The sequence below is a fragment of the Tachypleus tridentatus genome, chromosome 10, assembly GCF_004210375.1.
Source record: "Tachypleus tridentatus isolate NWPU-2018 chromosome 10, ASM421037v1, whole genome shotgun sequence".
Classification (NCBI taxonomy): domain Eukaryota; kingdom Metazoa; phylum Arthropoda; class Merostomata; order Xiphosura; family Limulidae; genus Tachypleus; species Tachypleus tridentatus.
In genome coordinates, this window is record NC_134834.1 from 147,244,261 (window position 1) to 147,388,439 (window position 144,179).

Below are 144,179 nucleotides of genomic sequence, written 5' to 3' on the forward strand. Positions count from 1 at the left end.
ACGACATGTCTGTAGACTCAGATAGCTAGAAACCGTGTTTCGATACCCGTGGCGGGCAGAGCACATATAGCCTAGTGTGTAGCTTTGTGCTGAATTCCAAAGAATCAATCAACCTTAATATTTGCAATTTATATTTTATTCACTGTTTTCGAAAATATACGCATGGGCTCCCGTAAGATACAACATATTCCGGTTTTATTTGATGCTAGAAGCTTTTTCACAGCTCATAAAATTTTATTAATGTTTTGGTTTCGTTTGAATTTCGCGCAAAGCTACACGAGGGCTATCTGTGCAAGCCGTCCCTAATTTAATGGTGTATAACTCTCTAGTCTTAGAGGGCAGCTCTTCATCAACACCGCCAACTCTTGGGCTACTCTTTTACCAACGAATACTGGAATTGGCCGTAACATAATAACGTCCCCATGGTTTAAAGGGTGAGCATGTTTGGTGTGACTGGAATATGAACTCAAGACCTTCAGAGTAATTTATGTTCCCACATACCGCTATAAACAATAAAATACAACCAGAATTTTATCCAAGAACTGCAATGTACATTTCAACTTTCATTCTCAAATTCAGTATGGAAGAACGGATATTTTTGTACTTTAATATATCTGTATATGCTACATTATACATATATATGGTACATTAGCTATAAGAATACTTGAAAATAATTTATTCTCCTTTATTGAAAGTTAAAGAAGCAATATAAAGCAATTTATCGTATATTCAAGCAATTGCGGAATTTCTTCTTTTATATAGAAGTAACAAAAATCGATACAGTTTCCTTCCACTATATGACGATTGCAAGCATGCCGTCATTTATTCGCTCGGGTCTGTAAACAAGCGCGTGATACAGTTCAACGTTCTCTGAATATTTTCGTTTTTATATACATTATCTGACATTCTCTGTTTTAAATTCAAGTTCTCAAAGATGCTGTTAAGTTGAGTATTGGGCGAAGTTTTGTGAAATACGCTTCTGTTTGTTTCTAAGTTAATAGTCTGCATAACTAGACGAAACTGCAAAAGAAACTAACGAATTGAGAAAAACTGTGCAAAGTTTGAAGAATCGACGAAGTTAAGTTGCTTCAATGACATAACGATTAAATATGTAAGAAAGGATTAAGACTGGGTATGAAATAAGAGATTGAAGTAATATTCAAAACGAACTTTAGCAATATGGCGATTTGATTTCATTCAACTTCAGATATATCTACAAAAGTATGAAAAATTTTTTCCTGGTTAGCTTAAAAAAACAAATCAGAAACTGCCTTTATCGGAAATATAAATTGCTCTTAGCATTTGGTTTGTTCCTGATTTCATAAAGTTTTGATTTAGAAGTTACACAGTGAATTATCAGTGACGTGTCCTCCGCGATTATCAAGCGTCTGTTTCTAGCGTAATTAGATTGAGTATCGAAGTGTTTGTTCTTTGAAATTCTAGTAAAGGTATTCGAGGTCTGTCTCCGCTAGCCATCCCTTATTAAGCAATGATTACACCAGAGGGAAGACAGCTAGTCCATACCACTCACCTCCAACTTTTAGACTACTTTTTTGCCAACGGACAGTGAGATTGACCGTCACATAACGCGCGCACGCCTGAAAGAACGAGCAAGTGTTGGTGTGACGGGGATTCGAACCCGCGCCCCTCGGAATTTGAGTCGAGTGCCTTAACCACCTGGCCATACCGAGTCTCTCGTGTGAGGATTACAACTCGCTAATGTGTTAATATGGAAATTGATTCCGTCTATAATGCTAAAATTCAGTCGCTGGAATTTTAGTGTAAATACACTGCAACACTTTTTCTCTCTAACTGAACTACGTAGTACTGCAAAATGCACGAGCATACAAGTAGCTCACCGAGTGGTTATTTATTGAAATAAAGAAACAACAAATTAATTGCGCGAACTAATTATTAATTTACAGTTGATTTAATAAGTTTTACCGGGAACAAAACGGAAAAGGGTTCGTCATGTTCACAGGGAATTAGTTATTTCTAATCTGTGGGTGATGTCATTACTCCACGAGCCATATGATGTGTCTGATGTTACTGTTTTGTTTAGTTTCTTGTTCAGAGTTTATTCTTATAGAATTCTCCTGTAGTCATAGTTGACGGAAACGGGAAGAGGACGTCTCCCTTCATCTTTTGACCCTGTAATGAAATGCCCCCATGAATTGGGGAATAGAGACATGTGCATGATTATCAAGGAAAGTCACAATTTCATCACAGCACCTCAAATAAGGTGAGCTTTCTCATATTCAAATTTGTTTTATCGTCTCTGTGGGCAATTTAGCTGGAACTGGAATTCTGAAATATGAGTGGCACTTTATTGACACGTGGAGCTACGTCAGAGACTCTTTAGGTTCAGTTTTCGAGTTATTCAAGTTTCAGATAATAAACCTAAGGAAGGCATACAACGATCCACAATTGTTCTGTGTTGATGCCATGGTTAATTTTAATTTAGTATATTTATTGTAATAGTACGTCTTTAAATACAGGATATCTTGAATAATAAAATAGAGTTCTTATTGTAGACACTGAAATCTATAAGTCTACTTGTCTTAGGCCTAGCATTAATTAAGTCTTTATTAAGTACGGTCTTAAAACATAGAAGTAAATTAACATTGTAACCAGTGCATGTTTTCTTAAGTTTAGTTGAGACTAAACTTTATTGTATTTAATACAACCAATAAATAAACTAATAAAGTTATTATATGATGTCAGACTTTTCTAAAGACTTGGTGAGTTTTTTATATGCTTTGTACAAAATGCCTGCTTCAATACATTTGCATAAACCTTTTGTGTTGGATATCGAGGTGCGCGTACATTTTCAGGATAGACAAAAACTGAAAATAATTACAGTCGATTTTATTGTTTTGCGAATCTTATAACTTGTTGAAACAGATAGACTCATTAGGCCCAATAAATATTATAATAAACACTGGTTTGGTTTGAATTTCTCGCAAAGATACACCACAGCTTTCCGCGCTACTCACCCCTAATTTAGCAGCGAAAGACTAGAAGGAAGGCAGCTAGTTATCATCACCCACCGCCAACTCTTGGGTTACTCTTTTATCAACGAATAATTGGATTGGCAGTCGCATAATAACGCCCTCACGGCTGAAAGGACGCGCATGTTTCATGGGAAGGGGTTTCGAGCCCGCGACCTTCAAACGGCTGGTCAAGCGCCCAAACAACCTGACTATGTGGGGCATTGGTTTGGCCTAAAATGCAATATTTTAACCCTGTTAAATAATAGCATAATTCTGTATTTTGAAAAATGAAGTCGAAGAAGAATACAAAATGTTAAAATGCTGAATATAGAAAAATGTCATTAATTAGTTCATCCTCTCAAAAATGGACCAGTTTCACATATAGAGAGATTCATATTAGCATTAGAAAACAACAAGAACTTAAACCTTTTCTGAAAATGGGTTTTGCTGAATCAGAATGGTTATTTTTTTCTAATGCCATATTTCTTGTGTTGATTCTGTCTGTTTTTGATGTCATGATCTATCACTTCTTGACGGGTCAGTTATAAAAATAAATAGTTTCTCAACTTTCTGCTATATCTGTGGCCCGGCATGGCCAATTAATTAAGGCACTAGACTTGTAAACTTAGAGTTGCAAGTTAGAATCCTCGTAGCACCAAACATGCTCGCTCTTCCAACCGTGGGGGCGTTATAATGTGATGACCAAGAGAGAAGCCCAAGAGCTGGCAGTAAGTGGTGATGACTAGTTGCCTTCCATCTAGTCTCACACTGCAAAATTAGGGACGGCTAGCGCAGATAGCTCTCGTGTAGCTTTGCGAGAAATTCAAAACAAAACAAACCAATCTTATGGCAGTTGGCGTGGTGAACACTGATATTGGGCGAAACACCTCGTTGGTCTTGAACATGGCAGATATAGTGTGGCTTATACACTATTACGTATTTTTATTCGCTTTCACTCATGAAGTCGTATAATTCATTTTCAGAAGTTTATGTCACAGTTTTTGGTCATACTAAATTACATATTTCTGGATTTTTAGCCGAATCCTCCTGGAGGTAAACACAATGTACAGAAGAAATATTCAAGGTAAGGTACCGTAGTAGAGAAAAATTACCCATCAACCTTTCATTCATGTAATGATCAACTACTCTCAATAGTAGTGCTTAATTATAATGAATACACATATGTACCTCTTGATTGTACTGTTAATTACCATTAAGTTAGTTTTTACACCACGAAAACGTGATCCACCACGCGCATGATTAATTAAGCCTACAACACTTCTAATGATACAACATCGAACGACAGATTAAACCCTGAATGATTCTGTTTGTCTGGTGTTAAGCACAAAGCTACACAATGGTTTATCTATGCTCTGCCAACTGCATGTTGTAACAGTCTTACTGTTATAAATTTATTTTTATACTTGTGCTTGTTCAGTGTAGTTTTCATGTGACGTGTGTTCTTGACTGTTTATTGCGCAAGTCCTGCTTGTTCTTTAAATTTATAGAAGATTCTTGAGAGTAAGGAGTAACAATATTTATTTTATGATAACGCGCTAGGACATTACTGAAACTTGTATTCTAAAGAGTGCTGGTATGGGTAATAAAACTTCAATTAATACAAAGTACAGGACAACGTTTCGACCTTCTTAGGCCATCTTTAGGTTAACAAAGAGAGTTTGTAACTGAACGTTTCTGGGTGCATGACTTATGGATGAGAGTGTAAACGGGTATGAGAGGGCGATGCAATTAGATGTTAGGTAATTAATAACTTTTTACTTTAAGTGGGTTTCTCCTCATGGCGAATTGTTGAAGCTTTTAGAGACTCGCGTGATTCGTATATAAAAACCGAAGCACCAAGACTCAATATAATTATTTGTCAGTGTTCTATAAGCCTCGGGAGCTTTCTTTGTTTGTGTTTGAATTTCGCGCAAAGCTACATGAGGGATATCTGCACTAGTCGTCCCTAATATAGCAGTGTAAGATTAGAAGGAAGACAGGTAGTCATCACCGTCCACCGCCAACTCTTGAGTTACTCTTTTACCAACAAATAGTGGGATTGATAGAAACATTATAACGCCTCCACGGCTAAAAAGGCGAGAGTGTTTGGTGCGACGGGGATCCTTACCTGCAACCCGTGGGGCGTTATAAGCGACGGTGAATCCTACTATTCGTTGGTAAAAGAGTAGCCCGAGAGTTGGAAGTGGGTGGTGATTACTAGCTGCCTTCCCTCTAGTCTTACACTGCTAAATTAGGGACGGCTAGCACAGATAGCCCTCGTGTAGCTTTGCGCAAAATTTAAAACAAACCAAACAAACTAGATCGTTGATTAAATATTCAGGTCTAGACCGAAAATAAGACTTAGTATTGTCTATAAGTTTGTAAATCACTGTTTGTGATTTGTAATAGCCGTTTTTATTGTTTATATACTAAAATATATTTGTGTTAAAAAAATAAAATTGTGTGTATTATTTCTGTTAGTAAATATCATAGATATAATACATATTAACATATAATTAACTTTTAGATTGTTGTTATTGTTTTGAATTAAGTACAAAGTTACACAATGGGCTATCTGTGCTCTGCCCACCACGGGTATCAAAACCCAGATTTTAGCGTTGTAAGTCCGCAGACATACCGCTGAGCCACGGGGGGGGGTGTAACTTCTAGATTCAAATTCAAACTTTCGGTTATATGAACTAGTAATACGTTAACATACGTGCCATAATAAATCGGAGACTCGTCAAACAAATGATGAAACGTAACAAGGTATATAAACTTGATTCTTAATGTTATAATAATGCAAGTCTTACGTTGGCCAGCGAGAACACACAAATCGAAAATAAAATATGACCGGTTTTGGATTTTTTTCTATGTAAAGATAAAAATGATATAATGTTATTTTATATTATAATACACTATGTGGCGCTGTGATCGCTTCCTTAAAAACATTGCAACAATAAGATTGAAGGTTTGTTTGAACGATCTGTTTCCAACAGTATTTACCAATCGCATTTAATCTCTTAATTATTTTAGGAAGTTACAGCATATCTGGATGATGAAAAGGGTGTTGAATTGATGTACTGGATTTTCAAATGGAGTTTGATCTCGTTGCACATGGAAGGTCAAACTTTAACGTGGGTGAAGATTGTGGAAAGGCTGATTGACTGAATGAAATAAAGAAAATAGGTTATTAATATAGTCCACTCAAAATTTGTTACTAGCGGTATACCACTGCTAGGGTTTTTGTTTTATCTTTTTTATATTAATAACATCGATGGGGGCATAATTAGTAACTTAATAAAGCTCATTGTTAAACAAACAACAACATAAATATGGAAAAAAATACAACAAAAATACATAAATTAACGTTCGTTGTTTAACATAGCTAGAAATTCCCAAGGCTTTAATTTAGTCGACAAACTTAATGTTTACACTAATGAAGTAAATACAGACAAAATATTATTAGTGTATTCGAGAAACAACGGCTCTTTTTATTCAGTATAGTAAAAACTGAGTAAGAACGCGAATAATAAAGGGATTTGGAAGCATGACACGAGACAAGCACGTGACACACGTATCTCATTGGTAGGCTGCCTATAGGAAATGTTTCGACAGAAAAACCTGCACATATACATATATATATTTGAAACTGAGCAAATAACTTGTAACTGTTAGTTATTTCGGTTGTTTCTCATTAAACTTAATTAAAGACTCGAGAAGTGGTAAAGTCCACAATCTCGATTGAGTTTTAACTTTGTAAGTTTGATGTTCGAGACTCAAGAAAATGTAGGATGTTTTGTTTATGGTCATCACTAGCGCTTTTAAATCCTTTCAAATGTATAACACGTTTCATATGATCAGAGACTCTTCCCGAATTGTTAATGTAAACATATTAATTTCTTTTTTTTCTTAGTTAAAATCTGGCAATCTGCAGGTTGCGGGTTCGAATACGTGTCATCTAACATGCAAGCCCTTTCAACCAAGGGGTTGTTATAATGTACGGTCAATCCCATAATTGTTAGTAAAATAGTAGTTGACGTGTTGGCAGTGTGTGGTGTTGACTAGCCATCTAATCTATCACTACTGAATTAGCCGTCCCTAATTTAGCAGTGTAAGACTAGAGGGAAGGCAGTTAGTCATCACCACCCACAGCCAACTCTTGGGCTACTCTTTTATCAACGAATAGTGGGATTGACCGTAACATTATAACGACTCCACGGCTGAAAGAGCGAGCATGGTTGGTGTGACGGGGATTCGAACCCGCAACCTTCAGATTACGAGTCGAATGCCTTAACCACCTGGCTATGCCGGGCCTCTGAATTAGGGACAGCAGTGTTTTTGTTTCTTTGTTTGATAGTTAGGCCAGTATAAACGGCCGTACGAGCTATGCAATGAATCTCATAAGTAATAATAAAAAACACGTGGGTTTGTGCAAAAATATCAATGAGATTTTGGGAGACGCTTAACATTTGTTTTAAAACTTTGAATGGTGTAAATACATGTCTAACATCAACATTTTGAAAATCCTCCTGATATTTTCTGAGATTCAGTTGATATTTGGAATGACACAGTTTCCATCTTTTACTTTCGGATTTCTACACACGTATTTTAATTTCCGTTCATTGAAAGATAACTTTGGATGCTTTTTTGTATGAAAATTAAACTTACTCTATGTAATAAGGTATGAGCCACAGTCTCTCCAATGATCAAATAAGTGACTTATAAAAAACCAAGATCTAAAAATTTGCCTAACAATATAAAATTATATCTGCAGTTTATCATTTAGGCCTACGAAACACCTAAGAACAATGTACCATTGCCTATGAAACACATAAGAAGAGTTTGCCATATAGGCTTACGAAACACCTAAAATCAGTATATCATTTTTAAGCTTATGAAACACATAAGAACGGTATAACATTTAGGTTTTCTATTAATTTAAGTACATACGAAATCTCGCGTTACATGAATGTTTTTCGAGTCATTAAAGATAGACTTAAGGTGTAACTTAAGTTTATTTTAGAGAACTAATTTAAATATTGTGAGCACTTGTGAGTTGTGAGTTGTGTTTAGAATCAATTTATTTTAAGTATAATTATCAGTGTTATATTTACGACTCAGCTATAGGTTCTCCAGTCTCATCAGTGGGGCAACCGCAATCATGAAAACACTAGACAGTGAAGAAATCAACCACTTGTTTGTTTTGAATTTCACGCAAAGGTACACGAGGGTTATCTGCGCTAGTCGTCTATAATTTAGTCGTTTAAGACTAGAGTGAATGCATTCAGTCATCACTACCTATCGTGAACTGTTCGACTACTTTTTACCAAAGAATAGTGGGATTTACCGTCACTTATAACGCCTCCACGGTTGAAAGGGCGAGCATGTTAGATGTAACGGGGATTCGAACCTGGACTCTCAGATTACGAGTCAATGCCAGGCCATCAACTACTTTCATGGTTTATTTATTCTTTAAACTGGGATGTTGTTCTTCTCGGTGAACTCTGGGCTTTTGTTCTTTAAGTTAATTCTGGGCTTTAGTATTACTGGGTGAACTCTGGGCATTTCTTTTGTAGGTTAAACCTAGGCTTTTGTACAACTAGGTGGAGCCTGGGCTTTTGTTCTGTATGGTGAACTCTGGACTCTTATTATATAGGGTGAATTCTGGTCTTTTGTACTACTGGGTGAATTCTGCCAACTCTTGGGCTACTCTTTTATCAACGACTAGTGGGATTGAATGTAACATTATAATGACCCCACGGCTGAAAGGGCGAGCATGTTTGGTGTGACGAGGATTCGAATCTGCGACTCTCAGATTGTGAGTCTAATGCCTTAGCCACCAAGCCATGCCGAGCACGTCCTGAAAAAGGTCTCGATCCTATAACTTCTTGACGGAAGTCTGATGCATTATTCATTCAACCGTGGATTCATTAAACGTAGACGGTGGGTGGTGATGACTAGCTGTCTTCCCTCTAGTTTTAAACTGCTAAATTAGGAACGGCTAGCACAGATAGCCGTCGTGTAGCTTTGCGCAAAATTCAGAAACAAACAAACAAATCATTAAACGTTGAATTAATTCATTATTTTGTCGTTTTCGAGAGAAGTATCTAGGTTTTACTGACTCTTATGGAAGAGTGACTGAGTATGTTATTTATTAGGTTGATGTAGGCGACTTCTTTGTTCTATATTCATCTGATTAATAGATTATTTATGAGTCTAATATTATTATAGTCTTATGACAAATAAAATTGATTATAATTACATTTTACCAGCTTAAAACAACAAACATACGTATCAAAACAATTGTAATTCTGACAAATGGCTTGTAAAAATAACATTTCTACTACTATATGTGGTCTAATCGTCCTGATGTTGTGCTCAAGCATTAGACAAGACGTAATGTCAGAAATTGATATGGCAGAAATGGTGTGATGGTAATAGTTAATATACAATCTTTTAGCTCATAAATCTACCTCTTGACCGATTTGAAATCTTACACAGTCGTAGGTATTGAGGATTTCCCCTTATTTGAACTTGAATAAAGTTTTAAAAATGAAAAACACAAAACAAAAACAACAGGGGAACGAATAAAGAGTGTGGTATTAAATATAAAATAAACCTAATACTGTCATTTTAAAATTTCTTAAGATTTGCAACATAAAAATTACAAACTTAAAACTGACTCGAGATAGGGTACCTTACTAAATAAATTTGGTATTTCGAAAACTGTTTAATATCGAAGTTTAAGTTCAAGAAAAGTCCAGTTCAACCTATACTTCGATCAACGTGTGTTATTGGGTTACACTAGTTTCGAATAATTCCACTCCACAAAAAGTAACTCTGAACACAAGTCAACCTATATCACCTTTTATAACAATATCAATGTAATGACTAAGTCACAAGTTCTGATAATGTCTACAAATATTATAGTAAAATGTTTGAATTTCTGGTTCTTCTTTCTTCTGTTTTTTTATAGCCGGGTTTCGATACCCATAGCCCAGATTGCCCATTGTTTAGCTTTGTGCTTAATTCAAAACAACAACAACAACTGTTTCTTTATTGTTATGTAATAATTAAAAAAAACAATGGTGTCAACCAATTTAACTGAAGTGGCATAGTTTCAAATGTAGTATCCACTTTTACAAATATAATTAAAATCTAGTAGTAATTTAAAAAGAAGCATAATTCTAGTGTAAATGATGTTGTCATCACCCCTTAAAGGTAGCTTTCTTACAGAAAACGCGTGTTATTTTAAAAAGCTATAAGTACAGGGTGAAACAAGAATTACCAGTTAATAATATATAAACAATAAATATTACATTTCGAAGCTCATTGTAGTTATAACCAACTTATAAATACAACATTCCCATGCCTATTGACACATTGTATTAAAACAATAACGAAACACGTAACGAAAAAACTTTTCCAAAAAAGGGAAATAAATGAAGGGATGACTCATATTAATTTCTACTATCTTGTTTATATTGTTTTTGTAGAATTTATATTAGTCATCCATCCAGTTACATTTTCTTGGAAAAGTTTTTTCTTTACTTATACAGTCTGTGGGCTATAACACAACAAGACTTATAAAAGTTGAAAAACAAGAAATACAAATATTTGTTACTCATAATTTTGGGTTTATCTACTACTAAAAAAGAACACTTTTTGGAACCATGCACAAGTATGTCTCGATAGCTATTCCCATTTAATCCTCTTTTATATGGTTTAAAGGAAAGAACATTGAATTATTAATTTAGTGAATAACCCGATAAGTACTGCGCCCTCTCATAGGCCTTTGTACTCAAAATTACATCTTTCCGGAAAACATGGATTTCTGTCGTGTGATCAAAATCGCGCTCCAGAAATAAATACATCTTTTGAAACAACAAAAAATAAAGAAAACCTAGCTAAACATTATGGAGAAGTGTAGTTGAAGATTGTAAGTTTACGGCAGAAAACCTTAGCAATAAAATGGCACGTCAAAATAACTGACAGTAGGCCTAGCGGTAAAGACAGCTGTGCTACGACTAACCATCGTAAACTGTACAGTGTTATAGAACTCTAAGATGCCAATTATTTCAAATGACTGAACGCAATGATTGTAGACAGAGCCCTTTATCATTTGCGGCTACTAGACCTGACCAATGTCTCTAAGCTGTTTAGTATTATATTATTATTATAACTATTATTATTTATTACTGCTATAGATTGCTCATTTATGACTGTGTTTTGTGAATTTAATAAACATATTTAAGAAAAATTATTTTGAAATTATGTCTTTTATTTAGTTCAGAGTAACAAACATACTGGTAAAACAACATTGAACATACACAAACAGTAAGCAGAAAAAAGTCCTTTGTGTAAGGACTATTTTATATCATGTTTATGACACTTATTGTAATAGTTTTGCAGCTGTTGCAGCCTTTGCTTTCATGAGAATGTCTCTGGATGGTTGAGAGTTATAACAACATTGTCCATTTGACTGTATACACATCTTGTGTGTTATAATACTGTTCAAACCTGAGGTGCCCAAGTTTGGTCTGAACTTGCTTTTGTTTTTAGTCACTAAACTAAATATCCTTTCACTGTCAGCATTAGGATAGAATATTGTAAGAATTCCAAGAATGTCATACTTCTGGTTGCCATTTCCATCCTTAACTATAGACGACTGAACCCAAAACTTGTCAACATTCAACTGAAGGACAGTTTCTGAAAAAGTATCAATTTGATAGTTCCAATATTGCCCTTCCAACTTATCAGTAATGTCGTACTCATGTGTATTGACAAAGACAGAATACCTGTCTGTGAAGAAGCGTAGAGAAGAGAAATCTTTGCTGACTTTCAGTTTTGGATCAACAACCTCTGCGTGAATCAGAAGTTCATCATTTAGAGCAGTGGTTCCCAACCAGGGGTGTTTGCACTCTTTGGGAGTGCCAGATAACATTTGTTTTGGCCACCTTCACCTTTATTCTTAAATAAATATTTACTGTGAGGGGTGCGACAACATATTAAATTTTTTTAGGGGTGCGGGGCATAAAAAAGGTTTGGAACTACTGATTTAGAGGGAAATATTTTATGTAATTTGTAGCTGCAATATAGCATTTCTTGACACTGGTGTAGAAGCTGATCAGGTCCAGGTCCTTTTCATATTTAACAATGTATTCCTTGGCAGCATTTTCAATAGAAACTGCCTCATCAGATTTGTGTAAGGATTCATTGTTGTAGTCAAGTTCAGTGATGTTGCCTTCAAGATATTCTGGTTTGATGTATCTGACAAGTATATTTGTAACTTGTGTAATCAGAGTTCTATGCATAATGTGTATGCAAGGTTCTTCTCTTTGCAATATCAAATTGGCTTGCTCAAATAGAGGAATTGCAGACTGAAGAAAAAGACAAAATAACAAGTTCATTTTGTTGTCCAAGAAAACTGTTAACTTATCTAACTTGCTCTGCACATAACTTTTCTTGGTTACTTCCTTGCTAGCTTTCGTTTTCTTCTCTTTTTTACATTGATTGTCTCTTATTTAGTTCAAGGTTAGGCTGCCTAAACACATTATCAACTTTTGGAGACTGTTGTCTTGTGTCCCTATGTGGCTGAGAGGATATCCTGACTGTTAAAGTCTTGCTGCCTGACTGAGCTGCACGTTTAGCTTCTTTTGAATCTAGGTTTTCCTTTTCACAGTGAAAATACTTCTTCAATGGCTTCCACATGTCCAATATTATGTTGAGGCACACTCCAAGTGACAGCCATCTTGGGTAAACAAGTTGTAGAAATTTTCTTGTTTCATTGAAACTCTTTGAAATGTTGTTTTCTGCTACCACTTTTGTCCAGAAAATAGTAGATATCTATCAATATATCAGAAACTGGGCAGGGCAGTTCCCTGGAAGCTTTCTGGGCAGCAATATTTATGAGGTGACAGGCACAGCCCATGAAGTAAATGTTAGGCTGTCGTCTTGAGATGTGTCCCATCACATTTTTACCTATACCAGACATAACTGAGGCATTGTCTGAAGAAAAACTAGACAGTTTTCCCATGGAATTTTCCTTTGTCAGTTCGTGGTCCAAAAGCTTGAAAATATTCTCTCTCGTTGAAGCTTCTTTCCATTCCACCATTGTCAAAAGAGAACAAACAATTTTCCAAGCAAAGGGTCAAGATATCGTACAACCACTGGATACAGGTTTGAGTCATCCATGTCTGTGGACCCATCTGTGGCTAAACTGTAAACACTGTTAGTAAGTATGCTTGAAATCATTTTTTCATCTTCACAAACCAACATTTGTACAATGATTGTAGTTTTGGTTCTAGCACAGCCATATTTTTTCGCTATATCTGAATCTAGGAACATTTTTCTGAATAGACGTCCTACATGATCGGCTACAGCTAGGGGTAAATTATGACCAATGACGCATTGCGTGAACATCACTTCTGCATTATGGTTTCATATTCTGAATTCTTACTCATAAATGTCTTTATCTGCATCATTTTTGTCTTTGCCTGAACGTTTTGTTGGTGAAATGCCAATTTTGTATATCTGGAACAATCGTTTATCCCGCCATGCGCTACAGAAAAATTGATGTGACCAACTATACAAAACGCATGGCTGTCACTGACTTTTGATGCAATGACTAGATATTTTGCACTATACTCTTTCCTACATTTGTGATTCACAGTTTTAGTCCTTTTAGATTTGCCAAAAACAAGACAATTAGGTGAACGAAGTCTCTTTTTTCCATCTTGTGAACGATCGCATTGGTGTTTCTATGCCGCGTAGAAAACAAGAAATACCTATCTACGCGAGCGGTGATTGGCTGACAAGCACTGATGACGTAAGTATGGATTCTACCACGTACCCAGTATGGAGAAGCACCACACTGAAAATATTGGTAGACGTCGGAGATACAAATATTTTTTATTATTTCAAGCACAAACATAATTATCGCAAGTAGTCATTTGGAATATGTCTTTTATTTATTATCAAAATTTATTTGTATCTCACTATAAATTTTCTTTTCACCCTTTCAAGCCCTGGGGAAACAATTTATTACTTTATTGTATAGGCCTATATTATATATAATAATTTGGGAGTTGCAACAAGTCGTAATATTTGTCTGTATGAGCGTATAGTCGTAATGTATATAAAATAATGATTACGCTGAAATCGTAATGGTTGACATCCCTGAGAACTACACGAGTATTCAAACCAGACTTCTGTAAAATGGTTATGCATGTTGAAGGACTCGAGATTTGCTTTCTGTAAGTTTTGTTCTTGGAAAACTAAATGAAAAGTAATACTACTAAACAACATTTACAGTCTCAAGCCTAAACAATAACTTACAACCGTATCTGGTAGCTCGATGGTTAGTTATGAGTGTTGTATGCAATCTTTATAAGGTAAAAACTTATTATTGGCACAAACCTCTAATTTTATATGCATTTCATAAGTATCTTACAATTTGCAGTTCAAATTTTAGGCATATTAGTCTAGTGCTTCCGTTAAGGCCCGGCATGGCCTAGCGCGTAAGGCGTGCGACTCGTAATCCGAGGGTCGCGGGTTCGCGCCCGCGTCGCGCTAAACATGCTCGCCCTCCCAGCTGTGGGGGTGTATAATGTGACGGTCAATCCCACTATTCGTTGGTAAAGAGTAGCCCAAGAGTTGGCGGTGGGTGGTGATGACTAGCTGCCTTCCCTCTAGTCTTACACTGCTAAATTAGGGACGGCTAGCACAGATAGCCCTCGAGTAGCTTTGTGCGAAATTTCCAAACAAACAAACAAAAAAGCTTCCGTTAAAAATTATAAATAAAATCAATAATTTAAATTTGAGTTTTTAGTAATACTAGAATTTTACTAACCTAAATTTAAAAAATGAAAAGTTAAAGCATATTTTAGCTGATATTTAATAGAGAATATAGATTATCTTTGCATAACAGTGAAGGGTTACGAAAGTATTCCTAACTAATATTTTTTATTTTCAACATATTGTACATATTGTTATTAAGATATCAAAACATTCTTTAAAATGATATAAATCTTTGTGCTAGTTATATTATATTGTTAAAAATCTGTCCAGTGCAGATACTAATATTAAAAATAAAAAAAAAACGGCATTATGTATATTTTTTGGCACAAAGTTTTATTAGTTCATTAGACTGACGAGTTTCGATAACACAGTTGTCGTCATTAGGACTAGTCGAATGAAACTAATAATAAAAATTTTACTTTTCATAATGCCAAAAAGAGCCTTATTGTGTTTTTATTTTTAATATACAGTAACACAATATACCTGAAAAGAAATAATAGACACTAAATGCGTTTATGTAACAGAATAAAGTATAGAACGCGTTATAATGTGCTATTTCCATTAATTACAACAACGTCCAAGTCAAAATAACTTCGACAGTAGGCCTAACAGTAGAGGTACAGCGCAGGCCTGCAGAACTTCTGCGAACTTGTCGGTTGCGTTAATGTTTCTCTACCAATATTTAAAATAAAAAAAAAAGCAAAAATTGTTAATTTGAGAAAAAGAGACACAATAGGAATCATAAAAAATACAGAAAGAAAGAAGTTTAATCAAAATACTAACATTATATTTTCAAGCCTACAACTAAAGGCCCTTAAAAAGTAAACAAACCAGACTGTAAATAGCGTCTACATTACTTTCTCAATGTACACATCCCTATTTTCACTCCAGTAAATTTGATTAGTACTTTTGATATGTAAACACATAACGTTTGTATTTTGATTCATTTAAACTTGTTTCTGTACTTTTTTGACGATCCTTATTACCCATTTTTTAAATTAAAAACGGTTTTTACGAATCTTCTTTGTTAAGCTTTTATGTCTATTTATATAGAATAAAGTTTAAGCTACGTACGTGCTTATGCATTCAATTAAATTTTGCATAGTTTTCATCAGTTTATTTCTGCATTTTTCTCACCCAACCTCTGCACTGAAATTATTCCAAATAAACGACAAATGTACAACAAATAATAAATACATGCACTGGTATGGAACTACAACAAACAAAATGTAAAGTTCTTGTCAAATTTTGATTTTATCTAATATTAGTGAAATTACTTAGTTTACTCATAAACAATGTTTAGGACGGCTTGGCATGGCCAGGTGGGTTAAGGCGTTCGACTCGTAGTCTGAGAGTCTCGGGTTCGAATTCCTTTCGCACCAAACATGCTTGCTCTTTCAGCCGTGTTTGTGTTATAATGTGACGGTCAATCCAACTGTTTGTTGGTAAAAGAGTAGCCCAAGAGTTGGCGGTGGGTGGTGAAGACTAGCTGCCTTCCCTCTAGTCTTACACTGCTAAGTTAGAGATGGCTAGCGCAGATAGCCCTCGTGTAGTTTTGCGCAAAATTCAAAAACAAACTGTTAAATAATAACTCCACAGCGTCGCCATCAAGTTTTAACAGATTCGGGAGTGTTATTGTGTTTGTTTAGTTTTTTTATAGCAAAGCCACATGGGGCTATTTGCTGTGTCCACCGAGGGAAATCGAACCCCTGATTGTAACATTGTAAATCCGAAGACTTATCACTGTCCCAGCGGTGGTGGACGTGTTGTTAAACGCTTTTTATATTATGCATAACACTTCATACACGTGAAATCAGTGCTTTGATTAACTATCTCGAAAGTACGTTGTTGTTTTTCTCTTAAGAAACTAGGTGATATCCTTTGGAAGGTAAGTCTTAAACTCGGAATCAGAACATTTAAAATAAGTCTGCAGCTTTAGTTATTTTCACCAGAAAATTTGTTGGCGATTTTCGTGTCGTGGATACAGCTTAAAATTACACCGGCAAGTAATTAATTGCCCAAAGATATATCAGTATAACATTCAGGAACGAATGCACTCATCGTCAGTTACTCTTCCAACCTCACTTTTGAAAAAAAAGAAATCCAGAGAGGGAAACACAATTTCACCTCGTCTTCTTCAAAACAGATGAAGTAAAAAAAATATTGTCAAATATCAATAAACTCTTAAGCGCGACTGTTCTACTAAATATTCATGAATCACGAAAGTGGTTCATAATAGAGATCGTATGGAAATATATTCAAGACTCTAAGAGAACATTGGAGAAAAAAACCCTAAAAATGCAGATTTGCATTTGAAGCAACTCTCAAAACCTTCCGCATAAATAGTTAAGACCCCTTAAACATTGTTTGTTTGTTTTTGAATTTCGCGTAAAGCTACATGAGGGCTATCTGCGCTAGTCGTCCCTAATTTAGCAGTGTAAGACTAGAGGGAGGGCAGGTAGTCACCACCTACCGCAAACTCTTGGGCTACTCTTTTACCAACGAATAGTGGGATTGACCGTCACATTATAACGCTCCCACTGCTGAAAGAGCGAGCATGTTTAGTGTGACGGGGATTCGAACCCGCGACTTTCGGAATACGAGTCGAGCGCCTTAACAAACTGGCCGGGTTTATTTTAACAGTTTAAGAAGTGAGGTTTCTGTGCACGGTTTGTATGTGAAGAACAATGGTGTAAGAAGGAGTTGTAAAGTGGGGGAGGCATGACTAGACGTGGTAATTTTACAATGAAGGACTGAAAGAATAAGGAGCTGTTAAAAGCAGCTCTCGTGTTGCCAAAAGCAGCTCAGTCTACGGTCTCTGGGGATATGTCTCCCATAAGATTGGTTGCTATATAAGTCAAACAAGTGGGTTCGGATGCCTCAGAAGGATAAGATAGAATGTATTATTACATTTGATAAAAATTCTAGTCTCATTATCGAAGTAAAGGTGGCCTGGTGGTTAGGATGTTCGAATCGCAACATAGGGGATGCGACATTCTCACCCTTTCAGCAGTAAGGGCGTTATAATGTTACAGTCAATCCCACTATTCGTTGGTAAAAGAGTAGCCCAAGAGTTGGTGATAGGTGGTGATGACTAGCTGCCTTCCCTCTAGACGTACACTGCTAAATTAGGGACGGCTGGCGCAGATATCTCTCGTGAAGCTTTGCGTGAAATTCAAAACAAACCAAACCTTCTGTTCCACAGTTAAAATTAGGGACGACAGTGACCAAACTGTTGGGGTTGCTGACGTCACAGTTTAGCTCATTGTGTGCATGAGGTGTGGTTCAAGAGAAAGAAGCAAGCAAAAAAAACAATCACTCCCTCCCCTGCAAGCAAAAAAAACAGTCACTCCCTCCCTGCAAGCAAAAAAACAGCCACTCCCTCCCCTTCATCTTTCAGCCATCCCCATAAAAGCCCCCCGTTAGTAGAGCGGTATGCTTCCGGATTTACAACGCTAAAATCAGAGGTTCGATTCCCCTCGGTTGGCTCAGCAGATAGCCCCATGTGGCTTTGCTGTCAGAAAACACACACACACTACCCCTAAAAGCAGCCATTATTACTGTTTTTTAGTCGTAGCATTTCAAGACAAAGTTTTCTAAGCGCAATTATATTGAAACACAATATCGTGAATTCCTTTTATGTTACCGTAACGTTATGCAAATATCTCTTGGACGTCACGTTTCGCTGCCGTTATTAAATAAAGTATCAGTAACTCCCAACAGAAGTTTTGATAAGAAACGTAAATCTGGTGAGGTAGCGCCAAGTGAAAGTCATAAACCGTTTAGAAATGCGTAATGCGCATGCTTCGAACAAAAGCTTCTTGTTTCCAGATGTTATTCATTACTGTTATTCATTCTTCCATTTTTTTAAATATTACTTTTACAATATAGTTAAAACCTAGATTATCAAAAGTTAATGCATTTTTTTATACACATGTCTGCATAAATGTGTAAGATTATTTAAACACGTTTGAGTTTATGAATTATACCTTCAAAACAAGCCAATTTATTTTACCATGTCAAAAATTCAGCGGCCCGACAATAACAAAACATCGTACACATGGACGGAAACGTGATCATTCTGAAAACATATAACTCATTTAGTTAATGGATTTCTTTAATACAACAACCAAGACCCGAGACGTAATTATGTACAGTTTTGTCACATTTGATATTTTTCATATCTTTTAAATTAGACCGAAAACAAAATCGAAGAACAAATACAATACTTGTGAAGTTTTCGACAATTTTGCTACAGAATGGAAAGAAAATAAATCGATTATAAACGTTAGAGTGAAGTAATAAGTGTAGTCAGCAACTTCTTCCTACGCATTAATACCTCTGTGAAATGAGCAAAAGTGTTAGTATTATCGTGATATAGCTATACCAACTATTATTCTGTTTTTTATTATATGTATAATTATTTTCACGACGGCCTGGTATGGCCAGGTGATTAGGGTACTAGACTCGTGATCTGAGGATTGCAGGTTCGAATCTCCCAACACACCAAACATACTCGCCCTTTCAGCCGTAGGGGCGTTATAATGTAACGGTAAGTCCCCCTATTCGTTGGTAAAAGAGTAGCCCAAGAGTTGGTGGTGGGTGATGATTACTAGTTGCCTTTCCTCTAATCTTACACTGCTAAATTAGTGAGAGTTATCGCAAACAGCTTATTGTAGCTTTGCACGAAAATTCTAAATAAATAAACAAAATTTTCACAACATTTCTACCAGTGAATTTTTAGACCGTCAACAAGTGTTGTATCAGACTTTTTTGTGTGAAATTACTAGGTTTCGAAACCCTGAACTCGAATACAGGCTCTCTAACCACTTGGCTATCACATAGAAAAGAGGATCACAATAGTCACTCGTGAAATCCTTGAAAGTTATTGTTTTATAATATATTTTTACACATTTACATGGATAATGAAAGTTAACTATGTCAAACGATGTCATATTTTAGTCTGATAGAATGCTTTGTTGTTGAAACTGAGCAAACACCCAAACAACTTGGCATAGTTTCATGACATATGTCTCTAAAAACCTAGAAATTGTGTAACTGTAGTACTTTACTTTCCACATCGTTCCTCATGTTTTAGTGTTTTACGTTCCGCATCGTCCTTCATGTTTTAATGTAAGACTACTCACATCGTTCCTCATATTTTAGTGTTAGACTACTCACATCATCCTTCATATTTTTAGTGCTTTACTTTTAGCATCGTTCCTCATTATTTTACTTTCCATATACATTATTATCTTCCAGTATTTTTTTTCAACGACATATCTTGAGTCCTCTCCCCAGTGGTCTGGTTCAAAGTGTGAAAACTTATGAAAAATCCGGGTTTTGATAACCGTGGGGAGCACAGGTATCGATGATCCTTTGTGTAACTTGTTGCTTACAATTAAGCCAAGTTTATCTTTGTTCGTGTGAGAGAATTCTTTTGAGTCTTTACCATAGATTGGTTGGGTTTATTTTGAGTGGGTAAGTGGGTGGGTTTGGCATTTTATGGCGCAAAGCAACTAGGTTATCTGCGCCGATTTGTTTTGAATTTCGCGCAAAGCTAGACGAGGGCTATCTGCGCTCTTTATCATAGAACTAAACTACTTTTTTACAATGGTAACCTTATAGTTAGATGTTTATGGGCCCGGCATGGCCAAGTGGTTAAGGCCCTCGACTCGTAATCTGAGGGTCGCGGGTTAGAATTCCCGTCACACCAAAGGATGCTTGCCCTTTCAGCCTTTCAGCTTATTCGTTAATAAAAGAGTAGCCCAAGAGTTGGCGATGAGTGGTGATGGTTAGCTGCTTTCCCTCTAGTCTTACATTGCTGAATTAGGGACGGCTAGCGCAGATAGCCCTCGTGTAGCTTTGCGCAAAATTAAAAACAACAACAACAAACAAGATGTTTATAAGGGGTTATACACACTGGATAAGCTTTAACAATACGGAATTCAGTATATAAATTCATCACCTTTCTTATATTCATTTACAATTCTCATTATTTCTGGTGATTTCTCATAAGCAAAGTGTCAGTATTTGTTTGTTACTTGACTTTAAACCCTGACTTTATATACGCAGATCTTTATTACCGTATCACAATTTACTGGATCGAATTAAATATACAGATGATGTTTCCGTAATGATCACAATTAGTGAACCTTAAAAACCTTGCAAGGTAAAAAAAAAACGAGATGATAGCAAGTAACTAAAAAAACAACGTCAACAGAAAATATCCAAGACTAATTTATGTTCATTCAAAAAATTTCCTTAAGCTAAAGAGAGCTTATAAAACGTTGACTAATCTCAATAGATTCGAAAACCCACGTCTACAGACACGTCCTTGTTTTCTGTTTCGAGACTTTGAGTTGCGAGTTGTCCAGAAAACAAATCATATTATATAATGAGTAACGTCACCTATGGAGACACGACTAGAGAACTGTTAGATGGAATTGTAGATTTGGACGAAATCGCGTAAAGTCAACTTCGAATTAATGAAAGATTAAAACCGAAACATATTTATGATACAGATGCGAGAATGAGATGAAGTGTTGATCCTGCATGTGATTTTCCGTTGAATTGTTAACGAAGGCTTAGTAAACAAAAGGTTGAGTCTTTTTGTATTGTCCGGGGAGCTTCTAAGAGAGGTTTAGCAACCAAAACGTTGAGTTTGAAGCCCTAACAGCTTAAACGTTGAGTTTCTTTATCTTTATCCGTAGAGTTTCTGAGGAAGACTTAGCAGTCAACATACTGAGGTTTCTTTATTCATAGAGCTTCTGAGGAAGGCTTAGCAGTCAACATACTGAGTTTTCTTTATTCATAGAGCTTCTGAGGAAGGCTTAGCAGTCAACATACTGAGTTTTCTTTATTCATAGAGCTTCTGAGGAAGGCTTAGCAGTCAACATACTGAGTTTTCTTTATTCATAGAGCTTCTGAGGAAGGCTTAACAATCGAAATATCGCGTTCGTTTACCACTAGGTGTGTATCTTTTAATTATAGCACAAAGCGGATATAACAAGACCACAAAAAAGAAAATTAAATGGAGTTATATTTATACTGGAAAACAGATGTTCACAACGAAGTAGCTATGTTATTTTGTTCTCTCTTTCACAAGAACTTGTGAAACTTTGAAGCTCATAAACAGATATTGAAGAACATAAAAACCATCACGTAAATATTCTCAACGTAGTGGAGACCAAGAAATGTATTTACGTTTACAGTTACTATTTCTTATTATCTAATACTGATTAAAAAACAAAACAAAATAGTCATGTAGTCAGAGCTACTTGTTCAGAACCTTGTGAAACCGAACAAGCGTAGCAGAGTTTGTAGGGAGTGCGTTAAACGTGCATCGTCCGGTTTCAGTTCACTTATTTCTTTACGTATGACTGTCCTGTGATGTCTAATAAACCTTGGTAAATCATTGGGTCTGGTAATATAGCAATATAAGATATCCTCACCAGCTGTCGTACCTCAGAAGCGTTATTGATCTGTCTTATATAGTGGGATGTTCTAGAAACTACTTGTTTCTAGAACACTCTGGTGTATAACATGCTAACCTAACTGAACTGTATTTGAGAAAAGCGACTTTGTCTCGTATGATAACAATCAGAAATAAGTTTAAGATATGTGACGTAACAACGATTGAAAATCTTGCTGTTTAATTTGCATGCAAGCTCAACGAAGCTCCGGTAAAAAGCATTTTATCGAGACTCAATTAAGAGTTCACATTTTTGGGTTTCTTAATTTTAGCAATATATTTATAAGGTATAAAAGTCATCTGAATGCATTGTATTAACCGTATGGCGTGTAAGATCAAATAAGATGAAATTTGTTAATATAGTGGTTAAAATTCAGGAAGGATCCAGAAACTTTGTTCAACAAAACGAAAGTATAGAACAAGTTTGCGAAAGAAACATTTGCTCAGAGACAGGTGCAAACCGTTTTTTTTTAAAAACTTCTTTGTTGCCCCAAGTGGTACAACGGTATATATACGGTCTTACAAAACTAGAAACTGGGTTACTGGGCAGAGGACAAATAACTCACTGTATAGTTCTGTGCTTAATTTCAAACATATCTTAAGTAACGACTAGAAAAATGATGTAATTTGTCTTTTCTAATTCGAAATTAACAGGATAAACAGTAGAATATTAAATTATCAGTATACCGGAGTGTGTAATTATATTAGGGTTAGGATGTTGAGATAAAAGCGTATGCTATTAAAAAACGCAAAAACAATGGAAATCAACTATATTAGTTCAATGGTTTTCTCACATAGATAAACCAACTTTTTTATTTATAAATATTAGTACTGAATAAAATACTGCATTTAAGGCCTTATAAGAAGCACTTTTTTCTTTAAAAATGCCTTGAAAATCCCCATGCGTCTCCCAAGACAAAAGTGATGGATTAAGGCAAGAGGTTAACTTAGGGTCTACTAAAAATGGCCTATCATAGAGATCGTAATCTCATTACTTACCAATTACAGGTATTTTCAATAACATAAATCATTTAATTTAACTAATATTGTTGATATACTGTGAATATTATGATATATTTAACTGTAATTACTCAGTAGGTTGATAAAAAGTCAAGGCTGCATCAAGGTGTTGGTTGTCGAGTCAAAATATTTTTTATTAGAATTGTTTCTCCGTAATTAGGGTGTGTATTCTACGATGTAGCGTTTTAGAAGGCGTAAAATACGGTAGTTATTAAAGTTGGTAGAAAGTGAATGAACACTTTGAAGTAGATTCTAGTAAAGAGAGAGATATCCAATTTATAGGCATCATGAAAAAAAAAAGCTATCAAGTATAATATTGAAGCCTATATCAAAAGAACGGTTAAAACAGGTATCGATATTTTATTTATAATACGAAACAACGTCTCGACTTTCACCAAGTTAGGAATCTTAAGGTATATTAGTTTATATAGGTAAATAAAATTAAAGCTTTTTATAAAGAAGTAATATTATGTAAATGATAAAAACACTAATATAATTGACAATATACAACCTGTTTCGAGAAAAAGAGCTCAAACCAAGTGTAAATCATAAGTGAGGTACTCACGAGAGAAAAGGATATAAGTTATATATATATATCTTATATGTATAATGAAAGTATGTAGAAACTGACAAAGAGTGTCAATAACGTAACTCATTGACATGTTTATGAGAAACTAAAACGTTCATACATACTATTAGATTTATGTTTCAAGTCCAGCTGCCGTAAAAACGCGCTCCTTACTTTGGAGCTTCAAAGTAATCTATCAGAACGGCTTTAAAGTCCCATTACTATGTTCGATAACAGCCCGACTATCTGTCGACTCTCTGCCTTTATTCAGATCTAGGTTTGGCTGTATAAAATTAGCCCTACGTGTAGTTTTTGTCCGAAATTCCGAAACAGAATCTTAGTGTTAGGATTTAAAAAATCCTTTTTCCAATTTTTTTCTTCTTGGCTGTGTTTTTAGTTGCAAGTCTCAGAGCTACAATATTACAATGTTGGTGTTATGATCAGTTCTGATGAAGTGGTGAGCTACAGTTTAGTCGTCACTACTTTACAACGTTCATGTTATAATCAGTTCTGATGAAGTGATGAACGACAGTTTAGTCGTTACTACTTTACAACGTTCATGTTATGATCAGTTCTGATGAAGTGATGAACGACAGTTTAGTCGTTACTACTTTACAACGTTCATGTTATAATCAGTTCTGATGAAGTGATGAACGACAGTTTAGTCGTTACTACTTTACAACGTTCATGTTATAATCAGTTCTGATGAAGTGATGAACGACAGTTTAGTCGTTACTACTTTACAACGTTCATGTTATAATCAGTTCTGATGAATTGGTGAGCTACAGTTCAGTGTTACTACTTTACAATGTTCATGTTATGATCAGTTCTGATGAAGTGATGAGTTACAGTTTAGTCGTAACCCATGGTTGCAATGTGTCGTAAATATTCAAGTTTGTAAAACCAATAAGAAAACTTGAAATGTTGGTGAAATGTGTTTCATGACTATAAATGTTGAAACAACAAATTGTTGAGCGATATTAAGTTATCAATATTCTAGGATGTGTAATTATATAAACAAGGGTTATGATATGTTGATTAAATGTGTTTCGCGATGATAAATGTTCACACTTTACCAATATTTCGCAGAAAATTTTAGAAAGGCCTAACTGGACATAGTTATGACATTACTATGTGACATTACGAATGAATATAAATTGTTGCATTAGTTAGTTCAACTCATTCAGTTCATCAGTTTTACAAATTTCAGAAACTCATAAAACACTCGAATTTATTTGTCTTTTTCAGTTTATATATTTTCAAATAATTTTTTCGTAAAACTAATTGTACTTATAATATTTTATTCTTAGTTAATTTTGCATTATTGTATTTCTACGGCTGAAAGAGCAAGCATGTTCGTTGACGGGACTGGGGGGGGGAGGCATGAACATTTTAACGTGCTGCAATCAAATAGAGTATTTAACTCTCACGTTTATATATACACATACATATTTTGCGACAGTAGGAACTAACAGTCTATCATGATACAACCGAGTCACGCCCGTTTCATTGTTTAAGTGGTTATCAGTTTTACCGATATGATTACTAATATAATGGATTAAAGATAATGTTACAAAATAGCTCTATTTAATATTTTAAAGGTAACAATTTAATGATAACCCGATTCATCCAGATTTACGTGTATCATGACGTCAATATGTCTTTTTGAATTTGTTTCATATTCTCCGCAAAGTTTTTTTAAGTTAATGTTCGAAGGACGTAGAAAGCTTGTTTCTATGGTTCTAGAATAACTCAGTGCGCAGTTTTATGCTTAACTTCAAGAAAACTGTTTGTACGCGTGTAGAAAACTCATATAGAAAAACGCAGATAATGGGTTTACACTTTATTCACGTTAACAAATTGAAATTTAGCCTACTCTTTGCTCCAGACATAATGTTGGAGGTCTAGTTAGTGAATCAGTCTCCGGATCTCAGGGTTTGAGACATAACAGTATTTATTAGAGTCCGCACATTCAGGAGTGGGCACGTTATAGAATACCGTTATTTCATTCAGAGACCCAGACAAATCTCTTGTTACAGCAGCGTCATTTGATGGCTGTCCTTTTACTGGTCAGTAGACTGGTCTCTTGAGTTCTTCTGACTTTGTCGCTCAGACCACGTTTACATTGAAAAATCTAATTTAGCTTAAAGTAGGAGCGGCAATCACATGAGTTTTTTTTTTTTTTTTACATTTCAGACCTTTTTCTAGTATCTTTTATGATCCACTTATATATTTCGCTCGTGTCTCAATTATAATTCCTTCGAATGTAATTTTCTTCAACTGTAAGCTACATAAAATATTAACAACGAATACAGGATTTCCTTCAACAGAATTCATTATTTTTTTCAATTTATTTTAAGTTCTAGTCGAGTTGCTTAGTTGCTCGCGCTCAGGAGTTATTCATAATTTATCAGTGTAGTGAATAAAAATTTAATAAACAACTCGCTATAACTTAATACTGAATACAGATCATTCGTTCTGTGGTTCAAAAATATGATTAAATACAAAACTTACAAAATCTGCCTGTATTTAATATTCAAATGCTTTTAAACTTTTAGACTTGTTTTCAATATAATTTAAATTTTCTAACTGTTCCTTGAAAAGGTTTGTTTTTGAATTTTGCGCAAAGCTACACGAGGGCTATCTGCGCTAGCCATCTCTAACTTAGCAGTGTAAGACTAGAGGGAAGGCAGCTAGTCTTCACCACCCACCGCCAACTCTTGGACTACTTTTTACTAACGAATAGTGGGATTAATCGTAACATTATAACACACTCACGGCTGAAAGGCCGAGCATGTTTGGTGCGATGGAGATTCGAACCCGCGACCCTCAAATTACAAGTCGAATGCCTTAACCCACCTGGCTATGCCAGCAAGTCCCAATAAAAGGAAGCCAGAGCTTGAGTGCCAATGTAAGACTAGAGGGGGGTGTTTTCATATAGCAAAGCCACATCGGGCTATCTGCTGAGTCCACCGAGGGGAACAAAACTAGAGGGAAGGCAACTGATCATTACCACCCACCGCCAACTCTTGGGTTACCCTTTTACCAACGAATAGTGTGATTGAATGTAACATTATAACACCCTCACGGCTGAAAGGGCGAGCATGTTTGATGTGATGGGATTCGAACCCGCAACCCTCAGATTACGAATCGAGTGCCTTATCCACCTGGCCATGCCGGAATACTGTTACGAATAGAAACCGAAACCATAAGTGAGTTCTGTTTACTTCACGGCAGTATTTTTTCACCTGATGTTTGTGTAAAATTGTAGTCAGAGGAGTTGTTGGTTCAATATCCCGCCTCCTGAAAAAACTCCAATTCAGTAACATATGTACATACTATATGTGAATTTATTTCTGAACAATCTTTACAGTAATCAGCACCATAAAAAAACCGTTCAAACTAACATTAATTACATACTTTAATCGTCACGAAACAACGACGAACCACGTTTAGCGAAACGGTAGTAAAGTCAACGTCACGATTACTTTATATCCTTTATAAACTCACGCACACTGTTCGATACTCGTGCGAAAGAGTTTGAGCAGGGTACCTGTTTTGTTAATCGTGCCAACTTTCAGTGTAATCTTTCTATCGTTATCATGAACATTACAATGTATATTTTTGAGAATTAGTTATAAGGTCACATGTCATGATCTACACAAAGTTAAACATAGAGAGAGTAATAAGTAAATATAGGATTTTAAAGTGTTTTGTTTTTTTTAGTTTCAGTCGTAACTTGCTACTGAATAAGGAATTACTGTGTTTTTAATCTCGTTACTATAGATGCATTTAATAAGAGCTTTCTTCTTCTAAGCTCGTGTAGCTTCTCAGACGAAGATGTTTGTGTTGATTTCACCACCGACACAAAACTTTCACATACCTTGGGTCATCTTCATGGAAATAGGGCAACTTTTGCCATCACTTGGCAGGAAAAGGTTATGCACTTCATGTTATATGGGCGCAAACAAATTCCAAAGTCACCAAGGCAACACCCACACGAAAGGTTCTCACACAGCCAACCTCGTTACGATCTCACCAAAGGGGTAAAGCAATTGCCACCTATCGTTACCAAAGCGATTCTTTCATTAGAATTCAACGCAACAATAATACATGCGTATATTCGCTATTATAAAACGGTGCAACTCACTTTATCGTCCCGAATTAAGAGGGGATTAATTATCCATTGTTATCCAACACTAAAGTCGCGTCACACGTAGTATTTTACGTCATTCGCTGTAACAAGAGAAGCACGTCCAGCGTCATTCAGCCCTACTAGTGTCACGTAGTGTTATCCAAAGTTATCGAGTGCTAAGTGATTGGTATATCTGTGCTACCCAGCACTTCAATAGATGGCGCCTCCAGTGTCATTCAGCCCTACTTGTGTCATGTAGTGTCTTGGGAAGGGTACATCCGAATTCATCTTGTGCTAAAAAATTAGGATATTAAGTGTCACGTAGCACTACAAGAGAGAAGCATTTAGTGTCTTTCAGCCCCATAGCAGTGGAATTCTTTGTTAACTGTGCACTAAATCTGTATAAACATCCGATAATTTGTCGAAGAACACAAAACGGTGCGTGACACGTTTCGAAAATGGTGACTGACGTTCAATGCTTGAAACATAGTTATAACACTCAGAAAAGTACACAATATTATATTAGCTGCTGACAGCAACCTTTATAGCGTCCTTTGATATTTCTAGAAGGGCGATATGCTCGTCTCTTGAGATAACAAGGATATATGTATATATACGAATAGGTAATCACATTACGACCGGAGCCCCGTTATCAACGGTCGACTTGTTTTACCACATGCGTTTGAATAGCGTTAATGAGTATTCACACGGAAATACATACGTGCTGCTTTGAAAGTATCAATTTGTTCCATACGACGAATTTCAGGAACAATCGACGTTTTATTTTTTTAAACACATTTTGAAATTTTAACTACAATAAAATTAAGAACTCTCAGTTACTGACAGGAAATGGTAACATGGAGGTGGCTATGGTGGTCATTACCATATTTTATTATTATTACGGCAAACAACCTGATGTTCCGATAATGTTAAACAATTGTCGTGTAATTAATAATATCAGAGAGTTATTTACATTTTGGAATAGAAGTGAATATTTATACTCTTAACAATTATCAGGTAAACCACAAACGCGCGGAAAATATCGCATCTATGAATACGATATATATATATATATATATGTATATATTCATTGTTTTCGTTACATTCTTTCCATCACTTTAACTTTTACTGTTATCCACGTGCGTATATTAACATTGTAGACATAACTCATTTGATTTGTTTTGTCAGAGTTTGGGGTGGTCTAGAACCCAACCCTCACAGAAAAACGTCCTTATCTACGTAGCTAAGTTCGGCGGGTGGTCCTTTCGGAGTCTGTGTAGCACAACTGATCCGGGATACGGAACTGCTTAGGGTACAAAAAGAACGGATTTTTCCACTCATTTCGTATTCTGTAGGAAAGGAATAAAAACAACAACAGAGTAAGAATTTACCTTATCATATTAGATGTCTAGTTGATCGGGCTATTTAGTTTTCAGTTAAATTACGTATCATTACAATATAACTTCAGTGTAGCTACTGTTAAGACTGAAAAAAAAAAAAAACTCTCACCTTGTTTTACCAACACGATTTGAAAACAAATATTCAAAAACTTGGTACTAAAGAGTTTCTACGTACAGTGAAGAATGCATTAGTTGTTACTGAGGATATATGTAGCCTTGCAGGAGGTGTCACCATTGGCTACTTTTCCTATAAAGTATCGAATGCGAAAGAGATGAAGTTAGGGTGCAAACTCCGTTGTCACACGATTTCATCACCTTAATGGCATATTCCAGTGTAAACAAAAAAATACATTAGTGAAAAGTATACTGAGTTAGAAATTACGCACGAGACCTAAGAAGAGATGATTTAACGATAATTTTTGTTCGGCTCGATCGCTACGCCTTTTCTTGGTTTTACAACATAAATAAGACATTTGATTAACTGTATTCAGAATTTATCAATTAAAATATTATACTTCATTCAAGACGTTTTATTTTTTCCCAGTTTCTAATCAATATGACTTCACAGAAACGTCATAATTTCTACCGTTGCAGAATTGTGATTTAATCAACGAGGGCGTGAAACTGACTTTAATCGACTGTTCTGCTCAAATTCTTCGATTTTTGTGCCAGTGACGTTAGAATGAAGTTCTCTAAAACTATGTAGGTCAAGGAATTTCATAATTTAAAATAATAAGTTAATATCGGCCGGTATATGATGTGTTTCAAATTATTAAAGGTTTTATATTATTTTAGTTGTGAATTACTTTAGGTGTAAACAACTTATATGATACTATTATAACAGCTTCAAAATATACCAAACAAAACAAATAATTTGTTAACAGTCATCTGAAAAGTCTCGATAAGTTTAAGAGCGTATAGCTCTAAAATCTAGGATTCGATTCTCTCCAACGTACACAATGTTGATAGTCCAATGTGTGGCTTTGCATTAAGAGAGAAACTGCAACCTCCCAATAAAAAAATCAAAACAAAAATTGAAATAAGTAAGTGATATCAAGCAGTTTTAATCTTCTTGTCCGTAACAAACACAAAAAAACTCCGTGAAAACAAAAATACATAAAAGTTCCATACTAAACTATTTCCAGGTGTCGCTTACCTTCAGATTGCGTGGCCGATTCCACCCGTGCCGACGACGTGGTGGTTAACGTATTATTTTTTAAAGTTCCATATTTATTTTGAGGCATCATCGATTGACGGATGTTCTTCTCTGGATGTAACAGTAAGATGTAAAGTTTAGGAGTAAACAAACAAACTAGGGTTACTGTTGAACTAAGACTAATGGCTACCGACATGGAGGTTACGTTAAGAGCCACGTGCTCAGCTGTGGAAAAGTAGATAGGTACGAAAGCAAGCCATATAATACATGTTGTGTACATTGTAAAACCTATGTATTTGGACTCGTTGAATGCTTCGGGTATCTTTCTTGTAAGAATAGCGTACACCGTACAGATGAGCGTTAGTGTTATTGGGTATGCAAAGGCTACCATATAGCTGGCGTTAATGGAAGCTGCGCATACGATGTGATTATCTTCTCGAGTTGGGAAATGATGGATCGCCTTTGGAGGCGTAAAAGCTAGCCATACAACGGTAATAGATATCTGAATGCTGACCAAAGCTCCGCAGATGACCAGTTGAGATTTGGGACTAATGAAGCTTGGTCTTCTGGCACTATGTTTACCGGCGTTGAAGATCCGAGCTATCCTGTTTGTTTTGGTTAGAAGTGCACTGTATACAACGGAGAAACACAAACCGATACCGGCTTTCTGTGCACCACAGATGAAGTTTGTTGGTCGCTGGACCAGCACGTACGTCATCCCGTAACACATTAATATGCCAGCCAAAAGGACGTAACTCAGTTCCCGACCTGACGCTCTAACCACTGGCGTGTCATTATACCTAATGAACACGACGACCACGAATACAGTAACAGAGATCCCCGTGGTAGAGAAGGCGAGAGCTCCTATGGCCCAGTAACTGTCTGGACTCATATACAACTCTGGAATACCAATGCAACTTTTGTGATCAGCGTCTGGGAGGAACCCCAGAGGACATTCTGCACACTGAGTCTCTGAGAGGAGTACCTGGTACTTGGTACAGTTGAAACAGTGCCAGCAACAGTTCTCGCCTTCTACGAATTTCTTTGCCTGTCCTTTTAAACACGGGTAACTGCAGACAGACGGCGGCATCTCTGGCTCGTACAGGTGGAACTGGACTTTGGAGAGGTTCAGGGTCAACTGACCATTTCTGTATTCGCCCACTCGGACCCACTGATAACTTCCTGGCTCCATCTGTTTAAAGTGTATGATATTGTAACGAGCAGGTCCATCGCCGTTCTTGGAAAATTGAAATTCGTCTCCACTTAAACCTACAATAAAAAAAAACAACAGAAAATTAAACTTTAAGTTTATAAACCGACGGACATTTTTAATATACTTTCAACTCACACTAAACACACAGACTTTTATGTTAACACTTGTACAGAGAAATAGACTTCAGTATGTGTTTCCAAATTAGTGTGTTAACCCTGGCCTAGTGTTTAGCGTGCTGTGCCACAGATCGATAGGGCCCACGGTTCGAGTTATGAGATACTACTGAATAAGCTTGGAATTTTCAGAAGCTGTGAGGGCATTACGGAACCTCTATTTGATTAAAAATAAGAGGTAATCCTCAGTCACCGTCACACTTGGAATTCTTTTAGGTAGGGTTACAGTAAATTAATCTACGAGACCCTTGTTTTTAATCATTTATTACTTGTATTTTTCGCGCCACTAATACTGCCATCTCTACCAACCTACCTTCAAATTGAAAATATTTTAGGCGGTGTTAGATTAAATTAATTTGTGAGACAACTGTCAAGTACACCAATTGAAAGAGTTTGACCTCCTGAGTCGAAATCTATAATTAAAACAACGAACCAGAAACATTCTAAAATAACCGCATAATAAGCGCCAGGTGCTATTGACTGTTTGCTATTCTTCCAGTCTGTAGTTCTGTATAAAGGATGAACTTCAGTGTCTCATTTATCTGACATGTCATATAAGGCGTGTCCACAGTGAAATGCCTGGCATGGGGCATGGCTTGATGGTCGAGGCACCCGACTTGAAACTCGCGAGTCAGGGACTTGAATCCCGATCAACAAACATGCTGGCTCCTCAGCCGTGGGGTACGTTGTAATGTGACGGTCAGTCCAACTATTCGTTGGTAAAAGAGTAACCCAAGAGTTATTGGTGGGTGGTGATGAATAGCTACCATCCCTCTAGTCTTACACTGCTAAATTAGGGACAGCTGAAGAAGATAGTTTTTATGTAGCTTTGCGCGAAATTCGAAACAAATCACGTTAAATGTACCAACTCCAAAGAAAGCCATCCATAAGATAAGGTTGACAGTTATAAAATGGAGGATGTTTATTGTTGTCCATCACGCAATAAGAGCAAATACGTTTCTCGATTTTTCTATAATCTCGTCAAGACTCGTCTTATTTGTCTATTTTCAGTTATTATAAAAGGAGAGACCTAGGATTTTCCCTAGTAGTTGTAGAGTCACAACAAACACCATTTATAACTTGATGAATTAATTGTTACCAAGTTACATGAGCTGTGTTATAGTATAAAGCTAGTCAACAGTCCCTAGCGAACTGTAACTCCGTCATTTCTGTTATCCACCATTTTGCAATAAATTCTTCATTGCATCTGTCCCACCTTCCGTAGACTTACACCCTTATAAACCAAGTTTCTGCCCACCACGGGTGTTTGACATCAAACATAGCTACACAACTGACTACACTATGTAACACAAATTTTGTTTCAGTATACTATGTATTATTTCTTAATTGTTTATGTTGTAAAAGTACAGAAAATGGCCATTATTCCCTTCAAACATTGCTTTTGTGACCTGGATAATGAAATTTATAAATTAATCTATTTTCTATGTAAAAACGGTTAAATTTGCACATTTACATTTACATAAGGTCTGAATAAAAGAACATATGAATCAGGATTTACATGTATTTATACTAAAGTTATACAAAAATGAACAAAAATGTTTAGAAGTGAGTAATTTTTCGAGATTTGCGACTGTAATGTAAAGCACTTTTACGTATCATCCCCCAAATATAGTCTCCCATCATGTTTTCATTATGCACTCCAAGGTCATAAAAGCAAAGTTTGAAGAGAAAAATAAGTCTTTTCATTTACTTTAGGCATAAGTAATTGGAAAATAACACTTTCTATCCAGAACAAAAAAAGTAAAAATTTTGTTACATAGTGCTATCTGATTGTTTGTTTTGAATTTCTCCCAAAACTACACGAGGGCTATCTGCGCTAGCCGTTGCTGATTTAGCAGTGTAAGACTATATAGCAAGCATATAGTCATAATCACCCACCGCCAACTCTTGGGCTACTCTTTTACCAACAAATAGTGTAATTGTACGCACATTATAACGCTCTCACGGTTGAAAGGACGAGCATGTTTGGTGTGACGTGGATTCGAACCCGTGACCATCAGACTGCGAGTTAAGCGCCTTAACCAACTGACCAGAAGGGGAGAGGAAGAATTATTACCTAAAATACCTCCAATTTCTGATTTTGTCTGTTATTCATTTTCATTGACAAAATATCTGATATGTCAAGAATAAGGTGTGAAGTGAACATTAACATCTCGTGTGTTATAGTAATGAAGATTTATTTTATTTATCAAATTATTTTATATGCGTTTACGTTAAATGTACACAATAACAAAATGGACAGCTGGCATTATTTGTTGGATAAAAAACACACCAAAACAACTACTTCATATAGGTGCAGATATGAACTGTTCATTTGTTGTTCGTTTTCGAATTTTAGCGTTATAAGCCTCTAAGCTTACTGCCAAACCGTCCTGGAACTTACACGAAAACGATAGTGGAAGGTGCACATGGTTTACATGAATAATCATCAGAGAGTTACTTTATCTGGGTTAGATATAAATATAGTAATTTTAATCCTAAAGAGTAGCATCTGGCAGTAATTATAATGTGGTAGGATTGTAACCAAGGATAAACATAATATGGTGTTGTAGTAACCAGGATAACTGTAATTCAGTAGAATACCAAACAGGGATAATTATAGTATGGTCTAATAGTAATTTGGCAGAGCACGATTCAGGGGTAATTGTAATATTGGATAACTGTAATTTGGTAGAGCACCAGCCAGGGGTAATTGTAAAATTGGATAATAGCAACCTGGTTAACTGTAATCCGAAAGACTATTAACCAAGTTAGTTATAAACAAAGTTACTTAAATAACGTTAGAATAAAAACAGAGGTGACTGTTTTCCTTTTTAGTCACGTGCAAAACTACTCGAGAGTTAGTTATTTGAGCTCGCCCTTTCAGCAGTGGGAACGTTATAAAGTTCCGGTCAGTCTCACTTTTCGATCGTAAAAGAGTAGCCACAGATTCAGCGATGGTCAGTTATCTAGCTGTTTTTCCGCTAGTCCATTACTTCGTAACTGTACCTACTCTTTTACGATCGAAAAGTGGAATGGACCGGAATATTATAAAGCCCTCACTGTTGGAAGGGCGAGCATGTTTAACGCCAGGATTTGAATTCGCGAGGGGTGATTGTAAACTGGAGAATAAGAGCCGAGACATAACTCAGAAATATTAGAAAACTGAAATTAACGAAAGTAATAATAATTATAAGCCAGTAGGATAAAAGTTATTCTATTAAAATTACAGTCTTCTCAGCACCCAAGAAATTCAACAAAAGCAAAATTTCACGTTGATATCTAATTAAATTCAAAACATAAAAATGCATGTTTATCCGAAGTGGTTTTAATATCACAAACGATGGCGTCTAACACAGTTTATCAAATGTTTTTTGTTTTGTTTTTTACCTGTAAAATGAACTTTGTACAAGTACTTTAAGAGCTCTGTACCGTCGATGGGATCCATTCTCTGGCAGATGCCTTCTTTCCCGCCACACAGATCTCTGTGCATGTCACGAAACGCGTAGGCGAAAGTTAAAACGGCATCACTGACAAATTGGAGTTGTCTCTCCGGCTCGTATCCATTGTTGTACGTCATCTTCTCATCCCCAGTGCAGTACGTGTCGTAATTCTGATTGTACGGTGTCGTCACGCTCTTGGGCCATTTACAGTTAAAATACTGTTCCCAATACTCTACAAACCAGGGATTTCTTTTGTTGTTCTTTACGTTTAAATTCATGAAGTATTTGTCAAAACCTTCCACGAGATGGGCACGAGGCTGAACGGATAAGGTTCCCTCTACTTGAGGTTCATTACCGTCGAACACGAGGGATCGTGCGCTCCAACCATCACTACCAATCCAAGAAAAGTAGCCCGTGGCATTACTCCTTTTAACCGCTCTCATGACTCCAGCGACCTCTTGATCAGACCCAAATATTATCACACCTAAAAAGATACGATAGTATGGTCCGTCAATGTTCTATGGATGTTTGTTAAGCATCCTAAACCATTACTGTAATATTAACATTTGTTAAATACAACCTCACTGTAAAATAATAAGCTAATAGGCATTCAAAGCTTTAATCGAAACCTAAATTGTTATTATCCTACAGACCCTTTAGAAGATGGAAACATGTTAAGCATTCCATAGACCTAGTGAGCGATAACATGTTTATTAGAAATTTAGGTTCTGTAAGAATATTAACATCGAGACGACATGGAATGACCGACCATATTGTGCGTGTGAATTCTACACTCGAGTTTGTTCAGTGAAACAAAATCTAACAAAATGTTATAAGGTGCTATTTCTCGTTATTTTAGCTAGAGCAGTACAATGTAAAGACATTTAATAAAGAGAAGTAGTCAATAAATATTCAGCGAAAATTATTTATTTCTTCAATGTTTTACCTTAAGGTTTTATTAAGAGGTGACGAAGCCATTCGGCCAGTCTTAACAAGACAAATAACTGTTGGAATTTAAAATAATAATAACAACGTTATTAAGTGATAACAATAACAAGATAATAATAGTAAACGCGTGACAATAATCTAAATAGGGCGAAGAAAATATCAATTTAAAACGAAAATTAAAGATGAACAGTGTAAAAATTAATGTATAATAATTATGTGTTGGTAAACAGTAAATGTAGCTATGAGAACGAAATGAAGCAGACAGTATTAAAAGTTCTCGAGAAAGCCGCAAGGTGAAATGTTGAGAAAATAATGAATTTCCCCTGGATATTAGCTGTTTGTTTATCTTTAAACACGTTCCTGTTCTTGGCAGATTCTTTTTTTTATATACACCAAGTTATTTTGCGGGTTCTAGACCAGGAATTTTCTCAATGGCAGTGTCTGTGGACAAGATAATTTATGTTTTAGAATGTCCGAATTAACAGTTATAATAAAAGGTGTTTTTTTGTTTTGGAAATTCGCACAAAGCTACTCGAGGGCTATCTGTGCTAGCCGTTCCTAATTTAGCAGTGTACTAGAGGCACTAGTCATCACCACCCATAACTCTTGGGCTACTCTTTTACCAACGAAAAGTGGGATTGACCGTCACATTATACACCCCCACGGCTGGGAGGGCAAGCATGTTTGGCGCGACTCGGGCGCGAACCCGCGACCCTCAGATTACGAAGCGCACGCCTTACGCGCTTGATTATTAGACCAATAGTGTACCTTCGCCACCCAGCGTTGACCTCATACGGCACTCAAAAAGATACGAAAATGTGTCCGTGTGTTCGTCGTTATCAACGGAAATGGACTATATTTGGCACGACAATGAGAAATAATATTCTACTTAGATCCAGCAAGATTAATCAAAATTCAGTCGTGTTTGATTGATTATTATAGGGCATAATTAATATGAAAAATAGGTACCAATGTTAGCAGCGAGGTTTGTTTGTTTTTTAATGACCTGAACCCTTCAAAAACTAATAACTTCTAAGTTGGGTCATACTCCAGATGTATACCGATTTTTGTCCAGCTCTACCGACGTTTTTTAGAGAAATTTGCTGATAAACACATACACACAGGGGTGAAAACATCTGTAGTCTCAGATGTTCGTTGTTGTTTTTCAGGATTTTCAGAGGAAACAAACAAACAAAGCACACAATGTGTCCATAACATGTATCGAAACCCACCTTTTAAGTTTACCGCTGTGCTACTGGGAGTAAGTATTCTAAATGAAACATCTACTTTTGTTTTCAAATTAAAAACTATGAGAGCGCCATGGAAGTAATATTTTAGAAGTTACTTTCAAAGCCAACCATTCGAATGTTCTACAGTTTAACCGATGTGTTTTGCCAATGTCTTAATATTATGGTTGAAGGCTTAAATTTCTAAAATTCTGGATTCGAGTTCTTGTGTGAATAAAGGCCATGTTGTGCAGCTTTGTGCTTTAACAAACAAGTAATCAAATAGAGAACATACACAGCTCCAGCCTCGTTTTGAAATGGGGGGTCCGCAATGTGATTTATTAAATTAATTTGTTTAATCTCACCAAGACGAATTGATTAATTTCATTAAACCTGTCTTCTCTGGCATTAGAAACAATGCCAAATAATTTTATTCGACAGCATTTTCAACAAAATCTTGTCACTTAAGATGAATAATAAACTTTGGCAGCAGTCATACACTGAGACGATTTGAGTGATAATATTTAATAAAAAAGTTGTCCAATCCATATTTATGTTCCAAATTTTGTCATTAGCCAGTAACAAAGTGTGTACTTTTCAGATCTTGTCGTTAGCTAATAAGACCGTGTGTACTTTTCAAATGTTAAAATTAGCCAATAATAACGTGTGTATCTTCCAGATTTGTATATAACCAGTAAAAATTTGTATTTATTTTAGATGTTGTCATAAGCCAATAACAGCGTGCTTAGTTTCCAGCAGGCCCGGCATGGCCAAGCATGTTAAGGCGTGCGACTCGTAATCTGAGGGTCGCGGGTTCGCATCCCCGTCGCGCCAAACATGCTCGCCCTTTCAGCCGTGGGGGCGTTATAAAGTGACGATCAATCACACTATTCGTTGGTAAAAAAGTAGCCCAAGAGTTGGCGGTGGGTGGTGATGACTAGCTGCCTTCCCTGTAGTCTTACACTACTAAATTAGGGGCGGCTAGCACAGATAGCCCTCAAGAAGCTTTGTGTGAAATTCAAAAACAAACAAACAGTTTCCAGCAGTTGTTATGATCCATTAAGCACGGTAATATATTTGCAAAAACGGCTCGTTTGGGTTGAGAAAATATTTTACATAGAAGAGCAAACAACGTTTCGACCTTCTTCGGTCATCGTCAGGTTCACAAGAAGGTCGAAACGTTGTTTGCTCTTCTATGTAAAATATTTTCTCAACCCAAACGAGCCGTTTTTGCATATATATTTCTCTACAAGTGGGTTTTCTCGATATCACTGATTAAGCACGGTAATATTTGAAATCCAACACATACACATAACTTGAATTTCTTGCAAAGTGCTATTTGACATAAATATACCAATAACTAATTATACAATACAAATATATGTACAGTTTATAATTTAGAAATAATTAGACATCTTCAGTCCTTTGTAAGTCTGAAAGAGCATGCCAACTAAATAATTAAACTAAACTAACGTAATTTATTACGTTGACCAATTTAGTTTCTGCCTATTTTTAACCAATATGACCTAACGTAAACACGAACAACATTGTTTGTTTGTTTTGAATTTCGCGCAAAGCTACACCAAGGTTATCTGCTCTAGTCGTACCTGATTTAGCAGTGTAAGACTAGAAGGAAGGTAGCTAGTCTTCACCACCCACCGCCAACTCTTGGGTTACTCTTTTACCAACGAATAGGGGGATTGATCGTTACTTGTAACGCCCCCACAGCTGAAAGGGCGAGCATGTTTAGTGTAGTGAGACGGAGATTCGAACCCGCGACCCTCAGATTAAGAGACGAACACCTTAACCCACCTGGCCATGCCAGACCAACCAAACAACATTTACGTAATATAGTACATCTTACAACGTGAGGACACAGTGAAAGTGACAATATTATAAGAATTCCAAACATGAATGTTTGGAACAGCGTGTTCACAAAATTCGAGAATACATTAGTGTAGAATATAAATACATCTTATACATCACAACCTCCAATATTTTGTCTCTCTTGATATACCAATAGAAGAAATAGCTAATATCTGGTAACATACGTTTGTGAAATAGTGAAAGGAAATAAACTCAGTGTGTTTTTCTTATAGCAAAGCCACATCGGGCTATCTACTGAGCCCACCGAGGAGAATCGAACCCCTGATTTTAGCGTTGTAAATCCATAGACTTACCGCTGTACTAGCGGGGTGTGGGGGGCTAGTGCAAGTTTTCTCAGAATTCTACGTTATTATTTGATCGGTCCCCTGTGGGACTGCAGTATATATACGTACTCATAGCGCGAATATCTGGGGCTCGATTTTCTGCGGTGAAAACATCAGCTAGCTAACCCATCGTGGGGTCACTCTGAAACAAACAATTGGTTATTTCAATGAGGTATGTTCCAACTTTTACTTTTCCGTATCACTGGGCATCGTCAGTGTCTGCGAATTTACAATGTGCACATTACGTTTTAAGATTTTTTTATAATATTTTTTGAGATGGACTTCTGAAGTACTTGAGCTCTGTACGATGGACTTATCTGAAGACTCCACTCGAACTTCCATATATGGCCGTTTTGTTTGTTTTGTATTAAGCACAAAGATACACAATGGACTATCCGTGCTCTGCCCACCACGAGTATCGAAACCCAGTTTTTAGCGTTGTAAGTACGCAGACATACCGCTGAGCCATTGGGGGGCTGGCCGTTTTGAAGTCACGTTCTCTTCTTCCTAATCTCCTTTGTCTACGGCTGTTATTCTGATATCTGGTATTAAGGTTAGATGTCACCAGTCTTTTGTTTGTTTGTTTTTGAATTCCGCGCAAAGTTACCCGAGGGCTGTCTGTACTAATCATCCCTAATTTAGCAGTGTGAAACTAGAGGGTAGGCAGCTAGTTATCACCACCCACCGATGTACTACTCTTTTACCAACAAATAGTGGGATTGACTGTAATATTATAATGCCCCCACGGCTGAAAGGGAAAGCATACTTGGTGTAACCGGGATTCAAACCCGAAATACTATTCGAGCACCCTAACTACCTGACCATGCCGAGCCCAATAGTCTTTCTTAATGTTATTTTTAGTTTTTGTTTTAATGCACAGCTATACAAAAGCTATTTGATTTCGGTCCACTGCAGGAAATCGAACCCTGAATTTGAGCATTTAAGTTCCGAAAGCTGCGCTAATCCGCTGGGAGATACATTTTTCTACTCTTTTTATTATCTGTTTGAAATCCTTTCAGAAAAAAACTCAAATAGGTTCTGGCATGGCTAGGTAATTAGGTCGCGCGACTTGCAATGTGAGAGTCGCGGTTTCGAATCCTCTTCCTATTAAATATACTCGTCCTTTCAGCCGCTTCAAAAAGGTTCGGTCAATCCTACTATGCGTTGGTAAAGGAGTGGGTGTTGGTGTTGTACGGCCAAGCATGGCCAAACATGCTAAGGCGTGCGACTCATAATCTGAGGGTCGCGGGTTCGCATTCCCGTCGCGCCAAACATGCTCGCCCTTTCAGCCGTGGGGGAGTTATAATATGACGGTCAATCCCACTTTTCGTTGGTAAAAGAGTAGCCCAAGAGTTGGCGGTAGGTGGTGATGACTAGCTGCCTTCACTCTAGTCTTAAACTGCTAAATTAGGAACGGCTAGCACAGATAGCCCTTGAGTTGCTTTGTGCGAAATTCACAAACAAGCAAACAAGTTGGTGTTGCTCCCCTCTGGTCTATCGCTGCTAAATTAATTTATATAAAGAAGGGAAGAAAAAACCTACAAGTGTTATACGGATTAAGAAAGATCCACCTTTCTAAAGCAAAGCGCTCTGAGCAAAGAGGCTTTTTGTGTATTTGTCTCAAATTGATTGTTTTTAACTCACAGGGTTTTATAACAACGCAGGTAAAATCAGACGCTAATTGTAAATTTTCGATAAGTATAAATATAGTACTACTTTTTCAGAGAACATATCTGAATATTCAAATTCCTTGTTCACAAGATATTCATCCACCTCGTGGAAGGTACTAGCTAATTTACACATCTACAAGCATTTACTCTTGTGTTGTTTATTGTCGTTTCAGTGTAATTTCAAGAAACGCACGTGATACGATGCTCAGAAGGATACCGTCCTCGAATTTGAAGACTTTAATTAAGAAATGTCAGTTTTAATAAGAATAATTAGTAAGGCAAAATAACGGACAACAGCCTTAATCATATGCAAACTTCGTTGAAAATGTATGAAGGATTTCTAACTTCGTCATAATCACATAAATTGCACTGTACGTAAGTCCGCTCTTACGAACGTGAAATGCACTTTCATATAAGTGGCTCTAACTAATTGTTGTGTATCATCAGGCCTAATTTAAGCTGATGAAAAGGAGGTTAAGAGCTACCAAATATTCTCCGCGTGAATAAAGTATTACCTATCATTACATATAGAAGGACCTATGTGTCATTTTCACAATACAAAATATTAATCTGTACTCAGAAAACATTAGTTTTATGTACTTCTGGGGAAACTGTGTATTTTGTTTTGTTTTTTCACGTTAAGCGCTGGATATCTGAAAATAATTGAACCGATTCTGCCAAGTTTTGATTCATAAAACCAAAAATTATCACTTATAAAATCTAACAAAGTTTCTCTCTCTCTTTTTTTTCTACAAAAAAAATGTGAAAATAAGTTGGTTATTTCTGAATATTTCATTTTAGACAAAAATTGGAATATTTTTGTGTAAATACACTGAAAAACAACGACTTATAAATCCTTCAATTTGCTTTATTTTGTATAAAAGCTGTGTAGGGTCCCTAAAAGTGTTCTATTTCAAAAGTAAAAAAAAAACACCCAAATTAAGAGTAACAAATATATTTATTACTAGTTTTTAAAGTTTGTATGTCATGCAATGTTGTAGTCTACAGAGTACATAATTCACCTCGTGATTCATGGTATGCGTTTTATTGACGTCACTAAATTATAAATTCCAACTTTAAGCTTCCATTATGTAACGTCATTTTAGTGTCTACTGACTCACTGACAGACAACACACTACTGTATTATGGTGCGAGTTTTTAAAACAGAAGAATTTAGGAAAACTTTCGTCCCTCGGTGGGACCGGCGGTAAAGTTACGGACTTCAGAGCCGTAAAATCCGGGATTCAATTCCCCACAGTAAGAACAGCAGATAGCCGAACGTGGCTTTACTCTAGAAACAGAAAATGACAAATAAACGCGGTTGATGTTTATTGTCTCCCAGTGGCTCAGCGGTAAGTCTGCGAAGTTATAACGCTAAAAATCGGGTTTCGATATCCCTGGTTGGCAGAGCACAGATAACATTTTGTGTAGCTTTGTGCTTAATTCAAAACAACAACAGCTTGATGTTTATTTTAAATTAATTATAAAATAAAACGAAGAATTATTCAGTCCAAAAGTTAGAATTTTTTTTCGGTTTCTTTGTTCATTACATCCTAACATATGAGTCAATGAAAGGTTTTAAACAAACATACTTTTAATATCGCAGCTATTGCTGAGTTAGTCCAATGAATTTTATAAAGAAAATCAAATGATTCACTGATTCCAACTCTTATTTGTTTTAGGTTAGGTTTAGTGTTACAACAGGGAAAAATGATTCACTGATTTCAACTCTTACTTGTTTTAAGTTAGGTTTAGTGTTACAACAGGGAGAAAAAAAAGTCGGTGTAACACAGTATGCGAACAGTTTGAAAACAAGTTGTGACTTGAAGATTACAGTAAATACTTTGGCCTAACCTCTAGCGCGTTGCTTGGACAGAAGTTTCCGGACAATCTTGTCGTAAACGCCTTCGGACGCAACCCCAGAGTCTTTGGTCAGCTTCTCCTTGACTGCGATGCAAATATTGTTCTGAGCCAAACGTTCTTCCAACACATTGAAAGCCTAAAAAAAAAAAAAAAAGTAAAACGCGTCAAACAGTCAGTATTTTACTTTATTTGTCTGAAACCGCAATCTGTACAAGTTTCTGATTTTAAAACAAAAATCCATGAGTTAAGAAATGAAAATAGAGTTTGGTAACATATAGAATTTTGAAAATTCTGGCATTTTATTTAAGAATTTTTTGGGATTTGTGATGGAGTAACTTAAAGGGACAAAATAGTTTACGTTTTATACTTACGGATCTGTTTATTGAATGTGGTCATTTTGTTACTGGTTACAAAAGGCTGTTCTTAACTAAAATGTTGCAGCAAACAATATAGTATAGGAAAAACGTGACGATTTCATACATGGTTTTAGAAGCTAAAATTTTCCAGGCCAAACGGTTTTTACCTGTGACGCCATTTATAATAACATAATCTATATCTAATAACGGGCCCGGCATGGCCAAGTGGTTAAGGCACTCGAGTTGTAATCCGACGGTCACGAGTTCGAATCCCTATCACACCAAACATGATCGCCCTTTCAGCCATGGGGGCATTATAATGTGACGGTCAATCCCACTATTTGTTAGTAAAAGAGTAGCCCCAGAGTTGGCTGTGGGTGGTGATGACTAGCTGCCTTCCCGCTAGTCTTACACTGCTAAATTAAGGACGGCTAGCGCAGATAGTCCTTGTGTAGCTTTGCTCGAAATTCAAAACACAAAACAAATAAACATCTTTTCTATTTAAATCCTCTCCCCATAGTGGCAGAGCGGAATATCTGTGGACTTACAATATCAGAAACCTGGTTTTGAAACCTGTAGTGGACAAAGAACAGACAGGCCATTGTGTAGGCTATCGTTTAATTCTAAACAAATAGTTTGAGAGTATTTATAAAGAACAACAGCCAATCAAATTAAACAGAAACAGATCAGCAAACATTCTTTTGATTTCAGATGTTTTAATGCAATCTATTCACACACAAGTGGAGGCGTTCCAAGTGGTTTAATTAAAAACAAAACTCAATAAATCAAAATACTCAGATGGTGAAGAAGTAACTTTTCATCCGGGTTGTAATTAGAACAAACATTAAACTCACTTTAATCCCATAAGTTGATTCCTCGTACAAGATAGAGACATAGGTCCAGTTGAGAATCTTAACTATTTTGACCATTGCCTGAGCTTGGTTAGTATCTGACGGTACTGTCCGAAGGAAGTACTCGAATCTCTGCTTGTTGCTCAGTTCCGGACTTGTGGAGAAGAAACTCACCTGCAAGTATAATTGACGTTATTATTATGTTGTCTGATAAAGGCTCAACGTATACTCTTAGTTTCAATGTAGTTTTCTAATATTACTTATCAGTCGCTCAAATACTTTAACAACATACATTTAAAGTGAGTTGTAAACTGGAAGTACTTTTCTTTGATACTGTATTCCGGAAGTGCGTAGTAGATGCAATATGCCGGAAGTACATTATTGTGGTACTATATTCCGGAAATATGTAATAAGTACTATATGCCGGAAGTACGCAATAGATATAATGTATCGAATGTTCGTAGTTGATAATATATATCGGAAGTACGAAATAGATACTATATACTGGAAGTGCGTTATTCTCATTGTGTATACTGATGGCTTAAACACCTTCATATTTAAGCAAATGTTTTATTACTATTAAATTACTCTGATGTAATAGACCTAGTATGATGTAGTGACTAGTGTCACTATACAGTGACTATCACTATACAGTGATACTATATAATATTACTATAAATAAAGTGTATTTTTCAACAGTGATACTATGTAATATTATTCTAAATAACCTGTATTAGGGAATAGTGATACTATATAATAATATTCTAAATAACTTGTATTTGTGAACAGTGATACTGTATAGTGTTGTTATAAATAACCTGTATTTGTGAACAGTGATACTGTATAGTGTTGTTATAAATAACCTGTATTTGTGAACAGTGATACTGTATAGTGTTGTTATAAATAACCTGTATTTGTGAACAGTGATACTATATAATATTTCTATAAATATACTGTATTAGTGAACAGTGATACTATATAATATTATTATAAACAACCAGAATTTTTGAACAGTGATACTATATGCTGTTGTTATAAATAACTTGTATTTGTGAACAGAGATACTGTATAGTGTTGTTATAAATAACTTGTATTTGTGAACAGTGATACTGTATAGTGTTGTTATAAATAACCTGTATTTGTGAACAGTGATACTGTATAGTGTTGTTATAAATAACCTGTATTTATGAACAGTGATACTATATAATATTTCTATAAATATACTGTATTAGTGAACAGTGATACTATGTAATATTATTATAAACAACCAGAATTTTTGAACAGTGATACTATATGCTGTTGTTATAAATAACCTTTATTTGTGAACAGTGATGCTGGATAGTGTTGTTATAAATAGCCTGTATTTGTGAACAGTGATACTGTATAGTGTTTTTATAGATAACCCGTATTTGTGAGTAGTAATGTTATATAACAATGCTATAAATAACCTGTATTTATGAGCAGTGATACAGTATAGTGTTGTTATAAATAACCTGCATTTATGAACAGTGATAATGTATACTTTTATTACAAATAACCTGTATTAGTGAACAGCGATACTATATAATAATATTCTAAATAACCTGTATTTGTGAACAGTGATACTATATAATAATATTCTAAATAACCTGTATTTGTGAACAGTGATACTATATACTAATATTCTAAATAACCTGTATTTGTGAACAGTGATACTATATAATAATATTCTAAATAACCTGTATTTATGAACATTGATACTATATAATGTTACTACAAATAACATGTATTTGCGAACAGTGATACTATATAATAATATTGTAAATAACCTGTGCTTATGAACAGTGATACTGTATAGTGTTGTTATAAATAATCTGTATTTGTGAACAGTGATACTGTATAGTGTCATTAGAAATAACCTGCATTTGCAAACAGTGTTACTGTATATTCTTGTTATACATAACCTGTACTTATGAACAGTGATACTGCTTAGTGTGGTTATAAATAACCTGTATTTATGGACAGTGATAGTGTATAGTGTTATTATAAATAACCTATATTTGTGAACAGCGGTACTATATAATAATATTATAAATAACCTGTATTTGTGAACAGTCATATTGTATAGGGTTATTATAAATGAAATATATTAATAAACAGCTATACTATATAATAATATTATAAATAACCTGTATTTGTGAACAGTCATATTGTATAGTGATGTTAGAAATAACCTGTATTTATGAACAGTGATACTGTGCAGTGTTATTCTAAATAACTTGTATTTGTGAATAGTGATACTATCTAATAATATTATAAATAACCTGTATTTATGAACATTGATACTATATAATGTTACTATAAATAACCTGTGTTTGTGAACAGTGATACTCTATAGTGTTGTTATAAATAACCTGTATTTGTAAACAGTGATACTGTATAGTGTTGTTATAAATAACCTGCATTTATGAACAGTGATACTGTATAGTGTTATTAAAAATAACCTGCAATCATGGGCAGTGATACTGCATAGTGCTATTATAAATAACGTGTATTTGTGAACGGTAAAACTGAATTGTGTTGTTATAAATAACATGTACTTATGAACAGTGATACTGCATAGTGTTGTTATAAATAACCTGTACTTATGAACAGGGATACTGCATAATGTTGTTATAAATAACCTGTACTTATGAACAGTGATACTGCATAGTGTTGCTATAAATAACCTGTATTAGTGAACAGTGATACTGCATAGTGTTGATATAAATAACCTGTACTTATGAACAGTAATACTGCATAGTGTTGTTATAAATAACCTGTATCAGTGAACAGTGATACCATATAATAATATTTCAAATAATCTGTATTTGTGAACAGTGATATTATATAATAATATTAGAAATAATCTGTACTTACGAACAGTGATACTGTATAATATTACTATAAATAATCTGTATATGTAAACAGTTATACTATGTAATAATATTATAAATATCCTGTATTTGCGAACAGTGATACTGCATAGTGTTGTTATAAATAACCTGTATTTATGGCCAGTGAGGTTGTATATTGTTATTATAAACAACCTATATTTGAGAACAGTGATACTGTATAATAATATCATAAATAACCTGTGTTTATGAACAGTGATACTGTATAGTGATGTTATAAATCACCTGTGTTTATGAACAGTTATACTATATAATATTACTATAAATAAAATGTATTAGTGAATAGTGATACTATATAATAATATTCTAAATAACTTGTATTTGTGAACAGTGATACTCTATAATAATATTCTACATAACCTGTATTTTTGAAGAATGATACTATGTAATGATATTATAAATCACCTTTATTTCTGAACAGTGATACTGTATAGTGTTATTATAAATAACCTGTACTTACGAACAGTGATACTGCTTAGTGTGGTTATAAATAACCTTTATTTATGAACAGTGATAGTGTATAGTGTATTATAAATAACCTATATTAGTGAACCGCGATTCTATAATATTATTTATAATATTATTATAAATAACCTGTATTTGTGAACAGTTATACTGCATAGTTTTGTTAAAAATAACCTGTATTTGGGAAGAGTGATACTGTATAATAAAATTACAAATAACCTGTGTTTATGAACAGTGATACTGTATAGTGATGCTATAAATAACTTGTATTTATGAACAGTGATACTGTATGGTGTTATTATAAATAACATGTATTTACGAACAGTGATGTTGTATAGTGTTGTTCTAAATAAATTTTACTTATGGGCAGTGATAATGTATAGTGTTATTATAAATAACCTGTAATTGTGAACGCTGATACTGTATAGTGTTGCTGTAAATAACCTGTATTATTGGACAGTTATACTGTATTGCGTTATTATAGATAACCTATATTAGTGAACAGCGATACTATATTATAATATTATAAATAACTTGTATTTATGGGCAGTGACACTGTATAATGTTATTATAATTAACATGTATTTGTGAACGGTTAAACTGAATGGTGTTGCTTTAAATAACCTGTATTTGTGAACAGTGATACTATATAATAATATTATAAATAACCCGTATTTGTGAACAGTGATACTGTATAGTACTGGTATAAATTACCTGTGTTTATGAACAGTGATACTATATAATATTATTCTAAATAACCTGTATTTGTGAATAGTGATACTATCTAATAATATTATAAATAACCTGTATTTATGAACATTGATACTATATAATGTTACTATAAATAACCTGTGTTTGTGAACAGTGATACTCTATAGTGTTGTTATAAATAACCTGTATTTGTAAACAGTGATACTGTATAGTGTTGTTATAAATAACCTGCATTTATGAACAGTGATACTGTATAGTGTTATTAAAAATAACCTGCAATCATGGGCAGTGATACTGCATAGTGCTATTATAAATAACGTGTATTTGTGAACGGTAAAACTGAATTGTGTTGCTGTAAATAACCTGTACTTGTGAACAGTGATACTGCATAGTGTTGTTATAAATAACCTGTACTTATGAACAGTGATACTGCTTAGTGTTGTTATAAATAACCTGCATTTATGAACAGTGATACTGTGTTGTGTTATTACAAATAAGCTGTATTAGTGAACAGTGATACTATATAATAATATTTCAAATAATCTGTATTTGTGTACTGTGACACTACATAATAATATTCTAAATAACCTGTATTTGTGAACAGTGATATTATATAATATTATAATAAATAACCTGTATTTGTGAACAGTTATACTATATACTAATATTATAAATAATCTGTACTTATGAACAGTGGTTCTGTATAGTGTGATTATAAATAACCTGTATTTGTGAATAGTGATACTTTACAGTGTTGTTTTAAATAATATAGGTTTTCAGGTTTCGTCTTCGAACCTTAAAGACAATTTTCGTCACCGTTTGAAGAGCGCTATAAAAATTCCATAACCTTCAGTTTCATCTAAACAAAGTCAATTCTTTATGAAACATAAAAGCAATTTTCAAATATTTGTCAAATAATCAAGAAATTCCGTCAGTATGATCATTGGGCAGAACAGGAACGTTGACTTTAAAAGAATATACTGTGTTTTTAAAAGTTAAGACCGTTAGGAAGAGAATGAAGGAAGAAGGTTGAATAAACAACTTTTAGTCGCGTATGTAATAATTTAATCAAACCTCATATTTACAGAGTATAAAAATATTTACTTAAGTTCGTCACGCTTATTAAAAGACGGCGACAGAAGTGAAGCCCAAATCCAGGTATCATAATTGACTGTGTAATTTATTCTCAGTTTATTGAGTTAGTACTTATAACCGGGCGATCAACCGTAACCAGCTGATCGTAGATGTGACTGAAAATTGAGCAATGACGTGCACGGGGGAGTGGGGTTAAGCCCCCTGCTTTTTGCCTTTATGCCCCCAAAATGTCATTGTCTCATTCATTAAAATTGCACATGACTTCTAAAAGACATATCTGATTCAACTACTTGCTTGATGAGAAGTAGTGGGGAAATGGGAGGGGGTAGTTTAGAGTTAAACTGAATAAAGTATAGGGATTTGTAAATGTTTATTCTAAACAAAAAGGCCATTAAGTGTTAATACGTAAGAATCTACTGTGCAGTCTTACATTTTAAAAGTATTTCTAAGACAAATTGAACAGGAATAGAATAGAATCCCTTTGCTTCTTTTGGCTTTTTATCCTAGGTATAAGAGAGGATCCATTCCTGTCTTTATCTACTCAAAGTCTCACTTAATGATGTTTGAGAAGCCCGTTTTTGTCAATGAGCCCCTACCCTTGTAATTGCTCGTTGCTGACTGTGCCTGCTAACTTTAGGTAGCTGTTTATTTTTTAGGTTTAACCTTCCGATTCAGTAATTTTTAATGTGACATATATTTAGCTCACATCAGTTGCATAGTCTTAACGCTGGATCCTATTTTGAGCGTACTGTTTGAGCTTTGTTACTCATTGTTTTACAACGTTTAATACTGTCTAACACCCATCCTCCAGTTTCTGTCTTTAGTATCATTTAAATTCATGCCTTCATTGTGAAACCTACACAGTAAAGTCTTGGTCTTAAGCTCACTGTTAAGGTTAAACAATTAAAACATTATTCAATAACCCATATTCTTTGTGTGGTACTTAAATTGATTCTTACTAACGTAATGGACACTAAACCCGAAGACGTCTGAAACTTTAAAGGGTCGTTTCTAAACGTGGATACCCCATAACGCCTCATTAGATAAACGAAACATTAGAACATCATTCCCATTTGTCTCACAGTTCGTTCCGAAACGTTCAGTTTGAAAAGGCTTTTCGTCAATGCATTAAAAACTGAGACACCGTCAAGGATGAAAACTGGGAAGAGCAACTAATGTAACTTGTAAACAGATAAGTTAAATATGTTCATATTTATTTTACTTAATCTATAGTAATCGTAAGTAATTATCGCGACTATCTAATGCTACTCTTTTATTTTCTTGCTGGAATTGTGTTGTTGATTAATTGCGTCACAATGGGAGACAAGTGCCACATACTGGACATTTTTAAAATCTCTATTTTAGTATCCCTTTGGTTTATTTTATTCGGGGGAGACGTATTTCTGAGCCCTGGTGAAAGTTTTTATGCATTGAAGACAAAACAGATTTTAACAAGTCTGGGACGAGGCTAAGATCATCTTGGAGCGAGTGGTGTAAGAGTAGGAATACCTCAATATTAAGCATTTAGGCTTAAAATGTCCCTCATTCGATGAATTGTTTACAAGGAAGGTTAGAAACTTGTGTTACGTATGTAAGGCGGAATCTGTTTGTTTATTTCTTAGAGCAAAGTCACTTTGGACTAGCTACTGTATTTGTAAGAAGGAATGGACCCTGGGCTTTAACGTTGTGAATCCGTAGAGCTAGCGCTGTGTCACCGATGGACCGGAATTAGTGTAGAGGCAAGATTTATTGAATGATTATAAACTTTCAGACAGCGCTCAATGCTTATGCGCAAAATGGTATGAATGATTTATTTTAGGGAAGACAAGTATAGCTGAATTGATGGCAGACTTACTGAGGTTGTTTGTTTGAATCGCGTAGCTAGGGACGCTAGATTCGCATTCTAAGGGTCGTGGGTTCGAATTCCCCATCACACAGAACATACTCGCCTTTTCAGTCATGGAAGCGTTATAACGTGAAAGTTTATCCCACTATTTGTAGGTAAAAGAATAGACCAAGAGTTGGAGATGGATGGTGATGATTCGCTGCCTTCGCTGTAGTCTTACACCGCTAAATTAGGGACGACTATCAGAGATAGCTCCTCGTGTAGGTTTCCGCGAAGTTGAAAAAGAAACAAATAAATTAATCACGTCCAAGCCTTTGATCAGTCATCCAATTTTTTTTAACAGAAAGTGTGACACAATCTGTGAAATACCGAATGAAGCAATGCGACGGGACACGTGTTGTGAGATATAAGGAGTAGCAGTTATTGAAAGAGAATCATTATGATTTGGTAAACAAAATATTTTAATTGATTTCCTTTTTTTTTAATAGTCAGTGTAATAAACGTTTAGTTTCATCAAACAAATTACTTCAAAATATTGTTTGCTCTTGTTTCTCTTTTCTTGATGAATATAATGCTTTTTTATTTCAATGTAAATTCATTTGAGAGATGCATATTACTGTCACTAGGATTCGTAAAATGATGGTGTAACGGTGGTGAGTTCCATAAAACACTTTTTTCAGTTTCTTTCACATTAAAAAAATCGTTGTGTTATGCCTATAAATCACGTTATACTGACAAAGCTTTCTTTCTCTTACCACTAGTAGTTGTTAACATATATAGAAAGATATTGCCATCTGATATTAAACATTATAGAAAAAGTTAATATATCATATAGTTCAGCAATATTGCCTTCACCATCTTGTATTACATGAGATAACAATATTGCCCTTACCCCCTTCTATTATACCAGATACATGAATAATATTTCTAGAAATATTGTGATTTGTTAAAATGCTACCTGAGGAATCTTAAAGAGCCTGAGCAGGTTTGCAACTTGTATAGACGTAACGCTAGAGGCCGCTCCAAGCACTCCTGATATAATCTTTTGTCGAATAACAGGACTTGAGCCATCGGGACATCGATAGGTGCCGTCATCAATGTTACGAATAGACCCTGCAGGCAAATATACAAACAATGCGTTATAGATAGAGAAACACACTTAGGAAAAGACAGCACAGAAATATAACATTTCTTCATTTTGTTAAGTACGTCTGTAAATGAAAATGGTCAGTTTGTAATACGATTTTTAATGTTGATCATATCTGTTTAAGAAAATCATACACCATCAAAATGTATTTGTTAAGAAAGGGAATCAAAGGTAACATGTAATCTAATCTGTTGTGGTGTAAAATATTTTTACTAGCAACAACATTTCTCTGAGTGCAACCACTGGTGTGACATAAGTTATCTCCTTTGATGTAATCGAAAATAATACCACTATTTCTCTGTGAATTTTGAATGAGTTTTGCAACACATTACAAATGCTAGAAATATAATAATGTTTTTTAAAACCTCTTTAAGTATTTATATGTATATTACTGTATTGCTACTCTATTTTGGCTACACAAAATATCTTGTAGAATAGCTATAGTTACACTTTACACTCGATTTTATTGATGTGTATTTCAACTCGTATATCCACAACACATCTGAAACGTACTAAGACATACACACATATATGTACATACAAAATACTGGCATTATCTTGAAAGTGTGAAATACAAATTAAATTACGAAACGCCTTTGCGGCGTAATCCAGTTTCTATAATATTCAACATATACCTCGGCAGCTCTTGTATATTTTTATTATTTTAATGCTTTAAAGTGTCATAAATTTCCGTTCCATTAAAGCGATGATGGAGAATTCATAGAAGAGTTTAAGGTTGCACGTTAGTGTATTACTTGTTTCGTTTTTGTAGTCTAAAATTTAGAGTTTCTTTTTGACGACTGCAGATAAGTAGATTTTTCGCTAAAATGAATCTACGATTGGAAAAGAAATGGAAAAATGTAGTTCGTCGCCTGCGTGGAAACAAGTAACAGACACTCTGAAACAAACTATCTCTTAGGGATATCTTACTGTTGAAGTGTGATATTTATTTTGTATTTAAACCTGAAAAATGGTTTATATTTTACCATTTGCTGGGTCTCGAGGTTCGTGTTTCTTAAATCTAACAGAATAAAGATCCAGTGTAAGTGGGAAGAAGTCGAAACTTTCCCATTGTAAAACAGCATATTTACTTAACTCTATGTTGTCGATACGTGAGACATTGTTGTGGGTAGGTTTACATGACGGGTGAATCTCTAGCATTGGTGAAAGTATAGCCTTTCTCCTTTTATTAGGTAGTCCTTTCGCAGCACGTTTGGTAGTGTATTAGTTTAGGTAATGTGACGCCACCTCTAGTTTCGAGTATCACCCCTCCCCCCGACTAAAGTTAGGTAGTCTGCTGGTTTAATTTATATGTGTTTATATTTAGTTGTTTGTTTGTTTGTAGTTAAACACAAAGGTTCACAAAGGGATATCTGGCTCTGCCTACCACGGGTATCGAAACCTAGATTTTGGTGTTGTAAGTCCGCAGACGTACCTATGTGCAACTGGGGGCTAATTTTTACATCACATTCCTAGTGTAAATAACAAGGAATTGATAATAGCGACTTGATCCCCATTATATTAATAGGGCGAACAAACGCGAGCCTGATCTAGCATTAATAACAAGGTTTTTTTTTTTTGTTTTAGTTTTTAATTTCGCCCAAAGCTACTCGAGGCCTATCTGCGCTAGCCATCCCTAATTTAGCAGTGTAAGACTAGAGGGAAGGCAGCTAGTTATCACCACCCACCCCCAACTCTTGGGCTACTCTTTTACTAATGAATAGTGGGATTGACCGAAACTATATAACGCTCCCACGGCTGAAAAGGCGAGCATGTTTGGTGCGACGGGGAAATAACAAGGTATACACTTGCGCAGACTAGCTGGTTATTCTCATAATAGCTCGAAGTTAATCGTAACGCTTAACTAAATCAAGTGGAATATTCATAATTTGATCTGCTGTAATTGCGAACAAGGACTATAAAGACCAATACTGGTAGATCCAGCCCAAATTCAAGTGGAGGGGGCAATTTCTCCAGAGGGGGCAAAAGTATTTACGGAAAGAGGATTGGATTCTCTTCTACATATTTTATACTTGCTGGAACAGCGCCCCCTGGACGGAAGTTATGTAAATTCATAATTAATGAAAGATTATCTTACTTTGTTTGTTTGTTTTTTAATTTTGCGCAAAGCTACACGAGGGATATCTGCGCTAGCTGTCCCTAGTTTTGCAGTGTAAGACTAGAGGGAAAGCAGGTACTTATTACTACCCACTGCCAACTTTTGGGCTACTCTTTTACCAACGAACAGTGGGATTGACCGTAACATTATAACGCCCCCACGGCTGAAAGGGCGAGCATGTTTAGTAAGACGGAGATTCGAACCAATGATCTTCAGATAACGATTCGTACCACTTAACCCACCTGACCATACGGGGCCTTCATAAAAGAAAGCTAGCACTTGTCCGTGCGTTGGATTTGTTTTATTGTCACTGTGTCCAGCTGCAGATACACCTGACCTTGAGGTTTGTTGAACTCTGAACTTTACTCTTTTTTCACACCAAACACGATTTCATATTTAGCTTTGGGGGCGTTATAGTATGACGGTCAATCCCACTTTTCGCTGGTAAAAGAGTAGTCCAGGAATTGGCGGTGGGTGGTGATAACTAGCTGCTTTCTCCCTTGTTTCACACTGCTAAATTAGTGATGGCTAGTGCAGATAGCCCTCATGTAGCTTTGCGCGAAATTCAAAAACAAAGAAACAAATACGGTACTGCTATCTATTTGTAACAAGTAAAACGATCTGCGTGTGGTTTGAAACAAGAAACTCATCTTTTTTCCCTAGAATTCCAACTTCACCGCATTGCAGCTCACTTTTCTGCACCAATAAACTCTTTGGCTCTATCAATTATAAAGGTAGAGTCAGTACAAGGAATTACACTTGATGCAAGTTCGTCCTTTTCAGACAAAACATCAACTTTGTTGGTTACTATGGAAACAGTTGCAGAAGAACAGTTTAACAGAATTCCATGTCTCATTTGATGGAGATTGGAAATCAGTAATTGTAGTTGTTTCTAGTTACGAATTAATGGAAGCATTCGAGGTTCTAAGAATAGTTACTCTTACCAGTAATAATTAGGTAAGAAGCATTTATCACAGTTGCTGATGAGTTTGACCTGGCTGCTTTTGTGGATTAATCTCGATTTAAGCAAGAAAAACAGGTAAATTAACACAGAACTTATGGCACTAAACGCAGTTGTTCTTAAGCCTTTCTGTGCTGTGATAGATTTCGGTTTTGTCCATTTTTTTGCAGATACTTTGTGTTTTATATCAATAGGTGAGGTTGGTTTGTTCTGCATTTCGCCCAAAGCTACGCGAGGGCTGTCTGTGCTATCCGTCCCTAATTTAGCAGTGTAAAACTAGAGGGGAGGTAGCCAGTCGTCACCACCCACCACCAACTCTTGAGCTACTCTTTTATCAACGAATAGTGGGATTGATCGTTACATTATAATGCCCCCACGGCATAAAAGGCGAACATGTTTGTTGTGACGGTGATTCGAACCCGCGATCCTCGGATTATGAGTTGAATGCCTTAACCACCTGGCCATGACGGGCCCGATGGGTCTGAACTATAAAATAATATTTTGAATGACTAAGTTGTAATATTATACTTGAAATCCAAACTAATTTTATACTCATGTAGTATAATTAGATGTTAGTCATTTAGACAAAATTAACTAAATATTGTGGATTTAAACCGAAATTAATATTAATACACAGTATTTATCTCACTTATTTATTTAAGTATGCTTAGGGCACCAAGAGAAGGGGGACACCACAGAGTTTTTCCCCTAGATATCATGCCTTTAACTCTTTCACTGATTTTAGTTGATTTGTTTGTACTTATCTTTATCTGTCATGTTCAACTTTACTCTGCATTGTTAAAAAAAACGTTTTCTTTGGCTCATTAAGTGACTAACGTTTTGAGAAGCTACTAAACTATGTACCTGAAGTAAGAAGTCATTGATTTGCGAAAGATTATTGTAAAGAGCAGTACATAACAAGAAAAAAATTAGAAAGGAATTCTACTGTAGCAATGCTACCGTTCATAGATTACATGTAACCTATAAGAGTATTTGGGATGTATGTATTCCCTTGTGATTACGTAATAATATAAACAGATCTAAAGCTGAGATTTACTTAGCGGATAAATACGAGGATGGCCGGTCTTAAATATAAATATATCATGATATATGTGTATATGATTTAAGACCGGATGCCCTTGTTTTTATTCCCATTTATAAATATGCTATTTTTAGACCCAAAAAATGGAGATCACAATTATTCTTCCTTGATCCTATCCTGACGTCATAATGCCCCGACCCAGCCCGGCCCTCTGGTAATAGTTTTTGTGAGACGAACGAACAATCCGAGACAGAAACACAGATACAACGACGACAACCTTTTAGGTGTAATTCAACTATCTTGCGACCATAAATTTAGATCAGTATGTTATTACATTTCTGAAACACTGGGAAAACAATTGACTGATCGGAGCAGTCTAAAGGCGATAATTCGACCTTTTAGGTCAAATTGCGTAAGAGTTTGACATGTAGGTCAACATGATTCTTAACGTTGTTTTGCATACGCTATACTTCCAGTAGCAATACAGTACTGTGGCACCGTAGTCATACTAAGATAATGTAAAGAACTGACAAATCAACAAAATAAATTTAGGATTGTCTGAAAACGTGCATGAATTGAACAAGTTCACGTGAGCAAGGTTGGTACTGAGTACTAGGCTTAACGTTAGTGGCCTCAGTTGCAATATATTAGCATTAGTCCTAACGTTAGTGTTGTTATCTGAGAACCGAGTGATAATAACTAGTTTAGTGTAAGTACGCTGGAAACATTATTGTAGCCTGGAATAGTGAAGTGGACTTTTCCCAATTTAAGGCCGTCGTTTCGAATTTGCCTTCACATTCAGCCATGCAGATAAAGTTTCAGACATATGCCTATTTTGTTGATCTATGGTTTGTTGGTTCATCTAAAGTCCCCAGATCAAAACTGAGCTCAGAGTTGAGGTTACATCTCATTTTTCAGATATTTGTTTAGAATTAAGGTACTCTTGCCTAGGCCTAACCCAGTATTTAGTAATTCAGTGTGTGGTACTTTTTACAATTGATTACATGTTATGTATATGTACCAGTACAGAATGATTACTGTGTATATAGGCTACTACAGTATGTGTTGTTGATCACAAGTTGTTTTGGAATACGTTTTGGCTCACAATTGATTTGCATATTATCATTGACATTGCTTCTTGCATACAGCTACCATAGCAACAACCTTAATGAAACTTTTGCAATGACTGAAAACTAATTCTCCTAAAATGGATTGAAGCTAATCTCGAATGGTTATTAACAAATCAGAATGCAGCAAATCAAGAAAAGGTATTTATGAATTCATGTTTATGTGCTAATGGGCCTAGGTCCGAGGATAACTTTCTGACAATCTTTGTATAAATGTAGATCTAAAGTTTAATATGTTTGAATATCTTACCAACATTTTTCTGTATGAATTTCAGTGTTTTTCTACTCATTATAACTATATATGATCCATATTATTTTGTTTTTTTTTATTTTTGTTTCTGTATTTTTCAGACTGCAAGATGAAACGTGTTCAATTAAGTGGTGCATAAAAAAGAAAACTGACAAAAAAGAACCAATAAAAGGCTTTGGATTTAGTGGCCAAGACTGGAAAGCTGATTAATTTTTTCACTTAACTTACACAACATGATCTTCCAAATCAAAACCTATCTCCGCCATCAGAAGTCACTTGTACTGCACCTGACTCCGACAAAATTGAAGTTAAACCAAGCTCCACACCTACAAGTACCACTTTGTCCACTTCAAGGACAAAACATTATGATGACGTTGAAGTGTCACAGGCTGGCTCAACTGGCATAAGTTCCACAACTGATCTCACTTTCTCTGTAAATTCTCCTGATATCTTTAGGGTTAATATTGATGCAAGCTACTCTACAAGACAGTCTGAAGTTGAAATAATTTCTGAAAAAGAATATCTACTGGACTATGGTAAAGTGTTTCAATCTACAAAAGATGAAGAAACTAAAGCAAAAGATCCAGGGTTGTGGCTCGATTTCCCTGCTGATGATATGGCTTATTGGATTGCGTGTAGACCCACTGACTGTCAACACCACAGTGGGCCATTTAGCAAATCTTTGGGATAAAAGCCAATGGTGAAAAATATAAGAGGGAGTGGTTATTGTATTCACTATCAACAGGGGCAGTTCACTTCTTTGTTTGTAAACTCTTTGCCCCTAAATTTTCCTCGCGTTTTGTTGAAAGGGAACAGTGATTAGCGAAATGCTGTTGTGATTGATCATTATGAAAGAAGCACTACTCACCGAGTCTATATGCTAACATACTTAACTCGCAGACAAAGTTTAGGCTTGCGACAAGAGTTGAAAAACAAATTAAAAAAGAATGCAGTTACTGGGAACATGTCTTGGAGCGTGTAATAGCTGTTATTCGAACAGATTAAAAATTAGGATCACTGCAGAATGGGAATTTTTTAGGGCTGCTTGAGCTCATAAGTCAGGTTGATCCATTTTTAGCAGGGCATATTTTGAAATATGGAAATTCTGGAAAAGGAAATCCTTCTTACTTGTCCAAACCACTTGTGAAGAACTCATTGAACCAATGGCTCAGAAGGTCTACGTGATCATTGCTGATGAAGTAAATTCTTCTGGTTATTTTAGCTTATCAGTTGACTCGACGTCAGATCTATCACATATAGATCATTTACGTGTTGTACTTCGATACTTAAAGGATAGGCAGCTTATTGAACACTTTTTAACTTTTCTTGAACTGAAAAGCCATACCGGTGAAGAAATGGCAAATCAGGTATTGCAGTACTTAAGTGAAGTTTGCAAATTTAATTTTTCAAAATGTAGGAGTCAGTCTTACGACAATGCTGCTAACATGTCTGGGCTTTATAAGGGGATACAGCAAAAGATTTTGGAAGAAATAAGTTTTCCATATATGTGCCGTGTGTAGCCCACTCACTAAATGTGGCAGGCTGAAGTGCTGTTAACCGCTGTCAAGTGGCAGTTAAATTTTCTCTACAATGCATTTGCTCTATACATTTTTCTAGCCTCAACCAGCCGGTGAAAAATTCTTAAAGCTTGTCTTGGAAATGAAAGTGTGTTAAAATCCCTCTCTGTTGCTAGATGGGAGGCACATGCAATGGCAACAACAGCAATTTTGAAGTCTTTCTTTAAGATTTTGGAAGCTTTAGAATGTTTAGTTGAAAACCAGTCACAAAGGGAGACACTAAAAAGGAAGCAGACAACATTACAAATAAAATGCAAGAGCTAGAATGTGTTTTTAAGTTGATCATGTGGGATGAGATTTTGCAAAAGTTTTCTAAAGCAAGTCAAGCTCTGCAGAATTAGGATGTGAACTTAAAGACACGTGCAGATCTGTACGGGTCATTAGCTGACCAACCACGCACTTTAAGGGATGACTATGACAGATTTGAAGCAGTTGCAAAGGAAGTGCTATCAGATGTTGATTACCAGCTCAAACTCGCAAACGTGTCAGAAAGAAGGTACTCAGTAAGGGAGTGGCACAAGAAGTATATCTGAATGCCATAGATAAATTTCATATCACCATCTTCTACACAATTGTTGACAAACTAGAAATCCAGATGAGAAGAAGAGGAGAGGTTTACAAAGAAATAGCAAACAGATTTTTCTTTCCTAAGTAATGTGCCAAATGATGTGTCTTCATCTGCTGAAACTTAAAGGTTCTCTCAGCGTTCCCAAAAGCTAATTGATGCTTACCCAGAGGACTTGGACATAAGTCTCTCTGCCGAGGTTTAGCAGTTTCGCTCATATGTACGCCAAACGTTCAGTGCAACAAAAACTATAAAAACCAGATTTAGCCATGCTGAACTTTATAAAAAAATTTCAGAAGACAAAATTGAGTGTGCGTTTCCAAACGTAGACATTCCATTGCGTATATTCTTAACATTAATGGTCACAAATTGCACAGCTGAGAGTTCATTTTCTTAGCTAAGGCATATTAAAACTCCAAACAGAACAACTATGCCTTGTCTCTGTTGAATATAGAAGCAGATTTGTTATGCCAAATTAGTTTTGAGGACTTGATCAAAGATATTGCAATTAAAGAATCTAGAAGAAAACCTTTTAAAATTTAAATAAATATTAAGGTTAAGTAAATAACACTATGTAACACAAATTTTGTTTCTGGATAGTATGTGTTATTTCTTAATTGCTTATGTTGTAAAAGTACAAAAAATGGTCTTTATTCCCTTCAAACTTTGCTTTTGTGACCTGGATTATGAAATTTAGAAATTAATCAATTTTCTATGTAAAAACTGGCAAATTTGCACATTTTCACTTACATAAGGTCTGAATAAAAGAACATATGAACCAAGATTTACATGTGTTTATACAAAAGTTATACAAAAATGAACAAAAATGTTGAGAAGTGAGTAGTTTTTCGAGATTTACAACTGTAATGTAAATCACTTTTACATATCAGTCCACAAATATAGCTTCGCACAGACCGGATACATTGTGGCATAAGCAGAGCCCATCTTCACGAGTGAAGAAGCTTAAAAATCCATTTACTTTAGGCATAAGCAATTGGGAAATAACACTTTCTGCCCAAAAAGAAGAAAAAAGTAAAAATTTTGCTACATAATGTAATTTGCTTACAGGGTTTTAAGTTCAAAGAGAGAAATTGTTAACAGCAAAGTGAGAATTTTTGAATAAAAGATTTTGAGTAAATTTTTCATTTTTGTGAACATCAAAGTGAGAGTTGTTAACTCAGAGTGAAAACAAATTTACAGTAAAAATTCTTTTTAATTATCATTAATCAAAGAAGTGATTTTTCTCATCATTTCTAAATAAAAGGCCTCAGTCATTGCTTGATTTTGATCCATGCCTAATCTGTTAAATAAATAAAATAAAAAAGTTTTTATTTAATATAGTTGTGGGGTCTGACCTGGAAGAAAACTGAAGGGATATAAATTTTCAATCTTTCATTTCACTTTCAGCACTTACTGAGTCTTAATGTCTTGTCAGTTAAGCAGTGCAGGGGCTGAGGGGGGCACCGTTGTTAAGACGTATCTGTGCCCTCCGTACAGTACTAATTTACGTACATGTCACATCCTCAAAACACGTAATGTCTGCGGATTTTCGTTGCATAAAGCCAGGTTTCGATACTTGTGGCCCGCATGGCCAGATGGTTAAAGCATTCGACTCGTAATTTGAGGGTCGCGGGTTCGAATCCCTGTCACAACAAAAATGCTCGCCCTTTCAGCGGTGGGGGCGTTATAATGTGACAGTCAGTCCCACTATTCGCTGGTAAAAGAGTAGCCCAAAAGTGTCGGCGGGGGTTGATGACTAGCTATCCTTCCCCTAGTCTTACACTACTAAATTAAGGACGGGTAGCGCAGATAGCCCTCGTGTAGCATTGTGCGAAATTCAAACCAAACCAAAACCTAAAAGAGCCGGAGGCATAACCAGCCTGGATCAGCCGGTGAAGACTTAACAAAGTAAGACCAGATGCTTCTTACCTTTTTAGAATAATTAATTTAAGTATAATTTTTAGTGCAGTGAAATTAATTATTTTGCTAAATAATACAAAAGTAAACGATTTATAATAAAATAACTAATTTGTGCTTGAACGTACACGTTTCGACAGATCATTGGTCTGTGTTCTGTACATATATATAAGTACAAATACACAAATCACAAAGGTTAAAAGCTTATAGATAGAGGCAAAGACTGGTCAAGTGCTTAATTAAGCGGTCAATAAGCTTAGCGAATAACTGCTGATGATTGTTGCTGGGGACAATTATCATGGTTTAGTGATAGGTTGCTTGCTTTAATGATTTCTGTATATCTTAATCAGTCATTCGTTTTTAGTTTTGAGGTGATGTAAGAAAAGAATTGTATCCTAGAATATTTTGTGACCCGTTTCTTGTTGATCATATGTTAAATAGGATATTTGGAATTCACCTCTACGCATGTTACCATAGTGTATTTTTGTGTTTTGTTTTCAAGGAACGTGACTTTCGTCTTATATATTTCTTATCACCTTCGTTAGGGATACTAAATATGTCTTTCTTCCTTGAGTAGGGATTTACTCCAGTTATGTGGTAAAGTGTTTATCATACGTGAATGTTTGGTTACAGTTGTTACACCAATGTTCAAGTTATTAAATAAGCTGGTAATTTCATTAGGAATTTCTGTCAGTAAAAGAAATGAAAACAGCTCAGCTACACTTTATGTTTCTGATAGGGAAACGTATAGAATAAACATCACATTTGTTATGGCTTTGAAGCTTAATAACAGCTTTTATGTTGTTGGGGCTAAAACCTTTAAATATTACTACATTCTCTAAGTAGTTCAATTCAGTTTGTAAGCCCTCTTTGTGGGTACAAAATTGTATAGCATGGTAAAGTTGAAAGATATTTTTTGTAACAAATGGTGATTAGAATAGTCATGTTTACAAATTTTGTTTAACTCTTTTTTGCTATATTAGCACAATATTTTTCCTTTCACAAGTTACTATTATTATTATATTTTCATTTTGCCGTCTTTTCACATAATAATATTTGAAAAGTTAACAAACAGACTGCTTAAGAGATCTGACCTCTTGTACTGTTGGGTAGGCTTAGCATGGCCTAGTGGTGTTTTTTTTTTTTTTTTTTTTTGGGGGGGGTCGACTCGCAGAGTGAAGGTCGTAGTTTCAAATCCCCGTCAAGGAACATGATTGCCCTTCTATTCGTGAGTGTGTTATGATGTGATGGTCAATCCCACTATTCATTGGTAAAAGAAAAGCTCCAAAGTAGGCGGTGAGTGATGTTGACTGGCGATCTTCCCTCTAGTCTATTACTAGTAAATTAAAGATGACTAACGCAGATAATTCTCTTGTAACTTTACGCGCAATTAGAAAACAAAATTACAATTAGAATGCTCAGTCATGTTGGCTATAAGTTTGAATGAAGTCCTAGTCCCAGAATGTATCTTCAGTTAAAATATTTACTGTTAATTATTAAGATGAAATAATGTTACTGTTTCGTGTTTTTCTTATGAACGTATCTACTCGGTGCTATATATATATAAATATAATAGGCCTACTCTTTGTTATCTGCTCGATACATTAGCAACAGGGCAAACAAATCTAGAAGCTAAGCCTAACGCAGTACAAACTGTACAGTCTAAGTAGGTTTATCCGAGCTAACTATTGTATCCTTAAATGAACTTGAAACTCGTTTGTTTGTTTCTGAATTTTGCGCACAGTTACACGAGGGCTATCTGAGTTAGCTATTCATAATTTAGCAGTGTAAGAATAAAGGGAAGGCAGATAGTGATCGCCACCCATTGTCAACCCTTGGGCTACTCTTTTACCAACGAATAGTAGAATTGACCATTACATTATAACGTCCCCACGGCTGAAAGGACGAGTATGTTTGGTGTGACGGGGACTCGAACCCGCGATTCTCAGATTACGAGTCGAGTGCCTTAACCACCTGACCATACCGGGCCATATTATATCTAGGCCTATCTTAATTTCACAAATTTAAGATTACTGTTAAGTCCCGTAGTTCCCTCTAGTTTACTTTTAAGTTACAAAATTACGTTAAAAATATAATATGTATAAATAGTTTTGGTTTGTGTTTACGCACGTAAGTGTACTTTATGTATAATACTATAGGAACTTAAGCCTAAATAGGCAAAATTCGCATTATTAATTTGATTAGAATGTTAACTTTTGTATATAATTTAGGTTCTTTACTATACTAGCCATTTTCACTAATACAATGTTGTTGAAAATATCGTAAACAGAATCAATAAAATTGATTAATTTTAGTATATTTTACTAAAAAATGTCTGAATACAAATTCTGACATTTTTACGTGAATATAACAAATTTTCGTTATAAAGCTTATAGTATTTATGGCTAGTGACGTGGTTAATTAGCATACTTATCCACGAAAGAAGGACATGGACTTTTCTCACTGGTCTCAGGTTCGACGTCTCCTCAAAAACTCATTATGTTATTCTTGAGAAATATTTCAGTCTCACTTTAAACTGGCCTAGTAGCTAGTGCACTCGACTCGCAATTTCAAGGGACGTTATAATGGTACGGTCAATCCCACATCGTAAAAAGAGTTGCCCAAAAGTTACCACTGGCCTAGTGGCTAATGCACTAGACTCGCAATTTGAAGAGATGTTATAATGTTACGGTCAGTCCCACATTGTAAGGAGATTTGCCCAAAAATTAGCAATGGGTGTTTAGACTAACTGCGTTCTTTCTAGTCTATTACTTCAAAACTAGGAACAACTAGTGCAGATGGCCCTCGAGTAGCTTTTGCACAAAATCAGAACAAACAAACAAAATGTAATTCTCAAATTTTTAAGACAAAAAATTCTCTATTTTATAAATCATACTCAGAAATATGATTTCACTATTTTATTCAACCTCGGTGTCACTTAAGTAAAAGAGAAATGCATTTATTTGGTTTTAGGATTATCAACATTATCTGAAATTTTCTTATTTGCAGATGATTTGAAAACCGATGTACTTAACTGTGATTTCAGGCTCATTACGTAAGGTGAGGTGTTATATAACAACATGAAAAAGGCTCCTGTAGGGGGAGCTGAAAACTTGTAAATAATAAACGTATTAGTATTTAAAACCTTATGATGATTTTTTTAAATGATAAAAAGGTTTGGTTTGAAGTTCGCACAAATCTACATAATGACTACGTGATGGTAGATTAATGAGAAGACAGCTACTCAACACCACCCACTTCTATCTCTTGAGTTACTCTTTTACCAACGAATAGTTCGGGAACAGGATTCGATCCCACGACCCGCAGGTAGTGAGTCGAATTTTTATATTCATACTAGACAGTTGACCTCTTCTGTTTGTAGTGAGTGGAATTTTTATATTCTTAATAAACAGTTGACCTGTTTTGTTTTTATAAAGTTGATACATTTTAAAGAGATATTTATGGAACTGAATAAATTTAAACATGGAGTAAAATCTGTTCATTAACTGTTTCTCACTAACATTATGAGTCTTAAAGAATATTTTATATATTTTCACTAAATATAATCTACGCTCAGCCAGCTTCAAATCACTTATTGTGTATCATTAAAAAAAAGTGAAATTATATCATCTACTTTTGTTATTATTCTTCCATTAATATAATTTGTCGACCACTAAATTCATGAAGATATTGCTAGTTTTACAACTGGAGTCCACCTTGATAAACTTTCTATTTTTCAAACCATTTAATAGTCAACCCATGTACATCACTTTTCCATGGATGTTTAAGTAGAACATTTGGAGAACCGATGTAAAATGCTTTGATTAAATCTAAAAAATATAGAAATTGCATTTTTTTGTTTGTAAAATCTAATGACAAACTCTTTATTTTGTTGTTGTTTGTTGTTTTGTTGTTTAGTTTGCTCATAAGTAGCATTTTGAGTCTTTTCTTAGACCAATTTAAATTTTAGAAATTGTTGACTAAATTCTAAGAAACTGTTAGTCTCTATTTTCTATAATTCTACGTAAATTTCTAAGTAGTGAAATTGACGTATAATTATTAAATTTGTTTTTATACACTTCCTGCTAATAATAAATTTGTTAATTATCGGGAAAAACATTATATTGAAAACATGAATAATTTCTTTTCTAACTACTGTATAAATTTTATTTTGTTTGGTTTATATATAGTTCATTTTCATTTCTTTTAAAGGAACAAAGAACAATTGTTTATTTACGTTAAAATTATCTTATTCATATAGTATTATTTATTTATACTTTTTCTACTATTTTTTTATTTTGTGCGCAATAATTATCAGTAGTAATTAATATAATTTGTTTAACATTATAACATTCTTTTTCAGTAAGAATTATTTCAATCAAATGATAATTTTTTTCTTATTTCTATTTATTATTTCCCTAACAACATTCTACATACTTCATGGATGATTATTTGCATATGAAATTAGTTTCGAATAATAATTACACGTTTGTTTCTTTAATTGATCCGGTTAATATATTTCCATATTTCCTATAGTATTCCTTAAATTATATTATAAGACTTCTTAATTAATTGCTTATCTAATTTATATCATTTTCAACTTTCTTTACTTAAACCTAAACTAATTCAAGGTTCCAATTTTCTAAAGTTTTTACAGTATTAGCTGGCCTGTAATTAATTCTATATACTTATTTAATTAAATTTAGTTCTGCCTTATTTGCATCGTTCATATTTAAAATATTAATCTAAGATTCCATTTCTAAAAATAATAGATTAACATAATTTATAATTCACTGTATATTTATACTTTTCGTTCACTTACTTAAACTTTTCATCATTATTTTGTCATATTTATTATTATTATAATAAAACGATGTGAGGGTCACGGGTTCGAATCTCCGTCGCATCAAACATGCTCGCCTTTCCAACCATGGGAGCAATATAATATGACGGTCAATCCCACTATTCGTTGGTAAAAGAGTAGCCCAAGAGTTGGCAATGAATGCTGATGACATGGTGCTTTCCCTCTAGTCTTACACTGCTAAATTAGGGACGGCTAGCGCAGATAACCCTCGTGTTGCTTTGCACAAAATTCAAAACAAAGAAACAATAAAACGATGAGTAATTTTTAATTCACAAATTACTGATATTATGTCTGGATTGTTTTTAATGTTAACAAAAATATTCGATATGTAATTTTATTTCTTGTAGTTAAACGTGCATATTTATTCAAGATATCCAACCATACTCTTAAAGATAATTTAGATATCATTTCTCTTCCATTATTCTTGATTTCCTAGTTATATGATTTTTCATATCGACGCATATTATTTTCCACTTAGTTTTTTTTTGTTTGTTCTCAAGCACAAAGCTACACAGCGAGTTGTCTATACTATGTTCACTACGGGTATCAAAGCCCAGTTTTAGTTTTAAAAACCCTCAGATTTACTACTGAGCCAGTAATAGGTTTTGTACTTACTTTTAATAAATTTTAGTTCGTGATGAATGGCATACTATAAGAATAGAGGAAGTAGTATCTCCGTTTGTTACTCCCATTAATTCATTAAAATATGACACTTTTGCTGACAGATGCTTCCTTATAAAAGAGATAATAATGTCATCGTTGTTATTCATTGGAATATCACTTAGATAACAAGCTATATGTGTTGGTATTTGATGTAAACTATAAGATTCCTTATCACATTAAAACTGACATTTATATGCTATTTAATAACACAATAAATTTATCAAAATTTTTATATATTGGAATGTTATATTTGTTTATTTAAATACATAACTACTTCATTCCACCAAATCAAATATATGGAAACTAATTTCATACTGTAAATCCGCCTGAAAAGAGGCTTCTGTAGGGGGAGCTGAAAACTTGTAAATAATAAACATATTGGTATGCACGTGAAAAAAGTTCCAGTGCTTTTTATTTGATATTAATTAGTCTACTTCTAATTTTATGTTAGCATAAAATATTTTAAAACTTTATAGACTTTTGTAATTTGTACTTGTGATGGAATACATTAGGTGATGAATAGTTAACTTCCCTGTAGACGTATACTGCTAAATTATGGACGTCTAGCTCAAATAACCCTCCTGTTGCTTTGCGCGAAATTAAAACAAACAAATAAACGGGTTAGGGGCTTTTTCCATCTCCTATGTCCTATGGATAGTTTTATATGTATATAAACTATATTATAATTATTTAGTTTATTATACTACGAAAAATATTGCAACATACAAAAATCAAACTTATGCAACTTTATCTCTTTAACCCATGACAACATTCAGGGTTAACTTCGAAATTCATTTAATATGAAGCATAATTTTCAAAATTTCAGCTTCTTCTCCCAGAAAAAAAAAACTGACTTTAACTCAATGAATTTAAAATTATCTTCCTGTGAATATTTCTTATTTTATAGAAAATCTATTTGTTTTTAATTGTTAATATTTACATAATTTTTCATTTGACTGATTTTATGTGACCTATAGCCTCGTAGAATATATCTTAATTTACTTACGTTTATCTGTCCTACTGGGACAGCGGTAAGTTTAACGATTTACAACGTTAAAATCAGGGATTCGATTCTTCTTCGTGGACACACTAGATTGCTCATTGTGACTTTGCTATAAGAAAAACACATATCATACAGTATATTTTAAATCTCCCTGTGTGTCAGTGTTACGCCTACGGACTTACAACTCTGAAATCCGGGATTCGATTCTTCACAATGGACACAACAGATGGCGAACTGTGGCTTTGCTCAAACACAAACAATCTGGAGCCAATATACTTTAAATATTGTAGTAATACTAAGCAGTAGTATAGTTTGGTCTTTATTTCTTGTATATTGAGTATCCTACTTTTACAATTGAATACTCCAATAACATAGCTCTTGGACTATTGGATTTATATTTTTGATGGAGTTTTTAGAAAGTCAATTAATTCCAAAGAAAAAACAACAACACTGCATTATAAACGAGATCTCTTGGGAATATTCTAGAATTAACAGTATTTCAACCACACTGTATTCGTCATATCCATTGCCAATGACGCGTTTCGGTCAACGCTGACTGAAAAACAATGTAATACTGGTTGGAACAATGTATAAACCATTTGATAAAACAATTGTTGTGGCTAGTTAGCCTTTTAGAATCTAAAAAAGAATGAACACCATTCCACTTGTCATCAGACATTAGTATTAGGCCTAAAGATTTTTAAACACTGCATACTTAATCTAGTCCCCGAGAAATTTTCTGGAATTGAGCGATATATGTCGTCGGCTATGAATTTGACAAATATAATTTGTTTAGAATATTATTATTTACTGTAATTCATAAGTTGGATGTTTTAAGAAGTGATTTATATAGTAATTTGGTTTTGTTTGTCTATTTTTGAATTTCGCGCAAAACTACACGAGAGCTATCTGCTATAGGCTTCCCTATTTTGCAGTATAAGACTAGAGAGAATGCAGCTAGTCATCACCACCCACCGCTAACTCTTGGGCTACTCTTTTACCAACGAATAGTGGGATTGACCATCACATTATAACGCACTCACGACTGAAAGAGCAAACACGTTTGGTGTGATCGGGATTTGAACCCGCGGCCCTTAGATTACGAGTCGAGCGCCCTACTAATCTGGCCATGCTGGACCGTTTACGAAGTAAACAAGGACACAGGTGTTTTAAAGTATCTTACTAAAGGACGAGATAGCTTACAGCTTCAGCCCGTTCCAGACAGCCAAGTATTTCCCATGAGTCTTTTGTATTGATTATTGTTAGGTGCAAAACTACAAAGGGCTATCTGTTCATTTTCCGACGCAAGTATTGAAACCCGGTAATAATGCTATATGCCTTCGGACTTACTATTGGGTCACTGATAGTTGGGGGAGGGGTGGCGTTGTGGATGAATGATAGGTTTACAGATTTACAATATAAATATCGGAGGTTCGATTACCTGCATTGAACAGAGCGCTGAAGCAAACAGTTAGGTCCGTAATGTGTTTGTCACGCTTATTACTAAATAGGTGGCCTGTCTTGATGAGGAACGAACGGAAGGAAAACGTTTTAAACATATACAGTGCCCTCTAGTGGTACAGTGGTATGTTTGGGGACTCACACCTGTAGAAGGTGGGTTTCGATACCCGTGGTGGGCAAAGCACAGATATAGTTTTATGTTTAATTCCAAACAAAAAACCAGTCCACTCTTCAGTCCATCTAGAATCAGCTCAAGGGTTAACTGTGGGTGGCGTTGAGTAAATGCTTTGCCGTTGTCTCTACGTAGTTTATCACTTCAAAATTAGGTACGACTAATGCAAGTAGGCATTATTTAGCTTTACGCGAAATCCAATGAACAAAGGCAAGAAAAAGGCGCACATTATATAGAACATGTTGCTCAGTCATGAACTCAGTTTCGTTATTAACATAAATTGCAAGAGGATATTATACCAGAAAAGTAGGCTTAAATATCTCAACATAAACCCATACTTACTAGAAGAGTAATACGTTTATAATTTAAGGCATTATTTGAAACAATGTATATTAGCGGTGAATATCACTTCAGAGTTTGTTTTAGTTTTATTTGCTTAATATTAAATCAACTTTTGTACGATTCGTTCTAAAAGTTTTCAAATCGATAATGAAAGTAAAACAAAACAAAAAAAACAATATTTAAACTGTCCTGTTTGTGAGATCGTCCAACTAGATAATAAAAAGTTTTACATCACAACATGGCAAATGGTCAATGATAATTCCATGTAACAGTTTTCCAGATATATTCCAATAATTATTTCTGATCTACATTCGAGGAGAAGCTTTGAAAAGTGTTCCTAGGCTTTGAAGATTCCAATAACTTCAACTGACTGTGAAGGAGTAGTCTCAGGAGTGTAGTTTGTTTGTTTGTTTTTGAATTTTGCGCAAGGCTACACGAGGGTTATCTGCGCCAGGTGTTTAGTATCTCCGAATTTGGTTTTATATTTAATGTGTGAAAAGAAGATTTGCTGCGAATAGGAAACAAAGTTTTAGTTTGACTTGAAAATAGTTTTAAGAGTTTTCAGTTACTAGAATTGCAAGGAATAAACAGATAATGGTTTTTATAGATTTAGCAAAAAAAAGCAAAAAACATACTTTTTCCTTGGACTTGCTAAGCTTTGAACAGACATACAAGTAAGTGATTCACGCGATATCAAAGTATTTTGTCTGTTGTAAAACACAAAGCTATCTGTGATGTGCCCAGCATGAATATCGAAACCTGGATTTTAGCTGCCCTGTTACTGGTGGTGTGTATGAAAATACGTAACTTCTGCGATAACACAAACAGAAAAAAATAAATATATGTAATAACAGACAGGCAGATAATGTCATATTACGAATATTATTTTTAAGAACAGTTTGTTTTAAATTTCGCGCAAAGATACGTGAGGGCTAACTGCGGTAGCCGTCCTTAAATTAACAATGTAAGACTAAAGGGAATGTAGCTAGTCATCACCACCCACCGCCAACGCTTGGGCTACTCTTTTGCCAATGAAAACTGGCATTGATCGTTACATTAAGACGCCTCCACAGCTGAAAGGGACAGACGTGTTTGGTGTGCCACAGATTCGAACCCGCGATCCTAAGATTATAAATCGAGGGCCCTAACCACCTGGCCGTGCTGGGCGTTAAAAACAGTTATAAACATGAACTAGATGAAAAGAGTTTTAGTTACGTGCTTTCCTCTCTTTTTAAGGTAAAACAATTGACAAAGATCTTATATTCCAGAGTCAACCAGGCAAAAACAGATTAAGATACTGTTAATTCGAAATAAGGGTAGACTATGCGCAGATAGCTCATGTGGGTCTGCGTGAAATTATAAAACGAACAAGTGCAAAATAACTGAAATATATAGTCTTGCTGAAACGGGTTTGTTAAATGGCTAATCATAAACAAAGTAATTAATCAAGGAGATTCGAAACGATAGATACACAGTTAGTAAAGATAAACGGAAGATACACGAGACTATAGGAAGAGAAGATAGCGTGTAAATTAAGACTTCTATTTCTATACATCTTTCATTAAACTCTACGAATAGGTAGGCTAGATAATATAATCTTAGTGAAATCCCCTCTGTTTGATTACCCTTTGTTTACCATTGGTGTTATCAACTTCTGTTGTATTACGATTAATTAAGTTGTCTATTTATGATGCCAACGTGCTGTATAAAAGTAAGTAAAGTATGTTAATTTCAAATAGCAACACAGCATTTGCCTTTAGTTATATGATTGCAGTTCGGAGAACCGTAAAAGTCTAGGTAGATTTTATGAGAAATACCTCGTGAATTATACGATGATGTATTTAACATTATTTAATATTCAATGTTATGCATATATTAAAACCCATAAAAGAAGGGTGAACAATTCTGAAACAAATTATAGTCGTTCACCGAAAAGAGTCTTGAGACCTTGTAAAGCTACACAATGGGTCATCTGTTCTCTGCCCCCCTTCCCTCTGGCATCGTAAACCGCTTTCTATCGTTCCGAGTCCGCATACTTATTGCTGTGCTATTGGGTGAGTGTGGGGAACGATCAAAGAAGCAAAACGCTTGAATTAATTAAAAAGCAATGATTAGTTTGTTTGTTTGTTTGTTTGTTTTAATTTCGCGCAAAGCTACTCGAGGGCTATCTGAGATAGCCGTCCCTAATTTAGCAGTGTAAGACTAGAGGGAAGGTAGCTAGTTATCACACCCTCCCCTCCGCCAACTTTAGGACCAACAACGAATAATGAGATTGACCGAAATATTATAACGCCCCCACGGCTGAAAGGACGAGCATGTTTGGTATGATGGAGATTCGAACCCCCGACCCTTAGATTACGAGTCGATACCTGCATGGCCGTACCGGGCCTATAATGACTAGTAACGCGCGAGTAGAGACTTCTCGAAGTTAAACTCCTGAAAGACGTTTCTACGTTAACTGAAATTATTTTTATGTAGGTTTTGAGCCTACGTTACACAATAAAGTTTCACGTGTAGAATGTTAAAATTCATGGTTTTGATTGGCTGTCGAAATCATTTCGAAGATGACCGTTTTCCATATTATTAATAAAACTTCAATTGCGCGAACAATATATGAGATGCATAAAAAAAAGAATGTCTATCTTTCTCTCTCCCACCACTTTGCCACCCATCCACCCACTCTCTTATATAGCATAAGACATAAGATACGCTGGAGTTTTATGGGCAAGAAATTTGAGTTCTTAGATCGTTGTAAAGTTTTTATGCTGACATCAGATTTGTTATTTAATTTGTAGCAGTTTCCAGTGTTATATTATATTTACTAGGTAATTAAATAAAACAAAAATTAAGATTGTGATGCATAGTTTTTATTCTGTCCTGGAGGCAACTCATTAAGTATCATTTCTAAATTCTCTCTAGTCTTTACAACTCTTTCATAGCAATGCTATTCAGACTGAGTACGATTCGAAACCACTACCTTGCCTGCTGAGTAAATGCTTAAGTTAACAAAACTGGAACTCATAGTTTTTTATTCCATTGATTACATAACCATGAAATACAGTATTGATCTCAAACAATCGTCGTGCGAAGTTTATGATCGATTTATCTTTTTCTTTAATTAAAGTGTGAATTTTGATTACATATTTTATAAATCGTCTTATAAATTTAGAAATTTCTCTGACGGTAAACAAAAATGCAGTAAATCTGTTTGCTTTAATGCGGATTATCTAGGCTTTTTCTGCTGTGGGGATTGAACTTTGAATTCTTGCGTGATAAGCCTCGAAGCTGACACCTAAGCCTCCAAGGAGCATTGCAGATTGGTTTGGTTTTGAATTTCGCGCCAAGCTACACGAGGTCTATCTGCACTAGCCGTCCCTAATTTAGCAGTGTAAGGCTACAGGGAAGGCAACTAGTCATCACCACTAACCGCCAACGCCTGGGCTACTCTTTTACCAATGAATCATGGGATTGACAGTCACATTATTACGTCTCCACGTCTGAAAGGGCGAGCATGTTTGGTGTGACGGGGATTCGAACCTTCAACCCTCAGATTACGGGTCGAGTGCCTTAACTACCTGGCCGTGCCAGGCCGGCTTTGTAGATTAAAAACATAATTTACATATATCAGATAAAAGGCTAGCAAGTAAGAGGCTACTGTACATAATTCTTCTGTTCGGCAGGGTAAATAGTTTTACAAGGGACAAGCATATTCTTCATTGACAGAATATGCTCTTTGAACTTGAAATTCAATAATCATTATTATTTGTTAACTGCAAGGCAACTGCATGGTTTTGTTTCACATTTCTCTTAATATGTTCTATTGTAGCTTGAAATCAGAGGTGTGTAAAAACTAGCATTTCGGATAGATATTTTGTCTCCCACACATCCGAATTAGAACTTATCAATTGGGTTCGAGAATGAGACACCAAATTTATATGAAAAGCTATTTTTATGTGTAATAAAATATTTTCAAAAGTATCATTTTTCTACATTTTACTGGCTCTTAAAGTATTATACTTTATGTATAAATAGTATTTCGTGGAAATCATCATCCAGCCCAACGAACGAGCTCTGGAAGTGTACGAAAAACCTACTGGGCAAGTTGGAGACAGTATATAGATAGATATCTAAAATGCTTTTTATTTCAACCTACGATATAATAAATGAGGCGGAATGTGAAAAAAACACAAGAAAACACATTTCAATTAACATAGTTTTGTAACAAATTTTAAGCCTAATGGTTGCTCACAGCCGAATTTCGGCGGTTAAACAGTAACTTTTGGAATTGTAACATATTTGACGTTATTTCTTTCTTACAAAATACATTTTTCTTGCCTATTAATCAAATGAAGAATATTTGCTATGGATTCTAAAATAGTTGTTTTGTAATAAAATAATTCACACTCTTATGAATTGTATTTCAAAGCGTGTTAAATAGAGATGACCCCTTAAAGTGATTGCAAAAATTACGTTTCAGATTTTTTTTTATTCATCGCTTCGGGCTGTAGCGAGCTGGTCTGTCATTACTTTCAATTTTTTTTTAAATTAAATTTCCCAAACGTTGTTTTAATATCCAAATTAAAATTGTAAATATATGTCGAGCTTATACATTGGCAGTATATTTAACTGTCTTTCTTTTCTTTGTTTCGTATTTATTGGAATTCTCTAGGTCTGTTATTTGTTGTTGGTTTCTCAACATTGAACAGGAGTAACGAAACGAGTTAATAATTTAGTTCTGCATTCTAATTACGTGTTCGATATATCGTTAGCGTTTTATTTTTCTTGACAATTTTTGTTAGATCGTAATCTGTAGCATTTTAATTTGATACAGAAAACAGAATATAGATATTTTTCAGATAACTATGGCGAGCGATTAGAAAAAAAAATTGTGAATTAGGTAAGTTAGAAACGTAATTTCGAACTATACTCCTTCATTAATTCATTATTTTTAATATTCTGAGACGACAATTCGTTTCATATATAGATTAGAGATCAGTGAAAGATATAAAGTGTATGTGTTTGTCATAATTATATCCAATATTCATCTGATTTCCTTCAGATATTTAATAACAAGTGATTGAAATTGCACTGGATTTAGCAAGAGAAAGTTAAACTTAAGGAACCCTTTCTAATTTGTTTTTAAACCAGCCAGTATATGTTTGTTTGTTTTGGAATTTCGCGCAAAGCTACTCGAGGGCTATCTGTGCTAGCCGTACCTAATTTAGCAGTGTAAAAGAGTAGCCCAAGAGTTGGCGGTGGGTGGTGATGACTAGCTGCCTTCCCTTTAATCTTACACTGCTAAATTAGGAATGGCTAGCGCACATAGTCCTCGAGTGGTTTTGCGCGAAATTCAAAAGAAACAAAAACAAGCAATTGATTTACATTTCTCACTTTCTCTAAGGTGGCGTACTCTGTTGGAGGTTTCACAAGACTTATATGTTATCTCAAATTATTGTATGTTTTTTTCTTTTTTAACAAACCACCAGTTTTGATGATAGAAATAAACGACCTTATAACACCAGATATGCTATTTTGTCTTTTATTGAACACTCAACTTTCGCTTTACAGCTTCTTCTGGAACGTTTCACTGAAGAATCTTTCTTAAGAAGATGTAAGTGGAAAGTTTGTGTCCTATTAAAGAAAAATATGCTTAATGTTATAAGGTCGTTGACTTCTTCCAACGTCTTATATACACTGATATGCACTGCAGGAATTAAATCACCAGTTTTAAAACCACACATAGTAATCCTTTCTTCCATTTCACGAAGTGTTGCTAAGCCTAATTTCTTCACGACTTGTCGTTATTAATATCTAACAAAAAAGCGCTTAAGGTTCTTTCCATTGTAAATTTCGCGCAAAACTCTACAAAGCGTCATTTACGTATTGCTATTTCTAATTTTGAACTGAAAGACTACAGGGAAAACAGTTATTCAATGGCACCCACTCAGTTATTATACTACACTTGTTTAACGAAATAGCAGGATTTAATCGTCACCCTTTTAGAGCACCCGCTACCTCCAAAATGCTAAGTGTAGTTTTACAGTTTCTGACCTTTGATCATGAACTTCCAGTTTTGAGTATGAGCACACTAATCACTGAGCCACGCCTGCTTGCGTCTTCCAGGAAAAGCGCCCACCGGTATATCTATTCTACAATTTACAAGGGTAAACTTTCATCACATATCGATCTCCAAGTTACAAATATGTATGAAGTTTGATACGATGCTACTTAGTTCTTCCTAATGGTTAAGGATTACGTCTGCAAACTTCTAACACTAAAAATCCTATTAAAATGGTTCTGTCCTTTCTACATATTTTCACTTTGCATCAGAAGTGGTAGTACCCATCAACAGAAATTTGGCGTTCGCTGTGTTTTTCTCTCGTGAGTTTCTAAAGTCAACTTGAAAGACGTGTAAGTCATACGCCAGCCACAGATAATCGGCGACTGTCTTACCGAAAGAAGGGTAAACACCGGCGCTAGTTATCTCTGTCTAACACATGCTCGCTTTGTCTTGCGTGTATTTTTTTCTTTATTATTATTCTAAACTTAGGTATACTGCATTTATCTGAAAGATAAATGTTTCCATAGAAACAGTCGTTCACTAACTGAATCTGATAAATTAATGTAAAGACAATGTAGAAGTGAAGTATACATTTTTGGAAAGATGTTTTAATAGATTTAAAGTCAGAAAGAAATTTTTCCAAAACGAAATCGACCATCTTAACAATGGAAACAAATAATGAATTGATGTGTGATCTTCAAAAAGGCTTACTTCTAAATTATAAACCTGATGTAATTCGCTATATCATTTAATGAATGAGCAAGAACGAAAGTTTAATAGTCAATTCATTTAAGGTATAGTATCAAGCTACCATAATCACTAAGTTTATACAATAATGTGGTAATTAACGAATTTTAAAATTAACATGTTATTTAGTCCAGTTAATCCGAGGATCGCGGGTTCGAATCCCCGTCACACCAAACGTACTCGCCCTATCAGCCGTGGAGGCGTTATAATGTTTGCGGTCAATCCCACTATTCCTTGATAGAAGAGTAGCCCAAGATTTGGAATGTTTATAAATTGTGCTGTGAAATTTGCATAAGGTGCTATTATACATATATTAAAGACAGAGGTCGCTGTTGTGCTCCATTTTATCTCTGCTAGTTGGGGGGGGGGGTAAGTGTGTGTTTTCGTATAGCAAAGCCACATCGGGCTACCTCTACCAAAAGGTAAGAATTTGAAATACATGCTCTGTATATAATCTATTTATAAAACAGTTTTCAAGTAATTTCTTTTTTTGTTCAATAAAGCAGTATATTTTTAATAACATCAAGAAAAGGTTGATATAAAGTTTGCTAGTCGTATCGATTTTCTAGTTATCACATTTATTTAAAACAGGAAGACGATGTTGGATCTTTTATCACTTGTATAAAAATAAAAAATAAACCCAAACATGTCATGATGGAGAGGCCAAAAATGGGTAATTTGATAGTATACTGCAAGGACAAAGAAGCTCGGGGGTTGTCAAAAGAGCAACGCCCCAATCTGAGCAGACGAAAATCCAGGCACTAACTTCTAAGATGAACGGGTACAACATAATCGTAAAATGTACCCTGCGTTAGGTATCACGTAAGTCTATAAAACCTGGACGCCATGATAGCGATTCTACATGGAGGTTTTAGTAACAAAATAACTTTAAAGTGTTTCTATGGCACGATCAGCGAGTTGTTCTCTCTGTTTTCCATTACCAATCCTCTTATCTGTGTATTTACCACTACTTATATTTGTCTATTTAATGATAAATCGGTTCTTGTATTTATTAAAATATGTGTATTTTCCATTACTTCACCAATCCTCCTATTTCTCTCTTTAACGATAAATCGGTCCAAATATTTATTATACTATGTTTATTTTTCATTACTTTACCAATCCTTCAACTTGTCTGTTTAATGATAAATCGGTCCAAATATTTATTATACTATGTTTATTTTTCATTACTTTACAAATCCTTCTACTTGTCTGTTTAATGGTAATTCGGTCCAGGTATTTAATATGTTTATTCGGTCAATATGTTTAATATAAGAAGTTTATTTTCCATTACTTTACCAATCCTTCTAATTGCTCTTTAATGAAAAATCGGTCCGTGTATTTATTACAATATGCTCATTTTCCATTTCTTTACCAATCCTTCTTATTGTCTTTTAAATGATAAATCGGTTCGTCTATTTATTTTAATATATTTATTTTCCCTCACTTTACCAATCCATCTATTTTTCTGTTTAATAGTAATTCTGTCATGTATTTATTATAATATGTTTATTTTACCTTACTTTACCAATCTTTCTATTTGCTATTTAATGATAAATCGGTCCGTGTATTTATAATAAGGAGCTAACTTCTCATTCCTTTACCAATCCTTCTATTTGTCTTTTTAATGATAAATCGGTCCATGTATTTATTATAAGAAGCTTATTTTCCATCAATTTACCAATTCTTCCATTTGTCTTTTTAATGATAAATCGGTCCGTCTAATTTTGGTTATTTTACCAAACTTTCTATTTGTTTGTTTAATGGTAATTCGGTCCATGTATTTATTATAATATGTTTATTTTACCTTACTTTACCAATCTTTCTATTTGTCTTTTTAATGATAAATTGGTCCGTCCATTTATATAATATGTTTATTTTCAAGTACTTAATCAATCCGTTTATTTTGTCTGTTTAATGATAAATAGTTCCGTGTATTTATTATAATAGGTTTAGTTTTCATTACTTTACCAAATTTTCTATTTGTCTGTTTAATGGTAATACGGTCCATGAATTTGTTATAAGAAACTTATTTTCCATTACTTTACCAATTTTTCTATTTGCTGTTTAATGATAAATCGGTCCGTGTATTAATTAAATATATTTATTTTCCATTTTTTATCAATTCTTCTATTTGTCTCTTTAATGATAAATCTGTACGTGTGTTAATTACAATATGTTTATTTACTTTTGCTTTACCAATCCTTCTATTTGTCTGTTTAATAGTAATTCGGTCAAAGTGTTTTCCTAAAAAGCTTATTTTCCACTCCTTTATCAATCTTTCTATTTGTTTCTTTAATGGTAATTCGGTCCGTGTATTTGTTATAATATGTTTATTTTCCATTAATTTACCAAACCTTCTCTTTGTCTTTTTAATAGTTATTCGGTCCATGTGTTTATTATAAGAAGCTTATTTTTCCATTACATATTTGTCTCTTTAATGATAAATCGGTCAGTGTGTTTATTATGTAAACACATAATAAAAAAAATGTTTATTTTTCATTACTTCACCAATCCTTCTATTTGTCTGTTTAGTGGTAAATCGGTTCGTTTATTTATTATAATATGTTTATATTCTATTATCTTACCACTACTTCTATTTATCTCTTTAATGATAAATCTGTCTGTGTATTTATTATACAACGTTTAATTTTTATCACCTTAACATTCCTGCTTTTTGTCTGGTCCCCCAGTGACTCAGCGGTTTGTCTGGAGACTTGCAACGCTAAGAACGGGGTTTTGATACCCGTGGTGGACAGTGTACAGAGAACCCATTGTGTAGCTTTGTGCTTAATTAAAACAACAACAACAATCTATTTGTCTGTGTAATGCTAAATCGCTCCGTGCATTTATTATATGTTTATTTTTCATTACTTTTCCAATCCTCCTATTTTTCTGTTCTAACGATATGTCAGTATGTGTATTTATTATAATACCCGAAACTTCTGGATGTGTACTTTTCAACCTTCGTATCTCTCTCCTTCATCTACCATTTCGTTTTTTCATTTTTGTCAGTTTTATGTCTTTCACCAAAAATCTCGTTTTAATAATCCACGACAACTTCCTTATTTCCCTGACAACTCTTTTTGTATAACTTGCTCAGCGACATCCTAGCGTCAGATATATTTTTCATCTTATGGCTTGACCTTAAGTTGTAAAAAAACCTTTACCGAGACTTAACGAACTACTGTTGGAAACCCTCGTTGTGCGTGAAGACCACGTATATGCCACCATGTGGTGTATTCACCCACAATGGACTACGAATATTAATTGATTTATCACCTTTATAACTGTTATAGCTGTTGTAATTAATTACATTAGGTTCTTACTAAGATTCAATTGCCATGCTTTTATAGAGGACACATGTTTGAAAGTTTTAGTTTTTCTAAGAGTCATCTAAACCTAACAAAGCTTTTGGTTTAACTAGAAGTCTTTAGAATCATGTTTTCATTTTTGACAACAAACCGATTCGGTAGTTTTAGAAAAACGTAAGACCACAAGTAATAAATTATCTCTAGGCGTGAAGAAACTATGGCACTTTAGTTTATTAACAGTGATTTAGCAAGTTTATAGATCTTTTATGGACTTTGTCTTCCTGTGAAGTTGGAAATGACCTCTTGATGTCATAAAGATTTGTTATCCTTGCAATTTGAAACAGGATTCTTACTTTAATTAAGAGACAGATGAAGTCCATAAAACTTTTGAATCGTGAGTGTCCTGTGGTTAGTAGGTCTGACCATGAATCCGATTAATCCATGGTTCGATTATATTTTTATTTCTACACAGTTGCTTACCACACTTGGAACCATGATTGTATTATAAGATCAATATCCAAATCCTATTATTTGGTTGGAGTAATCCAAAACTTGGCGTAGGGCGATATTGGCTACCTGCCCTATCTCTGGGCCAAGCAAGGCCCTTTAGTTAGTGTGTTATGGCTGAGGGTCTTGTCCTGGTAATCTGAGAACAAATCAAACTTCGAACTTAGGGGCCTCGAGTACATTATAAGAGTGACAATCAAATCACACGAGTCGAAAAGAGTTGACTGTGGGTGGTGTTAACTAGCTAACTTTCCTCTAGTCTATCACCTCAGAATTATGAACGGCTAGCGCAAAAAGCCTTTGCGTATGATTGCGCGAAACGAATAAAACCCATAAAATTCTCCAATTTGGTGTAGTGTATTGTTAACTGTGTATATCAAAACTACATCGGAGAAATATTGCGAAACGCATCAGATGAAAAAAAATATATATATATAACACTTTCGGTACACGTGACACAATTCGGTCAATACCGTAAAGGAGTAAATTTCCAATAGTATGACACAAGAAATAAGAAATTCGTAAAACGAGTCACGCAAGATAGAAGACTTTGAACGAGTCGTTTTATTCAGATATTAAATTTGATACTACGACAAATCCGTTACCTGACAATATCAGTGAAAAAAAGTAGTAGTTATACAAAAAGGAATTGAAGGTGGTGATTTACAAGCAAGACACACAAAACGTAATGTAATCAATTTTGAAGTGAAGCTCATATCATATTACAGCATGCTTTGAGAAATAAAAATAATTTGATTTTCGTATTAATATTCCTTCACGATCAGATAAGAAAAGTAAGAAGGTTAGGTAAAACTGTTATTAAATCCGATACTAAAAATAACGTGCACGAGGTATTAAATGGAGTTTTACTGATGGAAATATACCGTATATGGAATAGAAGAAAAAAATTACTTTATTAGAGAATCCTTTTCTCGCTCTACGAAAAAAATATTTTGCCCGAAAAGCCCCCACTAGTGGCTGTATATCTGCAGCTGTTTATCGCTATTAATCGGGTCTTGATGCCCGTGGGGGAAAAGAGCACTGATAGCCCATTGTGTAACTATGTGCATAACTTGAAACAAACAGACACTCGAAATCACACTGGTGGACAACGACTGAAAAGCAGCTTCTCGTGTATGGTGACCTTGACTCCTGACACAACCTTCTCAGGACTTAATCTAGAGATTTTGAAGATTTGTGTTCACAAACAAGGAACTGAATGGAAACTGTAAACGTATCTGTGACGAACCACATGAGTTTAGGTATATCACAATGGACAAGGGTTGTGAAAGTGTCACGATCCAAATTCCATCAGCATTTGGGGGAAAGTATGTCAATTTAATCGATTCATGATTGTTTCAACACGTTTTCGATCGTGTAGAGTGTCTAGAGTGATGTCTCTCTTAAGTTAAAATCTGCGGAGCTGCTTTGAAACTTTACTAGGACTAGCAGAGAAATATAAGAAACATGAAAAATTCTTATTTGTATGCATATCCTATTATATTATGACATATTTTGTATATTTCATTGAATATAGTAAATAAGCAAGAGTTTATACAGCTTGAAATATTTATATGGCAATCTATATACACGACTCAACAACTTTAAGCTTTTGTGTGCGCGTATGTGTGTGTATATATATATTAGTGAAAATAATTACATTTTAATGAAGTGAAATAAGTAAGGCCATAAGGAAGGACTGCGTTAAAAACTGCAAGTACAAACCTCTGATTAATTATATAATTTATTTCAAGTCAAAAACAAGCCCAAGCAAAAACAAATTAAACAAAAAACGGTACATCAATTGAAAATATTCTAGGGTACAAGCTACAGTGTGGGATTATAAAATGTACCCGCATTCACCTCCAAAACCTTTTATAATCCCACATCGTAGCTTGTACTCTAGGATATTTTCAATTGGTGTAGCGTTTTTGTTTAATATGTTTTTTTCGGCTTGTTTTTGATTTAAAATAACACATGATGTATAATTAGATGGATAGACTTAACATTAGCTAAGATGCACTGTGTGCGCATGCATGTATAACACTGATACGTTACAAAGTCCAGTTCATATCCCATTGCGGAATAGTTTTGTGGTCCTTCCAGTCCCCATATAGCTTCAAGGTATAAATATTTTAGCTATATATATTTTTACAAGCATGTACACAACATGTGGTATGTTTATAACATTGCGTCATAGTGAGCATACGTGCAGTACCATTACCAGTAACAACATAGAGATCAACAGCAATAGCCATCTAATCTGCATGAAGCTAATACCAAGGTAGCCATTGTTTCCAGGCAGAGCATCGCACGCCGATGACATATGTCCTTAAATAAATTGTTTCAAACAGGACAATATTTCTATTATAAAGATATACGTCCGTGATGGACATAAATAATAATGAAATGAGTTCACTCAAAACCGTGAATTGAAAAACGGGAACAGGGATCGTAAAAATAAATAACACAGATTTATGTTTAAACTGTTAGTTTAAAAACTAGAACAGGAATCGTAAAAAATAAAGAATACACATTTATGTCCATGACGAACATAAAAACAAAGTTATTAAAGAATGTTAGTTTAAAAATTAGAACAGGGATATTAAAAAAAATACAGAAACAATACAGGTAGCTTAAAGTGAAAATACAGCCGCAAGATAAAGTAAACAAATAGGCTTAAGATCTGAAATACGAGATAAGTAAGAAATGTGTAATTTAAAAACCTGCAGATAGGGATAGTAAACTAGATAAACATACAAGGCTAGAGACACTGTAAGCTTTATCTACTGAAGCTATAAATCCCTATTTTGATCCAGTAAATGTTATGGACATTTACTGCAGATATTCCTTGTAAAGGTTTGCGAATATTCGAAACGAACGTAAAAAAACATTTTTATCACAACAAAAAGACCAAAATTTCGTCTCGCAACAAAAGTAAGAAATAAAAGACCAGAAAATAGAAAGTAAAGTGAATATTTCCGAGTTTTTTTTTTCTTTACGATGTAATTTATTAAACTAGTTTCCGTCTACAGAACTGGAATAGGTCTCAGGTTGGTTTGTTATGAATTTCCTGCACAGCTACACAAGAACTATCTGCGCTATCCCTCCGTAATTTAGCAGTGTAATGCTGCAAGGAAAGCAGCTGGTCATCACTACCCACCGCCAACTCTTGGGCTACTCTTTTACCAACGAATAATGGGATTGACCGTTACATTATAACGCCCTCACGGCTGAAAAAGTGAGCATGTCTGATGTGACGGGGATTCGAGCCCGTGACCCTCGGATTACGAGTTGAGTGCCTTAACCACCTGGCCATGCCGGGCCGGAAGAGGTCTTTTTAAAACAGTTATTTTTATTCATAGAGCTAGAAACAGTTACGTAAAAATAAGTAAATCTAATTGGTCGTTCGTGCAGCTGGAAACAGTCATTAAAAACAAAGAAAGCTAAATTGCCGTCCGCATAGCTAGTAATACTTACGATAAATAGCGTTTTTAAACATATTAAATGGAAAAAATTATAAACATTTTCGTCTTGGCTTGTTTGTAGTTAAGCACAAAATTGTGATCTGCCGGCCTCAGGTATTGAAACCCGGTTTCCAGCGAGTATACTTTTGTACAACTGAAGTACTTGTGTTGGATCTTTAAGAAAGATCGGATTTGAAAAAAAAAACGAGCAAACTATCTAGTTACTTGAATATATTTTATTCGCCTCACTAGGATTAAAACAATGAGTATGCTAACCTTTATTTTACAGTTTTTATATTGTTTACAACCAGTGGGGTCCCCTCACTATTGTAGTAACGTTTTACATCTTGACCACACTTAGTGAAATCGCTGCTTTTTTTTTACTTTCAGTTCGACATACAATTGGGACAATACAATAATTTCGGTATTTACAGTATTCCTGTTTACAGCTTTGACTCGTAGGTGTTCTAACCTTAGCCTAGTAGTTAGCATCTCCAAATGTGAATCCGAAGATTCATGGTTCGCCTAACGTGCCGCGCACTTTGAGGTCGTGGGTGCGCCATTAAAGAGACTGTCAAACTCTTTCACCTTGGTCACATAAGAATAACCCAATAACCGGTAACGAATAATGCTCACTGCTAGATGATTGGTTTCCTTGTGATGGGTACGTAAATCTTAGGGTATCATTTCTAATAAGGGACATATGCGCTGCAGTCTCTAATTTAGCGGTGAAAGACTATAAGGGTGGCATCTAGTCTTCACCGTCCATCGCCAACTCGTGGGCTACTCTTTTATCAATGAAGAGTAGAATTTATCGTCACTTTATAACGCCCCCACGACTAAAAGGGCGAGCATGTTTGGTGGGACGGGGATTCGAATCCGCGACCCTCAGATTGCGAGTCGAGCACCCTAATCACATGGTCGTGCCGAGCCAAAAATTAGGGACGACAGCAGATAACCTTAGTAACTCTGCCATAAATAATTCAAAATAATCCAAGTTAAGAACGGTGAGTGAAGATTTTTATGTAGCTTTTGTGCAGAAATTTTTAAAAAAACTAATAAGCTATTCATATATTTTAAAAAATCCTATAAATAACAAAGCCGCAGGCTCCCTATCAATATTATACATAAATCACTCAGAGAATTACGTTCATAAACTCTGTAGGCCTCCAGCGACAATTCTAGGGTTAATAGACTCTTTGATGACTAAGGATATAAGTAAATATACAGACGATCATTTAAAAAAAGTAATATTATTTGTTGGCACAAACGATGGCACACTAAAAGCAGAGTGGTACAGTAACTACCATATATTGTAAATATGTTATTTCTGGTTTAAAAATTGGTGTAGCTGTTCACAGAAGAGTATTCACAGTGATTCATCCATTTATCAAGTTATTGGTATGGCTGTTTCATGCAGGTTCTTTCACTTATTTTAATTGGCTTAAATAAATAATGTTATTTTTAAGGGCACGCAGCGTAAACTCTTCCCTACTATTTAGCATAATTAATTATGTTTGTATTCATTTACATTTGTTTTGATTAATTGTACTTTATGCGTTTAATTACATACTTGGAGCTCAAGATTGAAAGGAAATCAGACAAAAATACAATTTAGGCAAGGAAGAGGCCCAGCATGTAGGCTTTAGTCTTGGAAATGGACTGAGAATTAAACATATTGGTTTGCTTATAATCGGTGGCGTATGTATAAACTTTGGGCATGAACACACTATATTAAACATTATTCATAAACCCTAGAAAGAACTTACATAAAACATAACAGTAATATCAATAGTATCATTCATGTGCATAAATACTGTTGTCCAAGTTAAGCCTTTGGAACTAATGATAGTATAGGGCAACTTACTAATCACCTCAGCTTCTCAGTGGCGTACTCAGACACAGATTTTTGAATTTCTCATACTTGGTTCAAGCCAAATAAATGAAATGTAATGTATAATTCTTGATTACATGGAGGTTCAGCGTTAGTTTATGTGTTGTCTAATATTTACCAGTATTTTCAAATGATTTGTTTAATGAACACTTATGCTCCAAATAATGTGGTTAATGTTTAGTTATACACCAAATCACTGTTTATCTCACAGTTTTGCTTCAAATCACGTGTTTAATGTACGGCTGTATTCCAAATTATGTGTTTAATGTACAATTATGCTACAAACTGTGTTTAATGTGAAGTTGTGCTCATAATCGCGTGTTGAATGTACATTTGTACTCCAAATCACGTCTTTGGTCTTTAGCTTTACTCCCAATCATGTGTTTATCTTTAGTTTTGTTTCAAATCATGTGTTTAATTTAGACATGGGCTCCAAATCACTTCTTTAATTTTCAGCTTTGCTCCAAACCACGTGTTTAATGTAAATCCGTGCTCCAAATCATATGTTCAATGAACAGAAGTGCTCCTAATGTGTTTAATGTACACCTGTTATCCAAATCATATGTTTAATATACAGATGTGCACTTAATCATATGTTTAATGTATATCTGTGCCCCAAAGTACATTTCTAACCACAACTTTGCCCAAAATGATGTGTTTAATGTATAGATGTGCTCCTAATGGTTTGTTTAACGTTCATCTATGCTTCTAGTGAAATAAGCAGTCTGCTACATGTTTCTTCTCAAAGCCCGGCTATAAGATGAGATTATTCAACAAGCTTACCTTTGATGAAGTCAACTGCTTGTTCTAGGCCGTAGGTGTCTTTGTCGCAGTCGTCCAGAATGTAAGCACCAATAGTTATTCCCGGTAGAAAACCTTTCTGGTTATTCACCCAGTCGATGGTGTACAACATACACTCCAGTGCTTGGATTCCACCCTGAGGCATGATTGGTCCGCAGATTTGGGTGTCTTCCCGCTCGTGCACCATCATTAGCCCACCGAGAATAATGTCCCCTTCTACTTCGGCCACTCGTTTTACCGGCCACGTGTAGTTCAAGTTGGCGTTTCGTTTAGTCCAGTTCCAGCCCGTTATTGAACGAGGAGACAAGGAATGGGGATTCCAGGAATCTCCGCCCTCATGGTTCAAGAGTTGAGGGAATGTTTGAAAATCGGCGAAACTCTGGCCTTCTATTAAGTTGTTGGTTAACCGTCGAACCAGGTCAGCTGTCTCGGTGTACTGCTGGTTACTGGAAGAAAAACAACTTCGACAGATAAGGAATAGCAGGACTTCGGTAGTTGATAATTTTAATGGCATGGCGGAAGATTGACAGTGTTTGCTCGGACAATCAGTTATAATATGAATCTTAAGGTGACGGGAATATTGGTTTTATGTAACGGAAGTGTGGCACCGCCAGCAGTTCGCAACTGATTCGCTACCTCGTGCGAGAGTTTGTAACTCTTCTACTGGAAAATATTTGCTACCAACTGACGAGTTACTGTTTTGCCGAACTCCAGTCTATCATCTGGCTTATAGCGCCCCCTCTCGTCCAGTAAATCTCAGTTTTCTGAGCATTCGATAGGAGAAATTAGTTGACGTGGGCGAAGAAGAGATACTGGATAGGAACAGAGAGTTAACAACACTTAAAACAATTAGGGGTAAGGTCGCAACATAAGAGGCAAGGGTGAAATAAGTAATTGAAGCGAAAGAAATAGAGAATGATGAAAGAAGAAAAGCTAGTATGAAAATAGAAGAACTGATGAATAGTGTGTGTTTTTCTTATAGCAAAGCCACATCGGGCTATCTGCTGAGCCCCCGAGGGGAATCGGACCCCTGATTTTAGCGTTGTAACTGATGAAGAGAGACAGTTTGATGGAATGGCAGAATAGAAATATAGCTGTCAAGTGGTAAGAAAGTATTTTAAGTAGTTAAGGGAAACTCCAGAGGGCGTTGAAAAAAGACATAAGCATTAACAGTGGAATATTTAGAATAAAACAAGTGAAATAAAACGAAGGATGTAGAAATAAAGAAATAAAACAGCATTTATCTGAATATTTAGATGCACCTTAATGTATATACAAAACTAAGTAAAATGTTTTATGTAGTGAAAATATGTGCATTAATAGGTTAATTTTTTTGTTTTATAGGCCTACTGACTGATACTTACGAACTATCGCTTAGATCAAAAAGCTTAGAAGCACGCCTATATTAAGGATGTACATTTCGGCGACTGAAAAAGCCTACATCTAGGCCTAATTATGTAATTCGATTGGTAAGAACACGAAAATCACAAGAACAAACACACAATCTGTAGGTCTGTGATGCAATAAAACAAATCAACAGACCAAACTGTAGCGGGGATGATTGTATGCACCATACCCCCCAACAAAAATGAAGGGAGATGTATACCCCTTACCCCCAGGATCTACGCCTCTGCGAATATATCATGAGGGTTTCAATTTTAGTGTGGGAAATGTATCATTCTTCTTGTCTGTTATAGTATTTTTAGTGGCTTATGTGTGTCCAGGAAGACGTAAATATATATTTTTATGCAGTTGTATATAAAGGTTTTTACAGCATGTATTGTCATTCGGCTCACGTTTTGAATTAGATCCATAATTGGTGTTACCTCACTGGGTACAGTATTTTATCGTTACCCCACTAGTTGCAGTATTTTGTTGTTACCCCACTCGTGTGTGTGTGTGCTTTTTATAGTTAAGCCACATCGGGCTATCTGCTGAGTCCACCGAAGGTTATCAAACCCTTGATTTTAGCGTTATAAATCTGTAGACTTACCGTTGTACCAGCGGGGGACTACCCCACTAGTTACAATATTCTTATATTACCCTACTAGTTAGATAATCTGATGTTACTCCATTAGTTCAGAAATCTGACGTCACCTCAATAGTTACAGTATTCTGTTGTCACCCCACTAGTTACAGTATTCTGTTGTCACCCCACTAGTTACAGTATTCTATTGTTACTCCACCAGTTATAGTAATCTGAAGCTGTCCGTGATCGTAACATAAACTTCCCTTTACTCAAATTATTATTCGTAACCTAAAATGGATAAAAAATATTTTAAAGTAAAAAATAAACTCTTCTTACTTTCTCTAGTACAGAGTAATCAAACAGTTGCCGGTAGGTGATGTTAACTAGCTGTTTTCCTTCTAGTCTATCACCTCGAAATTAGGGGCGTCTAGCACAAATAGCCCTCGAGTGGCTTTCCACAAAATTAATAAATTAGCAGCTCAAACAGATATTACATTTCCTGTTTTATTAGTGACTAAACGGAGAGCTCTTGGAATTCTGGTTACCGTTGAAGATAATGAAAATCTGGAAAATCAGGTTATCAGAAAATTCAGTAATGTACCTTTTGGGCAATTTATTAAACTTCCTACCAAATGAAAATTTCCGCTTAACTGTTTTACTTTCTGAAATGTAGTCTTAAAGTACATTAAGAAGTTACTATGTTTTTTTAAACATTTTGACAATGTGTTGACTACAAACCATTGATTGACTACATAACATGTACATCTAAAAATATCCATGCTATGCTTTACCACAGAAGAAAAAACGACGTTCCTTTAATAATATATTGTACGGTTTCTGACCTGGAGCACTTTGCAAGCTTTGCCCATTTTCACAAGAGCATTGGCGAACGCCTTGTGGTGAATAATTGAATTAACTGCCACTCTTATAATGCACCAAGAACGTAAAGTGAGAGGAATATTTTGTGATATTGCACGGATATGAATTCTACGGTCTGGAGTTTTATCACAGGGACAACTCGGTTGTGATTGAAATATTGCTTTAGACATTAGATATTGTTTGTAATTTTCTTTTTTTACTTTACGTTAGATATTGAAGTGGGTATATCGGAATAAAAGTCATAACTGTGTTCAAATTATTGTGGAATTTGAAACGTGACCAAACAGTTTACAAATGGCTTCCAATTATCATGTTGGCCCAGTATGGCCAGGTGGTTAAGGCACTCGACTCGTAATCTGAGGGTCTCGGGTTCAAATCCCGGTCGCACCAAACATGCTCGCCCTTTCAGCCGTGGGGGCGTTATAATGTATCGGTCAATCTCACTATTTGTTGGTAAAAGAGTAGCCCAATAATTGGCGGTTGGTGGTGATGACTAGCTGCCGTCCCTCTAGTTTTACACTGCTAAATTAGGGACGGCTAGCGCAAATAGGCCTCGGGTAGCTTTGCGCGAAAATTCAAAACAAACTTTTATCAACGAATAGTGGAATTGACTATTAAATCATAACGCCCTCACGGCTGAAATGGCAAGTATGTGCAGCGACTGAAATTCGAATCCTTGACCTGCAGATTACGAATCAAATGCCCTGACCTCCAGGCTATGCCAGGTCTAGTCATTTAAGGAGCTAATAAACGAAATCTTGCTTTTAATGCTGCGAACGTTAATCGTAAAATGTAAAATCATATTTTAATGTTTGTCTTTTCTCACAAGCCTTGTTTCTTTCGTGTTTTTTTAATTCAAAACTTTAAAATGGGCTATAGCCACCCCGAGGAATCGAACTCCAAATTATTGTACTATAATTGTTAAAATTTGCACAAACCTGTGCGTGAACTGTCTGTGCTAGCAGTCCCGAATTTATATGCGATAAATTAGAGGGAAGACAAGCAATCAACACCACCCACAGTCAACCTTTGAGCTACTCTAATCAAATAGTGAGATTAACCGTGTCTTTGTACTTCCCCGTGACTAAAAGGGTGAACATATTCGGTGATGGGATTCGAACCCACTATTGGAAGTCCAGGGCTGTAATCTACAGGCCACACCAGAGGCCTTCTTATTATAAGATCACAAGCTTACTACAGGCGGACATTTCTACAAGAACATTTAACCATTAAAAAAATAGTATTTCAGGTTTTTACCTTTAACATTTGTAGAGTCATTTTGACAGTCAATTTCGCTATTCGATTACGCGTACCCGTATAAATGGCGTATGCTTCTGACTATTTCCCCCTTGTATTGTTCAACTCTAAATACGGAATAGCTACGTCTGATATTTATGGACTCGGTTTGTTTGTTTTTTGAATTTCACGCAAAGCTACTCGAGGGCTATGTGCGCTAGCCATTCCTAATTTAGCAGTGTAAGACTGGAGGGAAGGCAGCTAGTCATCACCACCCACCGCCAACTCTTTGGCTACTCTTTTACCAACGAATAGTTGGATTGACCGTCAAATTATAACGCCCCCACGGCTGAAAGGACGAGCATGTTTGGTGTGACGGGGATTCGAACCCACAACTCTCATATTACGAGTCGAACGCCTTAACCCACCTGGCTATGCCGGGCCTAGGGACATGACTGACCGTTTGTCTTTTATGTCACATAATTTTCCAAATTCAAAACACTTGAATTTTACCAAACTTCATGCAGTCACTGAAAACTGATATTTGTATTTTATATCATACTTTCTTAATAACTGCAAAGTTTGGAAAAAAAACGTTGAAATTTTATCAAGAAAGCTTGCTCGGATTTTTTCGTAACCTACAAAATAAATAAAAAAATACTTATTCTGAATAAAAGGAAATCCTCAATAGCCAATCCAGTTAGATTTTTTTTAGGCGGGATTAGAGTAAATTACTCGATGGAACCTTTTTAGCCGCGGCATAGCGGCTATCAAAATGGTTCTGAGTTGTTGTTGTCGTTTTCTTCAAGTACAATCTTTTAACTCAGAGCTCCATTTCTTCACCGATTTCAGATCTAATTACAGCCGCAGTTATTGAGGCTTTCTCTTGTTTTCCTTTTCATTAGCTATATTTTGTACGCTGAGAATACTAAGCGTGGGTCGCACGTACACCTAAATTGGTTTTATTACTCAGTTGAACCTCTACTAGCCTAAGATTCAACAATGCATGCGTAATTTTGGTTTCGTTTTTGTCAAAATAATTCTATAATACTTGCGTAGTTTATAGTTTGTTTATGACAATGTTGTTATAATAATTCAGTAAATTATGCTGGCCTAGTTCCTTGTTATTATGACAGTTCAATAGTGCCTGCATACCTTGTTTCATTGTTGTTATGATAACTAAGTAATTTCTGAGTAGTTTGAAGTTTCATTATAACAATGCATCAATACCTGCGCAACTTGTAGTTACACTGTTATTATAACAGTTCAATAATGGGTTTCGTTGTTTCATTGTTATAACAATTCTGTAATGCCTGCGTACTTTATTGTTTCGTTATTGTTACGATACTTAAATAACGTCTGCGAAATTTTAGTTTGTTGTAAGAAGTGCCTAAAGAGATTTCTTATGTCTGTCAAAGTGAAGTATGCTAGAGGGTGTCGTTATGTATGCGTGTCAATAATTTATCATAGTCGAGTCTGTTTCCTCACATGATTACGGAGTGTTTATGAGATATCGTCTCTCTTATCTATATCCTTTAATGTTTGAACAAGCTCAAAAGGTTTAGCTGAGGCTCATTTCATATCCGTCCTGTTGACGTAGCTCTTCTAATCCTCAAGAGGGCGAAATAAATCCTAGTCTCTGTACAGTTATTCTGAAAGATTCTTTTTGTCTGTTCGGCAGCTTGCAGAGGCAGGGTCTTAGAACCGTGAACCACGTGGACCTTAAACCAGTAAATATGCTGAAAATTTCATAATATACGCATCTTTGTCAGCAGAAAGTTATAACTAATCATCTATCTACCTATCTGTTCACTTGCCTTTCTGGTATCCGGCTTTCTGCCTATCTATTTATTAGCATTTGTAACTGCAGATAGAAATAACCATTTATTTATACCACAGATCCCTAAAGAGTTAGGACCAGCTATGATACCGAAAAGTTGAGCATCGTTAAACAAAGCTTTCTATTTGTCTATCTATTCAGTAAACAAATTTAAGACAACATATAATGGACATGAAAATAAAATCTATATAAAACTGTACCAACTGTAACCTGTTAGTTTACTTTAATAAGAGTGGTGTCTAAAAATGTAGGAACCACGCAGGCTACCTTAATTAACTCTTATTTCCTTGGGCATAGCATGGCCAGGTGGTTAAGGCACTCGACTCGTAATCTTAGGGTCGAGGGTTCGAATTCCCGTCACACCAAATATGCTCGACCTTTCAGCAGTGGGGTCGTAATAATGTTACGATCAATCCCACTATTCGTTGGTAAAAAAGTAGCCCAAGAGTTGGCGGTGGGTGGTGATGAGTAACTGCCTTCCCTCTAGTCTTACACTCCGAAATTAGGGATGGCTAACGTTGATAGTCCTCATGGTATAATATATCAATATAATATTGACATAATATTATGTCAATAAATGATTACTTCCTCAAGAACTTCAAAACGTGTTTAATATTAGCAATGTCCTGACCTATATATATTACTTCCCTGTAAAAGTTACTTCCTTTTAAATGTCTAGTTAAATAATATTGATTATTGTATAAATGTTTTGGGTTGATACAATACACAAGTATAAGTAAAATACATCGAAAACACTGGAACAAAAATTATCAAAGTTTAATTGGATTATTTTTTTTCCTACGTTGAAAGGATGAACTTGCTTTGATTGTATTTTCATATATTGATAGTATAACTGATTGACGATTCTTGGATCTTTTCTAAATGGACTTATTTAATATAGATCATTACAAATTATAATACATTGTTAATTGGTGATTCATCGCGTTTTACGTTTTAGAAATATTGTAGTGTATAATGTTATTTTATTTGAAATGAATCTTTTCATTTTTGGTGGGCCAGCAATTAGTCTGAAGTTTTATAAAGTTACAAACAGGTATAGATAACCACAATACCCAGAATACAGACAGTCCATTGAGTAGATTTGTGCTTAACAACAAACAAACAATTTATATTAGACAAATGCATATACGAAACAATAATAGAAACGATTTATTGAATAAAACTGTTTTTCAAAAAGTATGATATAACGTTATAACAATGACACACACGGATCTTATAGAATCAATGAGACAATATGATGGTGTCATTGATCAGGCATAACTAACAGAATTAGTACAGGAAGTTTGGGTACTGGAGTCTTTAGGTTGATCTGTCATAACTAACAGAATTAGTACAGGAAGTCTGGGTACTGGAGTCTTTAGGTTGATCTGTCATAACTAACAGAATTAGTACAGACAGGATGACTGGTTCCTGGAGTATTTTGGTTGATCAGACATAACAAACAGATTCACTACAGAAAGTCTGTGTACTGGAGTCTTTAGGTTGATCTGTCATAACTAACAGAATTAGTAAGGGAAGTCTGGATACTGGAGTGTTTAGGTTGATCAGACATAACAAACAGATTCACTACAGAAAGTCTGGGTACTGGAGTATTTAAGTTCAGTAGTCATAACCAACAAAATTATTACACAAAGTCTGGGTACTGGACTCATTACGATGAACAGTCATAACTAACAGAATTATTACACGAAGTCTGGGTACTGGACTCATTAGGATGAACAGTCATAACTAACAGAATTAGTACAGGAAGTCTGGGTACTGGAGTCTTTAGGATGAACAGTCATAACTAACAGAATCACTACAGGAAGTCTGGGTACTGAAGTCTTTAGGTTCATCAGTCATAGCTAACAGAATCGCTGCAGAAAGTCTGGGTACTGGAGTCTTTAGGTTAATCAGTTTAAACTAACAAAATTGGTACAAGAAAAGTGGGTATTGGAATCATTACCTTGAGCGGTCATAACTAACAGAATCAGTAGAGGAAGTCTGGGTACTGGAGTCTTTACGTTGATCAGACATAACAAACAGAATTAGCACAGAAACTGAAAACTCGTTTTTTAGGTTGATCAGTCATAACTAACAGAATGAGTAGAGGCAGACTGGGTACTGGAGTCTTTAGATTGATCAGTTTTAGCAAAGATAATCACTGCAGAAAGACTGGGTAATGGAGATTTTGGGTTGATCAGTCATAACTGACAGAATTAGTACAGGAAGTCTGGGATCTGCAGTGTCTAGGTTGATCAGTCATGACTAACAGAATTAGTACAGGATGTGAAGGTACTTAAGTCCTTAGGTTCAAGAGTCAAAACTAAAAGAATTAGTACAAGAAGTCTGGGTACTGGAGTCTTTAGGTTTATCATTCATAAAAAACTGAAATAGTAGAAGAAAGCAGAGTACTGGAGTCTTTAGTTTGATTAGTCATAACTAAGAGAATTAGTACAGGAAGTCTGGTATCTGCAGTACTTAGCGTTGATCAGTAATAACAAACAGAATCACTGCAGGATGTCTAGGTACTGGAATATTTAGGTTGAGTAGTCATAACTAACAATATTAGTACAGGAAGTTTGAGTACTGTACTTATTGGGTTAATCAATTATAACTAACAGAATAAGTACAGGAAGTGTAGGTACTCAAGTTTTCAGTTTGATCAGTCATAACTATCAGTATCATTTCAGGATATCTGGGTACTGGAATATTTATGCTGAGTAGTCATAACTAACAGAATTAGTAAAGGGAGTCTGTAATTCTTAGGTTAATCAGTTATAACTAACAGAATTGGTTCAGGAAGTCTGTGTACTGGACTGTATAGGTTGATCAGTCATAACTAACAGAATTAGTACAAAAAGTCTGGGTATGGAAGACTTTACATTCATCAGTCATAAATACCAGAATCTCTACAGGAAGTCTGCGTAGTAAAGTCTTTAGATTTATCAGTTATAACTAACAGAATCACTTCAAAATGTCTGGGTACTGGAATCATTAGGTTGAGCGGTTATAACTAACAGAATTAGTACAGGAATTCTGTGTCCTGGACTCTTTAGTTTGAACATCATAGCTAACAGAATTATTAGAGGATGTCAGGGTAGTGAAGTCTTTAGTTTGATCAGTCATAACTTAAAGAATTGGTACAGGAAGTCTTGGTACTGAATACTTTAGGTTCCTCAGTCATAAATAAAACAATCACTACAGGAAGTCTGGGTACAGGAGTTTTGAGGTTGATCAATCATAACCAACAGAATTGGTACAGGAAGTCTAAGTACTGGAGTCTTTAGGTTGATCACTCATAACTAAAAGAATTAGTACGGGATGTCTGGGTACTAGAGTCTTTACGTTGATCAGTCATAACTAACAGAATTAATATAGGAAATGTGGGTACTGTAGACTTTAGGTTGATCAGTCATAACTAACAGAATTAGTACAGGATGTGAAGGTACTTAAGTCCTTAGGTTCAAGAGTCAAAACTAAAAGAATTAGTACAAGAAGTCTGGGTACTGGAGTCTTTAGGTTTATTATTCATAAAAAACTGAAATAGTAGAAGAAAGCAGAGTACTGGAGTCTTTAGTTTGATTAGTCATAACTAAGAGAATTAGTACAGGAAGTCTGGTATCTGCAGTACTTAGCGTTGATCAGTAATAACAAACAGAATCACTGCAGGATGTCTAGGTACTGGAATATTTAGGTTGAGCGGTTATAACTAACAGAATTAGTACAGGAATTCTGTGTCCTGGACTCTTTAGTTTGAACATCATAGCTAACAGAATTATTAGAGGATGTCAGGGTAGTGAAGTCTTTAGTTTGATCAGTCATAACTTAAAGAATTGGTACAGGAAGTCTTGGTACTGAATACTTTAGGTTCATCAGTCATAAATAAAACAATCACTACAGGAAGTCTGGGTACAGGAGTCTTTAGGTTGATCACTCATAACTAAAAGAATTAGTACGGGATGTCTGGGTACTAGAGTCTTTACGTTGATCAGTCATAACTAACAGAATTAATATAGGAAATGTGGGTACTGTAGACTTTAGGTTGATCATTCATAACTAACAGAATTAGTATAGGAATTCTGGATACTGAAGACTTTAGGGTGATCAGTCATAGATAACAGAATTACATACAAAAAGTCTGAGTACTGGAATCATTATGTTGAGCGGTTATAACTAACAGAATTCGTACAGGAAGTCTGGGTATTGGAGTCTTTATGTTGATCAGTCATAGCTAACAGAAACACTACAGGAAGTCTGGGAACTGGTGTCTTTTGGTTGTCCAGTCATAGCTAACATAATCACTACAGGAAGTCTGGGTACTGGAGTCTTTATTTTGATTAGTCATAAGTAACAGAATTAGTACAAGAAATATGGTTACTGGCGTATCTAGGTTGATCAGCCATAACTAACAGAATTAGTACAGGAATTCTGGGTACTGGAGTCTTTTAAGGTGGCCAATCATAACTAACAGAATCACTACAGAAAGTCTAGGTACTGGAGTCTTTACGTTGATGAGTCATAACTAACAGAATTAGTACAGGAGGTCTGGGTACTGGCGTCTTCAAATTAATCAGTCATAGCTATACTATATTGATACTAACTTTCTTCCAAATCCATTCAGCCGTTTCCGAGAAATCTTACTAAGACATTCACACCTATATATTAGTGTAAAAACATAACCTCTGTTCACCTTTGGTGGTGGAAATAATAATTAATAATTAAAGTTCAAATTTTGAATCGAACTGATGTCAAGGACTGGCAATAGAAGAACTGTTTTGTTCAAGAACATAAATATGTTTAACTTTAACTGTTTAAAACACTTCTGTATTTACTGATTCATTTGATTGCTGTTCCTTTTCTCAATATCAATGTAACAGTGTCATATACTCTTATCGTCATATTATATTGTAAAACCACATATACCCACACCTACGTCATTTAACAACTTATGGGTTTAAAGTTGTTGTTTTGTTTTGTGTGTTTTTTTTTTGGGGGGTCATTCATACCCTAGATATTGTTGTCACCCACAAACTGTGATCGTCTATACTATCAAAAAATACACCTTTTAAAACTGCAATCCCAGCTTTGCTTCTTTAATGTCTTAGTAAAAATTTCAAAAAATAAGGAAACTAAAAATTACGTTTCCAATACAACCTTAACAACATGATGGTCATGAAAAAAAAAACCCTGTAAGCGTAAATTTCACTTTAATAATATGCTATTCATAAAAGAAGAAAAAACATTTTAAGCCTAACACTCTAACAACATGGTACTCATAAAAAAAAGCATCTTAAGGCTTTAATTTCACTTTAACAATATGGTTTGTTTGTTTGTTTTTTAGTTTCGCGCAAATCTACACGAGCTAGCCGTCCCTAATATAGCAGTGTAAGAATAGAGAGAAGGCAGCTTGTCATCACCATCCACCGCCAACTCTTGGGCTACTCTTTTACCAACGTCACATTATAACGGCTGAAAGGGCGAGCATGTTTGATGAGACGGGGATTCGATTCAGAAACCCTCGAATTACGAATCTAGTGCCTTAACCACCTGGCCATGCCGGGCCTTAACAACATGGTACTCATAAAAAAAAAGAAAAACACATTAAGCCTAAATTTGAAGGTCATAACAGCTTTTCTTCAGAAGCTTAAACCGAAGAAAGAATATATGTAATGTTGTATACAATATCAACAACATTATTTAGTGTTAGATTTGTTTATCGATAGTAGATTCTTTATTCAGTCCCATATATCTCTTTTGTAGAAGAGTATGTAATTTAATTACACTGTTTCCACTGACGACGAATTTCACTCAATATAGACCTCGTTAGGCAAGCTTGGACAAATACTTAATACTAATATCGGATAACTTATATAATTAACTACAATCATGTTTCGCCAACTTTAAAGTGACGCTCTTATCATGAAACTGTTAGTAATAATGCTATCGAGAGCAACACATGACAGAATAGCATGTGGAGTGCATTGCATATTATAAAATAGTTCGCGCATACGAGGGTTTTAAGAGGAAGCAAAAGAGAGAGACAAAGGATATTTGGATAGCACAATAAGCAATAAATTGTAAAATGTAATCCGTAAGATGGGAATTGGGATCTCGTTTAATAAGAATTTTCATTCGTTTTCTTGAAACGTGAGACTGTTTTGTTCTTAATTTAAAGCGAAATATCGGGCTGTCTGAGTTCTATTCACCATAGAAATAATAAAACACTGGATGTTTACAGTTATAAATCCAAAACATTAGCGCTAACCCCTGAGGGAGAACCATAAAGCATGCGAGTAGGTTGGTGAGCAAGTTTAATTAAGCTATGCAAGATTGTCCAAGTACAAGAACAAATTTGAGAAATTTGTACTGAAACACTAGAAGGTATTTAATAACGAACAGTGAAAATGTAAAAACAAAAACACAAAACATTAACCTGTTAAATATATTTTTTTATAAAAGCGAATTCCTGCACTAAGTTCCCAGCTGATTACAGTGTCAAATCGTTTTGCTCGTATCATGTCCCATACAATCCTGTCTTGACGTGTTCTTTAACCTGTTGAAGTACAAAAACAATTAGATCTTCCATGAAGAAGTGGGTTGTTTCAAACTTATATCTGAACTGTGGGAGAAATACTGTGTGGATCCATTAACACGAGAATAAAAAAACGTTGCTATAAATAAAACAAAACCTGCTGAGTGAAACGAGTTACCACCGAGATTCACGACTTGATATAGTTATTAGAAGATAAAAAGAATAACTCATTTAAGGAAACTAATGTAAAAATTAAGTATCTCGTTATGATGTACTTCTTACAAAGGGCAATGTTTTTTGTTTTTTTTTAAATCACTTTGTTAACTCTGTGATGTGTCCAGACACAGGGTCATGTACTATATGGTGGAACTATACCCCACAAAATATATATTGAAGGGGCAAATACTCCTTTGTGGCCTTTGTCTCTGCATTTACGACCATGTATCATAGTACAACCAACAGTTTCCAACACTGTTCCTTCTGTTGTTCACGGGTGTCTTATTAGAAAACAAACAGATACCAAACCATGTGGTACAACGAAACAACAGTCACCTACACTGTTCATCCTGCATCTTTATGTGGCTCATTAGGAAACCAACAGTTACTAGCGTGGACGGCCCGGCATGGCCAAGCGTGTTAAGGCGTTCGATTGTTTGTTTTTTTGGTTTTTTGGAATTTCCCACAAAGCTACTCGAGGGCTATCTGTGCTAGCCGTCCATAATTTAGCAGTGCAAGACTAGAGGGAAAGCAGCTAGTTATCACCACCCACCGCCAACTCTTGGGCTACTCTTTTACCAACGAATATTGGGATTGATCGTGACATTATAACGTCCCCACGGCTGAAAGGGTGAGTATGTTTAGAGCGACGGGGATGCTAACCCGCTACCCTCAGATTACGAGTCGCATGCCTTAACACGCTTGGCCATGCCGAGCCCTAAGGCGTTCGACTCATAATCCGAGGGTCGCGAGTTGGAACCCTAGTCGCACCAAACATGCTCGCCCTTTCAGCCGTAAGGGCGTTATATGTGACGTGTATCGTGTGAAGTCTTTTATTTCTTAATATTTCGGCTTTACGCCCTCCACCAGAAATACTGAGTGAAACAATTTTTTTTTTCAAGAGTTGGAATTCAAAGCCATTTCATTTATCGATAATTTTGTGCGCAACATTATAAACAAATCCTCTGTTAGGTCTGATGTAGAGATGAGGCCTTATAATATAGGGTTTGATTCCCTGTAAAGGATAAAGAACATTAAGCTGTTTTGTTTGTTTGTTGTTGTTTTGCAAGACGTTTTTGTTAATTAAAACGAACAAAATGAATTGCTTACGGTTTTGTAAAAGACCCAAATGTTAACAACTGCTGATTTCTCACTAACCGACATTTGATGTTTTCCTTTCCACTTATGTACAAGAGCCTAAGTTTCTTTCTATTCAGTTTATCTGAAAACAGCCGTTTCATCCTGTGCTGCAAAATTCAGTTAAGAACTGTTATTTATATGAACGCAAAATCCCTCGATACATTTAGTCAATGCAACATTGTATCCCTTTTAAAATGGAAGAAATTAAAAACGTTTAAGGAACTTTCACTTCCAAAACAAATTGCCCTACAGTGATACATTGATTTAGAATGCATAACCCTAAAATTCGGTCGTTAGAAGATCAGAGAGACTGTTCGAAAGCTTTGAGCTGAAAAAATAAAATAACATTTATCAATCATTTGTTCAATCGTTTTCCCACACTGTAGGAAAACTTAACCAAAATACTTGTTGGTAACCATAGTTGTCCTCAAATTGTTTGAAATAACCAAAATACTTGTTGGTAATCATAGATGTCCTCAAATTGTTTGAAATAACCAAAATGTCTGTTGGTTATTACAGATGTCATCAGATTGTTTGAAATAACTAAAATGTCTGTTGGTAATCATAGATGTCCTCAGATTGTTTGAAATAACTAAAATGTCTATTGGCAATTACAGATGTCCTTAGATTGTTTGAAATAAACAAAAATGTCTGTTGGTAGTCATAGATATCCTTAGCTCGTTTGAAATAACCAAAATGTCTGTTGGTAATTACAGATGTCCCCGGATTGTTTGAAATGCCCAAAATGTCTGTTGGTAATTATATATTACCCCAGATTGTTTGAAGTAATTAAATGTCTGTAGGTAGTCATAGATGTTCTCAGATTGTTTGAAATAACCAATATGTCTGTTGGTAATTATAGATGTTCCCAGATTGTTTAAAATAGCCAAAATGTCTGTTGTCCGTGATGACGAGAAAACCCACATGTAGAGAAAAATATATATGTAAAAACTGCTGGTATGAATAGAGAAAACTCTATGTAGAGGAGCGAACAACGTTTCGATCTCAGCATGGGCATTCTCCAAATATGTAACATCAGCCAACTCATTCATCAAAGACTTTCAAGACTAACCTTAATCAACTTAATCATAAAGTCTTAATGGCCAGTTTCGACGTCACATCCCTCTTTACGGAAGTCCCAACCGCTGAAGCCTGCAAGATAGCCTTAGAACTCTATATCCGAGACCCTAACCCATCAATATGCATTCCCAACAGCCAATTAGCAACCCTCATAGAATTCACCACGAAAAAGACAAACTTAATGTTCAACAATTACAACTATATACAAACAAACGGCCTAAGCATGGGTAACCCAGTATCACCAGTTCTAGCCAATATTTTTATGACACAAGTTGAAACACAAGCAATTAACACAGCATTACACCCACCACTATACTGGTACAGATATGTAAATGACACGATTGCGGGATTCACATCAACAGAACACATACTTAATTTTTTCAATCACATTAACTCTATACATCCCAACATCAACTTCACATATGAACAGGAAGAAAAAAATCAAATATCATTTCTTAACCTCAAAATTAAAACCGATACACAATTTAAAACAAAATTTACCGAAAAATCACCCATACTGGACTATACATTCCTTGAGACTCAGCACATGAAACAAAACAAAAACTCAACAAACTAAGAAACCAAATAAACACAGCCATAAAACTATGCTCACCAGATAAAATTAGTGACGAATTAGACAAAATAAAACAATCCTTCATCAACATCAACAAGTTTCCTCCACAAACCGTAGAAAACATTATACGCACACACTCTAGACAGAAAGCCAAATCAACTAAGAAAAGTAAATATATCCCACGAATTAAAAAATCACAAAACCATATACTGCTACATACCATATATACCTGACATCAGCAGACAAATAACCAACATTTGGCAAAAACTAATAACAAAATGTGACATTCCAGTTAATACCAAATTTATTCAAAAACCAGGCACAAAACTGAGGTCTATACTATGTAAAAACTACACTGACAAACACAACACCAATATTATATATAAAATACAATGTGATAACTGCCACGACTTCTATATTGGAGAAACAAGTAGAAAATGGAAACCAGATTCAAAGAACACAAAAAGTCACCTTCACACGTTTTCGAACACTGCAAGTCAAATAAACACAACATAACCATGGAAAACACCCAAATACTAAATAAAGAAACAAACATAAACAAACGCAAAATTAAAGAAGCCTTACTTATACAACAACTCAAGCCCAAAATAAACCAACACAAAGGAACACCTTTATGCCTATATTAATAAATATAATCAAATATCTAAGCACGCCCTCTACATTCCGACACTCAGTTACACAACCCATTTCAAACATGTGGTCAGCTAACGGTCAGTTACCTCTTTCTTTCTTTGTGAACCTGACGATAACCGAAGAAGGTCGAAACATTGTTCGATCCTCTACATAGAGTTTTCTCTATCCATACCAGCCGTTTTTACATAAATAAAATGTCTGTTGGTAACCAGAGATGTTTTCAGGTTGTTTGAAATAACCAAAATGTCTGTTGATAATTACAGATATCCCTAGATTGTTTGAAATAACCAAAATATCCAGATGATTTAAAATAACCAAAATATTCGTAAAAAATGATTAATCATGTCTTTATATAGCTGTAAACAACCAAAATGTCTGTAGGTAAGTGTGGATAAATCTAAATCGATCAGAGTGATCAAAATATCTGTGGTAAACAGTAAATGTCTTCATATTGTTTAAAATAAGAAATATCTGAATGTAACAATGGATATTGTCACACCATTCAATTTACCAAAATATATTTATGTTTCAGTGAATGTCCCCATGTGTTTTGAAACAAACAAAATATTTGAATGTCAAAAGGTTGTTTAAGTTTAAAAAATTATCTGTGGGTAAAACTGAATATCTTTGGATTGTTTGAAGTAACCAATTGTTTACAAGTGACAAAGAGTGCGTACATTGTCGTATATGTTGCCCTTTTGTTTAAAATAATTTCATACACCAGATTCTTGGTTAATGAATATTTTATGAAATCAGAATCGACATCGCTGTTAGGGTCTTGGAGCTTGGACATCATCGAAGGTAATCCAGTATGTAAAGCTATATTGACCTAATTAATCCTACCAGAGCTGAGTTCCAAAGCCAAGTGCTTCAAGAATCAATAGTGCATTAAACTATTGAAAGACGTGGATTAACGTATGTAGTCCTTTAATAAAGCCCAAGGGTACATTATTTCACCATGCGTAATAAAACTTTAATTACAATTCTATATGTTTTGACAGTGAACTGCAGTGTAAATGAAATTTTAGACAGGCGACAACGTTAAGTATGTTTCACACACACACATGACAACATTGTTTCACACATAGACAATAAAAATTAATTTTAGACACCAGACAACATTGAGCGTATTCTAAACGCACGACAACTTTGTGTACATGTATGTTTTATACACGTAACAACATTGGGAATGTTCTAGACACGCGCGACAACACCAATTTTGTTTTACAGATGACAACACTGAAAATGTTCTAGACACAAGTGAGCGAAGAAAAATAAGTGAACGTCCAGTCATAAAAGACGTTTCCTCACCTGTACAACCAAAACCGTACAAAACATAAATAAAAAAATGTTAAAATGAAATGCGAAATGGTTTTGTTATTTCTCAATTGGAAGTAATATTTATGACAATCGGTTATAAACTGTAGTAAAATATGCCAGACTTATTAAAAAACAAAACTTTAAAAGATTTCATCATTTCAGAAGTCTGAAAAATAAAGAAAAATAAGGACACGAGAAAAGTCTGTCTCTGTTTCTTTAACACTGACATTGATCGTTTCTTTTTACATTTTTCACTACCTGTGGTTTTATCATCTTCCTGTTACCACAATAACTATACAAGGCTTATAAAAATATGTGAAATAATACGTTAAACACAGAACTTAATAGTAATTACTGAGATTATTTGCAGTATTGATAAAAGTGTCATATATATAAATTTCTCTGTGACTAATATGTTGTTAGGGGATCTGCAATCTCGAAAGTCGCGAACTCTTAAGAAATTTGGTGAATAAATAGTTTTTAAATCAGGGTTAGGAACTACAAAAGAGAGAGTTTTTCGGAAGTCTGTTCATTCTGTAGTATTTCTCAGAAGAATTCAAAACACGGTGGGGCAGAGAGTATGTGTGTCTATCAGTATCACGAGAGTATGTGACATGGAGACATACGATACGAGTGATTTATGTCATTAATTTTCCATTATTATAAATAGGGATGTATTCATGGTGTTTGTACCTTCGAGAGGAGGCTTAACTGGTAAAGTATGCTTAGCAGATTGGAATATGGAGTTGAAACATCATTTTAACAGTAATTTCATGGAATAAACAGGAGTTCTTCTGCACTGTCGAACCCCGCGTTATAATCCTTATTAATGTTGTTCTTGTAAACGGCGTTTAAGTTTAATTAGTGTAGTGCCCAGATAATTAATGAGATATTTCTCTGAGCACAGTAACTATCTTAAGTCTTAAACTTTTCTCGCGTCTTCCAGAAACGCCTACCAAAATTTGCCTTTAACGGTTTCGAGTTTATATATATTTAGCTCATTTAAATATGTTTACGTCTGCAACTTAAGAACCCAGGAATACCTGTGCATAATGAACAAAGCTCTCGCGGTATTCTTTTCGATGTAATATTCGTTTACATAAACCAGAAACACAACAATAGACCATTGTGTGGAACAAACAGCTGGTGTGACATACATTAAAATAGTTCTAAAATACTATGGAGTTGTAATAGTACAGGGTGTTCGGAAAGTCACTGTGCACTTATATATTTATTAACAGACATGTTTCAATATAGAATACCGGAGGTAAATATGAATGACAATTATAAACAATGTTGAAAGTGACCCCCGTTGGCATCAATACAGGCTTGGATCCTTCTTATTTTGTTTCTAAACACCGCTATCAGTTGCTGGCTTGAAATAGACTCAATGAATGCTGTTATCGCTGCATTCAAAACTGCACAGTGACTTTCCGAACACCCTGTATGTAAGAGTAAATGGCACACTTAAAGACGATTATAAATGCAGTAAAAAGACGCCAATTTAATCGTTCTGCTGTCTTATAAGTAGATTTTTAAGTTATCATCAAGTTGTCCATGAATATCGAATTTATATTATTATGGCGATTTCAAGATGTTATATTTGTTAAGGAATTTAATTTTCTGCGTAAACGCTTTGTTTGTTTGAAAATGTATGCGCATAGCCACCAATAATTTTAAACTGAGGCTAAAGTCAACAACACCCACCGCCAACTCATGAATTCCTCTTATGTGATTCGATAAGGGGCTGTAATTATGACTCTTATAGCGCACGGCCCAGCATGGTCAGATGGTTGAGACATTCGACTCGTAATCTGAAGGTCGCAGGTTCGAATCCCCGTCACACCAAACACGCTCGCCCTTTCAGCCGTGGGGGCGTTATAATGTGACAAGTTGGTAATAGAACAGCCCAAGTGTTGGCGGTGGGTAGTGATGACTAGATGCCTTCTCTCTAGTCTTACACTGCTAAATTCGAGATGGATAGCGCAGATAGCCCTCCCGTAGCTTTGCGCGAAATTCAGCACAAACCAAACATTATAGCGCATCGACAGACCTAAAGCGCAATGTAACTTGAACCACTTACCCTGGGTACTTAACATCTAGGCCACACTCAGACTCCCTGATAAACCATTCAAATAATTTTTGTTACTCTAGTTTTCCTTGACAAGCTTCTTGAGATATTTATTTGGCGATAACCAATCCTAGTTAGAGCTCGAATGTGAGTAAATGTCACTTCATTTTAAATCCAAGACACGTTTTTTGTGTTACTTGTTAAACACAAAGCTACATAATAGGCTGCTCGTTACAGGTATCGAAACTCGGTTTTCAGTGTACTAGTTTTCAAACTTACTGCTAAGCCACTGTTTTGGTTTTTAAATAAGATATCTGTACAATAATTTCCGTATTATAAAAGGAAATGTTTTTGCCTACAACAATTTTCAAATTCTCGTGTTCATTGAAATCAAGTTATCTAAAATCACTTTTTAGAACTCGCCATATTGATTAGTAATATCCCTGTTCCCCTCTTTAAAAAAAAAACAGTTTTCTTCTCAAACGTGTTTGTTTGAAATTAGGATTTGGTTCGTTTTGAATTTCGCGCAAAGTTACACGAGGGCAATCTGTGCTAGCCGTCCCTAATTTTGCAGTGTAAAACTACAGGGAAGGCAGCTAGTCATCACTATCCACCGCCAACTCTTGGGCTACAATTTTGCCAACAAATAGTGGAATTGACCGTCATATTATTACCCCCCCCCCACGGCTGAAAGGGTGAGCATGTTTGGTGTGACGAGGATTCGAACTCCCGACCCTAAGATTACAAGTCGAGTGCCTTAACCACCTGAACATGCCGGGCCTATTGAAATAGAAACAAAGCTTTACAATGGACTAACTGTGCTCTCCCAACCGCTGGAATCGAAACCCGATTTCTAACCCTGTAAGTCTGCTTTCATACCGCTGTATCACAAGGGAGCTTTTCGACTTTCTGTTCCACGGTGGGTTAATATTTTGTAGATATTTCTTTCTTAAACAACCTTGTCAATCCTGGGGGACCTTACGTTTGGAAAGCCATCGTCCACGAATTCTTAGAATATTATTTCGGTGATTGTTTTCCTGCTCTAATGAAATCAGCATCCGTACTTGTTTGATCACATTATTGAGTTATAGGATCATTGGCTGGAATAATTTTCCCCTGAGAATGAGTTCATCATTTTTTGATATATATTTTTTATTTGTTTCTATTTTTATTCCTCGTAATTCTATGACTCAAAAACAGATTCGGTTGCCCGGTGGATACATCGTAGCTAGTAGTGGCGATGTAGTTCTGTGCTTGAAGAAGCAAACGTTTCTCTACGTAAAAACGGCTGGAGCGAACAACTTTGACAGGTTTACAAAGAAAGGAAGAGGTAACTGACCGTTAGCTGACCACATGTTTGAAGGCGGTTGTATAATTGAGTGTAGGAATGTAGAGGGCATGCTTAGATATTTGATTATATATCATAAACAAATATCATAGAAATGTTGTTGAGCTGTTAGAACAAAGTCCCATTGGGCTATCTGCTCTTTTCATCAACAGGAATCGAACCCTAGACTAACATTGTAAGTTCATAATCTTATCGCTTGCTGTCACCCTCTTAAACAACTTTGAAACTACTTCATCTCATTGACTGGTTTAGTAAATATCTGAGCAGCATGTCACGATATACAGGTTAAAAAACTTAATATTATAGTTACTTTTCAGAGAAAGCAGATGGCCCGATGTGGCTTTGAAATAAGAAAACACGCTTTTCAGAGAATAAAAACAAAGTTGAGATTAAAGACATGTAACCTAATCGTAAACAAACCGATAATATTATGAAGGTTGCATCATTTAAACAAAACTGATTTCGAAGAGAGGTCCAAACTCAAGTTCAAAACTCTAAATAAATAATTGTTTAAATTAGTATTTGTGTTTATAGTTAACACTCAAATTTATTTAATGAATATAAATATAATTAACCTTTATCTGTTGTAAAAAATTAAATTATTCTAATTTTATTTTGTTTAAATTTTACTTCTGGAGTTTGTGTTTGTCCACAAAGTAACCTATATTTAAAAAAAAAAAAGATAAAGGATTATTCAGATACAACAACCAGTTAATTTTGTTTCATGTCATTCTGTTTTGGGGGCTCACTTAACTTTTGAATGTTCTCTTCTTAGAATAGTAAGTAAAAAGATTAATTGTAATGTTAAAATTTACAGCTTGTAGACTTTGTTTTATCACCCTTTTTATCTTCTTTTTATCAACTAATTAAACCGCCATCTAGTGGTGAAATTAAATGGACGAATAATTAATGGAAATATGTAAGGAACCATCTTTCATTTTTCTCTTGATAAAAAACAAAACAACAAACGCCGATCATAAGCGCCAGATTTTTGTTTTGAGAGACGGATGAAGCATTATTATTTTATCTTACAAATACCTCTTTATGGGAAATAGGTGCATGTATAATGTAATTTCACTTATGACACACTGAGTATAATTAGTAATAGAATATAATTTCTTTCCCAGGCTCGCAAAGCCTCTCTCTTTTTGTGTTGGCTTTCATTCACTAGGACCTGGTGATTAGGGCGCTCGATTGGCAATTAAGTAAAGGAGGAAAGAGTATGACTATTTCATGATTAACAGGTCCAGAGCTTCCTCTGGAATTACAATAAGCCTCGATAATTCCAAAGCTATGCTGCAAATATTTGCGGTTATATAGTGCTACCGTAAACAAACTGCATAACCAAGTAAAGTTTGATTCGTTCGAAATAGTGGCAGTACGTGGTTTCCGCTTAAAACCAAATCATCGATACACCCACATACTCCTATCTCGCTACTCCTCTGAGAACATTTTGAATGTAATTTAAACTGTAATGTACCAGTTAGAAGTAAACTTAAGCCCTGAAAGGCATTGATCAAAGTGGAACCGATTCTTTGGCTTAGAAAAATAAATTAATGAGAACTTTTTGAAAGCCCTCTTTTTTTTTTTAAGGATTGAGAAACACAGGAGGATACTGCTTATTCCGTATTACTAATAAAATACGTTTTTGTTATAGTTGTAAAACTAACGCTAACGGGATATCGGTCGATACCTGCCATTGAATGCTCACCCATTCAGCTGTGGAGACGTTATAGAATAAGGTCAATCCCATTATTCATTAGTAAAAATAGTAGCGCAAAAGTTGGCGGTAGGCCGTGTTAACTAGCTACCCTCCCTATTAAGTTTATCACTGCTAAATTAGAGATGGTTCGTGTCGCTTTGCAAAAAATTCGAAACAAACTAAAACCACTTACTTTATTTTTTAATTTCATCTTTACCAAGTCTCTACCTTTGGGCGAAAATCAAACCAAATTATGATAAACACCGGAACACTTCGCATAACGCTAACATGCTATTAGACCGGCATGGCCAGGTGGTTAAGGCTTTCGACTCGTAATCCGAGGGTTGCGGGTTCGAATCCCTGTCACACCAAACATACCCGCCCCTTCAGCCGTGGTGGTGTTATAATGTTGCATTCAATCACTCTATTCGTTGGTAAAAGGGTAACCCAAAAGTTGGCGGTGGGTGGTAATGATCAGTTGCCTTCCCTCTAGTTTTGTTCCCCTCGGTGGACTCAGCAGATAGCCCGATGTGGCTTTGCTATAAGAAAAACACACCAACCCACCCTCTAGCCGTACACTGCTAAATTAGGGACGGCTAGTGCGGATAGCCCTCGTGCAGCTTTGCGCGAATTTCAAAACAAACAAAACCAAACAGGGATTCTATTAAGCTGCACGTATTTATTTATTTCTCACAGTCTGTGATTTCTCTATCCAGTATACGGTCTGTCGATCGGTTAAAAATGTATGTCCCTTAAGATGCAGATACTAAAATTAATATTAAGATAATTTCGTAAACAAAATTTTTACTAACTCGATAATCCTCAGTTTATATCGTTGCCTGAAGTATCCCAGTTTTATACGTTTTATTGTACTTCGACATATTCCACTAATAGGCACACAACCGTCTGTGTTGAATTTGGATTTTAAAGAGTGTAAGACGTTATCCAGCTAAAGTCTCAAAGTATGGTATTTAAGATTTTTATTTTAAGTCCTGAAATGAAATAATCAAAAAACAATTTCAGTGAATCAGTGGCTAACACTTTAAACAAATGGAATTTATGCGCAAGGATCTTTTTCTGCACGGAATTAAAAAGAAAAAAAAGAGACTTCAAAGAAAGGTGGAAATTACTCGATACTTAGAAAAGTAAATACAATTGTAAAAAGAGGAACTACATTAGGGCTAGTAAGTACGTTCTTTCCTAATGTAGGCCCAAGTTAATTTAAAGTGGCACCTGGCGGACAAAAATATAATGGGGGGGGGCGAAACACACAAAACTTATTTCCAAATAATGTAGCTGCAGTGTTTGTCCATTGCGTTAGGTCTCGCTTCAAAATAACTTGAAGATTTATTTTCGATTACAGGCCACTGTTTAAAATCGCTCCTCAAAGAAATCAATGTTATGCCCTTTGATGTAATTTGAGCAACACAGCCGCTGTATATTATCACATTATCTACGTAGAAACTCACTACTGAGTGTGGGGGTTGGGAGGGGTTCGTGATGAATGAGGATGATTAAATAAACTGGATGTTGCTTGTCCTATTAGTGTAATCAAACAACAGCTGGTTGGTCCATTTTTGGCCTAGTTTCTATCCCTGAACAATTGTTATAACCGATAAGTTGGTGTCAATTATTCTTGAGTATGGAAAAGAAATTATGTTAATACACCGAAAAACTGCAAAAACAACTGTTTATAAGCATATCAAAATATTTTTGTTTTACAGAATATATATTTCTCGACAGATCGTTTGTCTGAAATGCGTTGTTTTTAAGTAAAGGGAACTGTCTACAATGAATTGTTAGTAAGCTTGTTTAGGTTTTGATGCTGGATGCCACAGTTACTTGTAAGTTTATTGTGCGCAAGGAAGGACCGCTGCGAAATGAACCCTTTTTGACAGTTATCTTTTGTATAAGAGTCAAAGGGAAAATATGTTATTCATATCACTTTATTCGATATCGTACAATGAAGTGACGCACGTATATAATACCGATAGGAAATTTCAAAATGTTTTCTTTAATCAGAGGAAGTTCCGGTTTTTCCCAAAAAATATTCTCATAGAGAAAGACATTTTTTTAGTTCTTAATAAGTTTTTATTTTTTCTTTGTTTGACCATTTAGCACGGCCCACGAGTGACAGAAGTATGTCAACCGACTCCCAGCAATAGAAACTGGGTTTCGATACTTCTGGTGGGTGGAGCACAGATACCCCATTGTATAGCTTTCTATTAATTTTAAACAAACTCATTTTAATAAGCCTGGCACAACCAGATTGTTAGGTTCGCATACTCAAATTTCCGTCACACTAATGTGCTCGCTCTTTTAGCTGTGAAGGCATTATAGCAAGACGGTCAATCCAACTATTCGTTGGTAAAAGAGTAGTCCAAGAATTGGCGGTGGGTGGTGATGACTAGCTGCCTTTCTTCTAGTTTTACACTCGTAAATTATGGACGACTAATGCAGATAACCCTCGTGCAGCTTTGCGCGATATTCGGAAGAAAGAAACAAACCGTTCAACACACTAGGAGTGACTGATCGATGTTGAGATCGATATACAATTTTAGGAAATTGAATGGAAAAGTAATTTTCATATAACGTACTCTTGAAAATAACTATTGTGATCTGTTTTCTTTTTTCGACTATTAAACGCTCAGGATAGATAAGTCATACTGGCCTAAGTGACTTCTTTTTTTGTGCAAGCTTAGACTTTGTCACCTTAGGACAGGCTTAACTCAATGCAAGCATGCCTTTAGTGCGAATCCAAGGATTCATGATTCGCGTCCCTTTGGAGCTATGAGTGTATTGCTGTTAGAGCGATGGTCAAAACACTCTAAGGCCCGGCAAGACCAGGTGGTTAAAGCACTCGACTCGTAATCTGAAGGTCATGGATTCGAATCCCCGTCACATCTAACATGCTCGCCTTTACAGCCGTGTGGCTGTTATAACGTGACGGTCAAACCCACTATTCGTTGGTAAAAGAGTAGCTCAAGAGTTGGCGATGGGTTGTGACGAATAACTTTCTTCCCTCTAGTTTTACACTACTAAAATAGGGACGGCTAGCGCATATAGCCCTCGTGTAACTTTGCGCGAAATTCAGAACAAACCAAACAAACCAAATTCCTCCATTCAGTAAAATTAGCCAATCAAAAAGTAATTATATCATGTTATTACATACGAAACAAACGTAAAGAAGTTTCCCATTACATACGAAACAAACGTAAAGAAGTTTCCTCAAATAAACAGCTTTATGTTTACTAAAGCAAGAAACAAATAACAAATCAAATAATGAAAAGATTGTATGAAATTGGTGTTCTTTACTGAATTACTTTATGACCTTATTAATCCATCAGGAAAGCTGTTATTATCAGATCAGGCCATTTAGCGCATTGTATGTACAAGATTCCGTAATGAAACATACTTTGATCCTACGAAACTATAATTTAGCTGACAGCTTTAACTTGTAAATAATGATACTGTTACGGTTTGCTGTTTGGCAAAAATATACACATTGCGTTATCTGTGCTCTGCCAACGATGTGCTTTGAATCTAGAGTTTTAGCGTTTCAAGCCCTTAAACTTATCGTGGAACCACTGGAGTGCGATATTTTACTGAAAGAAAAGAAAACCGCTTGTTAACCTTGGTTTATGAAGTAAAGTAACTTTTTAATTAATTTTCCTATGAAATAATTTTATAAGAGAAAAACAGCGCTATTTTATATACAATATCTGTGGATATTAGATTTTCTTAAATCCACTACTTAAGCCTAAAGAGAGAAACGCACTTTACTCTTGACCTTAAATATGTGCAAACAATTGAGAATAAAAACGCACTCCAATCGATCACGTGAAAGTGTACGCACTCGAAACTGCTAATTAATTACGTAAGCCTAATTTTGATTTTTCGAATTGTATATACTATGAGGGAAACGATATTATTTTCCACAAATATATAGTATTATTTACCGTTACTTAAGAATATTTCATTACAAAAATAAAATATACTTGTATCACCTTTTAAAGAGGAATTTTATAAATATGTGTTACGTGAGTGTGAAACATCTGCTCTTACACAGGGCGACTTGCACATTTTTGTATTTTATATGGACCATTGTTTTATTTGAATTGTAGATAAAGTATATGTTTTAATATAACCTTTGGTTAAGCAAAAGCATTTTTAAGCCCAATATGCACCACAATTTTTCCATACTAGTCTTTAGTTAATATAAAATATATTGTTTGGTTTTTCTTTTGTTTTTGCTAGCAACATTATAAAAGTCAAGAAGCCTTTCTGGAAACATCATATTCTGTAGTTTCGGTTTTTCTTGCTGAGTGTACGTTAGAGTTTTTGTAAACATTTCTCTCTCCAATCGTATAAAGCCTCGCGCTGCGAGGAGAGTGTCGCTTTAATTATACAAACATCTTATAATAAATTATTGTAGGAGTTGGTAAACTTGCTGCATCAATAATGTGACAGTCTGTTAACTTTATCAGAAGATAAATGGTTATGCGAACTATTTTTCTTGTCATTACGAAATATAATAGACGCGTAAAATATCAAGCCATAATAACGCTTAAAACTGTGATAAACATAAGTATGTGAATATGATAGCCATCTAAGTTATAACAATCTGATATTAATCGTTGTCACGGTTATCCGGCCACTTCTGTTTAATTACCAGTTAGTTGCTTATTATTCTCATCACTACTTACCAGTTTTAGTCTTAGCTTCAACCCTAATTTTTCTTTGATAGTTTGCTGACTTTTCCACGGACGATTTGAGGAGAACTCCATATGTATGATTACAGGTATCGAAATTCAAACCTGCATTTCCTTTTTAGAAAGATGGGTTCATTGCCAGATCGTTCTTCTCTACCAAAGACAATTTTAAACAATGTTTAGGTTTTGTTTGTTGTTACTTTTATATTTTTATTGACAAGTTCAGAGAAGAGTATTACGAAAATAAGGCTTCTTCATTAGATTTTAGCTTACACAATTAGCAGACTGTAAATTCTGAGTCCGTTTTATTATTTTGTAAAATAAACAGAACGAGAAAAAATATTTTGTTTTTTATAAACAATATATATATATATTTTTAAATCTGTAGCGTTTGTTTGTATTTTGAGTTTCGCGCAAAGCTACACAATGACTACCTGCGCGTTAAGGCGTGCGACTCGTAATCCGAGGGTCGCGGGTTCGCATCCCCGTCGCGCCAAACATGCTTGCCCTTTCAGCTGTGGGGGCGTTACAATGTGACGGTCAATCCCACTATTCGTTGGTAAAAGAGTAGCCCAAGAGTTGGCGGTGGGTGGTGATGACTAGCTGCCTTCCCTCTAGTCTAACACTGCAAAATTAGGGACGTCTAGCACAGATAGCCCTCGAGTAGCTTTGTGCGAAATTCAAAAAAACAAACAAGACTACCTGCGCAAGTCGTCCCCGATTTAGCAGCGTAAGACTAGAGGGAAGGCAGTTAGTCATAACCACCAATGTTTTTTTTTTTTTGCTACTCTTTTTACATCATATTTTTAACGATTTTTAACTCGGAAATATCTTCTATAAAATATAACTATTACTATGTTTATCAGCTTTTCCTACTACAACATTTATGCAAATCTATAAGAGGAATTATGGTGGATAGCTTTGTTCACTCACATCATAAGATTATTATTTACGTAAGTGGTCACGAAAAGGAAGCAGCCAATCCGAAAAATCCATGTTTGTGTCACACACACACGATATGATGTATAATTTACAGAAGCGACTAACAAAATAAAATGTTTTTTTTTAATTTTTTAAATAAGTCACTTAAGTAATACCGTTAGATTTGTATAATAAACAACTTTTAAAATTTCCCCCTACTTTTAAATTATTAAATAATGCATAGTGTTAAAGTAATTACTGTTAGTGAATCACTGACTGAGCAAGATCTGGATTCAATTTGATTTCTGGCTGAAAATATACTTTTATAACTGGAATTATTACGTGAAGATATAGTTATATTTAGAGACAGTTAGCGCAGATAGCCCTCGCGTAGCTTTGCTCGAAATTCAAACCAAACAGTTATATTTCGTATCATGAAATTAATCCGTAATAGAATGGGAGCTAATGTAAATATTCACGTATATGTCACGTTATTAGATTCCTCGTAAGTTAAAGAGTTAAGTTGTTTTTTTTTAATTTTGAAAGTAATGCTAAGCCTACTATAAAAAAGAAAAAAAAAACGATCTGAAACCAAGTTAAAGGGTAGAACAAATTCATGCAATCACCCAAAGTAAAGTAGACAAATATCAGAAATGGATAAGTCAAATAAAAACGTGTAATTTAGGTGATCTTATCGTTTAGTGTTTTGTTTGAAGTTAAGCCCAAAGTTACACAATGGGGGCTGTGTGTGTTCTGCCCATCGAAACCCGAATTTTTAACATCGGTTTGAACACCGAAATCTAATGAAATGTTAGAAATTAACAGACATAAATCTCGTGATAAAATCACTTAAACTACATGTTTTTACTTAACTTGACCATTTCGCATTTTTGTCTACTTTGGGTGACTGCATGAATTTTGTTCTGCCCTTTAGCCTGGTATCGAAACCCAAATTCTACCATTGTATGGCCGTAGATATGCCGCTGTACCACCAGGAAGCGTAGTTTTTTTATTAACAAAAAATAAATTTAATCTGCAGTGTTTGGAGAAAGTAACCGTTGTAAGATAATTTTAGAAGGAAAAAATATTGTTAGATATGAATCGTATCTGTCCCTATTCAAACCTCATTTGGGGGCCAAGAATAACCTAAACGGTAAGCGTGCCCAAAATGTTAATCTATGTGCTCATGGCTCTCGTCCAATTGCCCAAAAATATTCGCCCCGGTCTTTAAAACCTTGGATTTGGTTTGAATTTCGCGCAAAGCTACATGAGGGTTATCTGCGCTAGCCTTCCCTAATTTAGCAGTGTTACACTAGAGGGAAGGCAGCTAGTCATCACCACCCACCGCCAACTCTTGGGCTACTCTTTTACCAATGAATAGTGGGATTGATAGTCACATTATAACGCCCCCACGGCTGAAAGAACGAGCATGTTTGGTGTGACGGGGATTTGAACCCGCGACCCGAGCCAAAACCTTGGATGTACGTTAGAAGGGTGATGGTAAAACCCCACTGTTCTCTCAGACAATTGTAGCGAAAGAGCTGGCTGTGGGTAATTTGGGCGTAATTGCCTTCTCTCTGATTTTTTTCGGTTCGAAACTACTGACGATCGAGTGCAAATGGATTTTGTGTAGTTTTACGCGAAAATTATAAAAGAAACAAACTTATCTACAGTGACTTGAGAGGCTGAAATATTCTAGTCGTTGCCTTTTCGAACTTTAAGCACGTGCATAAACAAACGCTTTGACACTTAACTGTATTCCTTACATTTAAAAAAAAAAGTGGAATACTGAAGTCAAGCTTTCAAAAAAAAGGGAAACAAAAAGCAAACATGAAAAGTTAAAGTTTATTTGTTCATAGAATATCTATGAGAAGAAAACACTTTTAGAAGAAAATGTTGCAGTTCGGTTGAACGCATGCGCTCTAAATGGTAATCTTTTATTCTTTTCTTAGTTGTTTTTCTTACTTTCGAAATGGATTAAGTAAAATCGCATTTCGTAACTGGTCTTTTATGTTACGTAAGTAACTTTATAATGCACTCCATGTTGTCCTAAATGTAAAACTTAAAAACATGTTTGAGGAAAAAAAAAGTATATAAACAGCTTTCCGAGTTGTATGCTGTTCGTGTATTCAATATTTATCTCTCCTTCTTCCTATGGCAACAAGGAAATTGACATTAAGATAATGGGGGGAGGTGATTTTCACCTCACTTTACGATGTAGTTCTAGCGTCACTCAATAATCGTTGGACACTGGGACTGTGGGCCTAACAGTAAAATATGTATGTAATCATATACGAGAGAACGAAGTTATACTTGTAGTCTTGTTTTACCTACTACGATGACCAATGTTACAGATTGTTACACTACGGAAAGCATGTCAGTCGTTGTACAGAAACTGAAAGCTCGGTGTTGTATTGTGGTTAGGAAATTTGACCCGCAAGCTGCTGGTAGCGGGATCAGAACCCGAAGCTGAACATGCTCGTCCTCTTCGCCGTGGGAGCAATACAATGTGATGCTCAATGCCACTATTCATTGGCAAAGAGAAGCGTAAGAGTTGGCGGTGGGCGATGTCAACTGATTGCACTCCTCGTGGTCGGCAGTTCAAAATAGGAAAATGCAGCAGATGTCCTTAAAAAAACTTAACCAAAATCAATAATACGGATAGCATGTTGATCATTGTCTGATACTGTGTACTGGATATACGAACAGTGATTTTAGTCCAATTGTTAAGGTGTAACGAAACGTTCAGTGAAGTGTATTAATTATCAGAGAAACGGCCATGAGTCAGCACTGGAGGATAAAACGGTAAAATAAACTTTCCATAAACGTTGTGATATGAAGTGACAGAATAAATTACATGGTGTAATAATATTTTAACCATTTGGGCACGTGTTCTCTAATTATAAGACGTTTTGGGGCAGAACGCCCTTCATCAGACGCATACCTAAAAATTCCGCTAAACCTTTAGCCTGATACACCTGAGTAACGGCGCTCTACCCGAAAACTCTGCTATTGAAACATGTTTGTGAATCCAAATGGTTGAATATATTACATCATTTGATCACTTTGTTTACTGATTTTCACGAAAGCTACTCGAAGGTTGTCTGTACTAGTTTAGCACTGATAGACTAGAGGAAAGGTAATTAACCAACAGCACCCACCGCCAACTCTTGGGTTTCTCTTTTACCAATGAATAGTAGAAATACTACTACGTTTATATCGCTCTCACAGTTAAAAGGGTGACCAAATCTGGTGACGTAATTCGAAGCCACGATTCGCAGATTGTGAGTTAAAAGTCCCAAACTCTCAGTCCATACGTTATTTAAGCTAGCATTAATAATAACATGTTATCCGTAATAAAATGGCTTTAAATTCATTGAAGTAAGAAAAAGAAGGTTTCTAATCAAAACAGTGTTTACAAAAATATATCGGTTAAACTCGCCAGTTTATTGAAACTGTTAACTCTAGCCCTAAATCGGCCATTGAAATAAAATAGGATAAGAATTTAATTAGCAAACTGGTACTGGACGTCGTACAATAGCATTGAAAATTTAAAAAATATATATGGTTTAAGGAATTAAAACTACATGAAAGCAACACATTTGTTTTTAAAACGTTCTGGAACAATACTTCAAAAGAGGTGGCGTTGTAAGCTTAAAGTTAAGCCTAATTTGGTATACAGTTGTTTTGATAAAAGCTGAATTTTCATCGTCACCACCGAAACACTAAAACAAAGAAGGCACGAACAGCTTGTTAAAACCTAAAACAAAAATATGACACCAACAGAAAATGATCTTGACATTAGTTGTTATAAAAAAAACAACAGAATTAGTGATGACTTGGACATAGATAGTTTCAATCCTTTTGTGATACAGTATTGCTTTAGAAGATATTCAGTTGGAATTTAAACTATCAATGGTTATTTTAGCATAACTTGTGACGCAAGCATAAACTGTATCATTTTACGGTATTTATTTGTAGTATTTTTGGGAGTTGGTTTCTAATGTTTATTTTACCGTTTGAAACGAAAATAGACAACTGATACAAAGTACTGAGAGAAAGAAAAGGTTTGTTTTTTTTCTAAACTTACAACGATAACTGAATTCTACTGATCTCTGACCTGAATGTTTATATCACGTGTTCATAGTATGTCTTTAAATTGAAATTTCAGTTTCGACACAGTGTATGTAATTTCCCTCTTTGTAGGCCCGGCATGGCCAGGTGGTTACGGAGCGCTCGACTTGTAATCTGAGGGTCGCGGTTTCGAATCCCCGTCACACCAAATATGCTCACCCTTTAAGTCGTGTGGGTGTTATAATGTGACGGTCAATCTCACCATTCGTTGGTAAAAGAATAGCCCAAGAGTTGGCGGTGAGTGATGTTGAATAGCTATCTTTTTCTTGTCTGTTAGTTCAAAATAAGGGATGACTAGCTCAGATAACCGTCAAGTAGCTCTGTGTGACCATCCTAAAACAAGTAATAACCTTCAGTACGCGCCGATTATTTACATGTTTCAATATATTCAAAAATTAAGAAACTTTCGCGGACTTCATCATCCAGTTATTTTGTGTTTGTACGCATCTATGAATTCTTTTTTATAATTGTTACTTGTATTTTTGGCAAGGCTTCTAAAACTATCTGCCACTGTCTCTCATTTTGAACAACTGACCAATCAAGAGCACTCTATCACCAACCATCCACCCTAAAAGATCGATAATTTTTCTGTTGTTTTAATTCTGAAAACCAGCAAATTAGATAACATCTAAATTAAGCGTGATTAAAAAGATGATGTGTATAAACAGGATTGGTTGAATCATCTTATCAAGAAAAATGTTTTCATTGGACTCTTTTTTTTTTTTTTAAGGTTGGCTGCGGTTTCTAGTTTAAGAGAATAAGTAGCAATATGTTTTTAACTGTGTTCATTCATTCTTCTGATGGGAACCTTTATTTATTCGAAGCAGAATAATATGTCTAGGTTTCTCATGGAGAGAAAAAAAACTCACAAAGAAACAAATATATTAAGTTTTATATATTTTTATTTTCGGGGATTTAAATTTATTGCTTCCTATTAGACGAGAACACGGTCGGAACAAATCCGGTGTGATATAAACACGGATAAAATACGCTGTTTGTATCACGGAAAAACAAAACATTATAAGATCTTTAAAAATTGCGCCTCGAATTGATACAAGGAAACGATCTGGGCTTATGTCTTTCCATTCTGCTGTTTTTACTTTCTAGTTATCTGGATAGATTAATTTTCTACCAGTAATAGAAAGTACAATTTCAGACTGGATCTCCCCTTCCCCAAGTGGCACATCTGTAAGTTTGAAAGCTCCTAATGCTCAAAACTGGGTTTCGATACTCGTGATAAACACAACACAAATAAATCTTTGTTTAACTTTGTACTTAACTACGAAAAGAACAAACCCACTGGTTGATTTTGGATTTTCGAAACGTTTGAAGTTAAACACAGAGGTACACACTAGTTATTTGTGCCCTGCTTACTATGATCATCAAAACCCAATTTCTAGTGTTATAAGTCCACAGACATACTGCTGTGCCCCTAGGGGTAATTCCATATAGAAAAGAATAAAGGTTATTGACTTTCGTCGATACGTTATTTTGTACATATATACAAACAAAAGTAAAACTATGAAGTCGATAACGTGAGTGGTTAATATGGAGCAATCTTTCATTATGTGAAACAAAAACGAAAATTTTTTTCTCAGGTGACTAAAAACAACTTGTTGTTTAAAGAAAAAATCTTGTATACTCAGTGCTGTAATGCAAATAATTATGTAGCAACAAAAACAACCGAATTAAGGGGTCGTTCTTTATTGTTTAATTTCTGATATGAGACTTCAATAAATTATATGCAACTTTCAGTCTATCACCTACCTTGTGGCCTGGCATGGGCAGGTGGATAAGGCACTCGATTCGTAATCTGAGGGTCGCGGGTTCGAATCCCCGTCACACCAAACATCCTCGCCCTTTCAGCCTTGGGGGCGTTATAAGGTGACGGTCAATCACTAAAAAAGTAGCCCAAGAGTTAGCAGTGGGTGGTGATGACTAGATACCTTCCCTCTTGTCTTACACTGCAAAATTAGGGACGGCTAACGCAGATAACCCTAGTGGAGCTTTGCGCGAAATTCATAGAACAAACCAAAACCTAAACAGTGCCAAGCCCAAATAAACTATGTGCAGGTTGTAGGTTCTGATCTGTATTGTTGAAACATATTAAACGGTGACAGGCTTAGTTCGACAATTTGAGAAAACAGGGATCGGAAACTGAACGAACTTTAAACTGGAACGAAAGGAGTACATCATGAGATATAACTACAACAACATCCACATCACTGTTTAATTACATCAGTGAACCACTAGTACACATCTCTTCAACGTTTACACAATGTTAAAAGTAAATACTACTCAATGCTCATTCACGAGGCTTCTTAAGAGGAGGCAGAATGTAAACAGGAAAGATCGTAAACCGATAAATACTAATATTTTAACGAATAAAAAAATAAACTTGAGGATTATTTTAGTTCCTATGTGATCCTTTACACCGTTTATACCGAAATCGACTCACAATACTGGCCACTCGAAAACTGACAAAAAGAGTAGCGTGCATCAAAACGTGCTGTAATTGTGTGTGTTGTTATAGCAAAGCCACATCGGTCTATCTGCTGAGTCCACCGAAGGGAATCGAACTCCTGATTTTAGCGTTGTAAATGTGTAGCTTTGTGCTTACCAACAAACAAATTCTTTCTTTGGACTTGGATGGACTTAATGAACTAGTTTCACTTTTTCAGACTAAAACTATTATCCAGAATCATTTTTACTCCTCGGACTAAAGTCCATATAATAATCCAGTTTCACTCGAGATTAAAAGTGATTTACCTAACCAGTTTTAAGATCGATATACTGATCCAGTTTCACTCGTTTTAGATCGATATACTGATCCAGTTTCACTCGAGATTAAAAGTGATTTACCTAACTAGTTTTAAGATCGATATACTGATCCAGTTTCACTCTGTAGACCAAGATCGACTTGATATTATAAATTAGTTTCACTCGTTAGACTAAAATTAGCATAATAATCAGTTTCACAATTTATACTAAAATCTACTTGATGAACTTTGAATCTTCAAACAAAAGGAGTAAGCTGCTTAGTGAGAGCAAAATTAAAAATGCACTTGGAAAACAATGTATCTAATTATATATACTTTCATTATTTTCCTACTTAGACAATAATATATTGTTTAATCAGTTAGGCTCCCTCACCTATAACGACATTTTCGGTCATAATCCCAAATTTCGCAAATTTTGGCCAGCGTAGGCGATTTAGGTTAGTCCAAAATACACATGTTAAGGTGAAAATGCAAAACCGTCTTCATTGTAAGAGTATTCTAATAAACAGGTAATAAAATTAAAATGTAATTACATTTGATATACCACATAGTCAATAGAATAATAAATGATATAATATATCTTACTTAAGGAACTCAGAAAACGCTAGCTGTTGACTTGAAATGTGTTTATTTGAAGACAAACGTTCGTGAAAGAAGTAAGACCATGCAAACAAAACAAAAACGGGTTAAGGCAAAAGAATAAACTAGGTGACTTTGCATTAAATAATATTTAAGAATCTCTGACAATCAAAGAAAATCGGCCCAGTATGGCCTAGCGTGTTAAGGTGTGCGACTCATAATCTAAGGGTCGCGGGTTCGCATCCCGTCGCGCTAAACATACTCGCCCTTTCAGCCGTGAGGGCGTTATAATGTGACGGTCAATCCCACTATTCGTTGGTAAAAGAATAGCCCAAGAGTTGGCGGTGGGTGGTGATGACTAGCTGCCTTCCCTCTAGTCTTACACTGCTAAATTAGGGACGGCTAGCACAGATAGCCCTCGAGTAGCTTTGTGCGAAATTCAAAAACAAACAAACAAAGACTAAATAAAATATTTTAGGGTCAAATTACGAATAACGCGTTCTTGTTTGTTTGTTTTAGAATTTCGCGCAAAGTTACACAAGGGTTATCAGCGCTAGCCGTCCCTAATTTAGCAGTGTAAACTAGAGAGAAGGCAGCTAGTAATCATCACCCACCGCCAACTCTTAAAGTACTCTTTTACCAACGAATAGTGGGGCTAACCGTCACATTATAACGCCCCTACAGCTGAAAGTGTGAGCATGTTTGGTGCGACAGAGATTCGAACCCTCGACCCTCAGATTACGAGACGAACGCCTTAACCCGCCTGGCCATACCGAGCCATAACGCGTCCTATTCGTAAAGATAAGTCAGAACAGCTGTTGAATAATTGTCATTTCAAAAGCTGTCGCTAATATATAACTATGAGCTTGATCGTTGTATATATTGGCATTAGGAACAAAATAAACTAATCCAACCTAGTCATATGGAAAAGTGTGGGAACGTTCCTCTGTCTTTCCATATATTACGCTTAAATGCTAAATCTGTTTCCCTTTCCTCACATACAGAAATCTGTTTCGGGTCTGTTGATATCACCGTTAGGAAACAAAATAAACTAATCCAACTTGACTATTAAAAAGTGAGGAACATTCCCCCTTTTTTTCTATTTGTTATATTTAATATTTTTTCCTCCCCACACACGTAGAGAATTCTGTTACTTGTTTTGGGTAGACTTTAAATCAACTATAACCGTACTTAAAAGGAAAACGCATCTATGTAGCTAATTATTTTATCGGGTTCTAGCAAAAACTACCTACATACAATGGTTCGACAGAGTACTTAGGGCAAATATGCAGTAACATATGTTAATACCTCATGTTTCGTTTTCTTCATCATATTTTCATGCAGTTTTACCTACGCGATGGAAGGTAAATTATTTTAGCGTGTATTACGCGCGTAGCGTATATACAAATACATGAATAAATTCATTGAAATTTTCACGTGCATGAAGTGACTCTCGAGCCAAGCATGAGTTTGTGAATTGGGTATCTAGGCAACAGTAATTATGGGAACGGTTACCGTTGAACAGGTGTAAGATTATGAAATATTTTACTATGATAACAATATACACTTGATGTTTTTGTCCATTCGCTTGTAAAACAAAAATCAATCAACAAAAGGAAACTGTTAATAGTTTTATTTTCAGTTTATAATTTCTGGTTAGTTATGTAGAATGCAACTCGAAGAAAATAACAGATGTTTCTTTAGACAGACGTAAGGTAACTATGAAGTTTATTTATATAGAGAATTTTTAAAAAAATATATCTAGTATATTTATTTGTAATCTGGTAAATTTTCTCTCAATTTTTATTTTGAGTATTATTAACTCGTTTGCTTTTTTCAATTAAATTACATTATTTTACATGTAATGGCAGCAGAAATTATATATATTCACGTCTAGTACGTTAATACACGAGAATTCCTTATCGTCTAACTTTAAATGAAAGATACCAGTTAGGTGCGAAACGTATCGACTTTTCTCTTGTAAAAAACACTGTGAATTATACTGAAATAAAATTATCCTGACAATTATTTTAAAAGAGGATATTTAAGCCTATTCATAACTTTTATTTAATTTCTGAGAGGCTTCGGTGCAGTGTAAAATGGCGTTCAGATTCTAAATATAAATTTACACGAATAACTCGGTGTTAGAGAAGACAGCTACGCTTGAAAGATAACTGATTTTTTTTTCACGCGCTTTTGGAAACTCCATACTTACTTGAAATATAACATTTTTGTTAATAATACATGAAACTGCTCACATTCTAAGATAAGAGAAATATTAAAACCCACAAAATGGAACTTGTAGCACATAACACTAAAATGTTAAACATCTAACTTAGTTTGTCTAGAGTTAAAAGTTTGTAACTGTAGCTTCGCAGGTGTTTTGACAAACACACTCCTGGCGAGATTAAACAAAATATACTATTATACTTGTAACGATTTTAAGACATCAACACACTATAAATAATAGACTCCCTACATAGACATAAGAGTAATATTTCTCCCAACCATTATACATTTCGTAGATTTATTCTTATGACAAGAACGATGTTTAATAATCAGTTTCCTAGCTTCGATGTCTTGTTTAACTTAATTCAAAACTACGGAGAAAATATATTGCATGATTGCGGTGTTCAATGTAATATCGTTCTCTGGTGCTCACACATCCAAATAATGCACCTGAGTCTTTGAACAGCCATATTACAAATTAATATAAATTTGTTAACAAAACGAATGATAAGTCTATTTGTTTTTATATACTTCTTGGTTTAAAGCGCTACCTAGTTTTGGATTTATGGCTTGAAATTGAGTATATTTTTAAGGTTTATCAGTCACGTTATTTTTGGGCACGAGTGTGGGTATATTTCATTGTAAACATTTTGTTTTTAATAGCAGTAAACTACAAGTTACCTTAAATAAAAGGGCCTAAATCGTTAAAGTTACGTTGTACCAATAATATAACCTTCAAGTTAATGATATTAGTTCTAATAACCATGTTTGTGTTATAAGATCAAACAGTGCTTTGTGTAACGTATTTTTATTGGATGCAGTTAAGTTTAATCTTCGTTGCCATGATACAGTGATCACTATGGAAACCACATCCTTCTCTTCCACACAGTCTCTCACTCACGTGATCCTCTTCCGTCAGACATATTGATCACATGAATATAACGTTTAAAACATCGTCAGCGTGTTCCATCCCTCCTCGACATCTTAAAAATGGGAGGATAAAAATTATTAATGTGTGAGGGAAAAATGTTTTTACCAAGAAACTTGTGACATCTCGCTTTTCTTTTTTGCTTTGTACAAAGTTTTCGATCGATAATCAAACTCTATGTGTGTGTGTGTGTGTGTGTGTGTTATTAAAATGTCGTACCTTCTATACGAGTACACAAAAAATAGTACTTTCTGTAGTTACAAATGTTCTATATGTATCTTGTCAGTTTGAGAGCACAGATTTAGATCAAAATAGTACTTGTTGTTCTACTAATGGTAAAAGTAAATGGTAAAAGCGTACTTTACACACCAATAATGTTTCTTGTAACCAGTTAACATAAAGATTCTCCATCATACCAAACATGCTCGCCCTTTCAGCTGTGGGGGCGTTATAATGTGACGGTCATTTCCAGTATTCTTTGGTAAAATAGTAGCTCAAGAGTTGGCGGTGAGTGGTGATGACTAGCTACCTTTCCTCTAGTCTTCCCTTAAGTCTTGCACCACTAAATTAGAGATGGCTAGCGCAAATAACCCTCGTGTAGCTTTGCGCGACATTCAAAAACAAACAAAGCTAAACTGTTAACTGTCGCTTAGACGAGTGCATCTTTCGTTAGATTTCTCATCGGTTTTTGTTTTTTTCTTGCGTTATCGAGATGTACGTTGGACCTAAACTACGAGAGGCATTTGAATGTTCGAGGAACTTTTCCAGTTTTATTTCATTTTTACTATTCCCTGTATAGAAGATCTTGTTTCTTAAATAATTTGTTAATTTTAAGAATCATGGTGCAGAATTCTCTAAATATAGAGTAAATAATCAGAAGAAGTTAACTCCAATGTTAATAATTTACGTTTGTGAGGTGTGGTTTGTGTGAATTTAAGCACAACTCAACATAAAGGGCTATCTGTGCTCTGCTCACCATGGATATCGAAGTCCGGTTTCTTGTAAACATACCATGTATGCTTCTGGAAGGCTACATCTCTGAGAGTCTCCTGTTAGGACAGTGGTAAGTCATCAGACTTACAACGCTATAAACAGGGCTTCGATACTCGTGGTAGGTAGAGACAGCGCAGATAGTTCGCAGTGTAGTTTTTTTGGTTTTTTTTTTTTCGCTTAACTACACCAACCAACATCCCTGAGACGAAAGCCTGGTATGACCAGGTTGTTAGGTCACACCAAACATGCTTACCTTATTAGGTAAAAGGTTGGGCCTTATAAAGCGATGGTCAATCTCACTTTTTGTTGGTTAAGAGTAGCCCAAAAGTTAGCGGTGAGTGTTGTTGACTAGCTGCGTTGTAGCTAGTCTATCGCGTCTAAATTATGGACAACTAGTTCGGGAAGACCTCGAAAAGCTTTACTCATATTTCAAGAAACAAATGAAATACTTGTGAATTCAGAGTTCAGACACGCTAACAATTGGGCCGTTTGTCATCGTGTGATAATCAAGAAGGTTGCGTCAGATGAAAAATTACTGATGACATTTCGTTTCTTTTATTGGAGGACGTAATTACATCATCAGTCAGTTGTTAGTTACTCGAGCTGAGTCGTTTAATCATTTATCTACCGAAAGGTGGCGATAGTGCGATCGGATATCAATCGTTGTCATAGTTAATAGCTTCTCCGATCACCTAAGCCTAATTAGTTATTACTTTCTTTACATTACTGTATATTAACATCGTATTATTTTATATATTGCATTGCAGCAACTAACACGCAGCCATCTTTAGGGAAATCCTAAAAAGGTATAGGGGTAGATTTTGGAATTCGATCCTGGAGTTTCATGTTAAATATAAGTCATTGTTTTAACGCCATTTGGACACCGTTTCTTTCCATTGCAGAGAAAGTCAGGAATTTATTCAAATAAACACTTGCAGACAAAAATTTAAAAAACCTAAGCTAAGACTGGACTATTTGTGTCACATCCTGGACATCATTGAAAAGACAGGTAGGCATAGAGAGATGCCAGGACTCAGTATCCGTTACCTTAATAACTTCATATATTTTTAAACTTCCGATCTGACAACAAAAACGACCAGCTTTTCTTACTTCCCAAAGGCTTTATCAGTACAGACACTATACGTTAGATTCTACTTCTTTGTTTTATGTATCCATTAGGTTTTGGCCCCTTGTTTTACGTTTACAGCGTTTCTTACACTTCACTTTTAACCTCGCAGTTTATTCCTTTCGAGGCTCGATCGTCAGTCTTTCCCATAGTAGCAATATTTCAAAACGCCACCACAGAGTAGTCGTTCATCTTGCGGTAAGTGGTTCAGGCAGCGACCCTTACCTTTTAATAATACGTTTTATTATGTCACAGAATTCTTGGCAAATGATTCGTCGTGTTAAGTCTTAAAAAAACACCAAATAAATAAATCATCTTAAAACCTGGGTAGAAGAGGAGTGTTTCGTCGAGTTGGTGTGTGTGTGTTTTTGTATAGCAAAAGCACATCGAGCTATCTGCTGAGTCCACCGAGGGGAATCGAACTCCTGATTTAGCGTTGTAAATGCGTAGACTTACCGCTGTAGCTTCTTTTAAATTATGATGTAATTAACAGTCCCCTTCGTGGCATCAATTATCATCTGTCTCTCTTCCCCACTGGCAGGTTTGAAGGATTGTAACACTTTAATTTGAGGTTCGATCCCTAAATCAGGGCACCCCAAATAGCACACTCGTAGCTCTGCGCCTAAACAAAATACAAACATATATGATTTTCAAATAAAGCCTTTATTCACTTATGTAGCTCTTAATTTATTCCAAAAATCATTGAATGGGTTTCATTTTTCTTCGTTAATAACTGAGTTTACTCGGGTCGATTCATTGGAGTTCATAACAGTAAGCCTGATATTTGCGTTCGACTCACAATCTGAATGTCGAGGGCTCGAATCCACGTCTCACCAAACAGTCCCCAGTGACATGTCCGTGGACTGACAGTGCTAGAAACTGGGTTTTAATACTCGTGGTGGGAAGAATAGATGATCAATTGTGTTGCTTTATGCTTTACTACAAACAGTAAACCACCAAATATGCTGACCCTTTCAGTCTGGTAGGCGTTACGTAGTGACAGTCAATCCCACTCTTAGTTGGTCAAAGAGTAGTCCAAGAGTTGGCGGTGGGTGATGATGAATGGCTTTCTTTCCTCTAGTGTTGCACTGCTAAATTTGCGACGGCTAGCGCAGATTGCCCTCGAGTAGTCGAACAGTTGGCGGTGAGTGGTGGTGATTAACTGCTTTCCCTCTAATCTATCAATGCTAAATCCAGTTGGATCGGCTAGAAGAAATAGTCCTCGTGGAGCTTTGCGTTATATTTACAACAAAACAAACTGTAAAACGGCGCACAGTCTTTAATATTAAACCATTCGTGTACACTGTATCATATTTCATCATTCTTTTTCATTGTTGAAGCTTTCGACTTTCATTCGAAAGCTGCCAACTCTCAGTAGCTGCTAGGGGCAACAGTGACTGTTACGTTTGCCGTCCTTTTCCACGCGCACGAACATGTCTCTCTTCGTTGGCTTATAAAACTGTAAAGCCTTAAGTGTTCTTATACTACATTTAGGTAAATCACCTTTCCTGCAAACTGACATTGACTCCATTTCTCTTCGTCTTTCCTCTTTCAAAAGCGAGAGCGTATCTGTTTGTAGAACTCTGCTGTTTATTTATAAAATACTGCTCTCACTTCTGGTCAATATCCAGAACAGATGACGCTTACAGTAGCAGCATTTAGGAATAGACTTGAATTACTGACGAAGAATGACGGATAACAAATTACCCAAAAAAATCTTAAGCCGTGTTTAAAACACATTCTGTACTGTGTCAATAAACAGCCTGTACCATGTCTGAAAGTATCCCGTAGTGTGTCTAAATATACTCTTTACGTGTCCAAAAAATCCTCTACCATGTCCATAACCATCTTATACCGTGCATGAAAACATTGCGTACCGTATCCTAAAACATTCTGTACCGTATCCAGAAAAGATCCTCCTCATTGTCAAAAAAAACATCCTGTGTCATATCTACATACATCTCGTATCCCTACAGATACCCTGTGCCGCGCCCAAACAAATTCCGTGTCATGTCCAAATTCTTCTTGAATAAAACGTCTAATCATTATTGTATCTCTGAAATTCTTTCTGCTATTTTTGAAAATATAACTTTCAGTAGCGAAGCTTTCTTTATAATAAATAACTCTGTATTTATGGTAGATAGAACCATAGTTTACGAGGGTTTTTTACACGTTATGAGCTCTGAAGTTAGGTGTAAAAAAATCAGTTTTGGACACCATTTTAACCATGAATGAGCACTGGTCTCTTTGCAACCCGCGAAGAAGTTTTTCTTTCCATTTTCCACCACTAATCCCCTGATACAATGAAACGCGATTCAGTAACTGGCCAACTAAAATTAATTGACTGGAACTTTAGCAGTGACAAGTCGATAACAGAAGTCCTTGAGTACGGTAGATCACTTCTAAAGCTAATGGGCATTCCAATAATATTATGTAGAGAAACTACTTCAGGAAAGTAACACGCAAAACTAATAAAACAAATGAAAACAGAAGCAAAAACTTCCATTTACTGTTACTTATATCAAGAAACACCTTACAAGGAATGTAATAATTCCAGACTTTCGACTAGTTAACCAAAAACCTAACCATATTGTAAAATATATCCTTGTAATATTCACTGTAAAACGCACACAAAAAAATTTCTAACAATAGCTTAAGCTTGCGATCTATTATGATGGATGATCTATCCGAGATAAGTCATATCTGTTGGAACATTGTATATATTGTAAGGTGGACTTACAGTTGGTTACACCAGACACTTTCAGAATGTCGTGACGTGTTTTGTTTTTTTTAATTCGAGCCTGGAAGAAGTATGCCAGTTCTACACTTCTGTTCTCACAAATCTACCACAGGTTTTGTCCTTCTACTTCCCATCTTATGTCAGACCATTTGTACATCAACAGTAGGCATAACGTGGTGTCTTGAAATTGTTATGTTAACACTAGACACTTTCGGTGGGAGAGCAGCACGTCTCTTGATTTACAGCGCCATAATCAGTGGTTCGATTCCCCTTGGTGGACACAGCAGATATCCCCATGTGGCTTTGCTGTAAGAAATCATGCATACACACACAACGAAGAGTCCAAACCTGCAAAACTGTGGGTGCAGAGAAGCAAAAGAACCGTTCCCATGGCTACCAAAGGATCATTTATAGCTCTGTGATTACAGGATTAATGCTACCTCGGCCCACGAGCTCTTCGGATCACCAGCTCGTGTCTCTGCAGTGGACTGAAACACAATTTTTGTTTCTAGTGTATAAGATTAATTTTGTATTCTGTCTTTTTTTGGAGGGGGGGGATAAAACCACTTTTCATCTATTGATCAGAAACAAACAGACAGTCAGATATATAGGTAAATAAGAATCACTCTCATAAACAACGGTTAACTCTCTGTGGATGACAATTTTAATTTTTCACGAATTTGGATCAATATAAACCAGTACGGAAATATTTGTTTCAGTGTTTCTGTTATAAAATTATTAGACAGTTTCTTTGAAGAAACATGCATGTTTTTAGTTACTAAAATGTATACATTAATTTTGTTCACTAAATACAGGCCTTCCACGGACACGTGACAGCACTCAGAGCACGTCCGTTGTACATCAAGGACATACACATCACTCTAGCGTAAAATATTCTCTCATGTTCATGCAGACAGTTATATAACGACAGCTCTCAAATCGTCACACCTGTCTTATCCTTGGTGAAGGAACTCACTGACATTTATACGACCCTCGACGTTAGAAAGTTCTCCTCTCTAAAATATCTTCAGATTTATCCCGACTTTTATTATTTTAACTTTGTGAATGGGAGAATTAGATTATAAGATTTCTTCTTTCTTTTTCCTTCTTCTGCTTGTAAAAATCTTAATTAACTTATTTTGTGTTCTTGTTTAATACGATTACACAAATATGTTATACATATATCACACTCCACCAAACAACAGGAAGGAAAATAATTGGATGTAGATCTTCCCGTTGCAGTGACAGTCAGGTAACCCACTGTGTAATTTTACGCTTAAAAACAAAAAACAAAACCTTTTTTTTTAAATAACCTTTATTAAGTATTCCTAAAACCGTTATTTGGTCGGAAAATGGATACAATATCTTCATCGAAAAGTTACGTTTTAGTTAAGGTGCGTCCAAAAGAAACTGATGATAGGAAGGGGTGGAAGTGGTTTAATGTGTCTTTTTTTATAGCAAAGCCTCATTGGGCCATCTGCTGAGCCCACCGAGAGGAATCGAACCTCTGATTTTAGCCTTGTAAATCCGTAGACTTACCGCTTTATTAGCGGGGGGGGCAAGTGGTTTAACACTAGAAATGTGGTTGTTACCTTCACAAATTCAACTTTTTTTTTCTTCGCTCCTAGGGCTACTTTTTCACTATACAAGAATCTAAAGTTGGCATCCCTCGTTGGCTGAGCTTTAAACCAAAAATCAATTAACATATATTAGTGGTTCATACTTGACCGAGACAGAGATGGAAAATAAACAACAAAAAACTAACACTAAAAAGAAATGAGAAGAATTACGAATATAAATTAAATGTTGTTGAAGCACATCCTAACTGCCTTTAAGAACTTTTAATTAGGCCCGGCCTGGCCAGGTAGTTAAGACACTCGACTTGTAATTCCAGGTTCACGGGTTCGAATCCTCGTCACACCAAACATGCTCGCCCTTTCAGCCGTGGGGACGTTATAATATGACGGTCAATCCCGCTATTCGTTGGTAACAGAGTAGCCCAAGAGTTGGGGGTGGGTGGTGATGACCAGCTCCCTTCCCTCTAGTCTTACACTGCTAAATTAGGGACGGCTAGCTCAAATAGCCCTCGTGTAGCTTTGCGCGAAATTCAAAACAAACAAACTTTGAACTATACCTACAAAAGCCATTGTCTTTCCCCATTGTAAGTTTTGGAGAAACAAAATCAGGAGCTCAATTACCCGCGGTGGACAGATCACAAATGGTCTCTTTTGTAGCTGCGCGTTAAAAGAATAACAAACAAAAGCTATTACTAGGATACAACTTTGGTGAAATCCAAGACAACATCTCTTTTGGTTGGTCTAAGTCTTTTTGAGATTTATTTTTCTTTAGCTTTCATTTTAAGGGGCCCTAGGGGAGGCCTAGTGACTCAGTGGAAAGTCTGGGCATGACACAAGTAACCAGCTGTGTAGCTTTGTGCTTAACAAGAAACAAAGTTTTGTTGTTGGCTGTTTAAACTTGAACATAATATAGCTATGTTCTGCGTTATTCGATAGCCTTGAAGTTTCAGAGCAGAAAAAAATAATAATCACAGTCTCTCTTTGATACTCACCATTTTTCGTTCACATGTATTCAACCGACGGAGATATAAAACACACACACACACAAACGTAACAGACTTATACTTTTAAATACACAATCAATTCATTCACATTCCCTTTAAATTTGTACATCTTTTAACTGATGTACATTAGGTAATGCATGTCACACCAACAAAAGCACAACGCCTGCAACAAAAGTGCACGGGCGTGAAATAGGTTTGAGTTCCCAGGTAGAGAATCTAAGTATTAACCACTTGCATCCGTTGAATTAAAGAGACTTCCACATTAGGGCCTTAAGTACGTTACAAGAGCGATGGTCATCTCCTGTTATTCGGTTATAAAATGGAACTATATTTCTGGGCTAATTCGATGTAATAATACTATTTATATTTATACGTCATTCACTAAGATTTCATCTTGTCCCTCGTCTGAGTGTTAATAAGTGATTTGGTTTGTTCTTAATTTCGTGCAAAGCTACACGAGGGCTATCTGCGCTAGCCGTCCCTAATTTAGCAGTGTAAGACTAGAGGGAAGGCAGCTGGTCATCACCATCCACCGCCAACTCGTGGGCTACTTTTTTACCAACGAATAGTGGGACTGACCGTTACATTATAACACACCCAAGGCTGAAAGGGCGAACATGTTTGGTGTTACGAGGATTCGAACCCGCGACCCTCGGATTGCGAGTGGAATGCCTTAACCACCTGGCCAGGTCTGGCCTATAATTATTGCCACTCATCCGTTTGATTACAGCGTTTAACAGTGCCTCAACTGTGTTCAAAAGATTGGATGAACGTTGCCTAGCCTACATTTAACAAACTTATTAGACAGTAAATTTTCTAAGTTCAGTCTTCTATCTTTTCTATAATGGAATATTGTTGTGCCATTTACCGTCTTTTCTCTCCCTGCCTCCCATCCCCCAAACCGCTAGTTCAAAAACAATGTTAGAATTTAATCTCACCCAACTGTTTGTCTTCCTGTCGACAGTTTTAAAACGAGGCAATCGGTTACGGAGGGTATTTTTGTTTACTAGGCACACACTAATCTCACAAAAGCAGTTGCAAAATTGAGTTTCTAAAATCAAATGCTCCTAATCAAATTCCGCAGAGGCTAGAAGATATTACTCCTGAAATTAGACACTAAGGAATATCTTGGTAAAAATTAAAAAGAAAATAAAAACATTTTAAAGTTTTAAATTGTCACAATTACAGATTTTTCTACCTTTTAACTTACATTTGACCGTTACACAGATTGTCCACTAACACTAACATTGTACAAAATCTAGAAACAACAATTTATTACAATACACGACGAAATATAAAAGTTTAACAACAGCTGAGGTAGAAAATGTTAAGCAAAATAGTTTTCATTTTATACTGTTTAATTTCACAGTTTTGATTGTAAATATTCGTCCGTAATATGATTGCTTTAAAAAACAAATATTTTAGTCTTCAGATTTTACTATCTGTTCACTATTATTTAATGTATTGTGTGTCTGTGTTTTCTCATTGCAAAACCACATCGGACTATCTGCTGAGTCCACAGAGGGAAATCGAACCCCTGATTTTAGCGTTGTAAATCCGTAGACTTACGTACTGTTCATAATTTATAACGAAGTCAAAGTTTTTTTATTATTCTGGTAATTTTTGTCATATGTTTGCTTGTGTCTCTTTTGCTCCTGAAGATAAAGGTTCTACCTGAAACGCCGCATTGATAACTTACAATACCGAAACGTCGCGTCATAAATCTAAGTAACTGAAACTTTTCGTCAGTAACTTACAATACAGAAACATCGCTTTAATAATTTAAAACATCTGAAACGTCGAATCGATAATTTGTGATGCTGAAATGCTCGCAAAATAATAAACGATACTGAAACGTCGCGCAATAATTTACCTAAGATCAGTCTCAATAAGTGTTTAAAGTTTGTTTAGTAATTTTACATAACATAAAGCCACCTGGTGGCACAACGATAAACCTGAGGGCTTATAATGCTGAAAATCAAATTTCGATACCCGCAGTGGAGAAGGTAAGACTTGGTTTGTTATGTGGTTTTCTGGTTAACAACCAACCAACATTATTTAAGATAATATCTTTATGTGTTTTGTTTGTTTTTTTCGAATTTCGCGCAAAGTTACTCGAGGGCTATCTGCGCTAGCCGTCCCTAATTTATCAGTGTTAGACTAGAGGGAAGGAAACTAGTCATCACCACCCATCGCCAATTCTTGGGCTACTCTTTTATTAAGAGAGAGTGGGATTGACTGTACCATTATAACGCCCCCACAGCTGAAAGAGCGAGCATGTTTGGTATGATGGAGAATCTTTATGTTAACTGGTTACAAGAAACATTACTGGTGTGTAAAGTACAGGGTCAAGATAACAGTCAGCCCTTGAAACGTTATCCCCCTCATTCACTGTCATCGATTAAAATCGGCAGTTTTCTTAAATTAAGTTCCTCAGATTTAATGTCACCAAAAATGCAAATAAGACATATCTATACCTTTTAAGTATCCATAACGATCCGACACTATATTTTATCTTTTTACATTGCCAAGTATGTTTGTTTTAAATTTTGCGCAAAGCTTCACGAGGGGTATCTGCGTTAGCCGTCCCTAATTTAGCAGTGTAAGAATAGAAGGAAGGCAGCTATTAATCACCACCCACTGACAACTCTTGAGCTACTCTCTTTCCAACGAATAGTGGGATTGAGTGTAAATTATAACGCCCCCACGGCTGAAAGAGTGAACATGTTTGGTGTGTCGGGGATTCGAAACTGCGACCCTCAGATTACGAATCGAGTGCCTTATCCACCTGCCCATGCCGGACCTGCATTACTAACTAAATTAACCGCAAAAATATTAACTTGACCACTGGGAGCTACAAATATCTTCTGTAGTAATGACAGTGGACTAGTCACTTTAAATGGTATTTCTTTTTTTACCTTATTTGGTAGAGCTTTGTCATAAAAGAGCCCCTCCAGTGGCTCAGCGGTATGTCTGCGGACTTACAATGCTAAAAACCGGGTTTCGATACCCGTGGTGGGCAGAGCACAGATTGCCCATTGTGTAGCTTTGCGCTTAATTTAAAACAACAAAAATTGTCACGAAAGAATTACCGATAATAATCCATCAAAGAGGAGAAGTGATAAAATTAAAAATTCGCGTTTTTTATCGGTTCACTCTTTCTCTTCTACTTGTTTTTGCTTCATCACGAAAAAAATTGAAAATTAATTTTTAATAATTCCGATCCAGTATCGTTACAAAGTTTTGTTTCCTTGTTCCCCAACTTAATATCTTCCATGTCCTAATGTGCGTGTGTGTTGGTATTTTTGTACTCCCAAGAGAGAGCACTCATACCAAGCTGAAGTTAATACAGGCTTGGTTTGCCCACGCTCTTATTAAAGAAAAGCCATCTTAAGCAGCCAATAAAAATCAATTCTCCTACACGACACAGTTGTTGAACATAAGTCAAGTCATCTCTCTCATGACTGTGTGAAATGCAGAGTGCAGAAGTAACAACCGTGAAACTGTAATGAAACGGTTGTCGTTTACACAAGGATACGAAAGTTTAAGAATTTTAACATTACATTTATTTGCCTTAACAAATATATTTCCCAATACGTTATAAAATATATTCGAACTATTTTCATAACTTTCAACTTCAGAGCTGGATTTAGGAGCTGGAGCCCAAAGACACAGAACTGGAGGCCCACATAAAAACATATAGGCTAAATTTTATTATGTTTTATATATGTATATATATTATTGAAAATTAATACACTCTGATAAAGTTAAGTAAACAAAACGCAGGAAGGACTGCATTAAAACCAGGCCCGGCATGGCCAAGTGGGTTAAGGCATTCGATTCGTAATCTGAGGGTCGTGGATTCGAATCCCCGTCGCACCAAACATGTTCGCTCTTTCAGCCGTGGGGGCGTTATAATGTTACGGTCAATCCCACTATTAGTTGGTAAAAGAGTAGCCCAAGAGTTGGCGGTGGGTGGTGATGACTAGCTGCCTTCTCCCTAGTCTTACACTGCTAAATTAGGGACGGCTAGCGCAGATAGCCCTTGAGTAGCTTTGCGCGAAATTCAGAAAAACAAACAACGTTAAAACCAGCAAATCCAAACCTCTGATTAATTATATTAGTTTGTTATAACTTAAAAAACAAACCAAAACAAAAATGAACAAAGAACGCTGCATTCATTGAAAATATCCCAGGCCACAAACTTTAATGTGGGATTATGAAATGTACCCTAGGTTGTGGAGGTGAATGAAGAAGTAGGACTCACATTGGGGAATGAAGGTTATGCCTGACAGACGGTATATCCTCACCGCAGTCTCACATAAGAAATAAAAGAGTAGCAATAGATAAAGAATAGAAATTAAGAGAGCGATATGTGGGTGCTCAAGCCCACAACGTCCCACATCTATTTCACCCTTCACTGTCTGCACAGATGTGGGAAGATGCTCTCCAAAGTAAAGAAGGAAATTTAACTGAAGTAAATATAAGAAAATATGGTACTTGTATCTCAGAACGGCTAGTATGGGTATTAACACTTTCATTGATAAGGAGAGAACAACGTTTCGACCTTCCTAGGTCATCTTCAGGTTAAAAAAGAGAGAGTTTGCAAGTAACCATTGAAGGTCACGTCTTAGGGACGAGAGTATAAAAGGGTACGGGATTGTAAAGGGCGTTGCAGGTGGATGTTAGGTTATTAATTACTATAGGTATAAAGGTTTTCCTTTATATTGATTTAATTTTGGTTTTAGTTGCTGTATAAGTAGGGCTTCTTTGATTTTGCGTTTGTTTATATTTTTTCCCTACTTAATATCATGGTGCTTTCTATGGTTATGTTGAGGTTATTTGATTTGCAGTGTTCAAACACGTGGGAAGGTGTTTTTTTTTTTGTTCTTTGAATCTAGTTTCCATTTTTCTCCTTCTTTCTCCAATATAGAAGTCGTGGCAGCTGTTGCATTGTATTTTATAAATTATGTTGGTGTTGTGTTTGTCAGTGTAATTTTTACATAGTATGGACTTTAGTTTTGTACCTGTTTTGGTGTTTACTGGAATGTTGTGTTTTGTTATAAGCTTTTACCAAATGTTGGTTATTTTTTCGCTGATGTCAGGAACATATGGTATGCAGCAGTGTACGGTTTTATAGTTTGTTGTATATTGAGATTTATTGTTGTTTATTTGTTGTTATCTAGGTGTGTACGTACAATTTTTTGCAAGGTTTTTTGAAGAAATTGGTTGATGTTGATGAAGTGTTGTTTTATTTTGTTGATTTCATCGTTAATTTTATCAGGTGAACATAGTTTTGTGGCTGTGTATGTTTGGTTTCTTAATATGTTGAGCTTTTGTTTTGTTTCATATGCTGAGTCCAAGAGAATGGATAATCCAGTATGGGTGATTTTTCTTTGAATTTCTGTTTTGAATTGTGTATCAGTTCTAGTGATTTTAAGGTTTAGAAATGCTAACCAGATAGCATAATAAACTTAATGTTGGGGTGTATTGAGTTAACGTGACTGAAAAAACTAAATGAGTGTAGACGTAAATCCAGCAATTGTATCATCAACATATCTGTGCCTGTAATGGTGGGCGTAAGGTTGAACTGATCACTTGAGATTCAATCTGTGTCATAAAATGTTGGCTAGAACTGTTGGCACGGGATTCTCCATACTTAAGGCATTTATTTGTAGGTAGTTTTGGTTACTGAACATGAAGTTAGTTTCAGTGGCAGTGAATTATATAAGGGTTGCTAATTGGTTGCTGGGGATGTGTATCAATGGGTTGGGGTCTTGGATTTAAAGTTCTAAAGCTAATTTGCAGGCTTCAGTTGTTGGGACTTCTATGAAGATGGAGATTACATCAAAACTAGCCATTAAGGCTTTATGATTTACTTGATTAAGAATATATTTAAAGTTAAAAGAGTTTTTAAAAAAAGGAGCTGGCTGATGTTACATATTTAGAAAATGCCCACGCTATGTATTTAAATAAAGTACTACCATTTTCTGAAGAATAGTCACCTTCCCACAACTGTCTGCAAGCAGTGAATAGTGATATAGATGCGGGACGTTGTGGACTTGAGCACTCACACCTCACTCTCCTAATTTCTATTCTATATCTATTGCTATTCTTTTTATTTCTTATGTGAAACTGGCGAATGGAGGTTAAGACTGATAAACGGTGTATCCCCACCGCAATGTGGGTCCTACTTCCAAAGTCACCTTCAAAACCTAGGGTACATTTTATAATCCCACAATGCAGTTTGAGCCTTGGGATCTTTTCAATTAATGCAGCGTTTTTTGTTTAATTTATTCTTGTTTCGGCTTGTTTTTTCTAATTATATAAAGTGTCGTCCGATACTGTGGTACAGAATAGAGTATACTTGTTTCACTAGTATTTTTTTTAAATTGAAGTAAGGGATACTTCACGAAATTCAACCTTGCAGTTAAAACATAAACCTGGATTCGTCATTTATAATTTTGTTTTTAAATATAAAACTAATGTTCAAAATGTAGAAGTCTACATGAGAGAAACCACGTTTATTTTCTGTTATTTTCAGTACGAAACTTAATTATAAATATATTCTCTTCGGTGTGACAGCGGAAAGTTCATGGACTTATAGCGCTATAATCCGGAGTTCAATTCCAAATGATAGCCCAGTGTGGCTTTGTTCTAAAACAAACATAGAAATCTATTTAGTCCAAATGATTATATAACAAAAAACGTCCCATCAAAGAAAGCTGAAGCGATTATTTCAGTAAATATAGGATAATGTTTATTTACCCGTATAAACTGCCCGTAACTCGTTTTCTTGTTGGTAGGCGGCACGTTTGCTAGCATGTTTTTTTTATATTTTTACTTGAAGTGTCCCATGTGAATGTAAGTGCTTTCATTTCAAATTTCAGGATCGTTACTGATAATTTGTTTGAAGTTTTTTGGTATGTTGTCTTTCTATTCTCACTTTGTATTACGTTGTTTGTTCTCAGTGGGTGAGGTGATGGATGGTTTAGTTTGGTTTGAATTTCGCGCAAAGCTACACGAGAGATAGCTGCGCTAGCCGTCCCTCAGTTAGTAGTGTAAGACTAGAGGGAAGGCAGCTAGTCATCACCAGCCACCGCCAACTCTTGGGCTACTATTTTACCAACGAATAGTGGGATTATAAAGCCCCCACGACTGAAAGGGCGAGCGTGTTTGGTGCGACGGGTGGATGATATATAAGTGGAGTAATACATCCTAATCTGTGGAAACTTTGTAACTTGCTTTCTATGAAAGTCTCGTGTTTCAAATGAATAAACATTATCTAATTGCACGTCAGAAGAACGGGTGAGAAGAACTAATTTGAAATTGGGCCACTAATTAAAACTAAGCAATGAAGTGGTAAGTCAGCAAGAGAGGAAAATTAATTTGTATGAAAAGACCCACAAAAGTTAGAAGCCTAGTGCTCCCAACAGAATTAACCAGGCACGACTGATTTACTATCCCAAACCAGTTCGAATAAGTTGGTTATAAATGGTGCCCTCTGTTGGCTTAATTCGAATGGAAATTATATTTAGGAACGAAGATTAAGTACGTTCATTAGTCGTATAATATAATATAAACCCAACTGATTTATCAATACAGATTTTTTGGAGCATAAGATACTTACTGTGGTAAAAGTTGCTGCCAAATGTTAGGCTATGTCCCCATTATATTTTAATCAAACGATTATGTGTTTACTTCTTCCTGCTTCCGCTAGATGTCGCATTTATATCGTTGCTAACTTTAGCTTTTTTCCATATGGATTTTAACATTTTTATCTTTGTTTTGTTGTTATTAAGGCATCATTGTAGGTATATTCATTATTTATTTACCTTTTCTGATACTTCGTTTTCCTTTCCATAACGCACAGACAATTTAATTATTTTTGAGTAGAATACATAATAATAATTATTATTAAAATACATAATTTGGGCGTAAAATATTCAGATCAGTGTGCCAAAACATTATCTTAATTAGCATTAAAGTTTGTAAGAAAATAGTTCGGAATTAGACTCTTTACAAGATAAGCAAGGTAACTTTAATGGGATAGTAAACTGTTAAGCATAATGAAACTTATTAGAGACCATACTAAATGTTTTAACGGAACCTTGGACTATTGTATTCAAGTAGTATGTTCTCTACATAAAATTCTCAATTATGCTTATAAATCTTTGTTTGTCGATTTATAATTTTATGTTAAGGTGCTTTCGTATACGAGTAGCTTTATTATTAGGCTTAGACTAGTTTTAGGCTTAATTGCTATCGACTCTAAATTTTGCCTGCGTTGTTTAAATTAGCATAGTTATTTGCTAGTCTTGGTTTTTCATTAATTGAATAGGCTTTATGTGAAAAGAAAATCTTGTTAGTAGATTAAATTATTTTAAAATATTTTCTAATATTTTGTTTGGGGGCGTGAGACAAAATATATGTTTTGTGTGTGTGCGTGTGTGTAAATGCAAGTGTGTTTATAAACTCTTGCTTCTTGAATACATATTAAAGTGAATTTATGATATCGAGATATCGATACACAAGTGTTATCGTGCAACTGAGTCATGAATATGTCTATAATATTTTAATCTTGTTACTGATGTTACATCGCGTGGACCTTGAATATCTTCAAACCTGTTTCGTCGCATACTTAAGCCTAATTGCGTTGCTTAAATCAATGTTATGTTGCACATGTAACATTTAATGTTAATGTTCTCATTCTAATTTTCGAATATCTTTAATGGTCTATTTGAAGTGTTTTTATTTCTATTGAACTCCAAATAATGCTTTAGAGAGCTTTCTTTCATAAACTAAGAGGTAACATCTCAAATTTCGCCATTTGTTTAAAAGCCTTAGAACATGTTGCTAATAAATTAGTTGAAAATCGATGATTCAAACCGATAAAGTAAGATTCTAGTGGAATATACAACATTTCATGAAGACAGCATTTGCATCCTCTATTTAGCGTACAATAAGCGTCACGAAGAAAACTATAATGATTTATTGCCTTTTCCGTAGTTTAAACAGAAAGATTTGAAAGTTCTCATATTATTATAATCTTCTATAATTAATGTACTCGTGATGTTATCGTTGTATTAATTTCATGCTTTAACTTCTAAGACGGTACCTAAACATTAGGAACATTGGAGTGTGTGTGTTTTTCTTATAGCAAAGCCATATCAGGCTATCTGCTGAGCCCACCGAGGGGAATCGAACCCCTGATTTTAGCATTTTAAATCCATAGACTTACCGCTGTACTAGCGAGGAGCACGAACAAAGGAAGCGGTGACACACAGCATTTGGCTGTGCCGCAATTGAAATAACCAACTGTTTGTCCTGATACTACTCTGATATTTAATTAATGGATCTCTGTCCTTATTTAAGTATTCTTGTTCTAATATAATGATTAATATTTTCAGCGTCCAAAATTATTTCCTTTATTACAACGTAAGAGAAAAATTATCTTGTCGCGACAGAAACTACAACCAGTTGTAGTCAACTTGACGCTAGGTGGCACTGTAAGTGATCGTAAGTACTTATATAAGTTGAAGGGAACTCTATAATTAGCAAGAAAGTTTAGTAAAGCGAGCAATCAATATGTAAAGAATGCGAATATAAAGTAAGGTAAAAATTTAAGGTAATTATCTAAAAAATAGGCTTAGCTTCGCGTTGAGTGAGACAAAGTAAGATTCAAAAGGAAACCAAGTTGATTCTTGTTATAATATTTAATTAATAACTGAAAGGTTGTTGATGAATACACACACAGAATCACGAGCTGTTTCAAAGAAAACTTTATCTTTGAACTTTTACCTTTTCTTACGACTTAAGCATAAAACATAAAAGCATAAAAGTCCGAGGTATCCGACTAACACAACGGAAAAACAATGCTTCCTCAGTTTCCACCTGTTATATATTCCAAAAATAAAGTTGGTCATAAGCCCAAAACGGTCAACTTTTACATTAACGTTGCGGAAGGAAATCACTTGAAAATAGATAGCTTTTGATTGGTAGTTGCTAGAAAAAAAATGTATTAATCTTAACCCACCAGTTTAAAACGGTAAAGAACAGACACTTACAAATAACTGAAGTCTATAAAATTTAAATAGCTAAGTATGTTATGCACATTACGTTATAGAAGGAAACGATGGAGAGAGATTAGGGAGTATCGCTGTAATCGCCCCCCGCTAGTACAGCGGTATGTTTACGAATTCACAACGCTAAAATCCGGGGTTTGATTCCCCTCGGTTGGTTCAGCAGATAGCCCGATGTGGCTTTGCTATACGAAACCCACACACACACACATCACTGTAATCAACTCCGACTTCAACAATATTCCAGGCCCGGCATGG

General features: G+C 35.4%; 1 protein-coding gene across 1 annotated transcript; it reads right to left on the reverse strand.

The window, feature by feature from the left end:
* Positions 1-27,242: 27,242 nt before the first annotated feature.
* Positions 27,243-88,249, reverse strand: LOC143230569 (metabotropic glutamate receptor 4-like). The gene is made up of 7 exons (XM_076464343.1): positions 87,535-88,249; positions 52,510-52,664; positions 44,505-44,675; positions 43,286-43,430; positions 35,325-35,861; positions 30,549-31,817; positions 27,243-29,341 (listed from the first exon to the last, which is right to left on the reverse strand). The coding sequence occupies exons 1-7, from the start codon at positions 88,064-88,066 to the stop codon at positions 29,208-29,210; spliced, it is 2,943 nt and encodes a 980-aa protein (XP_076320458.1). The 5' UTR covers positions 88,067-88,249; the 3' UTR covers positions 27,243-29,207.
* Between the last annotated feature and the right edge of the window lie 55,930 nt (positions 88,250-144,179).

Bases quoted from the DNA above. Each gene is read 5' to 3' on its own strand.
- LOC143230569 (XM_076464343.1), bottom strand. From the start codon at position 88,066: ATGCCATTAAAATTATCAACTACCGAAGTCCTGCTATTCCTTATCTGT. The intron at 35,862-43,285 runs GTTAGGCCAAAG...GTATCTTTTTAG, and splicing joins GTCCAAGCAACGCGCTAGAG to GTGTGATAATATTTGGGTCT. The intron at 29,342-30,548 runs GTAAGCGACACC...CCTTTCCTACAG, and splicing joins ATCGGCCACGCAATCTGAAG to AATACGAAATGAGTGGAAAA.